General features: G+C 42.4%; 4 protein-coding genes across 6 annotated transcripts; 1 reads left to right on the forward strand and 3 right to left on the reverse strand.

Moving 5' to 3' along the window:
* The first annotated feature begins 30,088 nt into the window (after window positions 1-30,088).
* Window positions 30,089-36,246, forward strand: EXOSC9 (exosome component 9). Its single transcript, XM_069855201.1, has 12 exons — window positions 30,089-30,202; window positions 31,365-31,459; window positions 31,774-31,893; window positions 32,006-32,108; window positions 32,514-32,651; window positions 33,096-33,178; window positions 33,498-33,630; window positions 34,043-34,131; window positions 34,324-34,470; window positions 35,066-35,256; window positions 35,586-35,664; window positions 35,991-36,246. The coding sequence occupies exons 1-12, from the start codon at window positions 30,137-30,139 to the stop codon at window positions 36,070-36,072; spliced, it is 1,326 nt and encodes a 441-aa protein (XP_069711302.1). The 5' UTR covers window positions 30,089-30,136; the 3' UTR covers window positions 36,073-36,246.
* A 1,949-nt stretch (window positions 36,247-38,195) lies between these two features.
* Window positions 38,196-45,936, reverse strand: CCNA2 (cyclin A2). Its single transcript, XM_069855200.1, has 8 exons — window positions 45,773-45,936; window positions 45,100-45,664; window positions 43,703-43,842; window positions 43,137-43,360; window positions 42,088-42,292; window positions 41,199-41,312; window positions 40,553-40,686; window positions 38,196-39,657 (listed from the first exon to the last, which is right to left on the reverse strand). Exons 1-8 carry the CDS (start codon window positions 45,890-45,892, stop codon window positions 39,606-39,608), a joined length of 1,554 nt encoding a protein of 517 aa, XP_069711301.1. The 5' UTR covers window positions 45,893-45,936; the 3' UTR covers window positions 38,196-39,605.
* Window positions 45,937-46,955: 1,019 nt separating this feature from the next.
* On the reverse strand, window positions 46,956-68,903 carry BBS7 (Bardet-Biedl syndrome 7). The gene is made up of 19 exons (XM_069855183.1): window positions 68,831-68,903; window positions 68,035-68,100; window positions 67,238-67,300; window positions 66,213-66,388; window positions 65,047-65,233; window positions 64,296-64,368; window positions 63,218-63,334; window positions 61,738-61,868; window positions 61,049-61,133; window positions 59,521-59,623; window positions 58,745-58,937; window positions 57,163-57,237; window positions 56,074-56,139; window positions 52,378-52,517; window positions 51,225-51,389; window positions 50,378-50,487; window positions 50,164-50,267; window positions 48,439-48,562; window positions 46,956-47,461 (listed from the first exon to the last, which is right to left on the reverse strand). The coding sequence occupies exons 1-19, from the start codon at window positions 68,864-68,866 to the stop codon at window positions 47,325-47,327; spliced, it is 2,151 nt and encodes a 716-aa protein (XP_069711284.1). The 5' UTR covers window positions 68,867-68,903; the 3' UTR covers window positions 46,956-47,324.
* A 1,927-nt stretch (window positions 68,904-70,830) lies between these two features.
* On the reverse strand, window positions 70,831-116,614 carry TRPC3 (transient receptor potential cation channel subfamily C member 3). 3 transcript variants are annotated; one of them, XM_069855167.1, is made up of 13 exons: window positions 113,730-114,202; window positions 103,821-104,592; window positions 93,809-93,994; window positions 86,723-86,887; window positions 83,291-83,507; window positions 81,341-81,574; window positions 79,743-80,007; window positions 78,829-79,024; window positions 76,727-76,936; window positions 74,353-74,436; window positions 73,253-73,328; window positions 72,129-72,164; window positions 71,589-71,714 (listed from the first exon to the last, which is right to left on the reverse strand). In XM_069855167.1, the coding sequence occupies exons 1-12, from the start codon at window positions 113,960-113,962 to the stop codon at window positions 72,154-72,156; spliced, it is 2,649 nt and encodes an 882-aa protein (XP_069711268.1). In that variant the 5' UTR covers window positions 113,963-114,202; the 3' UTR covers window positions 71,589-71,714; window positions 72,129-72,153. The 3 variants fall into 3 exon arrangements, with proteins under 3 accessions (XP_069711269.1, XP_069711267.1, XP_069711268.1); XM_069855168.1 differs by lacking the exons at window positions 72,129-72,164; window positions 113,730-114,202 and adding an exon at window positions 116,465-116,614 and having other exon boundaries at window positions 70,831-71,714; XM_069855166.1 differs by lacking the exon at window positions 72,129-72,164 and having other exon boundaries at window positions 70,831-71,714.
* Window positions 116,615-118,093: the final 1,479 nt, after the last annotated feature.

Here is a 118,093-nt window from a genome sequence, read left to right on the forward strand (position 1 = left end):
TCCTAGTTTGAATCTAATCCATTGATGTGGCATTCCACACACGCTCAAAGATGCACAAAGGGAATAGTGAGCTGTGCATAATACGCATGTGGAAATACATATATGAACTAGGTGTAGAATAATGATGGGTTATAAGATTGATTTAATGAACAATGGTTTGTTCAGACGTGTTGCTTTTAGTTTAAGCACAGTCTTGCTTATGCGCCCAACCTCTTCCTGCAAAAGTAAGTTTTTTCTCCTTCCATATTACATCCAGAGCAGGTACAGGCCATGCTGTGATCACGTTTCAAGCTCTGCAGTCAAGAAAGTGTACACACACACAGAGATACGTAGTGGGATCTAAATCTGCCCTCTTTAACACACTCCAAAACTCTGTCACTTGAATCAAGGCACGTACACACAACTGTAACTGCGCCCCAGGTGCCAAATGACACAGGAGTGAGCACAGCCAAATGGAATTCAAACCTCGTTAGTGATGCAGATTTGTGATAAGGAAAAGTGACCGTGTAACATGAAAGTTAAAAAAGGGCTCTATCAGTACCATGTGAACAATTTATTAGTTTCTACACACCTTATTAAGCTGTAGTCCTCATCATTTTGCAACATTTTAATAGAATCTCTCTACTATAGCACATAGCATACGCAAAGATTGGTACATTACTGATACAAACCTGTCTACTAAGCGTCACAAATAAAACAAATCCTTGAATAATTTGGGGAAAGGTGCATATTTGTCTAACAAATTATTTAGCAGTTAGCACCTGACCACCTGGAATGCAACTGCACTGCCTCAGAAAGGCAGCAGTCCTGCGTCTCCTCGCCTCTCCTTCCCTCTGCTGCAGCGAGCTGCTCCTGGCTCCCAGCGCTGCAACACAGGCTTTGAATTCCTGGCTTCCTATAACACGAAGGAGAGTTTAAAGCAAGCATTGTGACACACAATTCCTGATAGCTTAATGAAAATGTTGCAAGTGTGCCACATGTATAACAGCGCGTTAAGAGGCAGAAGAGGGTAAAGTTTGTCTTCTCCCCACTTCTTCTCATAACTTTTGCACTTATGAGGATGAGTCGCAGCCCTCAAATTTAAGGAGATTACCAAACAGATGTCTTGAATTCCATTTTTCCTCTACACTTTGTGTTTGAAGTTCTGGATTTGGAATGAAATTAATGCATCCCTTGTGTTCTACAGTGCCTCTGTGTACACTTTACTTCTCATTTCTAGTGGAAGTAGTCTACCTTCTTTCATTTCAAGGTATCCAAAATGATTTCCCACCCTTCTACCTTTGAGCAGCTTGCACACAATAGCTTGTTAGCCTAATCTGTGTGCATAGTCTTACCCTCAGCCAAATATGAGGTAATGTTCAGTCAATTGAGTGTAACCTCTGGATTCCTACTGGGTGAAGGACAAGGAAAAAGAATGTTGGATGTGAGAACACAGAATATTTTCCTGCTCTGAAGGGGGCCTGAAATACATGATCTAAGATGAATTGCAACAGTATGAAAAAATTAAACAGAGAAGAAGAGAACAATTGTCTTGCCAACAGATGAAGTTAAGAGTAAAATCTACTCTAGCCAATCTAAAACGGCATCAGTATTTGTTTGAGCAAGCAAATATTTGCATAACCTGATGAAGCAAGGAGGCCAGGGTGGGTATTGGGGGGGGAAAGCTGGAGTAAAACACCATGTGAAAGATTTTCCAAACCATTTGGCAAAAACAGATGTCTGACAAAAGAAAAAAATTTAATCATTGCACAATTCCAGCCTTTGCAATTATTTAAATGCAAAAGGAAGAGGGAGAAATAGCTATAGCAGCAAAACCAGAATGAACCTGAAGTCATGAACTTATAATTGGAGGGAAAAAGCATATTGCGCTGACTGCCTTCAGCGGAAATAATGCAAGTTAGGCTCAGCCAGTTACAGAGGGCAACTCATCAGCATCAGATGCAGGATCTTCATGCTCACAATGGGCAAGTATTTAACCTGACAGCAGCTCTTATATTCAAGTGTTCACCCACAAGCCACAAATAAGCCTGATAGACCTAATATAGCTCTTTTTCTCTCATTTTTTAAATTAAGCCAAATTTTCACACAAAGAAAAAAAATCTTACTAGGTCAAAGCAGTCTTTCCCCCTTCCAAGCCCCTCCCTGCTCTTCAAACGCTAGCAGAATCATACCAGGATGTAACAGGCTGCTTCCCAGTGATGCTGTCATACATTTCCAATCCTTCCTTAATAGAGCTGCAAGCGCCTGGAACAACAAAAAGCAATAAAACATGATGTGGAAGAGAGTGGCAGTGCCTTGATGTCTTCAGCTCTGGCACATGTTGTGACTTTGTATGTAGGCCCCGTCAGTTCCCAATCCGCTTCAAGGCAAAAGCCTTGTCCATACAGAGTGGAATTCTGGGGTTGGTCTCAAAGTCCCACTTTCAAATTGAAATGAAATGCTGAAATATCACACTGAGGCTGAATGTGCCCGGATTAAGCAACCAGGAAGCCTCAGCAGCCAGAAAGCCAAAGTAACCTCAGAAGCACTGATTACATCAGAAACCTTGTACTTCTTCAGGAGGTGAAGATGGGATTGCATCCATGCGGGGCTACATTCTGGGGTTTAATCCACATCAGGGCCTGCTCGCAATCTGTTTCTGTTCCTCCTGACAAAGTGAGGACCTGGGAGATATACGGCTGGCCTCAAACCCTACTTTATGGGATTTCACAGTATCTTTCTGCAGAGAAGGTGACGCAGAGAAGAAGGGGAGATTATCATGGGGACCCATTTTAATCTGTCAAACCCTTCTCTACTTTTGAGACAACACAGATTTTGCTGTCTCTCAAAAAAGTGCTCCAAAAGCCACATTTTATTCTTCAAAGTTATTTCTCTGTGTATTGTCATCCTTAAAAAAAAAAAAAATCCCTCAGTATATCTCTTGGCCTGGATTCAACAGCCTGTAGGCAGGACTGAATGCTACATAGGACAAAACTAGCATGATCATGCTACCCAGTATGCCTTCTCACTTCTTATGAAGTTCAGGTATAGCAGTAGGTCTAGGCATATTTATTTAAAATAAATAAGTGAGCTCCTCGAGCACTGACCACAGTATAAAGTCCAAAATTGCCCTAACACCACAGTTACGCAACAGAGCTGTTAGAGTTGTAGAAGGGAGACAAAGATTTCATACAGGAATCATCAGATCTGTGATATTATTCATTTGGTATGGGGTTTGTAATAAGGACCTGCAAAATGTTTTCAAAGTCTGGCTGTCACACTAAATTGCATCTGTATGCTTTTTCTTGCAAGAATGTAAAAGTCTAAAGGATGAAGCGTTAATGCAAAATCAGTTCATTTCAAAAGCATGTGCTCTTGCAGTTGCTGTCAAGAGAAGCTGCTAGATCACAGAAAGACCAAAACCTCCATTTTTTAAAAAATAAAGAGATGGATGGTTTGCTGTATCAGGACAGTCTTCCAGTGGGTGCCCTGATCTCCTGCCTGAAAGCAACATACATCATTGTGCTACCAATAGCATTTCTCAGCTACTATGAGACCCTACATAGATACCTTTAGGTGCATCACTGAAGAGGGAAAAAGGAACAAGGCCCATATTAAAGGAAAGTTTGCTTCTGCTGTGTATCCAGTGGCTGCTGAAAAGGGAAAGGTCCTTCAATTTATCTAACAGAGCGGGAGCATAGTAATTGCATTAGTAACCTTTTCATCTGATATAGAAAGGCCAAGGACAGATGGCCTCGTAGATAGAACATTTTTCTCTTAAAAAAATTCCTGTTGCAAAATAGTTCATGAGCCAATCGCAGAGACATTGAAATGCAACAGGCTAACCAAAGGAGATTTTCAGGCTTGGGAAATTTCATGGATCAGGCAGTTTCCTTATGAAATTATAACTGAAGATCAATCTTAAATGCTTTTCCATACTTTAATGTCTCTCTGGAATTGAAACAGTCAAAACTGCTTGATGAAACACAACTTTGAAACAAAGGTGAGGGAGGAAACAAAAGAGCAATTTCAAGTTAATTTGATTACTACTGACAGAGAAGGAATGGGTTCTGTTCCAGACGGGTGACAGTGCATGGCAGTTTCCCAGTGCCTCATTCCCCTCTGCTCTTACACAAGGGGAAGCAAACACCTCAGCTACTCACACAAATGAAGAGAGCTTTGTGCTGCACTTCAGCACCTCAAGGGGAAGGTACAAGGTGAACACTGAGCAGTAGAACTATAATATAAGGGAGAAGAGGGGGAAGGTGGTACTGGTTTATAGGCAGGGTAAAAATTTCAGATTTTAATACTGAAAGAAAGTTCATAAAATTCTTTCCATGCTGCATGTATTAGCATCAGGGGCTGCTGAAGGACAGGTGAAGAGTACAAAGCAGAAGATGATTTTTTTTTAACAAAAGCACTTTGAGTCTTGCTTTAGCGACTAAATATTTGCTTATATTGCAACAAAGACAACTTCTTGTAAGTGATGCATTACTTCTAATCCACAGCCCACTACATAGCAGTGCTCTAGACTAATTTCTCTTGGGACACCAGTACAACGTGCACAGGTTAATGGGAGATAAGAGCATTCAAACCTGTTACTGCATCAGGCAGCCGACTTCATCTTACTGGAAAAATAATTTACTTTCTTTTAGTCAGAGGAGATGCCAGTTCCTATGAAATTGTCTTTAGAGAAAGACAGACACAAGGATGTCAGCAATGCAACAATTTCAATTCAAGCAAAGATAAATCACTGAAGACAGATTCCAGTACTTGTCTCAGGCCCTAGATGCTAATCTTGATTACAACACAGCTCTGCAGCACTACGCTAAGGTAGGGCTCAATCTCCAGGCTGCCTAATTCTTCCTGAGAAACAGAATTTCTGATGACTAGAGGTATGGACTCCTCTTCTGAAGCAAAGGGAGAGAAAAGGAGCCGGGTGTTTAGGTTATGCTTCTGTATTTCCAGCTGTTCTACACTACAGTTTATCTTGCTCAGATCACTTTGGCTTTGTGCTCTATACAAGGCCAGGCTGGATGATGCTTTGAGCAACCTGATCTAGTGGAAGGGGTCCCTGCCTTTGGCAGGGGGGTTAGAACTGGATGATCTTTAAGGTCCCTTCCGACCCAAATCACTCTATGATTCTACATACTTCCACACTTGATGGTATTTGAGGGCAGAGCCCATCAATAACAGCAGAACTCTTGTTTTGTTCTCCCTCCAGAAGCTTGAAGCATTTTGTGAAGAATTAAAGAACAATTGCAAGCCTTTGAGGTGGCACTAAGGAACTATTCAAGTGTAACCAATGCAAGTTCGGAAAGATGCTTCCCTTAGTTCTACTTAGCAGAGAGAAAAACAATCCAGTTCTTTTAGCTTAATCGAAATTCGAAAAATCTGAGGGAAGAAATAAAAATTGTCCACAAGTAGTTGTCTCCCTATCTATGGGGAAGAGAAATAAGAATCAATTTAGCTGAAGTGAATTGGCACTAAACAAGTTTGGCCTTTGTATTGATTCCCAAATACTTCTAACTGAGGTCTTGTAACAAGACCTCTTTCTCATTAAGGGACCTACCATTAGTGTTCTCATGAGACTCTTGAGATACAGGAATGCTATTATCTTCATTTTCAAACAGATAACAAAGGAAAGTAGAGGCTTAGTGGTTTCCCCAAGGTCGCAGCCGGCGACTGGTAACAGAACTCCAGTTTCAAGTCACAAGCTACTGACTTTGCACACTCTGTTCTTCCTCTCTTTACTTTACGAAGGGCCTCGATGTCACTGAAAACTGCCTCCTTGGTTCACTGATGGAAAAGAAAAGAAATCATAAATTATTCTAAAGGTGCTGGCGTAAGAAACACCCATCCACCTCTGCACAGCTATTCTCACTGAAACAGCCTTCAGTCCCATAAGTAAGAGCAGAATCAGGCCCACACAATTGTAGTTTGATTATGAGCTTGCATGCTCTTCAGCCTTTCATTAAGTTTCTAAAACCCATGGATCTCAATCTTCCACACCACTATTCATCAAACTACTGAATAACAGAGCACTTCAACTGCAGCCCACACCACCACCTAAACAACCCAACAGTTCTATCAGGAGGCACTAGTGTCCTAGAGCTTTAACGATTTGTCTGTACATTGACTTACTTCCACTCTTACTTTCCAAAACTTCTCATATATTCCCTTGACATTGGATGTTTAGAGCTCCTGTAAACAAAAGAAACATTTTTACCACTTAGCTCAAGACCCCTAAAGACCCTTTCCTGGTTTGTACGATATGCTTTGACATCTAAACTAGGACAAAGCTACCTAAACCACTAGCACATAGCTCCATCTTAATCGCTCCTGATAAATCATCACTAATCCGTGCATGGACACAGACACTCTAGATTAAAAATGCTCCAATTCTTTACTTAACTTTTAAATTTTAAAAGGTGAGCAAGCCACGCAAACATGAGACTTTGAGTGTAGTCCTGGACCACAAAGATGATCAGAGGGCTGGAGCACCTCCCCTATATAAGAACAGGCTGAGAGAGCTGGAGGTTGTTCAGCCTGGAGAGAAGAAGATTCTGGGAGAGACTTTAGAGCAGCTTCCAGTACTGCAAGGGACTACAGGAAAGCTGGGGTGGGGCCCTCCATCAGGGATTGCAGGGACAGAACAAGGGCTAATGTTTTTAGGCTGATTTAGATTAGATATTAGAAAGAAATGTTTTCCTGTGAGGGTGGGGAGGCACGGGGACAGGTTGCCCAGAGAAGTAATCGATGCTCCATCCCTGGAGGTGTTCAAGGCCAGGTTGGATGGGGCTTTGAGCAGCCTGATCCGGTGGAAGGTGTCCCTGCCAATGACAGGGATGGTGGCGACAGGGGGGAGGTTAAAACTAGATTATCTTTAAGATCCCTTCTGACGCAAATCATTCTATGATGATCCTGTTATTCTCTTACTTGCTCTCACATGGCTGAAGGGCCTGCCACAGCCTAAATCCCAACCCTCACCTCAAGAAAAAATTCACTGACACTTTTAAATAGCATTTCTTAGCATTCTCCTGTACCTACCATAACTATTGCCAGGCACAAGGGTTTTTTTAACCCTCCATGGTCACTGGCCCTACTGTTAAAAAACAGGATTTGGTTTCGAGCAACATGATATGCATCCCTTTCATAATTCTCTTTGGATTATATTGTCAATCCCTTTCTCTATAGCAACAAATGCTGGGCATTTGGACAAGTTTACTTTGATGCAAGGTGAGGTTTCCAGGTGATAAAAATGATTCAAGGAGTCCAAGCTCTGGCAAAGCGAAGCAGAAAAAATAATGGACTTCTGATAAATTTGGATGTAATCAACATTGCCAGTAGCTTAAACTTCTTGCCCCCATCACGAATTTAAGAGCTGTACGATAGAATATTTATATTCTTCCTAAACTAGCTGTTAGACTATTAGTTTGGGAGAAATGCCTGTAGTAACATTCTTCTAAAAAGCCTCAGTGCCTTTTCATCTCCTCTTTTGTTGGAGTTTTGTTACCTTAATTTGCATTTCAAGCATAAAATGATAAATGTAGCACACAAACAACTTCCAGTATCAGCAATGACAGCAGAGCTTTATGTAAGCTAGGGACAGGTTAGACAAATCACATCTTGATGCCAACTGCAGTCGTATTTACTTAAAGGAGTTCTCCCCACCCTGCCCAGCAAGTATATATATTTAACTATTATTCAGGTAAAGTATTCTTAAGAGCAAACCTGGTTACCTTGATCACATTGTCAGCTTTTTGTAATGCTAATTTTTTCAGAACAGAAGAGGTGAATTTAAAGTCAAGGGCTGAGTCCTTTTCTTATAGAATCATTATTAGGCTATTGTGAAACCCCAAGTCTCTTTTTCCACAAATAAAATAATATTTATTCTTCATAAAAGCACCTCGATGAAAATCTCTACACAAGAGCTAATAAGAAGTAATAAATCCTAAACTATAAATGAACATTGTTTCAGCAGTTTGCATGTAGCTACTGCCACGTATCCCAGTCTGCTTCCAGACCAAAAATCAGGCTGCTGTTTGGCATTCAGATGCAACAGGATGAGCACATTTGCAAGGGGAACCACAGGCTGCCTTATGTTAAATGCCATTCCCTGCCTCCTTCTTGTATACCCCGAGCTCTCCGTTTTGCTGCATCTAGTTTCAATTCATGGTTTGAATGACTTCTTGGGAGTTCCCTGCAAAGCGGTTTGCTTACCCATGTCCCAGGTAATCAAACCCCCACAAATAAAATTGCTGTCACATTTCAGGTCTGGAGGTCATTGCTCAAAAAAAAGTGAATATCCACGGAGCTAAGAAGGAATGAGATGCCACAACTGAGCCAGCCAAATCATCTTTTTAGAATGAGAAGATAAACATCCAGACCTGGGAGCTGTAGGAAAAGGTTCACATCTCTGCAATAGCACGAGGCGAATCAGCACATTTCGACCTCCCATCTGAACAATTAAACATGAGCAGGTGCATTTTATTCTTTTAATACCTAACTTATTTGCTTCCTGGTGTTATATTATTTGCTGAAGAAAGCTGCAGACCTAAATTACCTTTTTTCCTGCAGCCAAAATAAATATGTATGGCTAATTAGGACTTCCCTTTCCCATTTGCAAGTGTTCACCTGGCTGAACTGCTGCAATAAGAGGCAACGCAGCGAGGCCGAGCTGAGCAAGACGAGCAGCCGTGCATCCCAAAAGTGGGAAGGAGTCACTGTGCCTCTAACCACAGGAGAAAACCACTAAACACACAACTAGTAAACATACAACCTTCATAGCAACACCAGCCTTCGTTTGTGCAGTCATTGAGGGTAAGCAACACCCCTCTTGCCCCACATGTTGGCTCCATGGGTCAGAGTTGCTTTGGTACTCGCTACAAAGGGTCTCAGGACAAAGCTCCAGGGGCTTACAGCATGAGGATCAAGAAACAGTCCTTTGGAATCAAGAAGCCAGAAACCAGTACTGGTCATGCTCGCCTATTTCTGGAGCTCTCGCATGTACAATCTGCAAGAAGGCAGCGGTGAATGTCATCACCTGAACGTGCACTGGTGGTACCACAGTGTAATTCATAACTGCTACACAGAGGCATGAACCCTCTGCTCAGACCCGCATGGAGATGTGACACACAGCACAATTCCGGCAGAGCTCTGCCTCAAAATTATTTTTAAACCAAAGAAACCCACAAAAAAAGTACTTTCTGCCAAATACCTCCCACTGCGAGTAGCTACAGAGCCAAAGGCTTGGGTTTTGTACAAGGATGTCATTAAGATGCACATCCCCGTACAGCAGCACCGCTGCAGCAATTCAAAACCAAGCTATCACAAGTTATTCTGCTGAATACAGTGACAGAAAGGGATGCCTGCATTTTGTCAGACCCACATTCCCAGTCTCAGCCACTGCAGGAATTCTAGTCAAACCACTCTTAGCGGCAATTTTTTCCAAAATCACTATGGTAATAGTCAAGGGGGAAGTGAGAACATGAATAACGTAAATGCTGACTTGCTGAAATCCCTTCCCATATTTCAAACACAAAATATACTACCAGTGACTGTGAAAGCAGCATAAAATTATGGAAAATGGGGCATCTAGTGGCATTGCCCTGGAATTGCAGGATGAAGCGAAACATCGGCTCCTCAAACCCTCTTCCATGAAGGCTGTGACAAAGTAGACAACTAACAGTGAAGGCACAGAAGAGTCCTCCAAACTCCTGATACATGCAAAACTTTATGCCAGGATTTCATACAACAATCTCCCTTTCTAATTTATTCAAACAATTACCACCGAGTTATCAGGCAACTACTCCACTGGATGGGTTTTTTTCTTTTATCACACACTTGATATTTGCTTCTCTTTCTCCCCTCAAAACAGACAGAAAGGTTTACACAATGCCATCCCACTGCATCTGAATTATGGATTCCCGCTTTGAAACAGTGTGGGTTTGCCATTATTTGTAATAAGTGAAAGCAGAGAGCTCTGGAGTTGAGGAAAAAGAAAGGCTTTTTTACCTGCACTATCCCCTAAACATCCTAGTATTTGATCTCAAAATACTTTGTTTATTCAGCATACCCAGCAGCTGCAAGCAGATCCCCTGCTAGCTCTGCTCTCTCTCTAAGTAAAATGCTCCATACTTATAGATAATCTCATCCCCAGAATTTGTCTTTAACATGGGAAAGCTGATTTCTGAGCTGGAAATCTGCCAATGAAGGAAAAAACCAAAAGGCCCTGAGGTTTTCAATCTTTTTTTCCCCATCATTCCTTATTAAGACTTCGCATTTCAGTTTAGATCATGTGTTACACATTGAAGAGAAGGATTTCATGCCTGAGAAACTGCATACTAGCAAATCTCACATTAGTGATGATCAAATAAGGAGAAAACAGTAAAGCCTATAGATCAGTCAGGTTAGTGCAATACAGACTGCAACCGAAACTATCACCATTCACATAAGCGCTTCATTTCTCCCTCTGCACTCGCACTGAAGAGAGTTTCAGTACTTTCTAGCATTCAAAAGACTTCCTTCAAAGGAAAGCTGAAAGAGGGAGGATTTTCACGAGTGAGCTGTCTGTACGGTCGAGTCAAATTTCAGTCAGGCAAGCCTCTTTTTATGCTGATATTCATAAAAGATGTCAAGCACAGTGGCTTTCAAATGGTGAATGAGAAATCCGGTCATGCATTGGCTGTGCTCCAAGGGCTGGACTAACCTGGAGATACCAGACTTCAATGATGATTTTTAAAAAGACTATTTTTAATTTAATCTCTCTTTAAATTAACATTGCATGGTTCCAGGATTATGCATTTACTCCACAATCTGAAGTATTTCTACAGAAGCTCCCAGGTAATATTTGATTTCTGAGAGCTGCAGGTTGAGACAAGTGAACAGATAAGTTTGTTATATGCCTTCTTGCATCAAGCAGCTCTGCTCTGTCACAAGCATTTGTTGATGCTTGAGGTCACCCACTTCCTAAATCATTGTCATCTTCAGGTTTTCGTCAAAGCCTGCTGCTACTTACAGTGCTGGCAGCAGAAAGGGGAGGGTGAAAATGAGATTTATTTGTCTGGGGATGTAATGCTACCAGTAAAAGCCACCAACTTGCTGTCAAAGTGGGGGACGCTTTCGTGGATTCTTTAAGCAAGTTTCCTACAGTAACCAGCAACCCACACAGCAAATCAAGCCTGCCTTATGGTAAACACTCCTTTCCCCCTAAGCTGTTTTCCCATCTGAGGAATTAGGATAGCAGGGTTTTGCCAACAGGTCTGCCAGGAAAGGACAAGCAGCGCACACACAGACCAGGGGCGGAACATTTCCCTCCCCACTTTTTTAGCTGGGGACAAGGTGATTGAATTTAACTGAGTCTGAATGAGTTATGTGAATTACAAGTCTGGTGTAGAGCAATGATGAATCATCTTTTCCTCCATGCTTATCCTCTGCACAGTAATGTATTGCAGACCTCCAATTCCACGGCTAAACACCCATATTTGAATCAGAGCAATGCACATAGACAGGTCTGTTAAAGTAGACTTCAGTAAATCAGAGTCAGGAAATTTTTGAAGACTTCTATTTTAAGCAAACCGTGCATTTTAACACTTCAACTACTGACAAAGAAGTCACTCTTAAGGAGTTTATTTCATTTGGAGCTTATAAAAAGGCTGTAATAGCACAGTCTTTTTTTTTCCCCCCAGTTTTAAAGGAAAAGAGGGCACCTCTCTCCAGCAGGATGGTGCTAAGCTGTGCTCACAGACACACAGAACAACCTCTGTACAGACACCTGAACCCCTATAAAAGCAGTGAGGAGTGTGTTAACAGACCCCTCAGTATCTCCGCATGTGTTGGCTTGGGGTCCCCCTGCTACATACAGAGGAGTCAAGGGCCTCCCTTCCCAGTTTTGGCATGAGGTGGCCAATACCTCCTCAAGGGTTCAGAGGTGAAGATGAAGGCAGCAAGCCTGCTGCACAGCCACAGGGTCTGCCTAATGCCCAGATTTTACAAAGCATGAGAGGTCTCAGTATCTAACACTTTGTAAAACCTCACTATTTTCCTAGAAATCATTTGGCTGAAGAAGGCAAAAAAGCCCCACAAACATAATTCCCTTCCCTCCATAGAAGTGCTTCACCATACAGGACACGGGCCCTTTCCTTGCATCAGAAACCAAGCACAGGAGAAAAAAAAATAAGTAAATAAATAAATACATATGTATGTGCCATCTGCTTTTCCTGGATCTCCTCTGCCCTGGGCCCCTCCATCTCCCTGCATTCTTACCTGCTTCTCCTGACAGACCCATCAAGATGTTTCAGAGGGCATCACTGCCACCCAGGTCAGCAGGCAAGACCTGGGACCTCCCTCCCCAGCCCTCATCTCTCTCCAGGACACCCATCCAGGTGCCTCTCCCACCCCTCTTAACTTCTCTGTTTCCACCCTTCCTGCAAATAAACAAGCCAGCTCCCCTCTCTATTAGCAACACCTGTATTTTTTCCTGCTCCTTTTCATCTCCTGCCCACTTCTCACTTCCCATACGGCTCCCTCTGGCCCACAGTATCCCTCTGGGCTCACAAAAATAGCCCAGGGCTGTCCCAGAGAGTCAGCAAGCCAGTGACATTGTCATAATATGAAAGTCTGAGGCTAGGTTTTGGCAGGCTTTTATCAATTTTAGCATAGGAATATCGAGTTTTCATCACAGGTCTGATGTTACATGGCATTCACATCATGCAGGAAGGACCAGTTTGAGTACATCAATCACCCTAAAGGAAGAGTAAAGGCATACACCAGCGATCCTTTCTCACCAAGCAGAATAGCTGAACTTGTCTTTAGCAATCAATCAAGGCTCCCGCAAAACCTCTTCTACCAAGGACAGATGATCTTTTGTGAAGGAACAGATATCTCTGAAAACTTCATTACCATTCGTTATGACAAAGAGATGCCTCTTGACAATCTCCTTAATGCAGCATAAATTTCAATAAGGTGTGCACAAACGAGCGCAGCTCACAGACTCTGCTGAGCTTTAGGAAAAAAAATTCTCTAAGGCTCCTTTTAACCTCTTGTCCTGGTATTGCTGAAAATCCCTCCCGTGAATCACACGTGGGAGAAACAGCAGAGTCCGTGTGAAGGCTCTGACTTAGGATTTGAGTTTACATCCATCACGCTCTTTCTAATAATCGCCTGTCTCACATCAGCTGCTACAAAGCCATTTAGACAATCCAAACTGCTTTTTTGAATCATTAACTGAGTACCCAAAACACTATTAAAAGGGAACGGTATTAAGGGCAGTAATTGATAATTTTTTCTGCAAGTGCTTAGTAGAGTAAGGAATAAGGAAAATTCTCTAGGTCATTCTGTGCCTCTCAGGTCAATACACAGATATTGCAGCCAAGCCATGGAATTAATTTTTAGCATTATAGTTGTCTTTTTTTTTTTCCCACTTTGATGTATTATGTGCTACAGATTGCTTTCTGCAAAAGCTTTTATATAGCTGACATGCTTCTAAATGTTCTACAAATATAAGTGCTATACCAATTGTAATACTAGGACTTGTGCTACATTAGCAGGCACGTTGATTATTAAATTCTGATATGTTGATAACAGTGATAAAGAAACAGCTCACAGCAACATGAATCTGAATGAAGGATACTCAGGCATGTGAAGGCTTGCTGCATTTGGAAGGAAAGCACAATAAAACCTGAATTCAAAATGAGAAATAGATATGTGAGAGCGTAGCAGAAACATCTCACCTTATTGCTGGAGTTTCCCTTGGATTCAGCTTCCATCGCTGCCTTACACTAACACAGTTCCTGTTTAATAAACCAAAATAAGGTTCACGGCTTTTAGTCACAGTGGCTTGGAGGACTGCCTGTACCCTGGGATGATATTTGAGCAGCCTCGGTGTGAGCGCTGAAGTACTAAGAGATCCCAAAGTGGCCTTCCAGCACAGCAGGTACAGCTCTCCTGACATACATCTCTCACCCCAATTCAGCAGTTCCTGCCATTTCAGCACATATAAGGCTCTGATCTGGGCAGGTGAGACTCCTGTCCCAGGTCAGACACAGCCTGGGGTCATGAAAAGCTAAAGATGAGAGAAGGACCTACAGATAGTGTCAGTTCAAAGCACCCAGCAGGTGGTGGGAGACAGGCAATGAAAGAAGTCCTCACTTTGCTGTTCCCATCTTTTAGCAACACTTCCAGTTCATATTCTTTCTCCTCGCTGTGCTATTGAAAATGAAATCAAAGGCAGGCAACTGAGCACTTTTTACTCTACATCAATTTATGTCAAACAGAGCACCCCTCGCTGGCACGGGAACAGAGGAAGCTTGTGATCATCCCATTGCAGCAGTCTGGAGAGAGAGGTTGTGCTACGAAGTATTTCACTAACTCCTCCTGAAAATTCAAGCAACAAGGAAAATAATATTGATGGAATCATAGAATTTTTAAGGTTGGAAAAGATCTCTAAGATCATCCTGTCCAACCATCAACACAACACCACTGTGCCTACTAAACCATGTCATGAAGTGCCACATCTACACGTATTTTGAACACCTCCGGGGATGGCGACTTCACCACTTCCCTGGGCAGCCTGTGCCAAGGCTTCACCACTCTTTTAGTAAAGATTTTGTTCTTAATTTTCAATATAAACCTCCCCATGTGCAACTTGAAGCCATTTCTTCTCATCCTATCGCTTGTAACTTGGGAGAAGAGACCTACACCCACCTCACTGCAACCTCCTTTTAGGTAGATGTACACAAAGGCAGAGAGCAATAAGGTTGCAGCAAGGAAAGCAAGGTTTTGTGTTCAGCAGGAGACACATGCTAGCACACACCAGTTCCCAGGTGTTGAAAAGGTGGGAGTATGCCTTGCTGATCACAGCAGACTCACAGTTAATAAAGCATTTAAAAACATTGAAAACATTATAGTAGATCTTCTCGGAAGAACAGAAGTGCCATTTACTAACAGAAAGATCAAGTGAAGCCTTGTGTACAAAGTGTGGGATGAAAAGTAATTTGGTTTTCTCCATCATCTGAGATCTTCAGCAAGAGCAGACTTGGTCTTTTAACCTTTTTGGCAGATCACTGTTTCTGTCAAGACAGGTTCAGAAAAAGATAATAAAATTAGTTTGTAAAAAACACCCGTAAAGACAGAAATAATAAACTAAGCACACAGAGGACATATATTTTCTTCTTGATTATTAAAGAAGATCCAAAGTGGACTATCCTTTTAAGACCATTGCTATTGATGTGCTCTCTTCTTCAAAGTTTATTTTTCTGAAACCAGAATCATAGTAGGTGCATTTTCAGTAGTACATTTCATAGTACATGCAGATGCCTGAAGCATATGCTGCTGAAGTTCATTAAAAGTCACACTGAAAATATATAACATTTTGTATTGAAAGCTTTGTGCATTCAGAGGCCTTTCCACCTATCTGAAAAAAAAAACCCGATCAGGCCTTTTCTGCACAAGGAATAAGATGCAGCCACAAGACCTTGATTGACAACCTTCTTCCTAGAGACCTTTCTGAAAATGGAAACAGATTTGTACCCACCCGAGTCCAGGAGCGAGTCGTCTGTGTGTGACACAAGCCGCAGGAGCAGATGGCTCAGCTCATATTTACCAGTATGCCTGAATGGAAAATCTGTTTGGCTGAAGCCCCACCAAGGCACCTCAAAAGAGGTTCTTAAATTAGTGTTGGAGCTTTGATAGCCCTCCACAAAGATGGATTTTCAAAGTAAAATTTGTGAGATGCAACAACATTTGAATGGAAGCAAAAGAATAGAGTTTCTTGGAAGCATCAAGACATTAAAGCTAATAAGCAGGTCTTGCACCACTGTGGTTGTGAGTAGAGCAATGCAACATGTCACTGTGATAACACTCATACCAGGTTAACCAGCAGAAAAATAAATAGGTTGTTGTATTTGTTTTACAGTATTTGCAAATGCCCAGAGTAGGACTTTTCTGGCATAATTCTTCTGGCCTCACCAGAAATTATTTTGGTCCACCGAACCTCTTTGTGTCTTTTAATCTAGAGCCGGGAAAAGAGGTGACTAGATAGTCAGTACCTCTTCATAAAAGCACAGCTTTATTCCCTCTTGTGTGCTCTCTAGTTTTGAACATACAAACACTGACTTCTGTGTGTCTTCCCTGGGAGATAATTTCTTGACTTAATACACCTTATAATCAAGTACTTTCTCCTGCTATTAGTTTTACTGCTCCCTAGCTATGCCCTGTGTCATTATACCTAGTTACAGATTATGCTAAAGCATAGAATCATAGAATGGTTTGGATGGAAGAGACAGAGACATTTTCCACTAGATCAGCTGCTCACAGACTCATCCAACCTGGTCTTGAACACCTCCAGGGATGGGGCATCCACGACCTCTCTGAGCAACATAAGTCATCCTCTTCCTCAGTGTTAATACCTTAGACGTATATGCAGACAACAGCATTCCCCTGTCACTGCCAGCTAACAAAAGCAGACATATTTAACCCTTCTTCTCTTTCCTTCTGAATTCTCCAAAGGGTTTTCACCTCTCTTATCTGAAGTCCCTCTCACTGTCAACAACAGTCTGGTACTGAGGTGTCCTGACAGCACCCAGCACATTAAGGCTGATCAGAAAGGAGATCTTCCTCCTAGCACAGGACACCTCTGCCTGTGCAGTTTAGCAACGCACAGGACACTTCTGTTACTCTGCAAACTCAGGATTAATTTACTAGTAATGATTTCATCTTGTATTTCTCTTGTCCTGCAGTTTATTTGTTTACGTCTTCCCAAGATGATTCATCTGGCTAATCTTTTAGAGCCTTCGGCTTACTTCTGACTCTCGTCACTGATTAAGCCAAATGATGCACATATTTTGCTGTAAAGTTGGACACCGGGAATGTAGAAACTTCCCAGAAGAGCTCTGGACAGTGGGACAGGCACACTTTGCGCAAGAGGTGGCCTGCCCTCCTCTCTGAGCAAAAGGACAAGGGACTATGGGCAGCATCAATCTTCCCTTAGAAAAATAATTAGCTACAGCGTCAGCACAGAAGAGCTTGACCTCTATTCATCTTTCTGCCCTGTGACTACACCACCCAAAGGGAAGGTGTTGCCTCCACAGCTGTGCCCCAAAATCCATATGAATAAATGGAAATTCATTTGAACAGTGCAGATGTTTGATGCCACTTGTGAGTGTGATGCCAAACATCTCCCCTGCTCATCCTTCCAAATTATGCTGCAGGCGACAGCACTGAAAGTTGGAGATGACTTACAAGGAGTGCTTACCTTATTTGCACTGAAAGTTTGGAGTATTTTTTCCTACACTGCAGGTATTTGTGAAATTAGGACATGTGAGATTCAGGACTAGTACCAAAACAAGACAAAACAAAGAGCTGACAATCCTCCGACTTGCAGATGTTTAATGGAGTAACTCAAATTTTTCTATTGCACTATGTTGGTGTAAAATCATAGAATTATTTAGGTTGGAAATACCTTTAAGATTATCAATCCAACAGAAAATAAATATACGTCAAAGGGAAATCATCTGTTAGTTTCTGTTTTTCACATAAAGGTAACTCAGCCTGTGCCCTGTCACTCACACTTGTGAAGAGTTATTACAAAACCAGATTCTCTCTATTCCATGCAAGACAGAGAGTATGAAGACCTTCTGCAAATCAAGTTATTAAATGTGTCCCAACCTTTCACTTGACTTGAAATACTTCAGGGCTAGTTATCTGCAAAGTCAGCTGGGTATAAAGGTAATCTCTTTGTGCTCATGCAGAATAAACTTTATAGATTTATGGCTATTTATATTAATTGAGCAAACCCATTAGCTACTCTTCTTTCTTATCACTGACGTGAGGCCCAAGCCATCCCCACCATTTTCACAGAGGAAAAGCAAGAAACCATGTAAATGCAAGGTTGACTAGTCACCAGCAGGAAAACCTACAAAGCAGTGTTTTGTCATCATATTCCTACGATTTTGAACACAGAGCAACACCAACACCCCTTGGAGGAAGATCACTCCCACTTGTTTTTAATGTTATCCCTACCCTCTCAACAGGTTCTTCCCTGCATACCAAGGTACTCATCAGTGAGCAGAAGGAAAAGAGGGCTTAGATTCACTGCAGCAAGGGCTGGGGAACTGGAATATCACATGGACGCTCTAATAGTGGCCTCATTCTCACAGCACACTGCCTTGCAGCAGAGAAATGCACAGCAGGCATGAACAAGGCAGACTGTACCGAGAGACACTTGTTAGAATTAGCAGCATTCTGCCCTGTAAAATACACCCCATGGTATGATCTCCCAGCTGGAGACCTGGCTGCCTGCTCTCTCCCACAGTGAGACCTCTCCAACAGCTACTGTCTAACATGACCTAAAAAAGAAGCCCCAAACCTCACACATTTAAGCAAGACCAAGAACACCAACTCTATAGTAGTTGTAAAATATTATCCTTTTCCCTAGCTGACCACACAGCTGTTACCACCTGTCCTTAACCTCACGTGCCTTTCCTGTCAGGACAAATCCGCATCCACCTTTTGCAGTGCTGCAGAAACTCACTGGAACGCTTTATCCATCCAAGTGCGAGGCAGTTCCTCTGGTGTCTGCCAGTTGCCACACTGATGGCTCGGTAACCTCAAGCCTAACGCGTTGCATTACCAAGTCATTTTCCCTTGCCTCATGGACCCAGAAGATATCTACGTGCCATTCCAGCCATCAGAAGTTATTCCTAAATCCTCCTCTTTGAGATTTTCTAGATAAATGTGGGAATGGCAAGAGGCTTTTGTAGAATCACTAGGTTGGAAAAGATCTTTGAGATCATCAAGCCCAACCATACCTGTTCACTGCTGAATCATATCCCTAAGCACCTCATCAACTCATCTTTTAAATATCTCGAGGGATGGTGATGCTTTCATGATTAGATGATGGGATCAAAACTCATGTCAGGATGCAGGTCATAAACCACACAACTCACACTTGGTAGAGGTCTCTGAAAGCCACTGTGGTACAAGAGAGCCATCAAAAATGATGCTGCGAAGAGGACAACCAAAGCTCTGCCTCAAGCATGAGTTTCCTAGAGGCCCAGCAGCCGAGTGGCTTCCTCGGTGTCCCCCGATGCCCAGCTCGATGCCACAGGGGTCCTGGGGACACCGGGGACGGGGAGAGGTCGGCTGAGGGATGTTAGCAGCTCTGTCCCAACCTACAAAGGGAGAGAACTTAGCATTCTAAGGGAGAACTTAGCATTTTAGCCGTATGAGGGAACAACTCCCGTGGAATAAAAGGAGGAAAACTGTGGTTAAAGTGAAAAAACCCACATAACCTCTTGTGCAAAGAGGGGCCAGGGAGCCGGATAAGACTTTGCTACAGAGCCAAACCCTGCTCACGTTTAGATTTCCCCTAAATTCCGCGTTATGAAGGGTCGAGAGCCGGGGGAAGGGGTCCGGAGCCCCGGTACTCACCGCGCTCAGGGCTCCCGGGAGCGGCGGCGCGGGGGGGCGGCAGGGGCGCTGCCCGCCGAGCCCCGCAGCTGCCGGAGGAGCAGGCAGAGCAGCAGCAGCAGCAGCAGGAGCAGCAGGAGGAAAAGCGCCAGGTAGAGCAGCAGGTTGAGCTCCCGTTCCATGCCGGCCGGTGGCGACGCCGGCGGAGCCTCCTCCTCCTCCTCCCCTGCGGCAGCGCGGTCGGCGAGGGGCACCGGAGCCGGTCCAGCCTTCGGCCCCCGCCTCTGCGGCGCCTCCCCGCCCGGGAGGGGCAGCGGCACCCTCGGGGTCCCCCCCGAAACGGAGAGGATGCTCCGAGCGAGCGCCCGAAGCGAGCGTCCCAGCCGAAGCGGGATGCGCTCGCAGTGGTACCCACGGCAGCATCCCCGCGCCGGCCGTCCCGAACCCGGCTCCGGCACCGCCGGGAGAAGAAGGACGCAGACCAGAGGAGGCTACGAAGGTGATTCGAGGGCTGGAGAACCTCTGCTATGAGGACAGGCTGAGAGAGTTGGGGTTGTCCAGCCTGGAGAAGAGAAGGCTCCGAGGAGACCTTAGAGCGACCTTCTAGTACTTCAAGGGGGCTCCAGGAAAGCTGGGGAGGGGCTCTTTTAGCAGGGAGGGCAGGGATAGGACATGGGGGAACGGTTTTAAGCAGAAAGAGGGGAGATTTATACTGGGTATTAGGAAGAAATGTTTTCCTGTGAGGGTGGGGAGGCACTGGCACAGGTTGCCCAACAAAGATATGGCTGCTCCATCCCTGGAGCTGTTCAAGGCCAGGTTGGATGAGGTTTTAAGGAACCTGATCCAGTAGGAGGTGTCCCTGCTCATGGCACGGGGGTTGGAACCGGACGGGCTTTAAGATCCCTTCCAACCCAAACCATTCTATGATTCTATGTTTTTCACGTGATCTTCATTCAATGTCTCCATGGGTTTATAAGCATCAGGACTGAAATTTCAGAGAGTGAACACAAGCACTGCTGCATATATTGTGAACTCTCTCAGGGCCATAGAAAGTATGCTACTTATAAAGAAATACATTAAAAAAAAAGCATAAATTCTCCTTCATAAAGCCTCCAAACTCTTAATGTAACTATAGCACCAAGGCAAGTTTAAGCTAAGGAGATAACTATGTATTGATTTCCCATTTTATACCAAATCTTCTATCCTTATTGGACTCCTAGAATAAGACATCACAATAATGCTCAATAAACAATTAGAAGCAATTTGGGAAAACGATCATTCACCTTTTCTTGATTTATCCAGACCTCATTCTGACATCTTCATCAATACCGTAGAAAACATTATCACCATCCATCATTCTCTTGTGCTCACACGTCCCAGTTCTGTTCTCTCAGGCACGATAATTGGCACTTGCCCCATTTCACTCGTATTATTAGTGAGGAATTGAGCTACTCAAAACACAGTTTTCTTATCAGCATTGACTCATGAGGAACCGAGAATTAGGATCTTTGAGAAATATGGCAAGATTAACACTTACACTTGGCACACAGGGAATATTTATCAGTAGCTCCAGAAGAGACAGCCTGCTCTTGTGGGAGAGACACTGGTGAGAAAATGCCTTGTGAGGGGCTGTGGTACACGAGAGCAAATCCTTCTAAACCACACTTTTAGCCTTCAACAACTGTGTTTAAAGATACAACTTTAGGCTACCCAGGGAGGTGGTTGATTCCCCTTCCCTGGAGGTGTTTAAGGCATAGGTGGACAAGGTGCTGAGGGACATGGTTTAGTGTTTGATAGGAATGGTTGGACTCGATGATCCGGTGGGTCTCTTCCAACCTGGTTATTCTATGATTCTGTGATTCTATGATTCAACTGAAAATGTGAATTTGTATTTAAAATCAGCTGAATCAACAAAAGGTTCCATTGTTTTGGGGGTTGGTTGTAGGGTTTATGACCAAAACAGAATTCGGAAACTTCTTAAAGCTGTATGGAAGAGAAACAGTTCATCTTCCTTGACAATTAAAATGTTTTGTTTAATCCCATAACTACATAACGCAGGCTGTTTCTTGTAGTCTGAGCAGGAACGAATAGCACGCAACCTAAATAAGCAGGTGTGCTAGAATTCCTCCCTAATCCTTACTCCTCATACAAAGAAGTGTTTGGACTCTGCAGAGCAATGGCAACAGAATTCCTCAGAAGGAATTTCTAAAATGTGCTCCCTGATTTAAAAGAAAGATTTTAGTATCAAGATTTATTAGTCTCAGAAGAGGCTGGCCAAACAGAACAACAAAAAGACTTGCTTGGAAGCGATTATGACTCTTAGTGTTTCAAGTACCCAGGCAGTCAAGTTGAATTTCTGCTTTGCAACAGATACTTGGAAGCTGGAGGAATAACTGAAAAGAGTCACTCTGATTTAATGGTTTAACTTGATAATTCATTATTTATCCTGCTTATCCTGGGGCTCATGCCGCCTTTCCCGTAGCTGCATCAAGACACGCTGTTCTAACATGGTTGCAGGTGGCCATGCTGCATGTGTGCAGTCAGATTTTCCTCTCATGTCTGTAAGCAAACATATGTATTCATTCAGTGATCACTCTGAGTCACGAGGACGCTTTGGAGGATCTGGGAATGCGGATGATACTGGTTTGTTAGAGCTGCAAAGCTGGGTAGACTCCACTCACAGGCAGCAGAAATCCAGATCACGTTATCCGAGCGCTTCGTAGATACTTCTTCCAGCAGTACACCAGCAGCAGAACGATCCGCGATTCAAGGCTAACAGAAGTACGGAGCATGAAAAGGATGGCCCAACTCTCTAAAATTATCCAGGTTTCAAAAGAGAAAAACATCACTCAATTTCATTGAATGTGCTCTCATCTGTTCTAGTTCACCTTTAAGCTCTTCAATACCCTGAATTTCCTCTGCGTTGTAGAATTGTCAATATGTGGGATGGGATCACCTGTATGTGCTAGGACTAAACAGTTCCCATCTTCTTTTCCAACAGAAAAAAAAAAAAAAAAGTTTCCAAATCGATATTCACTTCCTGAGTTCTTGTATCAAGTCTGTATTTAACCTGTCTGCCAAGGCGCATTTAAGACCATGACATGAGAAAGTGCCTTTTTTTTTTTCTCTACAACTATTTTGATTTATTTTTGCCTACTCTACATGAAAGCAAACCATAGTTTCCACCTTAACGTGAACACTGGTTAGTTTTCAAGAGAATTGGAAGATGCTTGCAAAAGGTTTGAAAATCTGAAATAACAGCAGAGGCTTAATCCAGACATCGGTTTTGTATGTTCAGAGCCTTTGACTCCAGCTGTAACAATTTTGGCTTCCCAGGACACTTAACTCAGCAACTGTTTTCAAGTGAGTCAATAAAAATCATGAACACTGTTTGTCTGGAGACAGAAACGGCAGGAAGTGGAGACAGCAGACCTCTTGGTATTTAGCTATTGTGCTGAGACTCAAAGCTGCAGATTAATTAACAGCATTCACACGGTGGCAGGAGAGCACTTCAGCCGTTTCAGTGGTTCTTCAGAAGGCTACAGAGCAAAAGAGACAGCAGCAGTGGCAAAAAAGGAGGAGTTGTAATTTCTTTTCCCCCAACTTTGCTGCTTGTCTAGAATCCAGCCTTGCAAATACTTCTGACTTTCCCAAAAAGGATTGCTGAGAGTTGGGAAGTGCTGAATGCAGTGCTATCTACAGGACCAGAACTTTTGACAGGACTCTTCGGTGCAAAAAAACTTCTTTCACAAAAACAAAATTTCAGGAGATTGTGTGAATACCAGGCATGGATAGAAAAAGCAAGAGTAATTTGGGGTTTACCCAGAAACCTAGCCTATGAAAGATGATTAAACACCAGACGAAGCAGAAGTTACTATCTACTTGCTTTAAGGTGGTATTTGGATGATTTGCAGGCAATTCCAGGATCCCTGTTTGGAACAAAATGACTCTAGAATATTAGGCAAGTACTTTCCTAAATTTTAGCTGTGCGAGCTGTGACACCTTCTTTCTTATAAGTAAGGGACAAATGTGCTTATGGCTTTGCTTCAGATCAAAAGCTTGGTTAAGTGCTTCCCTGGATCAAGGCCAGAATGCCCTGCACCTCACTGCATCAAGTTGCTACGCAAGCTGTACTGTTTCTGTTTTATTTCTGCTGGCTGCACTGCTTGCAATGATTACCTATCCTCCCACCTGCATGTTTCAAAGCCTTGGGGGCTCACATAAAAACAAATTATAAATGATATTATTGCATACATGCAGAGCCCTTCTTCCCAAATCATCTAATAAGCTGAAACACTGCATACATCGTGTTGTTCATACACATGTAGATGCGTGTACTGGAGGCACCAGAGAGCACGACTTACAGGTAAGCAGCAAAGGCACATCACTATTAAGGCTACCCTGAAAAGAGAAGATCAATTTTTTTATTTATTTTTATTAGGCCATAAACCGTGGCTGCTGGAAGCTTCCTGTCAAGATGCTGAGATTCTGATGCAGTTCGTTTTTCACTTCAGTCCTCAAATGTGATTTTCCCTCATGGCTCAGCTTGGTAAGGTAATCCAATTCAAGCCTTTCAGCCTACAGAGCATTCATTTCAAATGAAGAAACGCTTCTGTGTGGGCACAATAGATCATTAGGCTCTTCTTTCTGACAATTCCTGCTTTCGCCTAAGTGCCTGTGATTTATTCACTCATTTATTCACTTTGCAGTGTAAAACACTCACTCCTTTTCTTTCTGGTTTCAAACACCCAGGGTATTTCTCTCACTTGATTACAATTGCAACTGTGCCTTTCGCTGTACAGAAACATAGTAATTGCTCAACTTCTATTTCATTAATCTTTCATATTGACCTTATTTTCCATGTAGCCTGCTTTAGATTTCCAGCGCTGTGATTTTATGCCTCCTTAATTTGTGCCTGGAATTCTTTACCTTCCTAGCACATGTGCATGCATAAAATCCGCAAAGTAAACTTTGCACAAAGGAGACGGCATGAATCAAAGGAGACAGCTGATTTCCACCCCCCTGCATATAACTTGTTTCCCCTGGAATCGCATCCAGCTCCTCCTGAAGTTCACCATTAATTTATCTGTGTACTAATCTTGTGCGGGACCAGTATCAGAATTAAAAATCCACCACACTGACCTCCCCAACAATAAAGGAAATGTTTCTCATAGAATATGTATTAGTGCAAGGAAACGTAATGCAAAGGACTGACAACACTATTGAATCTTCATAGAATCATAGAATGGTTTGGGTCAAAAGGGACTCCAAAAAGCTCACCCAGTTCCAACCCCCCCTGCCATGGACAGGGACACCTCCCACTGGATCAGGTTGCTCCAAGCCCCATCCAGCCCGGCCTTGAACAGCTCCAGGGATGGGGCAGCCACAACTTCCCTGGGCAACCTGGGCCAGGGCCTCGCCACCCTCACAGGAAAAATATTCTTCCTAATATCTAATCTAAATCCCCCCTCTTTCAACTTAAAACTGTTCCCTTTTGTTCTGTCCCTGCACTCCCTGACAGAGTCTCTCCCCAGTATTCCTGTAGGCACCAGGTTCGGAGTTAGTGTCAAAAATGTGACTCCTTTGAAAACACTACTTCATTGAAGCTGTTATAAAACTTCTTTTGCAAAAATGCTGTTGCTGTGATTTGCTAAGCAACCAGGCAGCAACTCCTCAGCAGCCCAAACACTCGCTCTCCCACTTCTGTCAAGAGGAGCAATGCCAAAGGGCACTTTGTCACCAGCCCAACGGATCCAGGCACGTGACAGTTCACCAGGAGAGCTGGGACAGGAATTCTTCCCACTGTAGCCCCAAGCACAAATCACAGCATATGCTCAGTTGACATTTTTGTAATGGATGGAGAGTAACATAGCTTAGAAGGCTCCTACAAACAATGCAAACCTTTCCAAGGCTGCTGATAGTCACTGAAGAGTTTCATGAAAAATTGTTTCATTTTGAAATGAATATGACTGCCATGTTTCACAAAACTAGTTTTCATTTTGACTGCTTCACTGAGCAACCACTTACAGTAAAAAATTCCACTATCTATATAGCTTGCAAGATTAGTACATTTTTACCTCTGCGAAAGTTTTGTTGAGTAATATGTCTGTTTCCAGATTTCAATCCTCTTTCTCAAGGAGTAGGCAATATAAATATTTTTCTGAAGAGCATCAAAGTGATATTAAGTATTAGCATTCTCTTGCAAAGCCTGCAAATGAAAACACAACAAAACCATGCTAGTGAGTGAGAATGAAGTAAAACAGATTAATTTATTGTTAACAAGATAAGAAAAATACTAACACCGTGAAAGTTAATCTACTCAAGGATGCCCTTCTCTGCTCAATGTCTGAACTACTGTATTAATGTTGCAGAATGCCCCATTTATGTGTGAAATTCAATCCTGACACCTCTTTTGTAGAAGCTATCAGAAACAAACTAAGCTGAAAAACACTTAGATTCAGTCGCTTGCTCACTATGATGTAACTGAATACAGGTACTGACGTTCTAGTTTTCTCACTTGGAGCACAAACATCAGTGATTCCAAATGGAGCTGGTAGTAATCCATTAGGCGATGAGTCTACGCTTCCCTAAACCAATGCAAATAAGAAGAAACTGTCCTGAAATTCTTGTGAAACAAAGGTAGGGTCTTCAGGGTTCTTTTATTCTAAAAATGTAGATGATCTCACCCACCTTTTAAGGTAACGCCTATTTTATTTATGATAGTGATTGCCAATATTACACTTATCCACTGAGTTGTACTATTTTTCCCCAAAAGAAAAACAGAACAAAAGGTGAGGAAAAAATAGCAAGGTAAACTGGATTAAACGTGGTTACTGCACCAGAAGTGGATACCATTTGTTGAAGAGATGTGCTTATATCGATGCCTCTAGCATTGTAATCAGACAAGATAAAACTCCTGAGAAAGACTCACTAGGCTGCAAATTTAGCTTGACTGTGCCTGTTACCATCTTTGCCTGCTGTCCAATAAATATTTGGTTTTTCAATGCAAAAAAAAAGATGGTAATGTTTTCAGTGTTCATTTTGTATTCCTCTAAGCTGAAAAAATGGTAGAGGAAGGCACTATGTCCCACCACCTCTCCTATGAAATGTTCCACAAAGGCATTTTCACCTGCTTGTGAGCTGTCAGCTTTCCAAACCGAACTAAGAAGCTGCAATGCAAAACAGGCATCTTTCCATGTTGTGTATCATCCCCACTAATAATCTGGCTGCCTGCCAGAGCAGGTGCCCAGGGAAACCTGTGCCACCTCACTGATTCTGTGGTTTATTGGATGGCCCTTTAATCTGAATTTCTTATAGAAACAAACAGCAGCAAGGAAGTTAATTTTTAGTCAGCCATTGGAGCTGTGCATCCCAGATAAAAGACTTAATACTGCTGCTACCACCAACATCAGTACACACAGGGCTCAGATTCGGAGTCTCATTTAAATAAAGTACAACAACTCTGCAGCATTAAACTCAAAGCTTAAGTTCCTCGTCGCAGACTTTAACCATTTCAATATGCCTTAAAAGGTAACTTAGCAGGACTGTGTTTACCAAGCAAATTCTGTTCACTGGGGGATAGAAAAATTTCACATCTATTTTTGTATTATAAAATAACAGAAATCATAGAATGGTTTGAGTTGGAAGGGACCTTAAAGCCCACCCAGTTCCATGGGCGGGGACACCTCCCACTGGATCAGGTTGCTCCAAGCCCCATCCAACCTGGCCTTGAACACCTCCAGGGATGGGGCAGCCACAGCTTCTCTGGGCAACATGGGCCAGGGCCTCACCACCCTCAGAGCGAAAAAAACTTCTTCCTATTTCACAATCTTGCTTCCTGCAAATACTGTGACTTACAGCTTGGTGAAAATGGGCTCCTAGTAAGTACACAAACTACAAGATGTAAGAAAATGTTTTCCAAGAGGTAACTTACGGCTTTAGCTTCAGTTTACTTGAACACGCAAACAATTATAATACTTCTTCGGTACAACTGAAGTGTCTGAAATTTGTGGTGAGTTTCTGTGAAAGCAACATAAGGACTTCAGTACAAGAAATTAAATGTATCCGTGTGACAGGAAAGGATTTACAGAAGCATGCTGGGCAAAAGGTTTAAATTAGACATTCAAAATGCAAAGCTGATCGTTACATCCCACTACTTTCACAAGTACACTTGTTTTGTTATCCAGCTTCCATATTTGCCAAAATATTTCCACGGGTGCTTCCCAAGTTTTTACACATCATATATCTGTCTGCTAATAAACTGAACACCTCAAAGTATACTTGGTTTTTGTGATTCAAAAACACTGTTTAGCAGTTTACCCTACTACACATAACTCAGAAATTAGCTCTGTGATTAAAATTAATCCTTAAAAAATAACACCCTTCTTATCACATCTTAAATGACTACAAGTCATTAGTACCCAATCCTTAATTTTCATGTAAAGAACTGCACCGACCAAAGCACAGTGGGACTTAGGGCTATCAATACAAAGCAAACTTGGTCCCAAGGGAAGCATTTTACTCTCAGTGATTGCAAAGCAGCCAGAATTTAACACCGAGCCTTCACTAATGAATATTATCACTGAATTTAAACAATAAAAAAAAGCAAAAGATTTCTACCAAAGGCCTGCCAGTCAGACTCCAAAGAAATTCCCTAATGAACCATACAGCAGCAATGAGGGAGAAAATACAAAACCAGCACAGAAATATCAGACAGCACTCATCCTCACTTGAAAAAACTTGAAGTTTCTGAAATGTAACTCACTTTTTAGTCTGCACTAGACTTCCACTGTGTTAACAGGGTTTTAAAAGACAATATAGTCAAGCTATTTCAACAATTTTGTGTGAGAAAAGTCAGAGTGTCTGGGGTTTAACATCGGTGGGCAGATACAGAATCATGCAGAATTGTTTAGATTGCAAAAGACCTTTAAGATCATCAAGTCCAAATGTAAAGCTAACATTGCCAAGTTCACCACTAAACCATGTCTCTAGACACCAAATCTCCACGCCTTCAAGATACCTCCGGGCACCCTGACTCCCCTGAGCAGTCTGTGCCAATGCTTGACAACCATTTCGGTGAACAATTTTTTCCCAATATCCAATCTAAACCTCCCCTGACTCAACTTGAGGCCATTTCCTCTCATCTTATCACTTGTTATTTGGGAGAAGAGATCATCACTCACCTGACTACAACCTCCTTTCAGGCAGCTGTAGAGAGTGATAAGGTCTCACTTCCGCCTCTTCTTCTTCAAGCTAAACAGCAGCACTTCCCTCATCTGCTCCTTGTAAGACTTGTTCTCCAGCCCCTTCACCAGCTTCACTGCTCTCCTCTGGACACGCTTCAGTGCCTCAATGGCCTTGTGGTGAGTGGCCAAATACTGAATGCAGGATTTGAGGCGCAGCCTCATCAGTGCCGAGTAGAGGGGCACAATGACTCCCTTACTCCTGCTGGGCACACCACAGCCGATACAAGCCAGGATGCTGCTGGCCTTCTTGGCACCCTACTGGCTCATGTTCAGCCACTGCTGACCAGCACCAACACCCCCTGGTCTTTTTCTCCCAGGCAGCTTTGTAGCCACTCTTCCCCAAGCCTGGAGTTGTTGTGGCCCAAGTGCAGGACTGATTTTCTCATCTCAACTCAAAGTAAGCATATAAGCCACTTCACAGAATAATTTCAGTTGGAAAAGACCTTCAAGATCATCGAGTCCAACCATAAACCTAACACTGCTTAGGACCTCTGAGCCACAGCTACAGCCATGCCCACTGCTTAGTGGGCTCGATGGACCACGGAAGCAGGCTCTCCTGGTGGACACGGTCTCTCCAGGAAGGATGTGAGCTTTCCTAGGGATGATGTGGGCTCTCAAGGAGGGGAATGCAGGCTCTCCTGGAGGATGCAGGCTCCCCTGGAGGAATGCAGGCTTTCACAGGGGTGAAGTAGGCTCCTAAGGAGCGGAATGGGGGCTCTCCAAGAGGGATACGGGCTCTTCTGGAGGGATGTGAGCTTTCCAAGGGTGAAGCAAGCTCTCCAAGAGGAGAATGGGGGCTCTTGTGAGGGGAATGCAGGCTTTCCTTGAAGGATTTGAGCTTTCATAGGGGCGATGTAGGCTCTCAAAGAGGGGAATGGGAGCTCTCCAGGAGGGACGTGGGCTCTTCCAGAGGGGAATGTGGGCTCTCTGGGGGGAATACAGGCTCTTCTGGAGAGATGGGAACTTTCCAAGGGTAAAGCAAGCTCTCCTGGAGGAGAATGGGGGCTCTCGTGAGGGGAACGTGGGCTCTCCTTGAAGGATGTGAGCTTTCAAAAGGGTGATGTAGGCTCTCAAGGAGGGGACTGGGAGCTCTCCAGGAAGGATACTGGCCCTCCTGGAAGGATGAGAGCTTTCCAAGGCTGACGGGGCCCCCCTGATAGGATGCGAGCGTTCTTGGGGGCGATGTTGGCTCTAAAGGAAAGGAATGGGGGGGTCTCCTAGAAAAATGCAGGCTCTCCAGGAGGGATACGGGCTCTCCTAGGGGCGATGTGTGCTCTAGAGGAGAGAAATGGGGGCTCTCCCGGAGAGGGTCACGGGCTCCCCCTGCAGCGGCCGCTGCCTGTGGCCCAGGCGGGCTTTGAGGGCTCCCAGCGCGCGCTGGCGGCCGCCGTCGCGCGGCTGATGACGCGCGATCCCGCGCGCGCCGCGCCCCAGTGCCGGGCGGGCGTCGGGCGCGCGGTGATGACGCAGCGGCCGCCGCGCGCCGCGCCTGCAGGGCCGCCATGAAGGCGACGCCGCTCTCCAACTGCGAGCGGCGCTTCCTCCTGCGCGCCATCCAGGAGAGGAAGGTGCCGGACCGGCCCCGCTCCCCCCACGCTTCTCTGTAGCCCCTGCCCCGCCCCGGGGCGGGAGAGGGGAGCGCGATTCTCCTCTCCCGCCTGCCCCGGGGGCCTCAGCCGCACCCCCACACCCACCTCCCCAACGCCACGGGCCTTGAGCGCTGATCTCTGTGCCTGCGTGTCTGTCTATCTGTCTGCGTGCTTGTGTGTGTATCTGTCTGTCTGTGTGCCTGCGTGTCTATCTGTCTGCGTGCTTGTGTGTGTGTCTGTCTGTCTGTGTGCCTGCGTGTCTGCGTGCCTGTCTGTCTGTGTGCCTGCGTGTCTGTCTATCTGTCTGCGTGCTTGTGTGTCTGTCTGTCTGTCTGTGTGCCTGTGTGTCTGTCTGTCTGCGTGCCTGTCTGTCTGTCTGTGTGCTTGTCTGTCTGTCTGTCTGCGTGCCTGCGTGTCTGTCTGTCTATCTGTCTGTGTGCCTGCGTGTCTGTCTGTCTGTCTGTCTGCATCCCTGCATGTCTGTCTGTGTCCCTGCATGTTTGTCTGTCTGTGCCTGTGTGTCTGTCTGCATCTGTCTGTCTGTGTGCCTGCGTGTCTGTCTTATCTGTCTGCGTGCTTGTGTCTGTCTGTCTATCTGTCTGTGTGCCTGCGTGTCTGTCTGTCTGCATCCCTGCGTGTGTCTGTCTGTGTCCCTGCATGTCTGTCTGTCTGCATCCTTGCGTGTGTCTGTCTGTCTGTGTCCCTGCATGTCTGTCTGTCTGTGCTTGTGTGTCTGTCTGTGTCCCTGCGTGTCTGTCTGTGCCTGTGTGTCTGTGTGCCTGCGTGTCTGTCTATCTGTCTGCGTGCTTGTGTGTCTGTCTGTCTGCGTGCCTCCGTCTCCGTGTCTGTCTGTGCCTGTGTGTCTGTCTGTCTGCGTCCTTGCGTGTGTCTGTCTGTCTGTGTCCCTGCATGTCTGTCTGTCTGTGTGTGTCTGTCTGTCTGTGTCCTTGCATGCCTGCGTGTCTGTCTCCATGTCTGTCTGTCTGTCTGCGTGCTTGCGTGTCTGTCTGTCTGGGTGCACATCTGTCTGTGTCTGGGTGTATCTTTGCGTGTCCGTGTCTCTGTGCGTGTCTGCCTGGGTGCGGCTGTGCCTGGGTGTGCCCGCGGCTCTGTGTGTCAGTGTCTTTCTCTCTGCCCGCAGCGCCTGGATGGGCGGCAGTGCTACGATTACCGGAACGTGCGCATCTCCTTCGGCGTTGACTATGGCTGCTGCATCGTGGAGCTGGGGAGGACCAGGTGGGAGTGGGAGCTGAGCTGGTTTCTGGGCTGCGGGAGGCTACGCTTTCCCTCCGGGGGAGAGCCCTTCATTTCCTCACCTCCCTTTTAATCCTAAAAGATAAGAGAATGCTCTCATTTCTACATTTGATTCTCTCAATCATTGACCACAGCTTAACTATGCATGACAGGCATTGAATGATAAACTGTCAGAAGTGAGAAATACAAACTAAAAGCGTAATCACATTCTTTTTCAAAGTGTGTATTTTGTTTATAGCAGTAGGAGTTTTTTTCCTGCTACATTCCTTGACTTAGTGGTTTATTTACCTTTGCAGGGTTCTTGCACAAGTCTCCTGTGAACTCGTTCCCCCTAAGCCGAGTCGGCCTACAGAAGGTATCCTATTCTTTAATCTTGAGTTCTCACCGATGGCCGCACCTGGCTTTGAGCCTGGCAGGTACGTAGCTTTCTTCAAAAGACTGAGCAAGGATGATATAAAAGGCGTTGTTCTGATGTATGTAAGTATGTGGCCTAATCGTATTCAATTTGGGTTAACTTGGTTTTAACAGGCAATCTGAGTTACTGGTGAAACTGAACAGACTGATAGAACGATGCCTGAGACATTCCAAATGCATAGATACTGAATCTCTCTGTGTTGTTGCTGGTGAAAAGGTATGAAAACCTGGTAATTTTGAGTGGTTTTAAACTAAAAGATACATAGAGTGTCTTTTTGAGGTGGTCTCTGCTGTGTTTTGAAAACAAGAAGTTCTGATTTCTAATGTAAAGATCCACACAGGTATTTTTAGCTTGCATACCTACATGGATGTTCTGAAATAGCTGTGGCCCTGCATGCTCAAATATTTATTTGCAGAGTGAAGTTTAAATTATACTTAAGTGTTACATATTTTCTCATACTTAAATCTAGCATACTGAGTATCTTGGAATATGTGGGGATTTTCCGTCTTCCTAAGCAAAGACATGTCTCTTTTTATGGTTCAGAAAACAAATTTGTTTTGAAAAACAATAACTTCCGTAGAGTCATGTCAGAAATTCCTAAGCAGTTATTCTTCTTCTCAGGTTTGGCAAATCCGCCTGGACCTGCACCTGTTAAATCACGACGGGAACATCATTGATGCAGCCAGCATAGCAGGAATTGTGGCTCTGTGTCATTTTCGCAGGCCAGATGTGTCTGTGCAAGGAGAGGAAGTAACTGTGGTGAGTTGTACTAGATCACAGCAAGCGCTGGTACCGGTTTCTTTCAGTCTAAAAGGGAGATTTAAATGTTCACTTAAGCAGATAAACTCCAAGATGCTGAAGTTTTAGGGTAGATGTGTTGCTATTCAGAATGTGAAAAGATAGTAAGGAAGCCTGCTGAATACAGAATTTTTTCAACTTCAATTATGGGAATACGAATTGCAAAAGAGAAATATTTTACAGTATTTCAACCAAACTGAACATCCAGATGATGGATGTTCTGTACGTACTATGGAATAGTGAGCAGTGAGAATTGCACAAAAGTAAAAGGAATTTTTTTTTTTTTTAGTATTTAGAGAAGTAAACATTCATTAGCCATATTGCTTGTTTGGTTTTAGTTTCTTTAAACATCTTTGTTCAGTATGTAATTTTAATTCTTTTCAATTATTAAACTTCTTTTCGAAGTACACTCCTGAGGAACGCAATCCCGTCCCCTTGAGTATCCACCACATGCCTATCTGTGTCAGTTTTGCCTTCTTCCAGCAAGGGTAAGAGCCTTAATGATTTCAGCAGAAACAGCTTATTGTCAACTCTGCAGAACTGATTTTAAACATAGAAGAGTCCTAAGAATATTTATATTGGCAAGCTGATTTCTTAAAACATCTACTGTGAAGGGGAAATATTTGTGTATTCTGGACAGTGTAACTAACTAGCAGCTTTCCACAGATGACATGGAAAACTTTCTGGAGAAAGTACACCCGTAATTGCTAATACATGAACCAGTTCCTTCCTTTCTGTAATTGTTTTAAGGGTAGTAACTCACCTCAAACTTTTAGTGTTGCCTTATATTTAAAAACTTCTTTCTAGGACCTATTTATTGGTGGATCCAAGTGAACGTGAGGAGTGTGTAATGGATGGCGTCCTTGTAATCGCCATGAATAAACATCATGAAATTTGTACCATCCAGTCCAGTGGAGGGATTATGCTGGTAAAGGATCAGGTAAATCTTTGCCTTGGACAGTGTTTCTTTCATATATAAACCAGTTCCTGTGCTGTAATCTTGATACGTAAATATCCTTGATGTTTGGATGCTAAGAAATCAATTACCTGTCTGATGTAATTGGAGAGGATTACATGTTTTTAGTCCTAGTGGAAGAGCATAGGACAGTGTATCATGCTGAAGAAGAAACATAGAAAAGGCATGATATTTGGTCAAACACGCATCCCTTTTTCCCCTGTGATTTGGCTGTGAGGGAGTCTGCAAATTCAGGTTGATGAATGGCTAGAGGCTGTTGTATATTAATTAACCTTTTGCATCAACTGGTGGTGTACCCAGTATTTGTGATTTCTTTGATGTTCTGCGCTTCTAGTTAAGAACTTTGTGGTTTTGTGATCTTAAACTCTTGTTGTAGGTTTTGAGATGCAGTAAAATAGCGGCTGTTAAGGTTGCAGAAATAACAGAACTAATTCAAAAAGCCTTGGAGAACGACCGGAAGGCGAGGTGAGTGTGTTGGGCAGGAGGGGAAAAGTTAAGAAACATACTAAAAAGTAATGCCAGCCTGTAGTCTGAACAGCAAATTGTGTTCACTTGTATTTGTTTTAAATAGCAAGTATTTTTATATTTGAACAGGAAAAGAGAAAGCATTTTTAAGTGTGAAACATGCTGAAATAATGTCTGTCACTGAATGCCTAGGAAAGAAGGCGGGAAGTTCGGCTTTGCAGAATCTATTCCGAATGAAAAGATCACCACCTTCAGAATGGAAAGCGCCGCTGTTGATACTAATGATGTGGAAGAACAAGCAGAAGAAATCATCTCTAAAGCTGACCCTCCCTCAGAAGTGTATCTTTTACGTAGTGCTACTCAGGGGAAAGTTAGGCTACCCATCCCTGGGTAGGCTGAGGTACTTTTTCACCAATAACTGCTCTCTTCATCCCTCCTGGGTCAGATTTAGACTAGACATTCGGAAGAATTTCTTCACCATGAGAGTGGTGAGACACTGGAAGAGTTTACCCAGGGAAGCTGTGGCTGCCCCATCCCTGGAGGTGTTGAAGGCCAGGTTGGATGGCGCCTTGGGCAGCCTGGCCTAGTGAGATGTCTCTGCCCACGGCAGGGGGGTTGGAACTAAAATGATCTTTAAGGCCTCCTCCAACCCTAAGTATTCTATGATCCCTGCAGTAGCACGACTAGGAGCTAAACACATGCAGTTCCACATTGGGTTTGGTTCTGACTGCTTTTAAGTAATTTAACTCCTAGCATCAAGTGCAAAACTCGGGTCTGAATTTTGGTTGTTATAGTAACTGGAGAAGTACTCTGAACTTCTCTTTAGGGATGTTCTCCCCTGGGAAAAAAAGATGCAGCTTAAAAAACAACCGGTGTGCATTCTGAGTACAGAGAGTTTACCAGCAAACACCAAGATCTTCCTTAACTACTGCAGTTTTGCCCAACCAATACTGCACACTCCTGGGACAGCCCAAATTGGGGAAGGAATAGAGAATTCCTGGGGAGACCTTGAAGAATCTGAGGGGGAAGAAGCAGTGGAAGAGGAAGGTGAAAGTGAGGCTACTACTTTGGAATGTCAGCAAGTGGAAATGGAAGATACAAGTTCGATGAAAGAAACTAAGCAGGGTAAGTATCTCTTTATCTTGATATCAGATAGGCTGATTATATCTCTTTATTAAACGTGAAGGGAGTCCTAGGCAAGAAAGGAGAACCATTGTAGTCACTTTCCAAGTGAGAGTTACCCTCATTTGCTGCTTTCACTTAACCTGGTCAGAGCTGTTGTCTTCAAAAGAAAAATTGATTTCTGTACCATATGGAGGGCTCCAAAGTCCAACCTAAACGACTCTCCTGTTCTGCCTTTCTGTTAAAATGCTGTGGTTATTGGTTACAGAAGCTTTTTTTAGAGAACTGATCCCCAGTTTGTGGGTTTGTGTTTTGTTTGGTTGGTGTTTTAGATGAACCCATTGTACTGTCCGACAGTGAAGAAGAAGAGGTTGTCATTCTGGAACCACAGGAGGTACCAAAAAAAACAAGGTAACCATTGCATTATTCTCTGCAACCATTGCAAATTCTCTGCTATCTTTGTATGTAGGCTAGTTTGCTCCTACCTCAGGTGGCCAAGGATCCTGGCTGACCTGCAGCTCTCTGAATCTGTTTCACTAGTCTCAGTCATTCTAAAGGGAGTGAGAACATAAAAGTGGATTTGAATCAGCAACTCCCTGGAGTCTACATATGACGCTACAGCTAAATTTAAGTTGTATCCCCAGGAAGTGAGATCTGTTGCTGTACCCCTGGCCACCCTCGCTGGTGTGTGTTGTACACCTTCTAGTAACTTTGATACAAATATTGTTTGCCCACAGAACACAGACCAACACACAACAAGAAAATACAAGTAAGAAAGCATGTAACAAAAGGAGAAAAAAGAAGAGAGCTGCTTACTAAGCCATCATCCCTCCTGTGGAAGTGCTATACAGTACGTAATTTTGTCTGTCATTACTGAACTTACTTTTGTAGGTTATTTTATTTTCTCCCACCCTATCTCTAGTTCTGCTTCTGTGTATATTTTATAAAACTATTGTACACAGCTTTAAATAAATAAAAAAAAAATGCTTGTCAGCGAAATGCCCTAGTTAGCATGCAGCTGGAGCAGAATACTCACTGATCCAAACAGAACTGAGTCCCATTCTACACCTGGAATTGCAGAGCCAAAAGGCAGATTTTTTTTTAGCAGAACAGCCCCCACCCTTACTGAAGTGAGCTGTGCAGAGTCAAGAGTTCAGGTGCTAAAAGGAATTACAGCACAAGTTTAATCCCAGAAAAGCTGCTTTTCATTTAGGTAGCTATACCACACCTTGCAAGTGTTTCATTCCTTACCATGTTGTACCCAGGGGAAATGGGGGGCTGTGACCAAGACCTCCTTGCGTGTATCGTTCCACATCTTTAAAAATCAACAGCAATGCGTGTCCTTGGCAAAGCAGCACAAAGCTTCAACAAATGTCATACACAAGCAGCTCACACTTCAGCAATGGAGGTTCTTAAAAAGTTTAATTAAATATTACATGCAACAAACAGGAATGCTTCTTGAACTATGTCCAAAGAAGTATGCTCCAAGTTTAGAATCAGGCAAAACAAAGAGACAAGGAGGTGTCCGAAGTATCTGACCTAGCCCCTTTGTACAAAAACCAACTCAAACTGGAAACACGTACGTATTTACAAGAGCAAAGCAGGACTATTTTACAGATGACCTTAGTAGTTTATGGAATGTGAACAGAAGTTACTGTTGCGGTTACTACATTTCCCACATCAGGTTTTAAATTTGAAACAAAATGCCAGCCAAGCAGAGCTTTAAACAAGTTGTGCTCTTTCAGAACGGGACAAACTCAGAAAGCCCCACTCCTCTAGGAGCTAAACCAGTGTGTTCGCTTAGTTCTTCCCATGCAAAGTTACTTCCAGGAGTACAAGAATGAGTGAAGAGTTGGTTTCTTACTTCCACAGTACCACAAGACCATAAACTTCAAGAATAAGAACAGCGGTTTTGGCACTGCTGTTTCTCTTGTCTTCACATATAACATCTCATGCCCTGCATTCCTTAGTCTTTATTTTGAAAGGACTAGGAGTTAAACTGGGTAAGGGGAACAGCTATACAGTACAACCTCTGATATTTTTTCAAAGCTCATAACTCATTTTCTCACTGGAAAAAGAGAAGATGGAAAATGAGATGGGAAAATAACTTCTTGCAGCAGCAGCAAGAGCTGCCAATGGCAAAGGAGGAACATAATCGCACTTGGGCCATGATGGAAGCCATTTGTTTAGGCTTTAGAGGAATTCACATTTGTACGTTCAGCTTGAAAGTTAAACTTGGGGAGCAAAGGAGAATTTTTCTCTCTGCTATGGGAATAGTAGCAGAACAACTTCCTTGAAAGTAGAGCAAGGAGATATTCCCTTAAGCAGTAAATTAATACTAAAAGCTACTGTAGTCCTTTCACTTAAGTACACCTACTTGCTTTTTTCCTGGGGAAAAGAATTCCCAAGCTTCCTTTAAATTAGTTCTCTTGCAAGGTTTGAATTTCTCAGTGTTCTTGGGAAGTTTCCAGCGAATGTCACAACAAAAGGGGAAGGCAGCACCCAGTGTCTCAGGAAGAGCTCCGTGCTTTGTTGTCTTCAAAGATTAATTGCTGGTTAGCATTTGGAGTTGCCATTCCAAGGTCAGACAATGACATGGCAGACATCCCTGTCTATGCAAACTCCCTCTCCTGCGAGGTTGAGGTGTGCCCAATAGCAAGCACCAGACATGATAGACTACAATGGTTTTCCCCTACTCCTTGTAGCTGTTTGAGTGGCAGCCCACTGAAATCAAGCTAAATAAAGGCTATTGGAGAGCACACTAGATAATGAAATATTGTTCTTCATTAAACATCAGAACACGTATAAAAGTGCATACTAAAATGATCAGAGGTCCGCCCCCCAAAGGCGGCCTCCACAGTTTGGCAACCAAGTTAGTTCATGGAGGGCTCAGACCACAGAGCAGGGCTGGGGGCAGAAGAGGTGGTTTTCAGTTACTGAGTCAAGATCTGAGTTGTTTCACCCTAACCTGTGCTTGTCAGCTTGGCAAAGGGCTGATGATTTAAGATTTATTTTAAACAGCCCACACTCTAAGAGCTGTTTAGACACGCATGACAGATTTATGCTGCTGCCTGCTGGGTGTCCAGATAACCAAGCAGACAGGGTTGAATCAGCTGGAGGTTGAAGTGGCACAGCTGTCACAAGGCAGCCCTTGCCTTTTTAGCTTTAGAAATGAATGCCAGTTGAAGATGGCAGTGCTACCCCTCAGTTGTTTTAAGGCATTGGCAAGACCACTAATATCAGATGTAAAAATTGTTTATTAGCCAACCTGGAAATGGCTTAATTAACCCCACTTCCATGCACTCACTGCTTTACATGCAAAGAACAGCAGGTACAGGGCAGCAACGCTCCATTTGCACAGGCTGAAAGTAAATGTCCACTTGATCTAATGCCAGTTATGTGTTAGTTCACCCATAACAGTTCTAGAGCCAAGAAAAAAATAAGACGATTGGTCTACATTTTTGCTGCCACAGAGGAATTTTTTCCAGGCAAGAGGGATGTACAGAATTCACACCACTCTGCCCATGCATGCCAGAAGAAATGATCTCTCGAGAGCGCAGCAGTTTTATCCCTCCACCACCCCTACAGAGGTACTGCGGTAGGGCAGACTGAGGACTGCAGGTTTTAGTAGATCTTGATGAGTATTTGGGACAGCAACACATCAGTGGGAACTCCCGGGGGTTTAAATTGGACTAGAAAAATACCTGCAGCAAGACCATTTTCACATACTGGAAGAGAGAAGTATGGACAGGTCTATGTACTAGTTTTAGCCGTGCAGAATCTGCAGCAGAGCGTTCCGCCTTTAACCCAGCAGAGACCACAGCAACCAAGGTTTCCAGTGACGGGTGCATCCTAGAGAGCCTCACAAGAATCGATTCCAGCAAGTTATTCCCCCCACAGCTATATAGTTTCTTCCAGTATTACAGCCCTTAAGCCACATTTTGGCTCTATGCTAAGTCTTTTAAGCTAGACAGCACAAAAATGCTACAAATACTGCTGTGGAGTCCAAGTCCTTCGTTCCTTGGAAAGTGAAAAAGCTCCACCACAATAACGCACTGCTAATGTTAATGTTTGCTCTATAATTAGATAAGCAGTCTCAGACTTCACTTGGTCTGCGTGGTTAATTCCGTGCTCAAAGAGAACATTTGTATAAAACCCCAGCTAAATATTTCAACAAGATCGCATGTACAAAAGACTTGCATTAAAACCACATAGAACTAACTTCATAATTGAGATCCTCAAAACCTGTGCTACTATTCTGAGTGATCACATCTAGAATTTTGAGCCAAGTTTAAAACTGTACATCATTTTCTTGTAATATACATCTCTTAAAAAGATCAGTCTTTGCATTACTATGATAAGTTTAGTGTTTCTGGCGGGTCAATAAGCGATACTCCGTGATACCTAGAGAGGGGAAAAAAAGATGCAGGATGTCATAGAATCTTTAAGGTTGGAAAAGAACTCCAACACCATTCAGACCAGCTGTCAGCCCAACACCACCATGCCTGCTAACTGTGTCCTCAAGTGCCATGTCTACATGGTTTTTGAACCCCTCCAGGGATGGTGACTCCACTGCTTCCCTGGGCAGCCTTGGCCAGTGCTTCATCACTCTTTCAGTAAAGAATTTTTCCCAATATCCAATCTAAGCCTCCCCTGGTGCAACTTGTGGCCATCTCCTCTTGTCTTATACCTGTTACTTGTGAGAAGAGTCCAGCACCTGCTACAGCCTCTTCTCAGGTAGTTGTAGGGAGCGATAAAGGCTCCCCTCAGCCTCTTTTCCAGACTAAACACTAATCCCAGTTCCCTCAGCAGCTCCTCATAACACTCGTGCTCCAGCCCCTTCACCAGCTTGGTTGCCCTTCTCTGGATACACTCCAGCAGCTCAGTTTCCTTCTTGTAGCGAGGGGCCCAAACCTGCTCAGGTGCTCACTGCTCTAATGAACAGCAGACTTATCGCTGCAAAGGACACTTCAAGGCACAACCATCAGGAAACATTTTGGACCTTGCCAACTGCCACACCCACACAGATTTTTAGGAGCATTAGGTACCATCTCCTGCCTACCAGCTGGAAGAACATCAAGAAAACCCCTCCCGTTTCCCCCTGACAGCTCGGTCAGCAATAGCAGGCCTGGGGGTGAACCCCAAGTATTGCTCAATTAAGCATTGTGCATAAAAATCTGGAGAATCTTATCGCCAGCTCACTTAGAGATTTGTTGGCTGAGACTGGAGACTCACGATACCCCTCACCCCATTAAGCAGCTGTGTGCTGGGACAACTCTGGTGTAACACAGGTACTCACTTTGTGCTCTTGTACTTTTCCCTTATGGACTGTTGTGTGTGCTGCGCTGCTTTGAGGTAGGTCTGGTGTAGGTCCATGAGGCAAGGCTTGATGTCTTCAAGGGTGTAGCCCGTTACTTTGCACAGGGATTCAGGCTAAGGAAAGGAAGAGGGACATGCGAATGTTTCTGTTAACTTTCACTGACTACCACTGGTGCAGTTTTTAGTTTCCTGTTGAAATTTGTCTTAATTAGTAGTTCGCAGTCTTGTTTCCTCAAACAGAAAGTAGTTTAGTGCTACTGAGATTTTAGCAGTTTTTGTAGATTTACAGAAATTCTGAAAGCTATCGTATTCTAAACAAGAATTCTTTCCCTCCAGTGCTTGGCGTTCTTACCACCCTCTCCCGTATCAGGAGAAGCGGTGTACAGCTTTGAGGAGGATCACTGGAACTGAGCGCATCAGTAGATACCTCTGCCTTCCAAGGAAAGAGCAGAGGGAGTGTTGTCCCCGCATTTTTCAAATAATATAAGGAGCAATCCCTGATTAACAGTTGAGGAGTGCAGAGCGGCTGCAATTCCTGCAGCCCAGGCTCTGGCATTCAGAACTGCGTAGGAATACACTGAACACACCAGCAGGCACGTGAGGGCTCACATTTCAGTGCTACGTACCCAGGTTTGTCCAGTGATTGTGTAGCCGGCTAGATGAAATGCTGCAGCAGCAATAACTGATGGCAAGTATTTCAGGTACGGATCAGCGTCAATTAAACTCAGCTCCCCGAGGTACTGCAAGGGAAACGAGAGAAAGGGAATCATCTGCTTCCAAATGGAAGTACAAGAGCATTTAACAGTTGCACCAGAACCCAAATTGAAGCTTTCAGTTCTGCCAGCTGGAGGAATGGGTTTTACTAGTTTCCACTTACTCTTTTAGGATCTACCATAAGCTGCTGTCTTAACAGTGTTCCCAACGCATGCTTTTCCAACACCACATTTTATATTTAAAGGCATATAAGATCTAGAGGAAAAATATAGTTGGGTCTGACCTTTGCAAATAAGACAAAAGCTTCAATTACTGAGCTCCCACAATTGGAGGGAATTAGGATTTAAGATAAGTTCCACTGAAGCGTTATCCATGCTCTGCTTTAGAAGCCAGCGTCTGGATTTACAGCTCGCTGCTTATTAAGGGGAAACCCAAAACAAAACTTCTTAGCCAAAGTGGGTGGATACATGTGGCAGTTTTAGATAAGGAAGTAGGAAACACTGAGCAGTAAAAGAACCTCCAAATTAGAGTTCCTCAATCTGTGTGATAGGAATGGAGTAGCTCAAACAGTAAGGGGCAAGAGGAAGGTGCACTCCCACTGATGTGGCAGCGCTTCTGGACAAGTCTCCAGAACTGTCCTACAGAAACTCCACATTTAAAACCAGGAGAAGACAGGGAAGCCCGGACTGAAGAATCGTTGAGCATTTCTTTTTCTCCTAAGACTCAGAAACACAGCTTGTGCAGTGCACTAATAGTAACAGCTCTCTAGTCACACAGGCTGAGCTGATAATTTTTCCTTACCATTGACAGGCTCTCCACTTTAGTGTTTGTCTGCTCATGTAGGAAATACTGAGTGAGGAACTGGTTGATTGTTGGAGCTGCCAAGTCAAATGACAAAACCTTCAAAATTAAGTGCTCCATCCTTAGAACTTGCTTCTTGGTATAGGTGTCATCTGTGATGTACACAAACTCCGCTACTTCGGGAGGGTAGATTTCTTCAAACTTCCTGCCAGGGGAAATAGTCATGAGCAAATAATTGTGCATTGCAAAACCAGACAACCAGCAACATTTAACGAAAGCCAGCAAGCAAAGTTAAATTCTGACTTGGGAAGTAGATGGGCACTAATGAACAAGTTCACTGCACTTAGTGCAGTAGCTCTTGAATTGGCAGAATTTGAAATTACAGAGCTACAACAGCCTGATATTTTAGCACTAAGCAATCTGGGACTCAGTTACTGAAATTCCAGAAGAATCCACTAAAGTAGTAACTGGTGCAAGCAAAACTTCTCTTTCACATGCCTTGTGCATACTCCCTCAAACATTATTTAGAAGCCTTCTGCAGCTGAAAGAGTCATAGAATTCAAGAACCATGGAATGACTTGGGTTGGAAAGGACCTTAAAGATGATCTAGTTCCAAGCCCCCCGGACGCCTCCCACTGGATCAAGTTGCTCAAATAGGATATCCACAACTTCTCTGGGAAACTTCTTCGAGTACCTCACTGCCCTCACAGGAAAAAAATGTCTTCCCAATATCTAATCTAAATCTCCCCTCTTCCAGCTTAAAACCGTTTCCCCTCATCCTATCCCTGCAGTCCCTGATAGGGCCCTCCCCAGCTTTCCTGCAGGCAATGAATCCTCACATCAGGTCCATCTGCAAAGGTAGCCTAGAACCTCGCTTGCAGAGTTTCACATAAACTGCCAAGCTTTTGGGTGGATAACTCCCAATTTTTCTTCTAGTGCAGAGTCCTCCCAAGCCAGTCTGGCTATAGGGAACAGAAACACGACAGCCACAAGATTTCCACTTGTACAAGACCAGCAGGTAGAATTTTAAATTCAGCAGTTTCACTTACGATGCAAGCAGCATAGCTGCAGTACCCACAAGCTGGAGTTTTCCTCTCAAAACAGACATTGAAGAAAGAAACCTATCAATGTAATTTACAGCTAAGTGCAGGGTTTCATTCTGTAATTTGTACTCTTCTCCAACTTCCACCAGCCAGTCCACAAGAATAGCTCGCATGTTGTTTGTGATATCAGGTTGCTTCTTCATGTAACCTGCTTTAGGCTTGCATTTCACCTGTAGATTTAGACAACAGATAAGACTGAGTTTGGACTACGTGTTAGTATGGATGCAGCTATTTAAACCCCATTTACCACAATTTAAATCAGAACAAACAATGGGAAGTCTAGGATAAGGAATTTATATTTCCATAATATCGCATTCAGTACATGGCATAGTTGGCTTTATCACAAGAAACCAGACTGTTTTTCACAGCAGTGGTCACAGCATCTTATTCCTCTATTCACAGAAAGCTTTCATTAACTCACTGTAGTAGTAACTAATGTTTAGGTGCATTTCTCAACCCCGAATTTCTCCCCAATACGCTGTATGCAAATAAGAGAAGAGGCAGCCACTCACCTCCATTTCCCTAAGGTATGTATGGATATCATTGATGTAGTCGGGCACATTGTTAACATTTGGTTTTTTCTCCTCCTCCTCCTCCTCTTCTTCTTCTTCTTCTTCAGGGGTTATTGAAATATCCATAATACTTGGAGAATCTAAGCAGAAGACAATAGCCACATTAAAACGGGCAGCACAGGGAGCTGCCCTGCTCCTTAGCATGACAGTGGCTCTCCTGCACTGCTGGGCCTCTTGCTTCCTAGGCAGCCAGGGAAGACAGACTATGGCTCAGACTGGGAGCTGAGGAGAATCTAGGGAAGCCAAGGTGTTACTGCAACAGGAAAGCTCCTTGATCCCCTTTCTCTTCTTCTCCCTCAGACTAAAGGGATTGAAAACTCTTTTGCAGTTGTGTAGTGCTCAGTGCATCCTGTGTTACCTTGTTACACAGATGTGAATCCTATAAGATTGGCTGTTGTGGCTTAGAACAGGGCTGGGCAGCCAGAGTTTCCCTGGGCAGCCTGGGCCAGGGCCTCAACACCTTCACAGGAAAATATTTCTTCCTAATATCTAATCCAAATTTCCCCTCTTTCAACTTTAAACCATCCCCTCTCCTCCTCTCCCTGCACTCTCTGATCAAGAGCCCCTCCCAGCTTTCCTGTAGCCCCCTTGCAGTACTGGAAGGCTGCTCTGAATTCTCTCCAGAGCCTTCTCTTTTCCAGGCTGAACCACCCCAGCTCTCTCAGCCTGTCCTCATATGGGAGGTGCTCCAGACCTCAGATCATCTTTGTGGCCTCCTCTAGACTCGCTCCGACAGGTCCGGATCCTTTCTGTGCTGAGGACTCCAGAATTGCACACAGGGGTCCAGGTGAGGTCTCATGAGAGTGGAATAGGGGATAGAATCGCCTCCCTCAACCTGTTTGTCACACCTCCGATGCAGCCTAAGATATTGCTGGCTTTCTGGGACAAGTAGAGCCTCCTTCTAGCCCTACGGTGGTAGCTTTAAGGGCTGCTCTTGTCTGTAACCTAGTTTCCCACATGAGACGCTAATATCAAGATTAAAAGCACAAAACCACCTCCAAAGGGCAGGGATAGGAGCACAGGAGCTCACATAATGGATAACTCAGCTGGATTGATAGCTATTGTACCCTAACAGCAGGCTCAAAGGAAAAAACATTTGGTTTCAACAACTGAAAAGGCACCTTCTGAGCCATCTCCATCGCAGGACCTATTGTCCTCCTGCAGTCTGCTCTAGAAGTCATTCCTTGGGTAACACTCGTGCTCCCTGCTGCTCCAAAGCAGTGCTGGGGAGCACACGGGGCAGCTCTACTATCCCGGTGCAGGCCGCCAGCTCAGCCTCGGGCCGGGTGGTGCTCAGGGGCTGCCAGGAGGGGCTGTAGGGTGGGGGTATCACCTACCGAAGCTCATATCCACGGTGGTGCTCAGGGTGGCCAAGGGCCGCCGCTCTCCGAGGGCACAGACGGCAGCGCGCAGCCCCAGCTCCTCATCCTTCTGTGCCACCGGGCTGTCCCGCCGGGGCCTCCGCCGCCGCTGCTCGGGCTCATCCACATGGATGCTGAAGGACTGTTTCCCACCCTCTGGCTCGTCCACATGGATGCTGAAGGGCTGCTGCTGCTTCGGCTTATCCACATGGATGCTGCAGGGCTGCTTCCCGCCATCCCGCTCACCCACATGGATGGCAAAGGAGTGCTTCCCACCGTCAGGCTGGTCCACATGGATGCTGAAGGGCCGCTTGCCACCATCAGGCTGGTCCACATGGATGCTAAAGGGCTGCCTCCCCCCGTCGGGCTGGTCCACATGGATGCTGAAGGGCTGCTTCCCCGCGTCGGGCTGATCCACACGGACGGCTAATGGCTGCTTCCTCCCCTCCGGCTGGTCCACACGGATGGCTAAGGGCCGCTTCCCGCCGTCCGGCTGCTCCCCACAGAGGGGGCCGGGCCGCTGCCCGCCGCCCCGCGCCGCCTGCGGGGAGAGCAGCTCGTCAGCCGCGGCCCCGGCGCTGACAGCGCCCCGCACCCCCGCTCCCGTGCCTATTCCCGGTCCCGTTCCCGCTCCCGGCGCCCCCCTCACCTGCAGCGGGGCCGCGGGCCGCTGCCTCAGCGCCCCCAGCGCCACGCGAGGCCCGGCCGCGGGCAGCGCCGCTTTGCCGCCGGGGGGGATGTTCTCCTGGTTCTCCTGCTCCGCCAGCATGGCGGGGAAGAAGAAGAAGAAGGGGGGGAAGAAGAAGAGGGAGGAGGAGAAGAGAACGGGGGGGGGGGGTGAAGAGGAAGGAGAGGGAGAGGAGGAGGAGGAGGGCGCGGCCGCCGCCGAGTCTCGCGCCGCCGCCGCCGCTCGCGCCGTTCAAGCAGCCCGCGACTCTTGAACCGGCCAATGGCAGCGCGCGGCCGCCTACGGGGGCCGGCGCGGGGCACAAAGGCGGCGGGCGCGGAGGGGGGCGGGGCCTGCAGCGCGGGAGGCGGCGGGGGGCGGGGCCCCAGTGGGAGGCGGGGGTGCCGCCTGCCCCGGTACTCGGCCTGGAAGCCTCGGTTCAGTCCTGGAGTTCTCAGCACAAGAAGGACGTGGATCTGTTGGAGCGAGTCCAGAGGAGGCCACAAAGATGATCCGAGGGCTGCAGCACCTCTACTATGAGGACAGGATGAGAGCCAGGCTTGCTCAGCCTGGAGAAGGCTCTGGGGAGGCTTCATAGCTGCCTTCCAGTACCTGAAGCAGCTGCAGGAAAAGTGGGGAGGGACTTTTTACAAGGCCATGGAGTGATAGGACGAGAGGGAACGGCTTTAAGCTGGAAGAGGGAAGACTTAGATGAGACGTTCGGAAGAAATTCTTCACGCTGAGGGTGGTGAGGCCCTGGCCCAGGTTGCCCAGGGAAGCTGTGGCTGCCCCATCCCTGGAGGGGTTCAAGGCCAGCTTGGATGGGGCCTTGAGCAGCTGATCTGGTGGGAGGTGTCCCTGCCCATGGCAGGGGGTTGGAACTGGATGATCTTTAAGGTCCCTTCCACCCCACACCATTCTGTGATTCTATGAATACCCAGAGTCTCAAAATGGAGGATGCCAACATAGCAGATTCTCAGAGGCAGTTCGGTGCCATCTGCTCTGAGGAAGAGCCAACACGAAGCTCTGGAAGTGGCAGACTCAGAGTTCTCCCTCTTCTGCGCACACGCCAGCTGCATCCAGTGGGTGGGATTCTCCCACCACTTTCACAGGGCAGGTGGCGAATACCACAGTTCTGCGTAGTTTTAAGACACAGATTTCTTCTAAAACTGGTTAAGTCTCTGAAAACCAATTTATCCATCCATTTTAACACCGGAGAAGAGCACACAGTCTTTAACAGTACCGAAAACATGTTTGCAAGAGGGGTATTTGGTATTTACATCTGATTCTAAGTTTTCTTTAGCTATAAAGAACCTTGTGTATGTAGAAACCGCACCCACTGAGCATACATACGGCTGACATGAACCAAAGCTGACTTCAGTATTCAGCATGATAATAAGGATGAATAAAGCCTAAAAGCTGACAGGACAACAAAGCAGTAGAAGTTTCTCTCTTTAAAAGTGTTTTGGGCTTGATATTGAACTGCCTTGGCTAAAAAAAAAAAATATATAAAAATGACTTTGCCTTTTCCTTGTCAGGTCGCAGCCTCAAAAAATGCAATTAGTCCATCTTGATCGCAGCCATCCAGAATTTCCAGGAGAAGAGGAACTTTCGTTTTCACATTGGTGCCTTTAAATTTAAATTTATCAATGAAGAGATCCGTGATCATACCTGCAAATGCAAAATCCCAGGACTTATTATTTGCCTTGTTTTCAGTAGGAGGTATCTCTACTTTTAACCCACCATTACGTACCCACTATTCTAGCTGATTCCGGGTTTAGAGACAAGATTCTCTTTAAACTTCACATTTTAAACCATGACTCACTTTTGAACAAACCCAGAATGCTGTTAGAACAGCTCAGACTCCAGCTTCACGCCAAGGTGTGTATTTCTGCCTTACAGTGACCCACACCTGACACTGAAGAGAGAGGAACAAGGACTCTGCATACACTGTGTGTACATACATTAAAGCTGGTGTCTGCCAGAGGCTCTCCGAGCTGAAAGCTGTACAGGGGACACCAGAGAAGGATGCAGAATTCCCTCTACTCAATCAGATCATTTCCTCAGATTCTCTCCTCCCACGCCACATGCATTTTTCTGTTTTTCCTGATGTTTTGTAACAATTCACCACCCAGAACTTAAATCCCTCATTTCACTTGTACACATTCTTGAACACCACCCTGAACTGGAATACGATGCTTAACCACATCAGTAAAGACAAGGATCATGTGAATATAAAAAGCTATTACACAAGAAATAGGACAGCCACTCGGAAGTAATCCTGGTATTTTGATAACCTTGTGATGCCAAATCAGTTTTAGAAGTTTTCAGAGGAGCAATTCTCAAGAACCTTCAGAAAGCGACACAAAGTTTGCAGTAGCATACGAGCCACTTTCAGTACGTGCTATGTTTTCTGCCTCACCTTTAATTTCAGCTTTTTATCATCAAAACCACCGTGTAAATATACAGCCTGGTTGTACAGCCAGACATATACACACCTACTGCTGTCCTGAGGCTATCCACGTGCACCTACTTATCAAATCACTTCATTTCTGCTAATACTGACTCCTTAAATATTTCAGTCGTGTCCAGCGTGCTCTCTGGGCATTAAGGTGCATTTAAAGAAAAAGCTAAATCGATGCACGAACCATAAAGTCTCTCCAGATGTGCAGGTTGTCTCTTGTATTCCTCGAGCAGCTGATCTGCCTCTTCCAAAATGCTGCGGTATTTTGGTAGCAGAAAGTCCACGTTTCCTTCATGAACTTGTAATTCCTCAAAGACATTTTAAAATAGAAGAATTAACAGCAGTTAAGTATCATAAGAGCACAGAAGTAAGAAGAAACTAAGCTTGGGTCTGGCAGGAGGAGGTACTCCAGAGACAAGACAATCCCCTTCTAGACTAGCAAGGAGGATTTTCAACATATTTTATTTTCTTCTGCTGAAATGCCAGATGTCACTTGTTACTTTGAAGACTAGATTCTCAAAATCCTGTGCATTACAGCTCCCAACTTGGAGAACTAGATCACCCCACAGCCTGGCCCCCACAAAATCCAGCCTAAGGAAGGCTCAGAGCCTTCACCGTATCTTCATTTTTAGAAATAGCTTAATTGGTGACAGCAAAGTTTTAAAGACCTCTTCTGAAGTGCCCCAGTCCACCGTCAGGCCAATTTAAGATGGTTGATAGTACAGATCTTTTTATCCCCTGCAGGAAGACTGTTCATTGCTAGTCGAAAAGTAATTATGCTGAGGATCACCAATCATCAGATTATTTTACTGCTGGTGAATAAGTTGTTATGCAAAAAAACGAGTGACAAAAAATGTCAAAAAAGATTTGTCAAAGAAGATTTGCTGCCTAAACAAAGCCTAAAACAAACAAGCCGTACGATATCACTGCTACTGCACAAACATCGCACGCATTAAGAATAAATTCTCTACCATCCTCTTCCTCCCTGGTTTGCAAAATCAAGTCTAAAAAAAACACTTCCAGTGATAATAAGCATACACGCTATTCTCATTAGGAATAATTTTTTCTACTAACTAAAGAGTTCTGACACATAGTATTTGATTAATGGTTGGACTTGATGATCCGGTGGGTCTCTTCCAATCTGGTTATTCTATGATTCTATGATTTCCCAAAGGACAAGAGAGAACTGGTTGCCCATTTTATCTCATCTTATCAGGCCCTGGCATAGGCTGTCCAGGGAGGTGGTTGAGTCCCCATCCCTGGAGGTGTTTGAAAGGCAAGTGGATGAGGTGCTCAGGGATCTGGTTTAGTAGTGGACAGGTATGGTTGGGCTTGATGATCTCAAAGGTCTTTTCCAATGAAACAATTCTCTGATTTTGTGATCTTCCCTTCCCCTCAAAAAAAAAAAAACCACCAAAAGAGATGACAGCAAGTTTTTGACCATAAAATCCTGGTTGTTGGATAATGTCCAAGAACAGAGACAAGCTGTTCAGCTGGTACCTCCCAAACATGAACATCGAGAAGGGTATTAAGCAGAAGATTAGAAAGCAGATAATTCAGAAATTGTGACACACTGGAATGAAGTTTGAAAGCAAGGAAGTCGCACGTGGCTGGGGATGGGATCTAAAAAACTTTTAAAGAATGTTAGCAATAAAGCTGGCTGTCTTCTACTGTCCGCTTTAAGCATCTTCAGCATCAGTCAGCCACCCTACGCATTATTCACTAGTTACACAGTAAAAATGAAAGTTCTACTTGAAGAGGTCTTTCTCCTAGATAATTAAAATACACGTCCTGGGAACAGAAACGGCACAGATACCAGCATGACACACATCTGCCTTGAGCCCTCCAGCCTGGTGCCTGACAACATAAGCCCCCATAAAAATCCCTCCAGGGGAGTTCAGATACTTACTCTCAAAGCATCAATTAAGTGAACCTTCTTGGCCAACAGCTGCTGATATTCTAATTTAGGGTGGATAAGCTTTAACGTGTGCCTCACAGATTCTTCATTTATATCTAGTATGGAGTGTAAAAAAAAAAACCAACAAGCAAACGAAGACAACATATTCTATTTATAAGAATATGAAATGAAGTTGAGGACAACAAAATAGAGAAAGAAGTTTTACCATATGATATGTTGAGATTAATCTTCCTTTTAGTAGCCTCTTTGGAAAGCACATCTTTTAGGATGGATATTGTAGAAATGTTGTCAGACTTAAAACATCCCTCACCTTTGCTATAAAGGAGGAAAAAGTTTAAATGAACAAACTTAAACACACATGCATCCGTTAGATTTGTCCCTACGTTAAAATAGAAGGCCTTTAAGACTGATTCTCCATATATGAGGTGGCTGTATACACACCTATGCTAGCTCCTCCTTCCCTATTCCCAGTGTAATCTTGTCAGAGAACAATTTGTTCCAGAAAAGAAGACAAAGCAGTAGAGAGGAATGTCAGGCACGCACAAAGCAGTTATCTTTACTGTGTGGCACTAAGATTATACAAAATCTCTGACTGCATCCATTCCTCTCGAGTTTTATCATTACAGTACCTTGAAGCCAAACAACAAGCTTCAATACCAGAAGGGAGAAAACCCTTCTCCTTTCCCATAAGAAACCACCACCTAATGACTTTCTACATTACAAGTCGACAATATGGCTGGGAGCAGGTTGGAATCTCTATAATTACAAGAGCGAATTTTTCTCCACTTCATGGTTCCATTTTCAGGTGTATATACACAATTTGCTGAACGAAGATACAACTAATTAATTTGAGAACAATGTATTAAACACAGAAATAATATTTGCCTAATGTAAGCTGCAGAAAAAAGTTTTTAGCTTAACGCTTCTTCACGTTTTTGTTTGCATAAGTATTAAATGCCTTTGAAGTTGTTTCTGCTCTTTAGTACTAAAAAAAAGGAAGTCAGAACAGGCATTACAAAGCAGTTTCACTACAGTAGTTAGCTGGATTTTACCTGTAAGTACTTTCAAGCTGCGTACCCAGGAAGGTGTTCTGAAAATAAAAGGTGATACTCTCTCCAGCGGGAGTCTTTTCAGGCACTTCAGGCAAGCAAAATACAACCCAGGAGTGAATTTCAGCAAAACTGAACTGGCCTTTGAGCGTCAGTGTGTTCATGGGTCTGTAATGTTATGAAATTAAAACCAACAGTTAATAGCTGTGAAGGAGGGACACTATTAGCACAGTGGTTACCCGTATGAAAGAAGTTTAGTTCCGTGTGGTTGTGTCCATTAATCAACATCCTGTAAAAAGTCAGGTATCTTACTGAGTAGTTAAATACTGCAGAGTACAGCTGCTTTTATGTCTTTTTGAGACAAAAAGCCATGCATTCATTCAAGCTTTATCTCACAGCAGGCATGTCAGAACGGGATAAGAAACTAGTTGGAACTTTTTGACATATCCAGTTTCAAGTTGTTAAACCTGAAATGTATGACAAAGGTAATTAATTGACAACACAGCAAATCTGAGTAAGAGCCTCAAGAGTCTCCCATGCTGTAAAGCACAGACATCACATTTATATCATGAATAAGGCATAACAGAGCTCATTTGCACACGAAATGAAAATATTTAGCATAATTCCTTCAGTCCTTCAGTTTTGTTTTGAAGCAAGCAATACCTCAGTGACAACACAAGATATTAACTGAGGGTGGGGAGAAGTGAAGTAGAAATTGTATAAAATAGTAGATTCCTAACAGAGAGATAAGAGGCAAAAGAAGTCTTGGTTGAGTTTTGGAGCCAAATTAGCCATGGGAAAGAATTACTTTAAAAGGGTGGAGGGGAGATTGCCTGAAACTGAAAAGACTGTGGTTTCTAACGCCAGAGAGTTTCCTTTCTACCACACCCTCAGCTCTACCAACACATGGGGCTGCACAATCACCCAGATCAGTAAAACAAAAAATAACCCGAAAACAAGGGTGAAGAATGACAAGGAAAGCAGGAATCGATTAAATCTGCATTTTCTGTCAGAAAACCCATGAAATGGGACTTCAGGCTCAAAATTTTAGGTTAGAGGTTAAAATTACCTATTTAAGTTTATGGAGTTAACATTGTTACAACTGATTGCATCAGTTTTTCAGGATAAAAAAGCACTGATTTTTCATTGCAAATACCTGTCAGGGTCAATAGAATGAGTTCTCTGATGAAGTGAAAGTGGTTTAATTTGATATTGATGCACTTGGCAGGTTTTTGGTTGAATTCTTGGAGTTACATATGCTTGAAGCGTCCCGTATTGTCCTTCAATTGATCGAACCTGTGGAAATAAAAGCAGAAAGCACAAAAAAGAACAAAAGGGAAAAGATTAATTTATCATGATTTGGAAAGCTGGTGGGCATTCAAGAGATGTTGAAGAAAGACTGCTGTCTTTTTACAGATTTTCTGCAGTACTTCAAGAGTATTTAGAGCATTCTGTTCTCTTGATAGTGCCGCTATAAACAGAGCAGATCAAGAATGTTTTAAAACTAGATTAAAGTAGTGGCCAATGAAGTGCTGCTATATTAGATCAATGAAATATTAGAAAATAAACCCCACTAACTTACTTTCTGATCAGGTCAAATAAAAAGCCCGTAACTTGCTTCTAATTCTTCAGGGGCCTTATTCCTTCTTTTTTATTTTTTTTTTTTTAAATTAAGGAAAAATACATTCTGTAGCAGTTGGCAGCAAAGAACACATCCAAGAATTTTGATGTATTCTTTAAAAACATGAGTAATGTTAATTTCAAAATGCGTTTACCTCATCTAACAATACAAGCTCTCCCTAAACTATTCTTTGAAAAGTAAGAGGCCAGATTTAAGTTCAAGCCTTGGAATACCCAAGCAGCAGGATGTACAGACACTGCACTTGCTCTCCACGCCTCTGAGGACACAGCAATGCAACAATCACTTCTCGGCTGAGAGCGGTTACAGACTGCACGAAGAAGTCTGCCACCTGCCAATAACCCACACAGAACTGAGAATCATAGAATGGTTTGAGTTGGAAGGAACCTAAAAGATCATCCGGTTCCAACCCCCTGCTATGGGCAGGGACACCTCCCACTGGATCAGGCTGCTCAGAGCCCCATCCAAGCTGGCCTTGAACACCTCCAGGGATGGGGCAGCCACGAAAACAGGAGTGCCCCACTTACTGCTGAGGGGCATGGTTTAGTGATTAATAGGAATGGTTGGACTCGATGATGCTTGTGGGTCTTTTCCAACCGAGTGATTCTATGATTTTCCCAATCATGATTTCCCATCATTATTTCCCCTGGTGGTGGCCACAAAATGAGTAAACTTGGCGGATCGTTAAAAATAAACCCCAAAATATTCATATGCTTCTAGTATAATAATCATGGAATAATCAAATTTCCTTCCTCTCTGAAATACAAATCCAGTCTGTTTCCTGGTTACCTCCCTTCCTTTAAACACTTCACACATGGTGCTGCTTTTGGCTGGGATAAAGTTTAATTTCTTCAGGGCTGTTGTTTGGATTTGTGCTGGGAACGATGTTGATAATGGGGATGTTTTCCTTACTGCTGAGCAGTGCCCGCACTGTCAAGGCCTTTTCTGCTTCTCACCCCACCATCGAGGGGGCTGGGGGTGCACAAGGGGCTGAAATCACTCAATTTGACCAGAGCACGTTAAAATGAACTTGTTCTAAGCATTCATTGTGTCAGTTTGGTTGTCACTGGTCACAATGCTGTTTTATATGTTCTCACAGTTGTGTGAGATACCACCTATACTGTTTGCCAGGGTTCATATGCAGGTTATTAGCTCTGGGTGTTGTTTAAGGGTTTCGCTTTGCTGTGCTGTTGGCACTGGCTTAAGGTATGATAAAATCAGTGGGCGGTCCCCAGAACCACAGCGAGGACACGAGGAAGCAGGATGGAAAGCCCACCCCAACCCTAGAGCTACAGGTATAGAAGTTGCAAGGAAAACCAATCACAAATAGGGGTTCTTTCAGGAAAATGTTGCTTCAGTCTCCAGTGGGCAGATCCCTAAACAAAGCAGAAGGGCTTCCGATTCCTTTTTACAAGAAGTGAATAACAAGGATGGGGTTTGAACCCACGTAAGCCACATAAATCCATTCATTGATAACTAAGACTACGACTAGCACCAGAAGGAGGAGGTGGAGGTCAGCCAGGTGGAGGCGAGAGACAATTGGATTTCTTCAATGTCCTGGCCCATCAGAACCACAAGTGTCAGGCTCTAGTAGATACAGGTGCACTGTACCCTAATACCATCAGAGCAGGGCAGAACCCACCTCTACGTCTGGATAACAGAGGGATCCCAACAGCTAACAGCACCTGTTATGGAAGCTGAAATGGGCCTGACTGGGAATAAGCAGAAAATCACCCCACTGGAACTGGCTCACAGGTCTTCAAGATAGAAATTCAGTATGTATTGTCTGGTTACTTCCCAGTGTGACCTCCTTCAAACACTTCCAAGGACACACAGTGCTGGTTTTGACTGGGATAGAGTTAATATTCTTCATGGTAGCTAGGATGGGGCAGTGTTTTGTGTTTTGCTGGAGACAATGTTGATAACACAGGGATGTTTCAGTTACTGTGAGTAGTGCCTGCACAGAGTCAAGGCCTTTTCTGCTTCTCACACCCCCCAGCAAGGAGTGGGCTGCGGATGCACGCGGTGCTGGGAGGGGACAGAGCTGGAATGTCCAAAGGGATGTTCCATATCACAGGACCCCATGCTCAGCATATAAAGCTGGGGGAAGCAGGAGCAAGGGGTGGGGTCAGACACATTCAGAGTGACGGTGTTTGTCTTCCCAAGTACCCGTTGCATGTGATGGGGCCCTGCTTTCCAGGAGACAGGCTGAACACCTGCCTGCTGATGGGAAACAGTGAATGAATTCCTTGTTTTGCTTTGATTCTGCACACTGTTTCTCATTTTCATTCTTCCCATTCTCTCCCCCATTCCACCGTGCGGAGTTAGCAAGCAGCTGCGTGATTCTTAGTGCCCAGCTTGGGTTAAAACACAGCAGCACGCTAACAGTGTTTCTAAGAAGGGGCCCTGGGAAATAAAGAGTTTTAGTTGTGCACACTAGGTTCATTATTGTGACCTCCCCAAAAGCAGATTACTACCTCCCGCTTCCCCACATTTGATGCATCATACGCAGGCTTAAGTTTCTAATGATAATGTCTTGACTGAGAGTTTTACATAAGCAAACACATATCAGATTAGGAGGCTGCAGTGTTAGGTCACTACATAAAGAGAAAACCTAGAGCCTGTGTGCATACTGAGGATTTTGGCCATCATAATTTCCATCATTATTCCCCCTAGTGGTGGCCACAAAACCTATGAATTTGGTGGGTCATTTAAAAATAAACTCCTTAACATCCACATGCCTTTAGAATAAGCATGGAATGACTGCACTTCCTTCCTCTCCAAAATATAAATCCGGTCTATATTCCCTGATTACTTCCCAGTGTAACTTCCTCCAAACACTTCCAAGGACAAACAGTGCCAGAGTTTCCTTTCCCACATCTCTCTCCACTTTAAGTTCCACACACCATCCCCGGAATCAAGTATTTTCACAGTCTGTGTTTTCCCCACTGCTTTTCACCTTAAGGACACTCAAGATGGACCCTTGGCTCTCCTCTAAGTAACCCATTTTTAGAAGCCTTTAGAAACCCTACAATCAAATATAAATGAACACAAGCCCCAGGTTATAAGGTTCTTAGGAGACAACGAGCAGTAGAAACTGGTCTGATGATTCGCTCAGGCTAAGTGGTCACTCCAGGTAGCGATTTCTCTATTCCTGACAAGACACCTGAATAACCATTAATTTATTATGGAAAATATTTTGGAGCATTTTACCTTAAGTTCAAGTCTCGTAGTATTTGCTTGGCATCGATAAGTCGCAAGAAGGAAGTTGCTGTTTGGCTGTAAAGAGCGAAAATAGAGAAAAATAAGACAAAACAGGTCTGTGGATTCACAAAAGTTCCACTGGTCTGGTGACATGTGCAGTGAAGTTTTTGCTACTTATGTACAGCTATTTTAGAAAAGTTAAATCAAAGAAAGTAATTTTTGGTTTCCTTAAACCTTCCAAATAATTTTAACAATGGCAGAATTTTAAGAATTTCTCTGTATAAGGAGAAATTGACTGAAGTGTCTTATATTCTTTAATATCATCATAAAAATTATATAGATATCTATTTTTCACCTGAAGAATGCATCACCCTGCCCCACCCACCTGCAGTATTAGTCTAACATCCAAAAACTAGAGATCAGAAAGAAAATACACCAAAAAAAGCACTAAATGAATCTGAAGAAGCTTAAAAGTAAAAAGTTGATTTCTGAAAGCCCCAGGGCAGACCAATGATGTACAAATTTAGATCTTAGAAATAAAATACTTAAGAGGACATTTAGAAGCAAAAAGACTTCACAAATTTTTCAAAATGCTAAGGTAGTTTCTGGATTTCCCCCTGGCCCTGAGCATCAAGGGTAATTCGGTAAGTAAGTTCATAATTATTACAGTAAAACATATGCCTCACAACACAGTAGATTTTTCACATTCTAAATTCGTTTTTAAGGGAGACAGTAAGTAAGAAACACAATGTTCTTCACCTAAAATTACTTTGAAGTAAATAAGAGATACTGGCAAATCCAAGGAAGAGATCAATACTGAATGTGTCCTTCACATTCCTGACCAAGCAGAAAAAAGAGCACTAGAGTAGTTGCTCCTGGATCCTTTTGTGCACATTTAGCTTTGCCTTATGTCTGGACCTGCAACTAGCTCCTAATTCTGCAATATTTCTAATGAAGCTGAGCTCTACAAATAACCAAATCAGTAGCTTAACTGACTATATTTAAAATTACAAATACATAAATCCAAATTATATTTTAACTATATTATTAAGAGCTATCATTTATCTCTATAAATATCACCCCTTTGGTTTCACTTACCTCAGAATCACAGCTGCTAAAACTAACAACAGCAGAATTTTTATCCACATCCAGCAAGTCTATCGGGACATCACTCTGCAGAACGCATGAGGACAGAAAAATAAAGAGCTTAAGTTCCCAAATAGCTTCTAACACATTTATTTTAATAAAGGAGAGGCAATAGTTGTATCCTCCAAGAAGTAAAAGTCTAACAGACACACAGCTTACTACTTAATCCTGAAGTAACATAATTATCTTTCATGTATTCCTTTATAGAATCCTGAACTTCTGTGATGCTGGCTTACAACTTTGCAAAAAGATGTGAAAGTATACTTCAATCATCTGTATGATGTATATTTACGATTGAAGTGTTTCCCTATTTTACTAGGGAACTAAAATATTCATTTGGGAAACCAAGGATCACATCATGTAATTATTAATGAACTTTTCACTTAGAGTAATGCTCCTGACACAGCCCACTTCTTATCTAAATGAGTTTTCACTGGAATTAAAATTCAATATAACACTGTTTTAAAAATCAGATTAAAGGGTATGAGAATGATTAATTGCTTGATTTGACACTGCTTTGTAACTTCACAGAAGCATCAAGAAACATTAATTAATATGCAACATACTTCCTCAGAAGAATATTTAAAAAAACAGTTTTATTGTATTCTCACAGCAAAGCAATACAAGATACTGCTTTATATTTCTATAAAGAAAAAGCCGTAAGTTCTAACCTCTACGTTAAGTTCAGGGATAGATTGAACAGTTCCATTATTCTTCCCTTAGCGATCGAAACAGCAGGTAGTAGAGAGTTGCAAATTAGCTGTGGCTTAGCACTGCACTAATTATACCCATAATAAAACCAAGAATTTTTATTAATTATTATTATTAATTATTAAAAATAAGAATTTTTATTACGTGAAAAATAAAATCCTACAGCAGTTCTCCCCCATTTGTTACAGCAAATTCACCTCACAAATTCCTCCTTGACAATTTTTCTCCCCACGTGTATCACAAAAGAAGGCAATTCAGTACCACGACTCCTTCTGACTATCTAATATTAATATTAATTTCAGCTGATGCAGTAAGAGGGATAACTAATGAACATTGCTCTCCTTGACAGAAGTATTTATCACCAACTGCACACAAATCACACACTGTTCCACACTGAAAGTGCACAGGTTGCCCACACCATTCCACAATTAATTTTCTACTACAGAGGATACTTAACTGGCCAGTGGCCAATCTGCACCTCGTTTAAGATTTAGTGAGTTAATTGGTGTTTAAATAAGGAGGGACATGCAAAAGCAAACACAAAGTTACACAGAAACCTGCTGGTACAGCAGGCATTTTTATCTGTTTTGGTAGTGTAATTTTGCTCTGTTCAATAAAGGTTTAAGCCATATTGTTTCCTAATGAGCATTTACAAGTTACTTCAACCTTGTAAGGCTATGAACTTCAATTCCCTCTTACAACAATACAAACATTTAAAAACCTGTATTCTTAAGATACTAAAATTTGGCATTTTTAGACTAAAAAATCTCCACATGTTTTATTCACACAACCAGAAAGCCCACAAGAAAAAAACCACACTCACCTGCACCAGGACATTATCTATAGCTGTCTGCACCTCCAAGATAAGGCTGTAGCTCGCATCATCCTTATTTAATGTAAACTTATCATTCACACTAAACGCAGGTACTGACGAAACAGCGGTAGATGACTGAGAAGATTGCTGGTACTTTTCACGTTCCTGAAGTACTTTAATCTGCAAGTGCTCCAATTCATTCCTAGGAAAGGGACACCACATAGAATGCCTCTAAAAAAAACAACTAGGAAAGCTACCCTAGAAATCAAGCAGATTAAGCTTGCAAGGCAATCTTGTTTATCTTCTGTTCACAGTTTTCCAACCAGAAATGACTGCTGACTGCCCTTCCACATTCATAACAAACATAAAATATAAACCACAGCTCATGAAAATGCAGATTCTATTGTACCTCTCCAAAAGAGATTTCTACAGGTCACAGGAAAGGATAACTTTCTTCAAGAGTACAACACATTTTGAATTATATGCTATATATATATTATTATAGTGGCTACTTTCCTCCCATCATTTAGAAGCTGTGAGCAGTATGGAAGAAGACTCTTATCTTGCTGATAATGAGGAAGAAAGCATTAAGACAACATCACGTAAAGACAAGATAGAAAGAGACTCTGAAATGAGGCTGCTATTCATTTCTACTTTGAAAAGGCTTCATTCTACTTCTAGACACATTAAAGATAAAGTAAATCCAGTGAGATAGGAAGGAAATATGACATTTTGGCTTTTAATATTTCAAATTTTCCATTTAAATGTCTTTCTAGTGCAATTACCTTAAGGACGAAATCTTGCTCTGCATTTCTTGACTTAATTTTAGCTCTTCACCTGATCCACCTTCTCTATGGACAGGTTCTGTAGTCAGTCCTGTCAGCCAGCCTAAACCAATATATGAAGTTTATAGTCCTTGTAACTATGAAGAAAAGCCTACCCTCAGCTTATGTCTGTGTGGAGCTCTGTTTGTTCCAGATGCTGGGTAGAAAGAATTGAGACTTAAATAATTTAATTCTTTCTTTGAAGGATTAATCTAGACCCTGAGCATGATTTGTTACGGGTTTCATTCTTAACTTACAGATTAGAAAACATTACTTATTCTTTTTCATTAAATACTTCAAGCAATGAATCCCTCTGTGGCAGTTTTTAATCAAGCATTTAATTTTTTCCCCACCTCTGTTTCTCTGGCAAAACCTTGAATAATCAGCAGTACTGTAGCTAGAAACAAAACAGAACAAAGCCGTGCAAAGTGTTTATAGCAAACTCCATGTTGCACAGTGCGCTTTGCATCTGAATGCTGCCAGCTGAAGTGAAAAAAAAACACAAATCATCTTTTTGTTTAATTACATTTGCTTATAAAAGCAAGTACCAGTTGATTATATCCTGACATCTCAGGCTAAAATCTGCCAGACTTGGTCTACTGCCCATCCTGTCAGAGTTCACCTTTCAAAACCCACAGGTGAACATGGGCTTTCGCTTTTTTCTTTCTTCTATGATTCAGAGATCTTTATAACATTCCCACAGGCACTAAATGAAACCACAAGGGACTGTGGTATGATAGGCTGTAACAATATCAAAACAATTCATACGAAGTGAGGGATCAGAGTCTTTTATCATCCAAAGACTAATTTAAAGAGGTATTTGAACACCATTACTTCTCAGTAACTCACTGAGAATTGTATTCTGCCAAATACAACATTTTGAATAGAAGAGGTTTCAGCTGGCTAATTTTTTAGCACTGAAGATAACTGAAGATAGAGAATTACCAATATTTCAGCTCCCAGCAGTTAACAGATATTTATCACAGCCTCTGTCAGGCCAATAGCTTGAATCCTACAGAGGGGCTGCTGAGGTGCCTCGCATGGGGAAGCTTTATTTCTACTAAAAGCAAAATCAGCCCCGTTTAAAGCCCTATGAAGCTGAAAAGGAAGGCAATTAAGTAAAAGACAGGGGGGAAAAAAAAAGGTATGCAAGTCCATCAATGTATTTAATACAAAACCCCCTTAAAGAACATGTATGGGCATAACTGAATCATTATTTCACCACAGTTGGGCAGCAGTCTACACCAGAGAATAACCAGCCACCATCTACATTGTTTGCATATATGTATCTCTTAAAACAGAAAAACAGAGGAAACATTTTTGGAGGTGTAAATATTAAATCAGAAGAGATCTCTTCAACAAAATAGTATCTAGGTTCCAAACAGAACAAAACTTTTAAGAGATGTAAGCTGCGCTAACAACACAGCCTGCTTCATTTTTATCACATCACCATATGCAGCACTTACTGAGTAAAGGATATGAAGCTTACCTGAATATGTAGATGCTAAAATTTCATCATACCCATCTTTTCCTACACATCCACCCTGGATTGATGCAATGCTCTCTGATAAAGCCTTCAAATAAATACATTCAAGCAGAGGGAAATGTCACTGAACTCATTTTAGAAGCCGGGGGTGAGGGGGATTGTAGGAGTTTTAAAATGGTTGCGCCCCTCCTACTTGCCTCACAAAATACCTACATAGATGCACATAACTAGACTTACAAAAGAGCAAGCCAACTGCTGACTATCACAGCTAAATCAGGGTGTTTTAACAAATGTAGTTTGATTCTACGCTGCCTAACAAAGAAATTGAAAAAGCAGATTAAAGCAAACACTGATGGACAGTATTTTATCAGCAGGAATTGGCAATCTGACTGAAGGCTGGAGAAGTCATTATGGATAAAATCTACTTTTTTAAACAATTCATTAGCAAAGTACTCATGCTCAGTAAAGTCCTAACGGCTTACATTATTATTTTACATGTAAAACACAGACTTTCTGATTCTTAAATATCAGGATATTGCTTTGAGGTCAATATTACAGAGTTCAACTTAAAACCAAACACCATATCTTAGTAATAATGTTCTTGTATATACTTAAGTTTTGAGAAATATCTAATATCTTCTTGTAATTCATTTTTTTTCCAGCAAAGAAAAGTTTGATGAATGTGGGCTTACATGATCGTAACGAAGGGCAGGATCATCTGCACTCTCAAAATTATAGATTTCGAGTGCTCCATCATCTCGTCCAACAAGTAATTCTTTAACTCCGTCTCCCAGAATGTCAAAACTGTCAATACATAAGATACCTAATGAAAAAGAAAACAAAAGCATTTACTACATCCTTATTCGTTTATGACGCAGTGATGCACAGGCCACATTCAATTACACAGAAAGAGATTCTTCGTCAGCTCTTAAGGTTTTATTAATGCAATTTCTGAAGGAGCCCACTAGAGGGCTGGAGTCTCTCACCTGTGCCTGAGGTTCACAATTATACAGTGGGTTTTAGAGCAACCAACACCAAATCAACACTACTCCAGTTCTCTTGGTGAAAAGCACCCAACAGAGACCCCATTCAGAGCTTCCTCCTCAGGGGTTTAACGCTCCCTCATCAAACATTTCCCCAGATGAACTATTTCTCAGTCCATGCTACTGTAACTGAAGCACCGAGCATTCTTTGTCTCCTGTAGTTGACTTAAAGATATTGGTGAATGGACTGCGATGAATCCTGGCTGAGGTGACAGAAGGAGGGTTCTGACTTGTTCCAGACCTGGATTAGGTACCAGTACCTGACACGCTACAGGGCAAACCCACTCTGGCACATGTGGAATCAGACTATGTCAACTAATCAGGTTTGGACAGGAAAGAGTTAGGGTCTAAAAGAAGGAAAAAATAGTGAGAGAGTTTGTACAAGAATTAATATTAAAAATAAGATGGAATTTAACTTCATATTTCCTTCATATCTCATAAGAAGAGTAAGGACGTACTAGGAAGCATTTTAAAATAAACGATTTAGTGATAGCTTTTATGAGATAATTAGATTTTTATATATATATATATAAACTCCAATCGTGGTCTTTACAAAGCAGTACAGGTCAATAAATGCTGCAGAAGCAGGGTAAAACAGGGACAGTGTCATACTGTGCTCTGATCAGTTAAGCCTCATTGTGGAGCTTTAATGAAAGCCTTGTTCCACCTTCAGACAAAAAGCTTTATAATGGCTTTTTTAAATAAAAAGAAGGAAAAGAAATCTTGCAGGGAAGATGTTAACCCCTCTACTGAAGAGATTTTAGTACAACTGAACATCTGAACAATCTGGCAGGTATATTTGCATTTAAAAAGAGTCACCAACATGGCAAAAACCTCAAGTAATCATAGGTGAATCAACACTGTTTTACAAACACCACTTAAAAAAAAGTGTAAAAACAAAAGTATACTAAAGTACTGGAAATAATATGAATAAAAAACCTAGAGCAAGACAAACTGATTAGATTCATTGAGAAGAAAAACAGGAGAGCTTATTCATATTAGTACCACATACAGACATAATTACAGCACACCTCCAAAGCACCTATGAATAAGATTTCCTGTTTATTACACTTGTTTTAGAACCTCTGATGTGATGGAAAGTTAAAAAATGAGAGACTGAGATGCATACCTCCTCTCTTTTTTTCATTTCCAATCTCCCACTTAGGTATAGGCTTGGAACCAGTAATCTGGATAAGACCCAGTTTACCGTCAGAAGTTCCATACACAACTTCTTCCCCAGAGTCACCTGAACACATGAACGGAATTTAGAATCAATAAAATGAAGTACAGTAATTTAAAACATTTCTAAATATTGTGTAGTTAAACTCTACAGCCCAAGGGAAAAGAAAACACAGACATTAGCATTGCGTAGCAGATCTGTCTGGCTTTAAAACCAAAAGCAAATACAGGAAAACTGCATCCGTTCTGCTAATTTCTTCATGGCTATTGCTCCTCTGTGTATGAATGTCCCCTTATACCAGAGTGGTGCCTAAAACCTAATTCATAATCCCAGACTTTAAACCTCAGCAAAGATAGGCTATTAAATTGCCTTTAAAAAAGAGAAACAGAGAGATTAATCAGGAACAGCCAAGCAAAAGCAAATGTTGTTCCAACACTTAGGCAACTAAGAATTACTTTTCCAAACCAGCTCCGAACGTCATCATCACACAACTGAAACTAAATTAAGCACCAGATTAGCACGCTAAAGCCATTTCTATTAGGTTAGAACAGATTAGCAAGAAGGATGATCAATCTATTTTAAGCTTGATCCTTCCACAGTCTTAGTTTATGCGAGTTCCACTCAATATGCTCATCCATCCACGGATGGATGCAACCAGTGATTCTAGTTCTAGAAAGTTATAGAAATCCATGTGTAAGGGAAACCCAAACCCAGGACTTAGACAAGGCCCCCAGAACTCCAGTTTGTCCTTACACAATGAGACCTCCCTACACCTCACTGCTCTTCCAAAAGGCTTTCAGTTAGATGTGACTATAATTTAGAACTGTCCAAACACTTGTATGTGTGTGTATATATATATTTATTTGTATGTAAGAAATGACTTTACACATTCTTTTGCTACATTTTTAACATGAGCTTAAGTATCAAGGCAAAATATTATCAAAAAAAAAAAAAACGAATAAAAAAATCTTAAAAATATAGTAAAGTAACATCATTTAGTTATGTGTATATTAAAAAATCTTGTTACCCCCATTTCCATTGTTCAGAGCAAGAACAGTAGGTGGTCCAGGAATTTCTACTTCGTACAGTAAATCAGATCCCTAAAGATGAAAAGAACTATCTTGAGTGAGTTTTGTAAAAACCCAACAGAAACCAAACTAACCAAAACAAAACCAAACACCCGAGCACCGACCACAAACCAAACCAAAACCACACAAGCATAAGGACAAAATTATTACGGACAATAGCAACAGATATGCTTCACTTATACAAGCTCCCAATGCCTGTGGGAAAACACTTCTAATCCAAAACAGGGTAAAGTTTATTTAAGTAAAACACTGGGGTCTTGAAATGTGTTATTAGGAAAAATAATCTGCAACCGTGTCTGGCAAATAAATTTGTTCAACCACTTAATATCACTTAGACTTGTTGCAACAGCAATTTGTGAGAGTAAGAATTTCCAAACTCATAAAGACTTAGACGTTTAATTCCCTTATGTGAGTATTTCTGGTTGGAAAGAACCAATTTGTTACCTACTTCTACCTATGAATTCTAAAGCCTACTTATAGTGGGTTTATTAGTCCTCATTTTGCAAGTTTATAAACACATTTTTCATTTTAAAAGAAAAATAAATGTACCAGCATTATAGATGGTAACGCTGCCAAGTAAGACTCAACATGTTTATCCTTATGATGTTTAAGCCATGCTGATATACTGATTCCCTTAAGAAGAATTCTATGGCATCAGTACATGAAACATAAAAAAGCAAGAAATTTAACCTGTAAAACTCTGAGGAGTCTATCCTGACACGCAAGTACCGGGGTAATGCAATTCACTTTATCGACAGGAAGGCAGAGAACATCATTGATTTTATCTCCTGACAGATAGTAGTGCTGGTCTTTGCAGTCGCAGTAATGGTTATAGATGTAGCTTGCACAAAGGAAGAGATCTGCTCCTGAAATATGCCTGAAAGAAAAAAAAAATGCTTCCTGTAGCATCTTCCCAGTACAGTTCCAGTGACGGTCTTATAGCTTTGCTATATAAATGCACTGCTGCTTGCAGATTCAAGGCATTAGCAGGCCCTGCAAGCTCTTCCAGCCATTAAAAAGAAGTTTCTTATGACTGCTAAAACTATCTGATACATATAGCTCTCAAATTTCCTAGTCTGTCTTCACATAAAATCCTACGAATACCTTTATCGAAACTTAATTAATATATCTTGACAATATTAATTCTTCTCAAGCTGGTTTATATATAGCAGCATCTTACAACATGGTCCAAAAATTAAAATAAAAGATTTGGGGAGACCTTATAGCAGCCTTCCAGTACTTCAAGGGGGTTACAGGGAAGCTGGGGAGCGGCTCTTTGTCAGGGAGTGCACGGACAGGATGAGGGGGAACAGCTTTTAAGCCGAAAGAGGGGAGATTTAGATTAAAAAAATGTTTTCCTGTGAGGGTGGTGAGGCACTGGCCCAGGTTTCCCAGAGAAGCCGTGGCTGCCCCATCCCTGAAGGTGTTCAAGGCCAGGCTGGATGAGGCTCTGAGCAGCCTGAACCAGTGGGAGGTGTCTATCTTGAGAGAGTTTTGTAAAACTGGGTGGGCTTTAAGGTCTGTTCCAACCCAAACCATTCTATAATTCTACCATCTGTCCCTTTATTGCTACAGGAAGGGTATATTGACTCGATACACCGAGGCCATAACCCCAGCTCCGCACACCTGCACCTGCAGCGGTGTGAATGCTCCAGGCCCCTCACAAGCTCCCCTACACTTTCTGAACTTCACCATCATTTTCTAAGCTCCTTCCCACGGGTCACGGCACAAGCAAAAGCTGGGCTGGCACTCAGTGTTACCCACAAGCACATAATATGGTAAAAAAACCATTTCATAAACTCAGAAGCTAACAATCTATTACAGCTATGAAAAAAAAATCCAAATATCATACATACATAGCTTTGATGCTTTCAGTAAGGTTAGTTTCAAACGAAAGAAATTGCTTCCCTCTTTTTGTGAAACCTCTAACTTCTGATCCTGTAGCCACAAAAATTTTCTCCTGGGGTGTGTTCAGTGCTCCTCCCAACTCCAACCTTGCAATTTTTTGGCCTGGCAACGTCTTGAACACTGTCTGTAAAGAGAAAAGTAACTGTCATCACTACAATATCACATTTATGGTACTCTTGTAACATACAGGATAAAAAATTCACTTTACAATTTCTGGCAAGACTAAGATACTATGGATTATATGCAGCCAAAAAAAAATCTGTATGTTTCTTTTCAGAATCACAAAGCAATTAAGCATTTTATCAGTCAAAAAAATATAAAAAGCTGTAAAATATAATAAAGACTTCATTATTTCAGGATTATTCACCCACAGGAAAATTTCAGCACTGCTGGTAGTTGATTTTTGTATTTGTTTGTGGTTTTTTTTCTCTAGAACCCCACACACTCACTCCCTTACACGCTGCATTCCTATTCCAGAAGGCCACATGGATTTCTTTGTATTGCTGTAGAGTCCTAATGAGGGGGCTGTGAACTTCCTTAAAGGGAAAAAGAATGGAATTACATGATAATTTTTTATTAAGCTGGGCATAAGGCTGGGCTCATAAAAAGCAATCAGTTTGCCAAAATCCCCTAAGGTGACAGACTCAAAGAATCGGTGTGGGGTTTTTGTCCAGTCACAGAAATTGAGCCTGTGTACAGGCTTAAGTCCAGCTGCGCTGCAAAGCAAAAAGTGATAAACTGACTTTTTTTTGTGATGAAACCCTCTAGGATCTGAGTCTTTGAGCGTAGGGGACCGTGTGCCCGTCCAGGCATGAGATCAGCAGGCTCTCATCGTAGCCAGGAATCAGTCCACAGCTCTACCTAGACACCTTCCACAGGCATCCTAGTTCCCAAGTTACTAAAAACAAACTCACCAAGCTCATTAGGGAGAATATTTTACGCATAATATCTAAAATGGAACATTTCCACTTACCACAGCTTCCCCTTTCTTAATGCCAAAGCATGTAATGACCCCATCCTGATCTCCAACCACCACCTTCAAAAGCACAACACATCATTATTTTTTTATTACATGCATAAATACATTTAAACAACTCTTCTGCTATATTAATCATAGTTTTCTGCACATAAGTACTTCAAATTCTACAACACTTGATTGATTGAGCTCTATGTAGGAAAGCTAGATAAACCGCTAGAGATGGGACACTAAAGCCTAAGAACAACCATTTAGATGATGACGTTTACAATCCTTTTTCTGCTTCTAGCTGTAAACGCCGGCAACCATCAGCTTGAACATTCTAAATGGCGTATTTGGGACGAGCTGTATTTTCGTATCGACAAACTATTATTGAAACAAAAAACGTGCTGTTATTTCTGCTGAGTTTTCCTAAGTTCCCTCAGCTTGAACTTGTATTAAGGAAAATGAAAAAAAGAAACATGAGCCAGCAGGGTGCCCAGGTGGCCAAGAAGGCCAACAGCATCCTGGCTTGGATCAGAAAGGGTGTGTTCAGCAGGAAAGTCATTGTGCTGGTGTTTTCAGTGCTGGCGAGGCCACACCTTGAATCCTGGGTCCAGTTTTGGGCCCCTCAGTACAGGAAAGACACTGAGCTGCAGGAGCGTGTCCAGAGGAGGGCAAGGAACCTGGTGAAGGGGCTGGAGTTGAAGGGGTTGGCGAGTTTGTCCCTGTGACTTATTAACAGCACTCAAATGATGATTAATTCTATTATCCTGGCACGCTCCGTAGCCAGAAAACAGGTTTGCAGCCCCTACCTTCTGCGTTGCCTTTCGCCCCGACGCGGGGAGGAGCCTCATCGTCTTCTGAGCTGTCACCCCCACCTGTTGGAAAGCGCAGTCGGGAATTGGGATCAGAGCTGGCAGCAGGAGCAGAGGGGGATGAGGGGCCCGGGGGGAAGTGAAGTGGGGCTGAAAAGGATGGGATGAGGGTCCCAGGGGGAACGGGACGGGATGGGATCAGGGTCCCAGCAGGAGTGGGGTAGGGTGGGATGGGGGTCCTAGTGGCAACAGGGCAGGATGGGATGTGGGTCCCTGGACGAGGGGGGCAGGATGGGATATGGGTCCCAGGGGGAGCGGGACGGGATGGGATCAGGGTCACAGTAGGAGTGGGGTGGGATGGGGGTCCTAGTGGCAATGAGGTGGGATGGGATGAGGGCCCTAGGCAGAACAGGGTGGGATGGGATGGGAGTCCCAGTAGGAGTGGGGGTCCCAGGAGGAAGAGAGTGGGATGGGATGGAGGTCCCAGTGAGAATGGGGCAAGATGGGATGGGGGTTCCAGGGGGAGTGGGGGTCCCAGGAGGAATGGGGTGGGATGGGATGGGGGTCCCTGTAGGAGGGGGGCGGGATGGGGTCCCGGGGGTAGTAGGGTGGGATGAGTATTCCAGGGGGAGCGGGGTGGGATGGGATGAGGGTCCCAGAGGGAACAGGGCGGGACGGGACGGAGGCCCCAGGGGGAGCGGGCTGAGATGTGGGCACCGGTGGAGGCGGGGTGGGAGTCGCGAGGGAAGCGGGGCGGGAGGAGAGGGGGTCCCGGGTGTCGGTGCCGCCCCACCTGCAGGTAATCGACGCGGGCCAAGCTGAGCTCCATGGCGCGGAGCGGCCCCGGTGCCGCCGCGGCTGCGTTACCCGCAACAACCACCCCCCCAGAGCGCCATTGGCTGCGGCGGAGGGGGCGGAGGGGAGGGAGGGAGGGAGGGAAGGGAGGGAAAGAGGGAGGGAAGGAAGGGAGAGAGGAAAGGAAGGAAGCAGGGAAAGAGGAAAAGAGGGAGGGGAAGAGGGAGGGGAGGGAGGAGAGGGGGAGGGAGGAGAGAAAGGGAGGAAAGGAGGGAAAGAAAGAGGGAAAGAAAGAGGGAAAGAAAGAGGGAAAGAAAGAGGGAAAGAAAGAGGGAAAGAAAGAGGGAAAGAAAGAGGGAAAGAAAGAGGGAAAGAAAGAGGGAAAGAAAGAGGGAAAGAAAGAGGGAAAGAAAGAGGGAAAGAAAGAGGGAAAGAAAGAGGGAAAGAAAGAGGGAAAGAAAGAGGGAAAGAGTGAGAAAAGGAGAGGAGAAAGGAGAGGAGAGGAAGAAGGAAGGAAGGGAAAGGAAAGGAGAAAAGGAGGAAGAAAGGGAAGGAAAGGGAGGGAGGGATGGAAAGAGAGGGAAGAGGAAAGAAAGGGAAAGAGAGGGAGGGGAAGAGGGAGGGGAGGGAGGAGAGGGGGAAGAAAGCAGAGAAAGAGGGAGGGAAAGAGTGAGGAAAGGAAAGGAGAAAGGAAAGGAGAGGAGAAAGAAAAGGAGAGGAGAAAGAAAAGGAGAGGAGAAAGAAAAGGAGAGGAGAAAGAAAAGGAGAGGAGAAAGAAAAGGAGAGGAGAAAGAAAAGGAGAGGAGAAAGAAAAGGAGAGGAGAAAGAAAAGGAGAGGAGAAAGAAAAGGAGAGGAGAAAGAAAAGGAGAGGAGAAAGAAAAGGAGAGGAGAAAGAAAAGGAGAGGAGAAAGAAAAGGAGAGGAGAAAGAAAAGGAGAGGAGAAAGAAAAGGAGAGGAGAAAGAAAAGGAGAGGAGAAAGAAAAGGAGAGGAGAAAGAAAAGGAGAGGAGAAAGAAAAGGAGAGGAGAAAGAAAAGGAGAGGAGAAAGAAAAGGAGAGGAGAAAGGTGAGGAAGAAGGAAGGAAGGGAAAGGAAAGGAGAAAGGGAGGAAGAAAGGGAAGGAAAGGGAGGGAGGGAAAGAGGGAAGAGGAAAGAAAGGGAAAGAAAGGGAGGGAGGAGGGGAGGAAGGGAGGGAGGAAGGAAAAGAAAGAGGAAAGAAAAGAAGGGAGGGAAAGAGGGAAGAGGAAAGGAAAGAAAGGAGAGGAAGAAGGAAGGAAGGGAAAGGAAAGGAGAAAGGAAGAAAGGGAAGGAAAGGGAGGGAGGGAGGGAGGGAAAGAGGGAAGAGGAAAGAAAGAGGGAGGGAGGAGGGGAGGGAGGAGAGGAGGAGGGGAGGGAGGAGAGGAGGAGGGGAGGGAGGAGAGGAGGAGGGGAGGGAGGAGAGGAGGAGGGGAGGGAGGAAGGAAAAGAAAGAGGAAAGAAAAGAAGGGAGGGAGAGAAAGAGGGAAGAGGAAAGGAAAGAAGGGAAAGAAAGAGGGAAGGAATGAAAGAGGGAGAAGGAAGTATAGGAGGGAAAGGAATGGAGGAGAGAGGGAGTGAGCTGGTCCAGTGTAAGGAGGGGGAAGGGGGAGAGGGAGAAGGGGGGAGAGGGAGAAGGGGGGAGAGGGAGAAGGGGGGAGAGGGAGAAGGGGGGAGAGGGAGAAGGGGGGAGAGGGAGAAGGGGGGAGAGGGAGAAGGGGGGAGAGGGAGAAGGGGGGAGAGGGAGAAGGGGGGAGAGGGAGAAGGGGGGAGAGGGAGAAGGGGGGAGAGAGCAAGTTGGTCTGGTGGAAGGAGGAAAGGAAGGAAGGAAAAGAAAAAAGGAAAAGAAAGAAGGAAAGGAAGGAGGGAAGGGAAGGAGGGACTAGGCCCGGTAGTGCATGGCAGCGTGTCAGGTGGCCTGGGTCCTGCCCAGTGACCCCGAACGGGCAGGAAGACAGGGAACACCATTAAAGTAGGAATATTTTATTTAACAAGGAAGCATCAGAGGCACTGTTGAGCACAGTGTAACAAAATACCAGCCCTGCACGGAGCCCGAGTTTTAAAAAAATCATTGCTACCACATAGAGCGCGGCTGCGGACGGAGTTCACCTTCCCCAGAAGTTGTTTTTTTACAAAAAATGCCAGTCCTTCCTCTGGAAAGTAAATACTGAGTTGGGAAATGGGAGTTGGGGTATGGTACACACATGTTAAACAGCTTGTGTTCACAGCAACCTGATTTTCATCAATTCCCCGGGATCACAGCAACAGTTCTCAGCTTGACACACTGTAGTATCGCTAATAAAGAACCAAGATTTCAAATATTCTTCCACTGATGTATGGTATTATGGGAAATCCTATTCATACCCAGGAACAGAGTACTGCACTGTATCTGTTACACTAATTTTTTCTTGCAAATTTAGTGTAAAGAAGTCTCAATATGTGTTGACAAACCTGTTAAAATATCAGCAATTCATACCATTATACTTTTTAAACACAGAAATGCAAAAACAAATTATGATAGTTCTTGCTTTCAGACAATTAAAATGAAGAGAGCAATCTTTTCGTGGTGAGTTAATAAAATATCCTAAGACTAAATTCCAGAGAAGCTGTACATTAAGTTATTTAGTGCTAAAAATCTACAATACATTTTTCAAGTATAAGATACTGAAATATTATTGCCAATAAATAGTTGTGCTGTAGTCAAAGCCACGGGTCCTCTGTCGAATCATTCACACCTCAGCATGTTAGGATTTAGTTTCTCACTGAGTTTATGGATCAGAATTGCTAACTCCTCTGTTGCTTGGGACTTATCCTCCAAAAGTTCGTACCGAAGACTAGAGATATCCTGTTTGATTTCCTTTAATTCACCTGTATTAATCATTGAAAGAAATACTTGTTAGCAAAGTTGAACATTCATTAAAAAGTGTTCCCTTACATCACATCAGTGCCTGTTTCACATTATTATCTCAAGGTACAGGGGTGGGGCAGAGGTTTTACCTCTTCTTCCTTCTCAGTGGGATGAGTGTCTCTCCACCCCTAAATAGCACCAAAGGTATTTTAGCAGTCCTTTGAACTCTAATGCTGTGCCCCGTGTGTATACACGACACCAAAGATTCAAAAAGCGCTTTACACTAGTTAATGAATTAATCACAGCAACCCTGCGGAACAGCTGGTAAATATTAGTATCCCCCTTTCAGAGAGAAACAGGAAAAGAGATTTGTTCTGAAGTGATGTGCCAAGATCACACAGGAAAAGTGTGGCAGAGCTGGCAATAAAACTCACAGCTTCTGAGTCTCTCTCCTCTTCCTTACCAATATCCTTTGAATTAGAAAAAGTCAACCAATTTAAAATGTTACAATTCGACATAAGTACAAAATGTGCATTTAGAAGAAAACAGTTGTTAAGGCCAGGCTCACAACAAGCAACAGCAAGTTCATTGTTACAGGATATTAAGTTCAAGAGCAGGAACTTTTTACAGTATTCAAATACTGTTCTTCCAGCACGTGCGAGGTGTGTGAATTCTTACACAGTAGCCACTGCAGGAAATGATTTGAGACATCCCTAGGCTTAGGTTTAATATAGCTGCAGTACATAAGAATGCAGAAGTTTTCAATTTAGAATAGAGCAGACTTCAAAAATTGTAGCTTCGAAGTCTGGATCTATACTTGGGGTAGCAACAAGTAAAAAGCTCTTTACTGTGAGGGCAACAGAGAACCGGAACAGCTGCCCAGAGAGGTTGTAGAGGTTCCTTCTCTGGAGTTATTAAAAACCTGCCAGGATGTGTTCCTGTGCAACCTGCTATAGGTGAGCCTGCTTTAGCAGAGGGTTGGACTGGATGTTCTCCAGAGTTCCCTTCTCACTCCGACCATTCTGTGACTCTGTAAGATGGGCATGACACAAAGAACACGACATCTTTCCTTTGCAGCTGAACACTGAGGTTCAGGGGCTTTGTAAATTTTCTCACCATGCAGCTTTGTGCAATTTCACAAAGAAGTATTCCGTACAGCTTTACGAAGGAAGGTAATACAAGTAGCTCATGGTGTGAAGTGGTAGATTTATATGCTCAGCTGGACAAGACAGAAATATGTCCTGCAGCTCTGACTAGGGCTCTGGAAGTGTTAGTGCCTTCTTCACAAATTCCCTCTGTAACCATGTCTCATGACTGTGCCCTCTTTTTCCACCTGTAAAATGGGGCCCATATGTCTCAGTCCTACTCCTTTGCCTGTACTCGGCCATTTTTGTTGTCACAGGCATAATTCCACTACCAGCTATCAGAGTTCAGTGCATTTAAAGGAGAAATAACCCCTCTTTTTACCTGAAACCTCCATCCACCAGTGTAATACCAATTCCTAACACAACACAACAAACATTTCCTGAGAATATTGCAAATACAGGCTCTTTCTTACCTTCATTTACTTCGTCATTTTCCTTGTCCACTTGTGCTTTCAGAACATAACGTTTTATCAGTCTTTTCATTATTTGCTGCCAAATTAAAACAGTTACAAAATCAGGTGAGCACATATAATTAAAAACTATTCACTTTTCTCTGTCTCCCTTCCATCTATGTGAGTGAAAGAGTGAATAGCCCCAGATCAAAAGTTGCCTCATATGGGCTTTTTTGGTGACATCTTGCAAATCATCGCTACAATAAAGCACCTTTCTCATCCAATCACCTCTTATTACAGTGCACTGCAACTTTTGGTGGGGAACAGGATGACAGGAAAATATGTCTGAACACACCTAATTTAGGCTTTAAGTAGCTTCAGAATAGGTCTCCTCTTTGTTAAACTCAGTTCATATGTGAAAGGATGTGTTCTAGTAAGATATAAATTTTTACCTTTTAAAAAGAAAGAAAAAAGAGTTGAGATTTTACAGTGTGACAGTACAATGTCAGCTATAAAGGATTCATTAAGCTTATATTTATATTTTTATACCGTAACAGCCAGGGTTTGTTGTATTCTTGTCCTGCGTTGCCACACCTCATCTCATGCAGCTTGTCTAACAGAATTTGCACAGGCAGACCGCATACCTTCAACATTTTCATTAAGGGAGCAAAAGCTCCTATTTATTCTTTTATTTCTGAGCTAGAAAACAGGATGGTAATACCTGGCAGACTGTTCTCACCAGAAAGGAGCATTCCCCTCTGTAGGAATGTTGACTGTCGCATCTCAGATCAGGAGAAGAAAGGAGGGGAAAGCAAAGCTAACCTACTTAGCTCAATGCTTTCACATTCCTTTTTCAGAAATTGGCTGCAGACATTTGCTCCTCATGCTTTCCAAACCGGGACATGGAAGGAAAACTTAAGTTTTCTGTGGGCCAGTTTTTCAAACACCTCACATAATGGGACTTGAACAATAACTATCTTTTTTTTTTTTTTTCAGTAGCATCCCTGAGTTTGATTTCTACACGAGGTTTTCTTTATTTCAAATGTACTTGAAACCCAAAATTCTGCTAGTGCCTTCACACAGTTCTACTATGCAAAGCAGTGGCCACTGTATGTACTTACTTGATAGCGTGTTGGCTGATTAAGAATGCTGTTGAAACTGTGTGATTCAAAAACTCTGGAGTTCGACTGAGTGAAAAGGTTTAACTAGGAAGAAATAAGACATAATTAAAATATATTATGGAATTCACAGTTACAATTCAGCTCCGTTTTTTCTTGGGGACACCTTGGGGATGTCTCCATAGTCACTATATCAGAATATTATTTCTAAAAACCAGATTGTCTTATGTGTTGTTTTGGGTTTTTTTCCTAAACACTAAGAGTTTTAGCCATCCTGTTCAGGGCACAGTTTCAAAGCAAATGCGCTCACACAGCTGAGGAAATAATGAATTATGACTGGGAAGCAGGAATGAGTGGCAAGAGCAAGGAATCAAACCCTCCAGTTCCTGAAGGGGACCTTCCAGTACCTGAAGGGGGGCCTACAAGAAAGCTGGGGAGGAACTTTGTAAAAAGGCTTGTAGTGATAGGACTCGGGGCAATGGGTGTAAACTGGAGCAGAGAAGATTTATACTAGATGTAAGGGAAGAATTTCTTCACCATGAAAATGGTGAGGCACTGGAACAGGTTGCCCAGGAAGCTGTAAATGTCCCATCCCTGGAGATGTTCAAGGCCAGGTTGGATGGAGACTTGGGCAACCTGATCCAGTGGGAGGTGTCCCTGCCCATGGCCGGGGGGTTGGAACTGGATGATCTTTAAGGTCCCTTCCACCCCAAACCATTCTATGATTCTCTGAACTGGCTTTAACAAAAATCTGTTATGGATCTACACTCTTAAGCATACGCTTAACCACAAATACATGCTCAAAACCTTTTCTGCTTAGTTCAAAGTGTTTTTCCAAACACAATTTTCAGGAATAGTAATGCATTTAGAAAAACGGTCTCTGTTCAGTTATTCAAGGACTACAAATCTATCAGATCCCAAATAATTGAACATTTTTTTTGTGGCAGTGGGCTAATAAAAAAGAAGAGGTGAAAAGCCGCCTTGGACAAGAGGGCTTTGTGAGTAATGCAGAAGGATTGTACTACCAAATCAGGAAACTAACCCTTCTCAGATACATTGGTGAGGGTGAAGTAAAAACGTGTATCCATAGAAACAGGTTCAAGCCCCTAATCTGCATCTGTCATGAATTTTCTGTGTGGCCAGTTAAAAGTCACTGAATCAATGACAGCTGGCCTCTCTGGTGGCGTAGAGGAGCAACTGAAGTCGAGCAGATGTGATGCTCTCATACCTGTCATGGGTTTTGTGACTATGCAGCATGCAGCCTGTCACTGCAGCTGGGCCACCACTGGGCTGGTTTTATCTACTCCAAGTTGCCCACATCCTTGTGGGCAATGAGATGATCAGCTCATCACCCTTTTTTATTAGAGAGTGGGAAAGGATTTATTTTTGCACGGTGTAATACACAGGAGGAGTGTGGACTGCTCTTTTCAGAGAAAAATCATTTAGCTAGTAGTTAGAGGAAAACTCCACCTGACCTGTCCCAGCAGTGACTCAAGACAGGATTTTAGTTCTTTAGTGACTCACATTCCAAGTATGATACTAGTACCGCTGTGTGATATGTGAGCACTACTGAATGCTTCGTTCTGAAAGTGTATCTGAGGGTAATGAAGTTTCTTTGTTTTGTTTTTTTTTTTAAACACATCTTCTGTACGGTGACTAGAGAGAATTAATGAAGTTCAGGCACTTGGAGCCCTACAGAGCAAAAGATGAGCAGTCAGTACCAAAAAAGTGCTTCTAGCTAAACTGATTTAAACTGATGTTTTTATGAACATATATTTACTTGCACTGCCTACAGAAAAATGGAAAAAATTATTTTTTTACTGAAGATTCGGGAACACTAACAGATCAGAAGTCCTAGACTCCGAAGAGATCCTTCAGAGAAGACGACCAGACTTGACGTTTCTGATCATTTACAGTACAACAAATAAAAATTATTTTTAAGGTATTGCCTCCAGTCTTTGTACTACCCAGGGCCCTGAGCTTAACTTATAAGAAAAGCCGCATCTATCCTCTCTAACCCGTCTGTGCCCCAGTTGGCCATTTACATCCCCCTGAACTAAAAATCTTTGTAGTGGAGGCTGAAACTATCTTCATTCAATATTTAGATCACGACTTGTGGGAATTATTTGTGTCTTTAAACACTCAGTTGCGTTTTTCCAGTCATTAGACCTTGCTGTCCAAAGAAAATTTATAGCTTTTTTTTTGATTTTATGCAGTACGCTTAGGCAGTTGGAAATATAAATCAATAAATATGAATGCTGGACTAATTACTGTCCTACCATCAGAAGCACAGGTTATACCCCAAAACTTGAAGAAAAGCAGAACGCTGGAATGGACACAGAATTCTTCACTGTAATGAAAATATTTCAGTACCTACCCTAGATTTGGAATTGCCCATTCCCATTTCAATGTCCTTCTGTAGCCGTCTCCTCCTGCACTTAGAGAAGTTAATGATCCTCATAATGAAATAGAAAAAAGATTTGGGGCTTGGTACAAGACTGAATGGTGGAGGCAATGTTTTTCCATCATCAAAATAAGACAACCAAAGTTTAGAACGGGCGAACTTCCACTCTACATCGCTGTCATCCTGTGTTGAGACATAAAAACATGCATGTGCTTTGTTTTTATGAAGTGCAAAGCTTCTTCCAAGTGAAACTTCTTTTAGGTATCGACTCTTTCTGGTTTTACATAAAATGTTACTTGCTTGCTAGTAACATTCCCAGTAGTTCTGCAAAAAATGCAGCCGCTCAAGACTATTTAAACTAAATTTTAATTGCCTCATTGACAATACTTATTTGGAGCATGCAAACCATTTAAACAAGTGTTGTTTTTGCACTGAGTGAGAGCCAACATATAAACGCCTTGCTATTTAAAGTGGAACTTTTTCGATTTTTAAAATCTCCTTTTTCTCATTAAAGTGGTCAAATGAATTTGTTACTCACATGAATTAGTTACTCATACAAGTGACACAGTGTCAGCTTCAAGGCAGACATGGTTTAAAATGGTAATACTCACACACTCACAGCTTTTTACATAACCATGAAAAATAACTCTGATTTATAATAGACTACAGAAAATACAAACTTTGTTGTCATGCACAAATTGTGTTAAAAACTGACAAACTGATTATGTCCTAACACATTCTTACTGAAATATTCCAAGACTGGACTTGGTTTACTCCAAAGGCAAAATGTTTGTTACTAGTCTTCTCCTGCTGAATTCCCTGACATTTACCACAAGTCCCTGGAAATGCTGGAAATAACATATCTTTTATGGCTTAGATATTTTCCTGTTAGTGTGGGTGTGCGCCAATGTCAATGTGAATGTGCTTCTCTTCTAATAGTATCAGAAACCATGGTCTAGAAACATTTAACTTTCACTTCAGCAACTTAGGATTTATTTTTAAAACACAAATATCTTGTCTACTTTAAATTTTCTGATTTTTTTAAATTGGATTTGGATGCTAAATACTCCAATTATCTTGAATAATGAAGATACTTTGTCATCATAATGAAATTCAAATATATTCAAGGTCAGGTAGGGTGGCTCTGAGAAACCTGATCCAGTTAAAGATGTCCCCGCTCTTGCAGGGAGGCTGGACTGGATGACTTGTAGAGGTCTCTTCCAACACAAAGCATTCTATGGTTCTATGATTCAAATAAAATGTATCTCTCTTAATAAGCAACACAGCCAATAACTTTGTTTGAAATTCAAGTATTCAAATGAGCAGTTTGGCAGGTGTGGAGAAATACTGCCACTGTGTTTTCAGGGCATGTAGCACAGCTCAGTAAATCTAGAATCGAGATGTAATGTTGTACCTAAAGTGGAAAGAAGTACGCCTTACAAACACAGTGCACAAGCATTGTGAAGTGTGACTCAGTCAGAACGATCTTGAAGATAAGCACCTGTACTTAGGTCCAGTGGCATATAAATTTAAGAAAGTATGGCCACATATCACTGCTGTGCATAATGGTCTAACTTATGCATATGTAATTAAAAAGTCTGAGGATTCGAACTGAAAACCAGATTTCCATTAAAGAGCATATCAAAATACATTTAATCCATATACTAATGATCTGTCAAAGACTGAAGCGCACTACATTAAGGAAACCTACAATAAGCATCCTAAGGAAACTGGGAATGAACCACTCATGTCTAAAACATTATGCCCAGCAACCTTATTTTCTCCTTCCCAGCAGTCTTCATTTGAATATTACTTTAGATCTGAAGATTTCTGGACAGATGACATCTCCTTAAATGCGTATATGCGGCACAAGTTTAGCTACTTATTCAGATCCTGTAAGGTTGTGCTGCTTGAGTGATTAAATCATTCAGTCCTAGGAACATAGTATTTTTTGTTTTCTCCTTTACTGAGGTGATCTCTTTACTGCATATCAAAAAGCCGGCATTGAAATAATTCCTAGTAATTCTGCCCTTTTTCAACACTACAAAAGAAAACAACTTGAGAGCAGAGCCCACCTCAATTTCTTGATATGAACTGTTGATCATAGCAATCAGCATGTTGAGGAGAACTACCACCATCGTTACGTTGTATATGCCATAAAGTACATAACCAATGTTCTCTATGAACTTATGATCATATTTGAGGACAACAGAGGTTACTTCAGACAAGCCAAATATTGACCAAAATAAGGTCTTGAAACTTTCTTCCACTCTGTAGGAAAAAAAAAAAAAAAGAGGAAGGCATTATTAGCTTCACGAATAAATACATAAGCTGTGTTTACAGTAAGTAATTAACAATCTTAAGTAACTTGTCTGTGAACCAGGTCTGTAGAGTACTAATCAAAACAACAAACATGCAAGAAAATATTTTTCACAATATGTTCAATTTTTCCACTGTGCTCCACCTATCCCTCATAGATAATAGAGTTGTAATAATACTTGTACATGCGAAACAACAGGAATTAGAAAGGTATTATATTTCCAGGTTTTGAGAACAAGCATATTCTCACTTCATTATCTTTGAATCTAGCTCTGCATAGGACAGAACTTCCGTGTGTCCCAATTAGATAGAGCCCCATTAAAGATTACAATTCTAGCGGCTGCTTTGGGGAAATGTCACTCAGAAGATACCAATAATATTTTCGTGCAATCTGGTGTCCACAAATGTGTGTGATTTAACATAATAGACAGGTCAAATTATTTTAGACTGCAATGAAAGCTTCCATTTCAGAAGTAGAAAAGAATTACTCTTTTGTATTCTGCTTCCTAAGGTTCTGAGATACCAACTTCCCTCTGACTTCAATTCTCTTCAGTTCTACTTTTATGCTAGAAAGAGTATGTAATATCTCATAGACTTTGTTGCCTTAGTGAAAGAAACCTGAATGCTTCATAGTGGTTTTTTTTTCACTGAAATGTAACTTCATACTTACGTTGTAAAAGCTGGGTTTAGTTTAGCTCCAAGGTAGTAGGAATACAGTATGAACATTCCAATCATGAATGCAAGAAATACCATAATAAAGAGGACCATAAACTTGAAGATGTCCTTAACAGTCCTGCCAAGTGAAATCTGTAAGGGCCCAAAACTCTCATTTGCAGGTAGGATATACGCAATCCGAGAAAAGCTAAGAACAACAGCAATTGCATAAAGCCCTTCAGATATTATCTGAGGATCGGAGGGGAGCCATTTATCTCTAGCTGGAAGATATAAAATATAGGGGTAAGTGTAAGGAGTTATTCATTTACCACAACCTTGAAAAATAAATCTTTGTAGGATTTTTCCATGAACGTCTCTGAATTTAGCCAAGACAGATATTTGAAGAGTCTCATAGTTGCTACTCTATTCCTACTTCAAGTCACAAATTCTGAAGTTACATTACCTTTTGCTAGAACAAAATCCTGTGCTTGAAGAAACATGACATTTTCTTCTAGTTTGCATTTTAACATGAGCTATATAACAATACATAATTCCTTATTGCTTTCCTTAACACGACTGTATTACTAGCTCTGTTAATAAGCACTATGCTAAAGCCAGTAATTTATTTGTATTTTGTGTGTTACTGATGGACAATTAACAGCGTTCGTTGATGAATAATTTCATTAATCACACCAAGCTCTGCCACTGTTACAAGTTCAGTATATAACCCAGTTCCCATTGAAATCATGAAGAATGTTGCCTTTCCTTCAATGGAAGTAAGATTATGGTTCTTACACATAACATGCACAGAAATAATTTATTTATATATAATTAATGAATTGTTTATCACATGAACTAATTATCTTAGCAAAATAGTACTGAATTAAAATGTTTTTCATATCAAAATACCACGTGATTCTAAATATGCATTTCCACATGTACAATTTCAGGTTGATTATATAGCAATTAACATAAATAACAAAACCAAGTCTGCTGTTATAATGTATCCAAGTTCATAAAGCATATGCTAAAAATACACCATCAGCAGCAAATAGAGCCTTTGCTGGCATTGCAAAAAGAGATTCATCACATCTTTAATTACAATTTCTGCAGTGCAATAACTATTTAGTACTTGTATTCTATCTGAACAGATCTTTACTATGCCAGCATCCTTCCTTCAGCAGGAAATGCTGATCGATCCTTACAAATATGAGTATCAAGCAACTGAACCAACCCAAACAAATTCATATCAAAATCTTATCTGTTGTGCACTAAATGAAGTGTAAAATATAGCTTGCAAATGTTTAAAATCAAGAGGGTCAAATTTAGCTCCAGGATAAACAGTTATAACAAAATTACAGACAGCTATATTTGAACTGATTGTGCCTTTACGCCTATTGTTTGGTTTTAATATGTTAGCAGATTTACTCATCAAAATAGTGTCATAACAGATGTTGTTTAAATAGCATAGAAACAAAAATATTGAGGCAGGAACAGCCAGACAGTGCTATGAACACAAACATATACAAATATTCATCTTAAGGCTTCAAAATGCTTAGGCATCCTACCAGTTTTTCTATGTTAGGATCTGTGTTGCAGAAAAATTAAACTCACCATAAGTAAAATATTCTATTTCTGGAGGAAGCGTGACCTCAGAGAGGTCACTCTCCTCAATGTAGTTGTCCACGTATTGTTGTGCTTTTGTGGCCTGTAGGAATGCCAGAAGCCTTGCTGTGAAAGCGGCAATGAAGATGGACAGCATCCCAAAATCCAAAACATTCCATAATTGCAAAATATACTCTCTGGGTCCTTCCAGCCACAGCTCTTTGCATTCTGACCACATCATACCTGCATCAAGAAATGAAACAAAGCAATGCTGGACGAAATCTTTTCATTTAAAATCTCAGTATTCCCCCTCTTTGTGAAACCAGGCGGTACCAGTGGAGCAAAAAAATCACTTATTTTTAGTGTCACAGCATCATCATACACCTTGAGTGAGGCTCTCTTGGTTTCAATAGGGTTGATCAAATGGCAAAGTATTAATTGATAAGCAGGGATGAAGCTCAGACGTCTACCACACAGAGCAGCGTAGAGCCACTGCTTTGCAAGTATTACAGGCTAACAAGGTAACAGCACACTGTGCTTCTTAGGAAGGAAAAAATGTCCAATGGGGAAAAATAACTCCTCTCATTTCCTTACCATTTACATTCATAAAACAAGTCTGGTTTGGAAGGATTAATTTTTACAGAGGAGCACAACTACCCAGCTACACCGATGATCCAGTATAAATGGCACAATTATACTACTCGTTCTCCACCTTACAGAAAAAGATGCTTTTCTGCCCAGAAAGTGAAATTTGGCTATCTGTAATTCAGCTTTCTTACTTAGGCTTCTCCCCAGAAATTCATTTACGTGGGATTAATCTGGATCATAGCTTCAGCATAACCTAGGGATGTAGTTGTTGGGAATCAAGACTTTGGTTTTTTTTACTTAAAGAGTTTTAGGAAAATAAAAAAACCCAAACAAAACAACAGCAACAACAGAAAAAAACACAACCAAAAATTCCTAACAACAAAACTACATCCCCACACCTTTTTTTCTTGCTTCCCTGGTTGGGTAACTCAGCGGGTAACTGCTGCCATCCCAACCATAGGCACAAAAGCCACGCACTGGATTGACTTGAGGCTGGTTGTCTCTGAGTGCCCAAGTCTCACAGGGACTGAGTCCAAGACCACCAAAATCTCAGTCCTTGACTTCTATCAAATGAAGAGCACATGCTGGGCCCACAAGCACATGCTGGGCCTCCCAAAAGGCAGCATACATGGGATGTGCATCTCCCTACCCCAATATGGTTTAAGAGAAAGCAGTACCAGGAGATACAGGTGATTCACAAAGCAGAACGAGGCACCATCAAGTAGCAGTCACAGTAACACTTTTTTTGTCTTCCACAGCCCATAAAAGCTGAGAATGCTTCATTATCATGCGGCTAAACTGACATTGTGCTGCATAAAGCACCTGACCCTGATGAAATGCTAGAAGACAGCATTTCCTGCCACACGAAGTTTCAAACAGGCTGACAGCTGATCAAGAACTGAATGATGAGAAGTGACTCATTAGCCCCTTGACACTGGCAGAGACTGTGATGTCCCCAAATGCTACCTTGGCAGCAATGCCACATCAGCACTGATGTGCTAGCACACTAACACCAAGCAGAAGAAACTCCTGACCTTCTGGCATGTATAGTGTCGGCTTCCCGATGGTACTTAAGAAAAACACTTCAGTAAAGTATAATTTCTGTGGTGTTCTCTTCAGGAAACCTGAGCTCCTGTTACAAATGCCAGACTTACCAAACCATGCAGCAAATCAGCAAACAAAATTTTACCCCAGGCTGCAAGAGGGAGCAGTGCAGAGAAGCTCTGATGCTTTCACCAGTTCGAAAGCAGTTATCTGCCCTAAGGGATTACTCTGGAGCAAAGATTTGGGACCCGGGCTCCTCTCCTTTCTTTTACAATTTACAGCTGCAGGAAAACAGTTGACATAAAGTTGAAGGGGTGATGTACATACCAAGTACCCATACCATGATCAGCATTTCTGTCCAGGTGAACTGGGTGGTCTTCACCCTAAAGATCTGCTTAGGGTAATCTGTAACAGTGACGTTCGGTAGCGTTGTTATACCCTCAAATCTGTCCGAAGCATTGAACACCAGCAGGCCTAGGAAAATAATGAAGGATGCTGCATGTGCCACAAATTTCATAAATGGGCTTCGAAGAATTCTTCCAAGCTGCAAAGGCAGAATGAAAGCAGTCACTCAGTTTTCTCAAAGAAATGAACTCTTTCATCAGGTATTTCAGAAGCATAAAAGGCTACTCAGAGCTCAGGACAACTTCATTTTGAAAGGATACTCTTCCAAGGGCACTAACTATGACTCTACCATTTCACACAAAAGTCTCCCAAAGGCAGCTTTATGGAGTACGCTGTCCTCTTAGAGGGTGTTTGCGCTATTCCATAAACTCTAGATGGCAATATTTGAAGGGAAACACTCTGAAGAATTACAAATGTACCACGGCTGTGACCAGAGTTTGATCTACCGCCCACATATACCAATGAGGGCAAGAAGCAAGCCCACAGAGAAGAAATAGATATAATCCCCCAGTAGCAAAATGCCTTCCCTACCAACAAGAGCGAACTACTAGCTTGTCTATGACTATAGCTTTAGGAAAAATTAGACTCATCTCCTCTCTGGCTACTGTATTCCCTCCACAGAATGTTCAGAGCTCTAAGCGCTAAATACTTGTGTTAACTAAAAACAGTGACTGCTCCATCACAATGGACTAAGGAGGACAAGCTCAGAAATATTAATATTAATCAGAAATATCAAATAAAATAAGCTGATTTTATTCACATCTGCACCTGGTAGAAGGACAAAACAGCAACAGCAGAGTCAGTCTGCCTACAGCAGAAGAGAGGACCGACAGCCTCCAGAAGATGCACTGGAAAGATGCAGTGTGCCTGTCGCTGTTAATCACCGTATGAATAGGAAGAGTCTGTGATCCCATCAGTACTAGCCTTATCCTACAAGCTAACATCAGAAGTTCCAAGCTCTAAGCCCTCTCCTCTGAGAGCAATACTCCTTTATTTAGGCAGGAAAGGTCTGGTGCGGGCAGTGTTGCTGCAAGTCCCCACTCAAAACATACAGGTGTCAGTGAGGCTGTGCCACAGGCAGCAGTCTGTGCTTTGGCTCCAGCACAGAGATAGCACTAAGATTCCCTAATGATGCTCTTTGGAGACCTCCTCTAGAGAATACACGTCCTTCCCAGCCGAACTCCCTTTGGGAGGACCAGTACCTTTGTAATAGACCCCTTTCCTCTGGCCTGGAGGGACAATACTTGTCCCATCTCTGCACAAGGTATAACAAGGTAGACGCCAGACTGACTTCATCTTAGCTGCTCCACGTTGCTTAAGGCCAAAGATCTCCTGTCTCCTCCAGTAGAACAGCACAATATCGTAGAATGCTTTGGATTGAAGGGACTTCTGCAGGTCACCCAGTCCAACCCCCCTGCAGGAGCAGGGACATCTTCAACTGGATCAGACCCCCACCCAACCTGACCTTGAATGTTTGGAGGGAGGGACCCTCCACTACCTCCCTCTGCAAGCTGTTACAGTGTTTCACCATCCCCATTGTAAAAAATTTCCTCCTTATATCCAGTCTAAATCTACCCTCCTTGCATTTAAAACCATTACTTTTTGCCCTGCCACAACAGGCCTTGCTAAGAAGTCTGTCCCCATCTTCCCTGTAGGCCCCCTTTAAATGCTGGAAGGCTGCTAAAAGGTCTCCCCTGGAGCCTTCTCTTCTCCAGGCTGAACAACCCCAACTCTCTCAGCCTGTATGGGAGGTACTCCAGCCCTGCATCATTTTTGCAGCATCATATACTGCTCTGCACATAACACAAAACCTTTATTAATGTTAGTATGAAGTTCTAACGTGATAAACCATCACATACATCACTGATATTAAGTAATATTCCAAAATATCTAGTGATGAGCTGCATTATCAGCAGTATCATCTAAGACGCGATAAGCAAGTTCAGTAGAAGGCAAGCTGGAAGTAGCTTTCTTATTTCATGGAATGGTTTTCCTGAAACTGGGGTTACTTCCCAGCATACACGAGACAGCGTTTACTATCTGTGCAAACAATATCAGGTTCCTTTCCTGCTCCTGACCTTTCAAAGGCATTTTGAAATTACAATATCAAACAACTGATCTGAACATACAGTACCTTTATTTGACAGGAGCACTAAGAAAAATGCTGGTTGTTTCTGGTATTGAGAATTAAAGCTCAAGGACAAATGTCACTTTTCCATACTAGGCACCAGCTAAAAATACATCAATACAGTTCTATGAGATGGAGCTGTGAGTGAGGAATATCTTTACTACCTGTATTCATGGGAAGAGACATTTCAGAGAATAAGGAAAGTAGCAACACTATTTTCATAAAGGTTTATCTTTATATTACTTAAATATTTAACCCAGAGAAAACATCAGGTTCCCTTGAAATACTCAGGAGATGAGGAAAATCTTATCCTTTTGGAGGTGAACTAAGAGCAAAATATAAATGAGTGAAACTCTTATTTCTTTGTTGTACACTTGGTAAGGAAATAAAACTGAAATATCACATTCAGCATAGAAGTAAATTTACTTAAAATTTTATAAATGCTAATGTAACTGAGAAATCTTCCTTCTGATTTCCCCAAAATCTTTCAATGTGCTTCATTTGCAGACAATTCACAGACTATAAGGATTTCAAAGAAACTGCTGTGATTTTCATTGTGAGACCATCAGAAAAGCTGGAAGCACTCACGTGTTTTCATATAATTTTAAAGAGGTAGGAGTTTACAGTTACGCTCTTTTATGAATATACCTTACCACACGGTTGGAGTTCGGTGTTGAATTTAATGTCTGCTTTAGGGTTCACCTGGTAAACGGACCTCCCAGGGCAATGATAACAAAGATAAATACTTAAGATTAAGTAATCTTAAGTTTGGCACCAGTGAAGTCAACAGATGTTCTGCTACTGATTTATACGGGAACAGCATCAGATCTTGAGATGCCATTAGAGGAGACCTACTACAGAATCTGAGTGCTGATGTTCAGAAAAAATCTATTTTACCAATACAAGTACAATTACATAGCAGAGATTGTGAGAGCACTGTCTACAAATACATACATATATATACATAAAGCTCCCAGAGAAGGTTTTTTTCCTTTCTTCAAACTTACTGATTTCTTTTCATGTTTCATCACTGTGGTCCCATCTGCACAGTGCAAATAAAACAAACAGCGTCTTTTAGCTCAAGACTAGAGATTACTAGAAATAACACTAATTAGTTAAAATTTGGAAGCAGCAGAATCAGAGGTACAATACTGCATTTTGAAGGCCAGAAACTGAAAAATAGCTCCTAGAACAGTACAAAATATGTAATAAATAAAATTCAGTACCCTGCTACATGGTGCAATCCAATATCCGATGGCTAGAAATGGAAGGCCCAATGCCACAACCAGCACAACCAGACACTTGATAGCTATTGTCTGCTCCCGTAATCCTGAGAGATTTTCATACCAGATAGTCAGTAGCTGTTGCTGACAGTTTGGATGGGCTACAAACTGTAAAAAAAAAGAAAGAGAAGCAAGATATATTATAATTTATAAGAAGAATTATGTAACTGCTACATACATGATCATGATAAGTATCTGGTGTTACTTTAGGCCTTAAGAACTATGTTTGCTCTCCTTTACTTTGAAATAAAGGTTCATAAATAAAGAAGAAACTGTTGAGCTGATTTAAAGCAGCACTTAGAGAACAAGGCTCCACATGTGGACTGATAGAAGGCATCTATGCATTATTAGAACAGCTTTGCATGCCTGACTGGATGCTGTTGGAATTGAACCTCAGTCCTAACTTCCAAGGGCTTCTCAGCAAATCAAGCTGATGTGAGGTACATGCAGAATTTTCGTGGAGACTCACAGTTCTGCTCCGATCAAAGGAAACAAAGGAAATAAATGAAGCAAGAGTACAGCATGGAACTGTAAGCCTTACCAGAACACGGAGATGAATATTGAGCAGGTGTCTTCTCTCCTACTGCCATCAGTGGTGCTAGCTACTATCTCTACTTAGATGGACTTAGGATTTGAAAAATAGTCAGAAGCTCCTTTTCAACGGTTTTACATTTAGTGGAAAATAAAATTTAGGATTCAGTAACACAAGGAAATTCTATTCCGTGGACCAGATGAAAAGATGACCTTATGGTTTTGATGATGCTCTGAGGACTCTGTAATAGATTGTCTTTTGCTGTACAGCTTTGAATTTTCTCTAAGTTCATGCCTTTGATTTTATCTCAGCTGAAAAATTAAATCCTCAAATGTGAGTTTTCAAAAATAACTTTTCCTTCTTCACTATGTTAAGACTTTAAAGGACCCTGACTGTTATCACTATGCAGTCTTATGCTATTTGTTATGTTTTAATCAGTTAAAAGCTTAACAACACACTGCAGAAGGCTCAAATCAGACCTGACATGTATACTTTAACTACAAATATAACCATTTCTGTGATTTCTAAGCAACATAATTTTATTTTTAATGAATTCTTTCATGAGCTGTTCCTTTTATCGTTACTGATAGTTTACATTATTATTTATCAGCAATAAGTATTTGCTCATTTATTTCTATAGCAGAAGGACCAAAAGGTATCAAAAATAATAGAGGAAACCACAAGAACACATGTAAACACATGTCTAATAAATATAGTCTGATAAAATAACCAAAAGGTGATACATTCAGGCATTTAAACAAGAATGTCCTGATTGTCAGCAGTCTAAGCATACACAGCTACCACTGAATTTCAATTCATTTAATGTCAGGCCATTTTTGGAATGTTCAACCCTACATCCAAATTGTTTCTTGTACCCAGACATGGACGTATGACAGATGATTTTTGAATATACTTACTTTGTTTTGACCTAACTCTGATGTCTGCTGAGGCCAATGGTAAAATTTCAACTAACCTTAAAGAAGCAGAGCCAAGACCTCATCAAAGATGCAAACTCTTGCGACCAACTGCTTGAAAACAGCAGGAATGAAGCCAGACAAACATCAAGAGAAATAAATGGGGCATCAAGTGAATTTATTAGGAGCTAGTCGTGAAGAGACACTCAGACGAGTGGAAAAAAAGGCTTAGTACTAATGCTGAACAACTTCTCACACAGTTACTACAACACGAAGTTGTTCTCCTGAGCCTTTTGTATAAGTTTTGCTCATTTTGCTCATAAGTTTTTGTTAAGCTTCCACAAATTCTTCCTTAAGTGTTCCAAAATTAAAAGACAGCAGAGATTGAAAGGTTAGGATACTAAACCGGCACATATTAAGAATCTAGTATTTACTAAATAAATAAAAAGAGACAACTTCCATCTTTCCCCTCCACAGCAAATCCATGCAAATGTTATTTTCCTAGCTTCATTAGGATTTCAGTAAGTTCACAGGAAAAGGGAATGATTTCCAAGTTAATTATGGAATGATAAAACAAGCTGCTGCCAACAACTGCATTTGGTTAGCTATACTTATAAGTTTTATTTTATTAAAATCACATTTTCGTTGAGTTTGTTGAAGGCTGAGCGTGTATTGCTTGATTTTTAAAGCACTATTGTATTGCATTAGGATGAAGCTATGTGGACAGAGACTGTACCAACACTCTATCAATATCACATTGCATAGCCAGGAGCGCGTAGCCCATGCTGGGTGCTGCTACTGAAGAAACATGAGACGTGGAAGGGAAGAATTCTCTAGCTCCCTGTATTCTTTGCCCATTATATTTACATTTCTGGTTAAGTCCATTTCTAAAGTGTTATTGCAGTCATTATTATCACTATAAGTATTATTCTATGTCCTGTGAGCCTGCCACATCACAAGAGCACATGGGACATGGCATCCTGATCTAGTGGGGTGTCCCTGCCCCTGGCACAGGGGTTGGAACTAGATGATCTTTAAGATGATCCAAACCAAACTATTCTATGATTCTATGAGTTAAGCACAAGGGTAAACAGCCTACTTCGGACAGCAGTTTGAAGAAAACTGGTAATATACTTGCCAGATTGCTTGACAATAACTAGTACATTGGAGTAAAGAACGCTAGGCAGTTCCACAAAAAGGATTTGAAAATAATTCTAACAGATCTGATAATCTGTGCTATGTTAAGAGTGAGATTTGATCAAAGTTGCTTGTACTTTAAAAAATAAATGAAAAATACTGTAAACCTTGCTTATCCATTTTATTATCCCTTGTGCTCTGTTGAGATCATAATGTACTATATATTCTGCTGTTTGCCAGGTCTTGCCTGCGTAACTCCATTTATATTCCAAATCTCATTAAAAAGTGCATACAGTAGTACAATAGGGCAGACTTCTTAAAAAAAATCAAAACAACAAATTAAATCATTGGCAATTAAAATGAGGAACATTAGAACTCTCAAGAGGATGAACCTGAAGCTGTTGCACAAACTTTATAAAGGGAAGCAATCTTTGTATTTTAATCTACTTTGCTCTAAAACAGAAGTCCTTAAGTATTGTGGGGTGCAATTCATTAACTGGGTAGATCACAGGTTAATGTAGTTTGTACCTACAGTGGAATGGCCAAAAGTCTTTTAAGGAATTAATGTCAGCTTGAACTGTGTTTATACTCTTTTTATTAGGCTGCCACCTTTGATGCTTATGCACCATAAAAACTTCCAGCCTGGCCCATTCAAAAAAAAGAGACTATTTTTGTGTGTTTTTCTGCATTCTGGCAGATGCCCTTGGTCTCTACTTTTGCTAAGATGAATGTCATTCCTGACTCAGGACATCAAAGGACAAATCCTACAGCAGATGAACTGTGGCCAAAGACAGGATGTAAATAATTATTTCAAATTACAAAGCCATTTTTAAAAAGCAGGTTTAAAACTGTAGGGAAGAGAAGAGAGAAGAAATACATCATCCTGCCTGTTACCACAGGGAATGGGAAGAAACAGCAAGAATATTTAAGGGAGGTCGCCTAGGGCTATGGATCAGCCCACAGGCCCTCTTGCATCTCATCCAGAGCTGGGAACCAGTTTATTCCTCCTGATCTACAAACATTTTGATCTGATGTTGAGAGGAGATCTGCTTGTGCTGTAATTTTCCCCCAAAAAGGGAGATATTAGTGAATAAGATGCCAGCGATTGTGGCAAATTCTTCTCTGGCAGAAAGTCTAAGGGCTCTTGAGAAGATCTTAGCAATTTATTTAACTGTTGGCAACCACACAACATACACCACTTCCAAGCCCTCAGAGCAACTCATGTCACTTCTCCCATCCATAAAAGCTCTGAATTTCATCCTTCTCTCCAGCTCTGCTGAAATATTTGAATTTGTTTTCATCATTTTTATTTTCAGCAACTGCATCCTCTCCTATGGTCTTTTTTTCCCCCTGTATTTCTGTGCGTCCTCCATAGCTTCATCTCCTCTGAGGACAGCAGATTCATTTCATATTTCACCTGCCAATCAAACCATCTCACAACCTTGTTCCTTCTGCCCTTCTCTCCTCCCATCCTACTTTCTGTGCAGTTTCTTACTTTTCAGCATATGCTGACCTTATTATCACATTTATTTAATATTTTAGGATCCACTCCAAACCCCAGTGAACAACAAAGATGCACAACAACAGTGTCTGGTCACTAAAAAACCTGAATTTTAATTTAGCTGCTTTTCTAGGCATAATTGACTATAACACCAGACTGATGACCATGAACCAAGTCATCAGTATGTAAATATTTTTCCATACAACTAAGATTGATTATAGTGTTATTCATTCCTAACATCCTAATGACTGAGTTTAGACATAGCAGGAACAGAAAGCGATACACACTCTGATACACAAACACACAACATCCAAGGGGATTTTGAATCTTCTTTCTTATCTATCATTTCCAAACTTCAGTGTTCAAAAAATGAATCCTGTGATTTTTTACTGATTTCACTCCAATTTTTATCTCTGCAAGAACTGCAGAACTTGTCCCAGGGCCAGCAACTTCTCTGAAATTTTGTTGGCAATCCGAAGGCAGAGTTAAGACACAATACTAAAAGCACTGCTGCAGCAGCAATTCAGCATGCAGAGCAAGACCACTTGTTCTAACTAATTTTTCTGATTGTTTTTAATTCCCTTTGTCTGTCACTATCGGGGCTGCAGTTTTGGTCTGAACCTTACCTTCAAAATCACATCCTGTTTACAAGATAAACTACACTTTAATCACTTCAATGCAGTGCCGAGGGTATTAAGTGCAAGAGTTTCATTACTAATAGAATTTAAAACTCCATTTCCCTAGCCCTGAATTTCCAGACACATTTGCTCACTTGTCAGGTGCTTTTTCCTGTCTCTCCTCCCTCTGCAAAGGGCATACGGCTCATTAACCATTTCGTGGACCCGCAGTACTGTCTGGCTGCCTTGCAACAGGGAACTGACCTTAACGTGGCTGACCCAGATGCGCAGCTAGAAATACTGAAGCCAAGACAGATTAGCCACATCCGTGTCTTCTTCCTACAGTTATTGGGTTGAAAGCATCCCACTGTGGAGTTCCCACATCTGAATCTGTTCTGCAGTCAGAATATCGTTACAATCTGCCACGGCTGTAATGAAGCCAACCCCAGCATCAAAGGATTCCATGGCAGAGAGAGTTCCTGGCTCAGTCCTTGTCACGCCCTCTATAATGGCCATTTACAGCAAACAGCACGTGTATCAATACAGCAACAACCCTGCACCACCTATTTATTTCTTTCCACCAAGGCCACTGATCTTGTAGGTTCTGAACTGTCTTTGTCACAGATTGGAGTCAAAACTTCGAGTTTAGCTACAAATAATCTCTTGTAAGAGATGAGAACAATTTTGCTATGTGGAATCATCTTTCTTTGTACTATGTAGGTTTTTGTTATTCTTAACAGACCTGCATGGCCTTTTGCTCAGCAATGAATTTAATCAGTGACAGCAACCTCGTAGCAGAAAACTTATCTCAGCAGGAAAGCTGAGACACAAGCCTCAGCAAAAGTTCAGTAACATTAAGATGCAACAGCATAAGGAATTCATACTTCATTTTGATATGGCAACATATTTCCCTGAGCCATTCTTTTAAATTAATGTACTACTTGTATAATTTCACCTCGAATTTTGGTAATTAATGTGCATTTATCTGCTGTAGATCAATTCCATATTGGAAAAAATGATATGCTGTTTGGGATCTGCATTTATATTTTTTTGTTAACCACCTTTTGGGGACATAATAAATACCATCGTTCCCCAGTTGTTCTGGCAGGTTGCTTACAATTCATTTTATATGGCAGATTGGCTCAACAGGCGGCCACAGACTGCAGCGTTATTTGTTCTGAAAGACACAAGACTTCTTGTAGAGATGATGAAATGATAATGTCTGTTAGGAATGGAAACTATGCTAGCCATGTAAACAGCTATCTGTAAATAATATATAGGCATTGCTATATTTCTTGACTCCCCTCACAGTTAAGACACAGTACTAATTGTTTTCTGTGACAGCGTACTGGGATCTTGAAAAGAACAACATAGCTGTATATTGAAAACTGCTATGATAAATGGATATGGATTATGTCAAATATGTGATACACAGCTCCATTCTTCAACACATGACATTCATTCACAAAATATTTGTTAAAAACTACTTTGAGAGAGGCATGAGCAGAAAACACATTGCACTTTACAGAACTCAAATATTTGTGCAAAGACGTAGAACTGAAATTTACTGATTAACTAGTCACAAATATATTCCATATATTTTCAGGAATTAATTTAAAAATACTTTTTAAAGGAATACACACAGTAAATCATGTAGAATTTCTCACTACAACCCACACAGCTGCAGACAATGTTTGATTTACTGTTATACTTTAAAATAGATTAAAAAATAATATACTTAACAACTTAGGTGTTCTCTTTTCCTGTTTCAAAGTAGTAAAAGGAAGACCTGCTTTTCAAAAAAAGACCCACGTGCTGATAGGAACACTAGCAGAAAGCAGCAAGACTTACCTTCCAGAACTTACTTGCCCAATTAAGTTACTTAAGATAGAAAGCAAAGGTAATAAGATATAGCGAACAAACCAGTTATTTTCATTGGTTGAAACCAACACTTTCACAAACAGAGCCTTCTCTTTGGATTAGATCTTATCTCATAAACTGGCAGGAAGACAATGTCCTTACTTTTATTGAGTGAAAATACAGCTCCGACGAAATCTTTTCTTTTGCTTTAACAAGGAGAGAGATCTGACCAACTGTGTATGACCTTGCTAGCACAGCTGATTTATGTCATTAAAGTCTCCTGCCAATTCTCAGCTGTGGAAAGTAGATTAAACTAAACTCCTTCACCATAGTCTCCTTCTGCCTTGTGAGAATCTTGATTACACACACTATGTCTCAGTAACACATCTGACCGCTAGTTTGTAACACCTGGGGACTAATGAGATGGCACCACATTCCTGTTACACTGCCTGAAAGTGCTGGAGTTACCTTTTTGACTTCATACTTAATAGCCAGCTTCACACGGCTCAGAGACGCTCTGTGTCTCTGCGCTTCAACAGGCTCTGAATTCAAATCCCCGTTCAGAATGGCCTCCACTTCTTCCGAGTCTCGGCAGAGATCAAGAACACCAACCACAAAATCCTTGCACTGCATGGACAGCTTGCGGTAGTCGTTCTGAAACAGAAGGGCAAGAGAAAATGGCCCATGACAAACATGCTTAGGAGTCAATGGCAAGGAAAAAGAACCTGCACAAGTTGCTAAAAATTAATAGTGTGTGATTTTTATACAGTATGTCGACTTAGGAGTGTATCAGACATTTCAGAGCTCTTGTACAGTAGAATCAATTCTTCTCTGCCAGAAGGCAGCCACTAGAACAGAAGATGATGACAGCTGTTTAACAGAGCATGGGAACATTACATAAAAGCTTGATGAAAATAACCCAGATGGGCAGCAAGGGGAAGTTGAATGGACAAATAAGAATTGCACAAACAAACCTGGACCACAGCTCTTGAAATACTCACCTCACCCTTGCAAAAACTTTGCACGCAATTAATGAAATAACTCTTACAGGGTTGCCTCCCAGGCTACAAATACATTTCTGCTCTTTCTGCATGGCTAAAATGGTTGTGTACTCTGCTCTGATGTATATCATATTCATTTCCCCTCTTTTTTCCCTCCTCTGCTTCTCGCTTATCCTTGGAACACCCAGCAATGTGTGCAGTGGGTAAACAGTGCAGAGAATAACTGTGGCATAAACTTGGACAGCAGTGTTTTGGGGAAAATACCCCAAATTTCCTGTATAGGCAACACAGAAACCAGCTCCTTCAAAGGACAGTTCAAAGAAATGAGGCTCCTGAGTTATTCCCTAAAGGACAATCTTTCCACTGACAACACAGCTAAACTATAGAGTGGCATTTCTGAAAACCTAAATCCTTTTATTTAAAATCTCTACCTACCTTTCCCTTCCTCTCTCCTTCTCTTGCCTGTCTGTATGCCACAAATCACTCCTTTTCAGAAAATCGCTTATTACTTTAACCTCAGTCTTGTTTGTTCTCGCTCCATTGGCTTTCCCTTCCATTACCGCTAGAGTCAACAGCTCTGCTTGAATTACCTTCTGAAAGCATAGAAAACCAACATTTGTTTTCCGTCATTACAAATATCCCCCCTTCTCCTATTCAGACTCTTTTCAGACCCTAATCTTTTAGTAAAGCTGATTTTTCTCCCTCATTGCTTCCATTTTTACACAGCATCGTTGGACACTTCCAGACTTGTAGCTCTCGGACTATAGCTGTGAAGTCTTACTGTGTCAAACAGAAAAAACAACTTGGAAACAACCAGTCCTAATCACAGATCTATGCAGGAGTCAGTTATTTCCTTTGGTCATACATGACAAATGAATTCAGTTTTTGCTGACCCAACTGGATGTGAGGTTATTTTAGATTTGGTTTTGGTAACCAAGAGAACAGTACAGAAGAGCCCATTGTAAAAATAATATGGGGATGCATGAATAAATTCAGGGAAAGGATAAGCAAGCATACGTATGACAGATTCAGGACTTTTAAGAAAGCAAAGTCCTGTGAGAAAGCTTGTCAAGGGAGTGAAATTTACTTAAAAGCACAGAGGCCGGAATGCAGAGAAGGCTTTTAAGTGAAAGATGTGAAAGCAATTCAACATCAGATCCTACAAAGATAAAAACCCTGCAGAGGAAGACTCCAGCGTGGTGGTGAGAATAGCAGTCTTGAAAAAATACGAACAAGAACAGTCTTTCTTTCCAGTCTGGTCGAGACAGAAAGCTTCATTATAGGGGCCAAGAACTGTAAGTATAAACTGCTAGAAATCAGGTTTGGAAGGGACGTTAAGGAAAGCACAAAGGGGTAAGACAATGTAAAAAGAATGTGAGGATTTTCTTCTGTGAAGACAAAGTAAAGACTAAAAACAACTCTAGTGAAGCCAGAAAACAATACCATGCCATCAGTTTACCAAAATCCTATGTTCTTAACACTGTTTATATTGTTTTCCTAAAGAAATACTATGTAACTGTGAGAATTTGAACACTCTCCCTTAAATACCAACTTCAAGCAAGAGTTCCTCACACATTTCACTACAGTTAAAGAAAGGCGTTTACTGAGATGGCCGAGCAAAACCCACAATCACCACCAGAGACAGCATAGTATTAATTCAACAGGAATAAGACTGCTAATCAATTTTTCTTTAATACTATAAAGTAGCTGTAAATCCACTGTTTGCAGTACATGGGAGGTTGCACTATCTTCACTGACTTCAGTAGCAGCAGTAGTACTGCACAGCTACAAGAGAAAGTGCATTCTTTACCATTTAACTATTCTCTTTTTCTTTATAATAACACAGAAATGTACCTAAAGTTACATTATTGAGAAGTTACTTGTTAAAAACTTCCAATATAAAAATCAGGGAAATCTGTTTCCTCGTGTTTAAGCTATAACTAATTCTCTGGCACACGTGAGTACACAAGCACAGCCTAGCATCAGGTTCACAAGATGTAAACACTCAAGTGAATTTCTGCTATAGTCACACACACACAGTTACAATGAAAGATCAATTAACAGTTTTATCAATTAGTACAAACTAAGAAGGCATTTTGACAGGCAGTTACAATTCTGAAATATTGCCTACAAATATCGAAGTGGTGTAAAATCTCTACTTTGGCAAAGAGGGGACAAATTGCAGCTGCAGTAGTATCACACAAAGATTGCTGTTCCAATAGATTACAGATTGTTTCATCTTGCTGTTCTCTCACAAATGGCGTCATCTCAAGCACGTTGGAGCTCTTGACTGATCCTGGCAGAGGGTGCAAAGCTCCTGCCCTCACAGCTCACGCTGTAGTAACTGGCATCCCAAAATATACATTCACAGATGAAGAGCCCTGATGGCTCCTGAAGGACAGACGGCTTTGCACAGACTGTTTGCCCACTACACAAAAGTTACCCACATTTCTACTGAAAATTTAACAGTGCTACATGTTTCTCAATAGGTGGATAAATCACTTCTTTATGTAAGTTATGTTTATTTCCAGGTAACATTAATGATACGATGGTTCAAGTTTTATTCTGTCAAATTTAAGAAGTAAATACAGGCTACATTACTTACAAATGCTGTTACAAGGAATCAGTGTGTGCATTGTCAATATTTGACTAGGGCTTTGAATCTTATGCTAGGAAAACTTGTTTTATTTCCCTCTCCAGCTCTTTACTTATGTATTAGCAAATCAAATTTATCTTAGTATATTTGATGGCTTTACAGAACTAAGCAGACAAATGCTACCTACCTTGTAATGATGGAACCCAATTCTCAATTTTCTGCCTCTAGGGTGTTGGATGAATATCAGAAACCAGAATCTGTTCAGCCTCTACTTACGCTTGAGAACATACAAATGATGCCACTGGTCACTCTACACTTCCATGTTCCAAGCAAAGCTAACAGAACACCCCATGTGGCGCATCCATGTTTTAGAAGCCCTGCTACATAATCTACGAGTTGCCAATTTGTTGACATGAAGCTCACCTTCTGGTGAACAACAAAACAGAGCAAGACAGCAACAGAACTACTTAAGCAGTGGGGTTCTTTGCCTGGTTTTTGTCATAATACAGGGACTTTGCTTCCTTGATCAACAAAGCGCTTCTTCAATTAATTCACAAGCTAACTCGACTGGTTTTACTGCCTATGTCAACTTAAATGACATCTCTCTCAAAAAAATAACTGGTTACACAGACATCTTTGTAACATCAAAAATCTCAGCCTGTACTCTGCATTTCACAGTTACCGTGGCCGACATCGGTATGGAATGGACAACTGATGATGACGAGAATTGCAGAACTGTGTCTCAGGAGCAGTTTTGAAGGACTTTGGCACACATTAAGGCTTGGATCTTAGTCTGCCCAACTCTGTGTATTCTGTTCTCGCTCATAATGTTGAAGTCTACTTTATGGGTTTGTCTAGAATGCTCTGTATGCCAAGAATCATAGAATCACCAGGTTGGAAAAGACCTCCTGGATCATCAAGTCCAACCATTCCTATCAAACACTAAACCATGTCCCTGAGCACCTTGTTTATCCATCTTTTAAACACCTCCAGGGAAGGTGACTCAACACCCTCCCTGGGCAGCCTCTGCCCAATGACCCTTTCCGTGAAATATTTTTTCCTAATGTCCAGCCTGAACCTCCCCTGGTGGAGCTTGAGGCCACTCCCCCTTGTCCTGTCCCCTGTCACTTGGGAGAAGAGGCCAGCACCCTCCTCTCCACAACCTCCTTTCAGGTAGTTGTAGAGAGCAATGAGGTCTCCCCTCAGCCTCCTCTTCTCCAGGCTAAACACCCCCAGCTCTCTCAGCCGCTCCTCATAAGGCCTGTTCTCCAGCCACCTCACCAGCTTCGTTGCTCTTCTCTGGACTCGCTCCAGAGCCTCAACATCCTCCTTGTGGTGAGGGGCCCAGACCTGAACACAGGATTCGAGGAGCGGTCTCACCAGTGCCGAGTACAGAGCGAGAATAACCTCCCTGGACCTGCTGGTCACGCCGTTTCTGATACAAGCCAAGATGCCATTGGCCTTCTTGGCCACCTGGGCCACTGCTGGCTCATGTTCAGTCGCTGTCACCCCCAGGTCTTTCTCTTCCAGGCAGCTCTCCAGCCAGACTTCTCCTAGTCTGTAGCACCACACAGGGTTGTTGTGCCACAAGTGCAGGATCAGATCCAACCCCCTGCCACGGGCAGGGACACCTCCCACTGGATCAGTCAAAGAAAATGTATGTATCTACTTTCTGAGAGCCACATTCCTGACGACGTACAACTGCACGACTAGTTTGCATGTATTATACGCAATCATAGATTTACATTGAGTATTGCGTATCAAACGGTTGGTTTGAGATCACATACACAGACAGTTTGAATAAATCACTTCAGGAACTGTATATGCAAAGCACATAATTGCACTAACAATTATGGATCTGGTCCCTGTCCTTTTAAAAGTTGGACCTAAATGTAGATCAAGCCTGAACAGTCTTTGTTACTTCAGCTGAGATAACACTATGTAAATTTACTTGGAACCATGACAGATTCCGCTTTTAGATGCACGTCCACATCTTCCGTTGGTTTCAGCAGGAGCTTTTAGCAGAACTGGGAACAAGGGTTCATCCTAAATAAAGCAGGACTACAATCTTTTTGATCCTTGCTATGATGAACCAAATTCTACATGATACCAGCTAGCACAATTTCCACTGGGAGAACTGAGCTTGCTTACACAGAACAGTATTTCGCTGATAGCTGGGATATAGAGACAATTGTGGCTTTTTAGCTACCTCACTGTTTTTCTGCATGGTGACTCCAAAGGAAAGTTTCATCAGCTGTTCTGACTGCTAGAAATTCTCCCACCACTGTGCAGTAAATTTTAAAGTTCACAGTAAATATCAATTAACTTCAGCGACCCACAGCAGCCGCAGTGGTCAGGGTCTGCTAAAAACAGATAAAACAAGAAAACACAAAAATTGGGACTATTTGCATTGTGAAGTATTTTGTGGTGCTACTGAGATTGGAAAACATGATTCTCCAGGTATGGTAATGAGCACTTTTTGACGTTAAGACAAGATGCAGTTCCAGACTGAACTCCCTTAGCCCGTCTATCAGGTACGAAGCAGTACACCTTCAAGATCTCTAACCAGTCATAAAGAACACCATAATTTCTTTCTAACGTAACTGGTTTTGTCCTTTTCAACAAAACATAGGAATTGAATCAACAGATTGGATACACTTAGAAAAAGCTTCCTGAGCAGGTCCATTGGTTATAGAAGCCCTCCTAAAGATAAAAAAAAAAGCCGAAGAATCCCAGAGTGCAGCAGAATTCTGGTTGTGCATCTTAGATAACGAACTTCATCAACAGTGCTGCTTTCTTTCTAATTATCTCTACACAATCTAAAACACCCCTAAAAATCTGACAGGAGAGAGTCTAATCAGCTGCTGTAAGACACTGACATTTGGTGAGATAATAGTATGGAAGAGCAAAGGATTTTTTTATGATTTGGTAGCCATTTCAAGACTTTGGTAGCTTGTTTGAAGAGGAGTTTCATGTTCAGACAAGCCAGCCAGGCTTTACCAGGATTGAAAAATGCAATAAAAATCTAAAAGGAGGAAAACAGGAAAATTAGGTGTGCACTTAGAAGGGAGACAAGGAAAAAGGGAATCCAGAGAGGGAAATAAATAGAAGAAAATGAAGGCTACAAGTGGATGCAGAGAACAAAAAGGGGTAAGAGTGTCAAGAAGAAACTAAAATAGAATAGATGAAGAAGAGCAAAAGGAGCAACAGGAGCTTGCAGCAAGGATTTCACAAAGGCATAGGAAGTAAGGAGGCTTGAGGATGAAAGCAGCAGACTGATATGTTCTTTAGAGATCCAGTTTCCCCACCTATTTTTACCCATTTTCAGTACTTTTTTTTTTTGGTTACAAGTCCTGCATCTTCCACAAAAAAATGAGGGCTCACTGCTTCCTTTGAATCCTTTCTCCCTACTCTGAAGGGAAAATAAAAAACTAAAAATCATTGTAATTAATAAGTTAGTTCAGTATTCACAAGGAATTGTTTGTCATGAATGACTGTCCTAAGCCTCCTTCCCACATTTCTAATACACTTGTACAAACTCTGGTTTGCACATGAACATCAGAATCTGTCACTAAGTGACAGAGGCAGACTGGACTTTGCATATGCAAAAGATGCACCGTCCAATTTAGCAAGAATTTACTAGAAAGCTTCGCCCGCAGGCATTTTTAAACAGGTTTACCCTATATTCTTCCTCTGTGGGAAAACCACTTAGAAGAGTATTTTCCGTACAAGCGCTCCATATGCAGGAAATGCAGTGGTGTGAGCAGGCACACGAAATGCTACGAGTCTCAGTGTACCTTAGATAGTAAGAATAAATCATTAATATCATCAAAAGCCCCTTCAGACAGATTTGTCCATTTTCTGTGCAAGATGAAACTACTTTGCCCATTTTTCTTTACCCTGGGACAATTCTGCTCAGTGTTGTGCAATAGATTGAATTTGATTAGAATCCCTAAGTATTTCCAGTGATGATTCTGAAGGAGAGTGCCCCAAAAGTCTATCAACCACTCTGCCTCACATGGAGTGTGAACGTTACACTAGCAGGCTTCTCTTCTGGGAAACGACAGAGCACATCATTATTGGTGAGACACATTCAGATGACACAGAAAAGAAAGCACCAGACAGACAGTTACAAATCAGGACTTAAATCAAATGTGGCAAGCTCTCACAACGGGCTTCTGTAAGACACAGAAGTGCTGCTTGGTTTCTCCTTGATCTACCTCTACAGCTCTTGGTGCAGCATCTCCTCCTACATTCATGCCATGAGCTGCCCCATCACACCTGCTCACAGTCTTCTCATCAGCCACGCAATTTCAGCCCTTCCTAGAATTCATTTAATGGTGATGCTTAAAAAATTCCTCACCTCTTCTTCTCCCTCCTCCTTCCCTCCCTACCTCTTCCCTGCAGGAGGGACAGCCAACTTTCAATGTTGGAGGAAAACAAGCAACTCTTCTACCAAGCCTGGCAGGAGCAGAAAGAACACCCTGAGACACATTAGAATCAGAAGGAAAACAAAGAGATGCGAGGTCATGAGGAGAATAATTATTTCACTGGAATGTTTTGTTTTCAATGAGAAGCTGGAATTTCTGTGCTAGCAAGAAGCCAGGAACATGTTCCACTATAGATGCCAAAACTGAATTACCTTATACACCTGGCAAGCTTAGCAGTTGTGTAAGCGCTATCCAAAACCAGTGCAATCTGTGAAAAAAGAGTTTTTCTTGGGTTCTCTGGTATCCCAAAATATCAATAAATAGAAGCTAAACAGCTGAGGAAAAGAAAAAAATATAGAAAGAAAAAGAAAAAATTGAAGCCCAGAATATTTTGTTCTGTTACTATTTCATATTTTAAAAACTGAAGTAATTTTTTTTTAATTTTGGTTTGAAACGAGAAGTCCAGTCAAAAATCATTGCTTTTTCTCTTCCAAAATTTCAAGAATTTCTTTTCTGAAGGAATTTGAATTCACGGTATTAGCACCTAGGATACTGCAGCTTCCCACAAATTTATATTTTTACTCGATTTTTTTCTCTTCAGTTCCAATCACCTGCATCGTCCCATGGAAAGAAAAAAGACACAGCTTGCCTTGCTTTAGCTTTTGGTGGCAGAGGTTGTAGTTTGGGTTCCTAGGGAGTTGCATAACACTTAAATTGAGTCCCTAAGCCCACTGGTGTTTCTGAACACAGGTATAACGACCACATTTATATGCTGTATTGCAAAGAAAAAGATGGATGGTAGAGTATCTGAGGTGCTAACTCAGAAGAAAAGTTCTACTTAAGAAACTGCATGAAAAAAAATGTTTGTATCCATAATCACCGAAGCAGAACACCCATAAGTCTCCATCTTGGGCACATAATACTGGAGGTGCTGTGGCTCTCAGGTTGTTGGTCCAGTTGAAAAGAAATCAGTGATAAAAAGGACTGTGCTACAGTCTCTATGTGAAGCAAATAACTGTAGTTCATTGTGTGAAGTGCATAAGTCAATAGGCTCTGTTACATTTGACAAAATTCTCTAATTCTTCAATTTTATGGTCACAAAGAGCTTCCCCAGTTTGGTACTTTTTCAGCAGACGAAAAAGAAAAATCTGACATTTTTCCTATACTCTTGAATAAATACACTGAGGAAGTACTCTATCCATTTGTCAAACTGCACAATACACAGCACAGTATGAGGGGGTTCCCACAGCAAAGGAAGAAGAGGAAATGTTTAAGCTGACTTTTACAATTCATTGGTGCATAGCACAATACATGAAACCTTCTCAGAACTGAAATCTGATTTTTAAGCTATATTTTTACTCACTGAGCTATACCTGAAGCTATTCTTTCTCAGAAGTCTAAAACTGTTTCTTCCTCTTCTTGTAAAGTTCGCTGAATTAATTTCTACCTGTATTTCTCCAGGTTGTTGTATATTTCTTCTGAGTACTCCCTGGTGTTAGCAATGTTTGCTGTTGTTTGAAAAGGTTAATGCATCTTTTACCTCTCAGATCATTTATGAAGATAATAAACAAACAAGTGGCACCCAACACTGACCCTGCAGAACCCCATTAATATTTTTGCCAAAACTAGATACAATGTTGTTAATACCACTACTCATTGAGAAAAATCTGTCATTTCCCAAGCCAAGCTTTTCTAACTACATGCTGTCTACTGGGTTTGATTTTTTAGAGGGTGGGGCAAAGGGAAAGGTAGGTGTTACTGTAATTTTCAATGTATTCAACAAAATTGAAAAAATCATGAAAAACAAAAACCAAACGCCGGGAAACAGTTAACTAAGCCATTAACTGTTTGATAAGAAGCTGAAATATCTAGGAGAGTCAGGGCATTGACATATTAAATGGGATACAGCTCAAACACAGATAACGCAACCTACATCAACAATCAGTCCAACAGCTGGTTTTGAACAACTGACATCTGCAAAAGGCATGTAAAAAAAACTGCTTTCTGTACTCTTGACAATTTGGAGACATCATTCAAAATTAGTACAAATAAAAAGAAGGGAGTAAGGTCAGTGCTGCAGTATGCTCAACAAAAACAATGCTTCTGCTTCCTGCACTGACAAATACAGCATCTAAAAATGATCTCTGTTTGCTACAGCAACCAAAATTGTTTTCCCATCTGCTGCAAGGTTATCAGAACACACACTGTCTTTTTCCAATTTTCTCCATACGCAGTAGGTGCAAAAGCAACTTCATTTCTTAAAAAAATCAATTTTAAAGGCTTATGTATTGAAAACCCAAAATCAAGAACAAAAGAGACAATAAACATCATTAAAGCATTTGCAATTAAGAAAGTAAAGATACAGAAAATGATTTCAAGCATCTAAAGACATCATGAAGTAGCAGCAACTTAAACCCGTAACAAAGAGAAATGCCAGAACAGAACACCATTACCTTGAATTCTTTTTCAATGTTGGCCAACTTGGCAAGTTCATTGCTGAGTTCTAGAGCAGTGAGTACTGGATCTTCGCTGGAGAGGGACAGATAAGCCGGACTAGCCAGTCCTTTGTATGCATTTATTCTTGACCTAGAGTGACTGAAAGAATCATGCTTTTGCTTCTCTGTACAGTCATTACATTTGCAGAAGTAGTCATGAGGTCTTTCTATCCTCGCTCCTTTCATCAACAGCATGTGCACGACTTCGTATTTTTGGCAGTGGGCAGCTAAAATTATGGGAGTGATATCTGGAGAAAAGCGGGTACCGTCTTCGTCATAAGAATAAAAATCATCATCCTGGAGCTCCTGCTCACAAGGGCTCAGAGTCAGTCGCTTATTTACTGAAAACCCAGGATGATTCAAAATTGCTTCCACTATCCTAATGTAGCCCTTGCTGATTGCGAGCAGCAGGGCATCTCCGATCCGTGCCAAGTTCTCTTTTTTTAACAGAAGTTCTGTCACTTCCAAATGTTCATTCCCTACAGCAAGCTGCAAGGCGTTTTGGCCCATGTAGTCAACACAGTTGACATTCAGTGTTTTTGACTCCTCCAGCATTTTGCGCACCACAGGTATGTTCCCATACTCTGCTGCATCTAGGAAGCGCTCTTCTTCAGCCGTAAGGCTAGTGCCCCTGTTGTTGAACATGAACGCTGGGCCTCTAATGGCCTGACGCCTTCCCTTTTCCCTCATCATGGTCACACGTCTCAGAGAAGGGCTTTCATCAATGTACCTGATGAGAAAACAGACAGGTAACAATTTCATTTGCAGTTTCCACCTCTCCTGTGGCTACAAAAATAACGACTCGGCTTGTCCCCTATCATCTGCCCATCTATTGATGCAAAGTATTCTTCACTGTGATCTTTCTGCCTCGCTGCTTGCTTGCCTGCAATCTAAAGTCACTTAAAGGTTCAGTGCCACAGGCCGTTTCTGTTTTGTCAGCATGGTCAAGATTCTTCTTTTGAAAAACTTCATCTAAGGCATCACTTCTCTTAAAAATCCTCCAAACTCTTCTCACTGTATGTATACATACATACATTGAACTGGATGACATTTAAGGTCCCTTCTAATCCAGGCTATTCTATTCCATACGTATATAAAATGAAAACACATCTTCTATACTCCTGTCAGTAGTAATTAATACTATCCTATCCACCACAGGCATCCAGGCCGATGGTTTAAGGAAGGCAATGTTTATGCTTACCATGTTGTAGTTCACAGCACTCAGAGGTGATAACAAATTTTCTTCCTGATGTCTTGCCAAGCAATACACCGTGAAGCCTGATCTCACGCCTTCTAGTGTGACTAACAGAAATGTTAACCCCAACTAGAAGATTCTACTCATGAGTCAACACGGTCTTTGAAAATTATCAGTTTGTACACATCCAGCATACTTTCTGGATGCTAGTAACTAAACTGCTCACAGATTCCAGACACTGGGCATGACCCAGGGTAGACTGGGATCAGCTCTGACTCCAGCCAGATGTCTGCAATGCTGTGGGTTATGTTTGGCCTATTTCTATTATACGTAGAATCATAGAACAGTTTGGGTTCAAAGGAACCTTAAAGATCACTAGTTCCAACGCCCCTGCCATCGGCAGGGACACCTTCCACGTCTGCCATTCCAGGAACTGTAGGGAATAAGCTATCTATTGTCATTACATCACTAGATATATGTTTTTAAAAGCCTTCATGCTTTCTTGGGAAGGTCAAAGAGCTACTGAATGAAAATTGGGATGGCAGGCTGCACTGGAGAGAGGAAACCTGGGTGTCAGAAAGTGAGGTTGTTCAGGAAAGAGAAAACCAGGGAAGCTGTGAACTCACCTCAAGAACTGGTTGCAAAAGTAGAAAGAGGGGGAAAAAAGAAGAGGAACAAAAGAAAATAAATGGTGAGCAAGCTAATTCAGAAAACAAGGAAACTGGAATTATGAACCAGTGAAGAGAGTGGCTGAGGGCAGCAGGAAGCAAACAGGAATGGTCTGAGGGAACAGACACTTGAGATGCTGCGCCGGATCCAGCTAGGTAAGGAAACTAAAAAGAAGGTTCAGAGAAAAAGAGTTGAAATGAAACTACCCAGGTGAAGAAAACAACAGGAAACAACCACACAGAAAGGTCAGAAACAACAGAATAGATGGGGACAGGTTAAAGTGGTTACAGCTGGCAGAAGAACAGAAGCATTTATGTCTGCCAGAGCAGAAGCCAAAGCCCTGGAAAAGTATTTGGGATACCATAAGCTTCCTTCACTATCATCTGCAAATAAATGTGAAACTCATCAGCAATCTCCCTTTCCTTTCTCATCCAGCTCAATACTAAGCAAGACAGCTTTCAGCTGCTATAAGTTAAATTGATTAACTTGAGGGATAGAGATCACTTGAGCTGATTTGATGGGCACAGAGACACTCCTACAGTTGATAAACAACAGATGTCTTAATAGAGAGTGTGCTTTGAATACACAGAACACTATATAGATGCTACATAGAGACAAACAGGCCTTATAAGTATCCAGTTTGGTCCTTAGATCCTCTGTTCCTCATTTACAAGAAAAGAAGAGTTGGCTGTGAAAATTACTGTATTCGCCTCCACAAAAAACACAGATGGATGAGTAAAAGGCCAGACAGAAAAGCTGCAGAGGAAATGAATCCTTCTGCCCTCAATGCAAAAGCCAGGTAATGTGTATTAGGAGAGACATGGCTCCACATAATGAATGCTGAGGGTATAATATTAAACAGCCCTTTTTAAGCAAACCCTGACAGTCTGTGAAAGGACAGAACCCAGGAAAGACAGCAAAACACGCCTCAGGCACTCACAAAGGCTACACGTTTAAGTGAAGATAGTGGAACCTTCATGGGCAGCTTCAAAACTGCATATCTTAACTGCTGCAGGCTCAAATCCACAAGCAAAGGACCAGCCTCTTAAAAGCAGGGGGTTCTTTTATCTGTGGGAACCTTCAACAATGAGTTTAACTGTACTATCACTGCACAAAATAAGCCTGTTGGCATCACTGGATTTCCCCATATGCAGCAATGTCAGCCCTAAAGGTTTTCATTTGGCATAATGATAATAATTCCATTCGGGTTATAAGAATACACCTGGCCTTCCAGCTACCTGCATCAGTTGTAATAAATGCAACAAAATATAAAATCTTAATCACTTTATCACAGCTACAAATATCATAAAAGCTAGTCCACACTCTGAACATTTTGTTATAAAACAAACAGGGAGTTCCATCGCAGACCAGGTAAAGTGACTGTTAATTCTCGTTACCGAGGGCTCTCCTGGGACACAGCATTTGATCTTCCTGCAGTTGCTGTATCTGACCTACCAGAACTGACCTGGGTGGCACTGCAGTATAAGCAATGCTAACTGGTATTCACTTTTTGAAATATGTGCCAAAAGTGCTTTGTCAAATGTGACAGGATCCGTTTTCACCTCCCTAACACTTCTTTAAGTCTATGACAAAGATTTTGTGACTCTGTTAAACACAGATGTCTTGACTGTCTTAAAGCTCAGGCACATTTCACGTTTGGGAGCACTCAGAAATAAAGATTTGAGCCCAGAGTGCACGTGGTGATCAGTCACAGCCTGCTACTACCTTATTCCCCAACAAAGTCAGAAGTAGAACCAGAAATATTGTCTTTTCATTGTTACCTTTTAAACAAGTCGTTATCATCTGCTATGTTGTTACATCTCTATTCCTTCTCCATAACACTACAAAATGTAGTTGCTTACTGTTACGAAGAAAAAAAAGTATGTGCATTAAAAAAAGTAGAAAAGAGAGAACAAATTGACTCACACTGAATTCTTGATTTAAGAAGATGCTACACTGCCATCCTCAATGTCACTCGTCTTTTATGGAATACATAGCAACACATTTCTCCCTCCATATTCAGTGTAATTTTTCAGCGTATTTGCCAATATGACACTTATTTTCTATTTTATCTATCTATTTTTCAAAGCCCACTGTCTGACACAGGTGACTCAGCTGACTTCTGTAAAAATAGATAGCTCCTTCCAAAGGTGTTGCATTAGAATATCTGCCCAATAAGGAAGATTTCCTTAGCTATAAATCTTGTGACAGAAATGACATATTTGAAGCGACTGCAGTATCTTCTCAAAATAAAGATGAAAGTAGCTTGGTATTTTAATGACTATAACACTGTCAAGACCTCCCAAAAAACTAAAAAGTAAAAAAAATCTTGTACCGCCCCACACAGCCAGAAGACTCCTAGGTTCACCTACACCTCCCTCCTCTCCTTCCCCTCTTCTCTCAGTGAATTCCAAGGCCTTGATTCCAGCGCAGCTCTGGTTGAAGTACTGCATGCAAGAAGTATCTGGTACGAGGTCTCCTATTCCATTTTCGGCTCTCCTGTTCTTACACCCAATAGTTCTAAGCTAGTCTAAAGCATTAAGAAAATCATTAAAATTTATTTTTAACTATTTAACCATTTTTGGCACATTTTATATGTAACAATCAGCAACTGAAGTAATCAAAACAACAAAATCTCAAGTCACATCTCTAAACATCATTTCACTGGCTTAAAAATATGATTAAAATAGAACTAAGTGTGCATTAATTACTTGCATTCTATTTCCCAAAGCCTTTAAAGTCCATATTCTCAACCTCGTCTCTGTACAGAGCTGACAACTAAACATTAGAAGAGGGAAGGAGAGATGGAAATTGTGATGTTCCTCTTCCAAATTCTTCCAAATAGTTGAAAGAACAGAAAAAAATTAAAATCTGCACAATGCGTGGCAAAAAAATCCACAAGAACATCAGGAAAGAAAAATGCCCACTTATTTTATGTTAATCCTTCGGCAGAGATGCACCACGATGCTAAGTTCTAGTCCTAGTACCTAGGACCATGAATAAACCATGTGGTATGCAGCAGGAAGGTGAGAGGACAGAATTCAGTCCCTTTTGCTGACACAAAGCAGCAGCTGAGCCCTTCCATTTTTCCCCACAACTGGTTTTCACATTTTGAAGCCGAAAACCAGCCAAGGGGTCTATAAAGCCTGAAGCCTCTATTTGCTGCTCAGCACAATTAAGAAGGATGGAAATGAAGAGCAGCAATGATGTTGCACCTCAGATGGACACGTTTCACTTGTCCGTACCAGCTACGCAGCTGTTTTAAGGAACCAAAGAGCTTCGCTGGCAAGAAGGATGAACTTCAGAAACTGTACACCGACCTTCAGAATCAGTCGTTCATCAGCACAAAACAAGGATGGTCCCCAGTTACAAGCTTAATTTCCTAGTCATACTGCTACTATTAGCCATTTGCCAGCTAATGAACCTTTCAGGACCTTTGCTTAACAATAAGTATCACAAGCTTCCAGACTGAGCAAGTTATGCACAAGCTGAACAGCTCACCAGTTCGTTACATACCAGGTAATGTCAAGAGACACAAAACCCTATCCTCCGTTATAACATATTTATGTTTACTTTAAATATTTTCATCTAAAATGTATGATCACATTTACTATGACCTCACACTACCTTGCATTGTTACCTCAACAGTTACTCCTGTGTACAAGGCCAGAAATTAGAGAAGTGCAACAACTGCAAAGGACTGCAGTAAGCACCATGACTCCTCTGTTTCTACCATGGATTATTTCAACTACAGTTTTCTACTCTGTTAGCCTACCCATTCCTTTTCACGTGCAAACTTTCAGAACTGCAGCAGAAGGGCAGAGATGTGGGACAAACAGTTGACCAGAGAATTCCTTGTGCTTCATTGTTCGTTATCAACAGCAGTTCAAAAGATTTATAATCTGGTTTCTAAGTCTATTTTTTTTGACACCACAAACTGTGTACAGTAAGTTGAACCAGAGAAACTGAGGTTTCATTCTGGGCCTTCACAGATCCGTAGAGCCATTTTCTGACATTTGTACTGAAGAACAGGCTGTTATTCTCTGAAATAAAATGCAATAAAAGATGTCATCAATGATTTACAAGCAGTTTACCCCACTGTTAAACTGCAATACAATATTAGTGATCTTGATTCTGTTCTAGCCCTGAAAAGGAAATTATGTTCAGGGATTACAGATTAATCAGATAAGTATATCATGGAAGTAGCATTGCAAACACACATTTAAAAGAAATGACACCAGAGTCAGCCAGAGAGATGTGGATTCTGCTTCTTGTTTTGCCAAAAGTAACCTCTGAGATCCCAGTTTTTAGATTAAAGAATGATAATTGCCTTTCAGAGAAAAGTAAGTGCTCAGACATGCACATACATATGAGCAGCATCCCTCCAAGCTTTGTTACAGCCACATGCCAGAAGAGGTTGCTGGTAAATTTGTTTTTTCACCAGTAAAAGTAGTGACATTCATATATGTTTGCATGGAAGTTTATGCATATTGCACAGAATTTGGAAATCACAGAATCGTTTAGGTTAGAAAAGACCTTCAAGATCATCAATCCCTGCACAAAATCTAAGGAGTATTAAATGAGAGTTTTCTCCTCCCTTCTGTGAACTACTGCCTGGGTTTTCCAGAAGAGGGAGGCTAATCCAGCTAAACAGCAGATCATAAATCAGGCCAGCTGCAAGATCTGACTCGGGTCTATACTCTCCCACTTGTCTGAAACGACATAATCCGTCATCCAAGATGCCCTCATGTCAGCTCACAGAAGTTCTGGCTCCAAACTGGAAAGAATTAGTCAAAAAGAAAGGAACAAAACACAACAGGACATCAGGAGGTGTACACACACTTAGCTAGTTCCTCCCACCCTACAAACTATGCAGAGCTTTTTCCCACCATTATTATCCACAAACTCCTCAAAAGAAAATACCAACTATATGAATCCCTGTGGGAAAAAAAGGACTATATTTTGATGACAGGAGTGCATCTACGCACACACAGGAAAGGACAAACGTCTCAGCAGGAAAGAATCAAGTTAACAAGGCTTCAGCAACAAAGAGTTTTAAAGCCTTTTACACTCAGTCCTATTTGTGTTCTGTCATTCCACTCAGGAAACCAAGCTACGATTTTCTGAGAGATGCAGGAAATCAGGCAGCCACTGCCTACTACATTTAGTGTACAGGTTCTGTCCACGTTTTTCCCACCGGGACATATAGTACCTTGTGAAACAAGGATTACATCCAGTCTGCAGTCTTAGTGGGAATCTGAGGTTAATTACTTTTTCCAGCGATATTCGGCACAGGAGGGAGCCGGCTGTACATTGACAGGCACCTTGCACGAGTTGCAGCTTTCAGAGCGAAGGCATTTCAAATACTAACAAAGTGCATCTTGTTGTGCAAACTACTTCACATTTTCCTGCATCCTTCCCCTTGCACTGTTTGTCAGTACTGAATATTTAGACGGCGAATGCTTTCAGTCACGGACTCTCACACTCACTTTGTGCATGCTAAAGCCTTACATGTGTCAATGTGAGCATGTTACGAGCAAACTGATACTCATTTCATCAACATACTCTGAGATTTCGGGCACTAGCACCAGGCACAAAATTTTATTTCAGAAGAAAAATCCCACTGCTATGCTAAGGATCACCACAGCGATGTAACAGGGGAAAATGTAGTTGTGGGTCTTTTGCCTCTACGCCCCGTGAGCTCGATACACTCCTGTTAATATTGATTAATGCCAGCCCTTTCATCAGACCACCAGGCAATGGCTCACAATCACTGCTATGATAAGACTCCCAGGAGAGGATCACAAGAATTACACACTGGGAGGCAATTCCGACAGAGCGAGCGAGCTCCAGGCTTGAATGCCATGCAAACAGAACTCTAGTTTTAGTCCTCGGTGGCATAAAATCCATTCCTTAGGAATATGCCAAAGCTTCTAGGAGGACACAAACCTAAAATGGGTCCAGAAGTTTAGAACCTAGCTTACAATTATCTAAGCCAGGTTCAACTGTCTGAAAACAGAGTGCCCAAGTCTTAACTAATCCTCTAGGCTCTTTTCATGGTGAACGCAGAAAGACGGGCAGCTAAAGAAAGAAGATAAATGACTACACCGGCTTGACTACTGCTATTTCCTCTCTCATCGTACCAACTACAGAGGAAGCCCAGACAAACAACTTCAGCACAACTAACTTTCAGACAGCTAAAGACTTGCGAAAGACTCCTTCGCTTGAAGTCTGGATTGCTGGCTACGGCGTATTTGTGCAGAATTTCTGCACTGGGATGGTAAAAACTTCTTATTTGTGGTTATCCCATTCTAAGTACAACTGTAAAGTTGTCTCTAGGGTGATTTTCATTTAAGTTTCTTCTATAAATGCTGAGTATGTTTTCTTAAGACTCAAAATAAAGTGTGTGTCATCTGGTAATTAATATATTTAATTAAGAACTACATATTGTAGTGAAAGTATAAAAGACTCAAGCAATCCTCAGAAGTAAGTCTATCCAAACTGTATCATGTTATAAAATAAAGTGAATAATTCATGGACAACCTATATTTTGTAAGTTAGAGGAAGGAAAGTTCACATCCCTACTAGTAAAACTGAATTGATTTCTCTTGCAGTCTAGTCATGGGCAGTGCTTTTATATATATAAACATATATATATATGATTGCATCTTAAAAAAACAATGCACTGAAATTTCCAAAGATAACATCAAACAGGATAAGATGCGTCTCAAGAGCTGAGGTTTTTCTGCACAGGTGTCCTAGATTTCTGTGGGGAGTCTGGTTTTATCAGAGCCTAGATTTTTTAGAAAATACAAGAGATGCATTAGCACTGCTAGTACAAAGGGGTGCAGTGGGTTCTCTCGGCCTCAGCTGAGCCAATAATTAGGATTTCTTGGCAGCTATGCTAGTAGCCAGGAAAGAAGGGAAAAGAAAGGGAGAAAAGAGGAGGAGAAAGGGGGAGAAAGGAGGGGACAAATGGGGAGGGAAAAGGGGGAGGAAAAAGGAGGGCAAAAGGGGGAGGAAAAAAGGGGGCAAAAGGAGGGGAAGGAAAGAAAAAAACATGGGGAAGGAGAGAAAAACAGGGGAAGGAGAGAAAACAAGGAGAAGGAGGCGGAAACAGGAAAAAAAGGGAGAAAAATAGGAAAATGGGGGGAACGGAGGGGAAAGGGGGAAAAGGAAAGAAAAAGAGGCGAAAGGGGGAGGAACGGGAAAAAAAGTGTGGGATAAAGGGGTAAAGAGGAAAAAAGGGGGAAAAGGGAGGGAAGGAGAGATGAAAAGGGCAGGAAAAAAGGGGTGGAAAGGGAGCGAGAAAGAGGGAAACGGGGTGGGAGGTGGGGTGAAAGGATGAAAGAGTTGGAATTTGTGTCCCTGCACTCCTGCCTGCCCTCTGCTACGCCATCCCCTGCCTCGCCCCTTGGGGCTGGAGGAGAGGGAGCGCGGAGCCGGAGCCAGGCAGCCAGCGGCTCGTCCCCTCCAGGCGCCCTCCCTGCATCTCCAAACCAGCCCCATCTCCTCCTGAGCACAGGGAGAGGGATGGAGAGAGGGAGGGAGGGAGGGAGAGGGATGGAGGGAGGGAGAGAGATGGACGGAGGGAGAGAGAGAGGGTGGATGGAGGGGGGGAGAGAGAGAGAGGGAGGGAGAGAGAGAGGGAGGGAGAGAGAGAGGGAGGGAGAGAGAGAGGGAGGGATGGATGGAGGGAGAGAGGAAGGGATGGAGGGAGGGAGAGAGGAAGGGATGGAGGGAGGGAGAGAGGAAGGGATAGAGGGAGGGATGGATGGATGGATGGAAGGGATGGAGGGAGGGAGAGAGCGAGGGATGGATGGAGGAAGAGAGAGGGATGGAGGGAGAGAGGGATGGATGGATGGAGGGGAAGAAAGAGAGGGATGGAGGGAGAGAGAGAGGGATGGAGGGAGAGAGAGAGGGAGCGCATCCCGGGGGCTCCCCCGCAGCTCCCGCGGGGAAGTTGGCACCCGAGCATCCTCCCTTCCCCGGTCCCCACTTACATGGTGCTGGCGAAAGGCGGGGGCGAGTAGTAGCCGTAGGGCTCCCGGAGGGTTTTAACAGCTCTGTGGAGCGGAGGAGGCTCCGGTCCCCCATTGACGCCTCTCCAACCGCGGCGCCAGCGCTGCCGCTCCTCTTCCTCTGCCTCCTCCTCCTCCTCCTCCTCCTGCTGCTGCTGCTGCGGGGGGAAGCTCACTCGCCCTTGCTCTTTGCTTTTCCTGCCCTTGCTCGACATGGTCCCCTCTGCCGCGTGCGGCGGGGAAGGAAAGAGGAGGAGGAGGAGGAGGAGGAGGAGGAGGAAAGCCCTGCCCGGCGGGGGACAGAGCGCCCGGAGAGGACAAACCCGGCAGAGCCGGGGAGGAAGAGGAGAGACGGGGCTCCCGGCGGCAGCGGCTCTGCCCCTCTCCTCTCCCTGGCATCATCCCTCGCTAGGACAGCATCCTCGCCGAGCGGGCGGAGAGAGGAGCGGCCGCCGCCGCGGCGCAGCGGGAGAACCGGAGCCGAGCGAGGGAGGGGAGGGGGCGGGCACGGGGCGGCACCGCGGGCACCGGGACGGGGACGGGGGGGGGGGACGGGGGGGGGGGGCGGCCCCTCTGCTCCGCTGAGACACACACCGCAGCCCTGCGCTCGCTCGTGGGGCCGGGCAGCGCTGTTCTGCAGCCCTGCGCTCCGATCTGGAGCTGTGCAGCCCATACTGGAGCCAATCATCCCATTCTGGAGCGCTGTGCTCAGTTCTGGAGCCCTGTGCATCCCAATTCTGGAGCACTGTGCTCAGTTCTGGAGCTGTGCATCTCATTCTGCAGCCCTGTGCTCCATTTGGGAGCTGTGCATCCCATTCGGGAGCTGTGCACCCAGTTCTGGAGCCAAGCATCCAATTCTGGAGCCCAGCATCCAATTCTGGAGCCCTGTCTCATTTCTAGAGCTGTGCATCTAATTTCTGCAGCCCTGTGCTCAGTTCTGGAGCTGCGCATCCCATTCAGGAGCTGTGCACCCAGTTCTGGAGCCGGGCAGCCCAGTTCTGGAGCCCTGCGCTCCCTTCCAGAGCTGTACATCCCATACTGGAGCCCTGCGCTCAGTTCTGCAGCTGTGCACCTAATTCTGGAGCCCTGCAGTCCATCCTAGAGTTATACATCCCATACTGGAGCCCTGCACTCGGTTTTGGAGCCAAGCATCCAATTCTGGAGCCCTGTCTCATTTCTAGAGCTGTGCATCTAATTTCTGCAGCCCTGTGCTCAGTTCTGGAGCTGTGCATCCAATTCTTGGAGCCCTGTGCTCAGCTCTGGAGCTATGCATCCAATTCTTGGAGCCCTGTGTTCAGTTTTCTTAGAATCATAGAATCATAGAATCACCAGGTTGGAAGAGACCCACCGGATCATCGAGTCCAACCATTCCTATCAAACACTAACCCATGCCCCTTAGCACCTCGTCCACCCGTGCCTTAAACACCTCCAGGGAAGGTGACTCAACCACCTCCCTGGGCAGCCTGTTCCAGTGCCCAATGACCCTTTCTGTGAAGAATTTTTTCCTAATGTCCAGCCTAAATCTCCCCTGGTGGAGCTTGAGATCATTCCCTCTTGTCCTGTCCCCCTTCACTTGGGAGAAGAGGCCAGCACCCTCCTCTCTACAACCTCCTTTCAGGTAGTTATAGAGAGCAATGAGGTCTCCCCTCAGCCTCCTCTCCTCTTCTCCAGGCTAAACAACCCCAGCTCTCTCAGCCGCTTCTCATAAGACTTGTTCTCCAGCCCCTTCCTTTATGGCAGGAAGATGTACCAGGGGAGGTTTAGGTTGGACATTAGGAAAAGGTTCTTCCCCCAGAGGATGGTGGAGCACAGGAACAGCTCCCAGGGAAGCAGACATGGCGCCAAGGCTGACAATATTCCAGAAGCATTTGGTAGGTGCCCTCAGACACACGGCGTGAATGTTGGGGTTGTTCTATACGGGGTCAGGAGTTGGACTCTATGATCCTTGTGGATTCCTTCCGACTCAGGACTTTCTATGATTCTAAATCTCTGTCCTTGTCTGAAGAAGTATTCCTCCCTGCAGTGGAAACAGCTGCAATTAAAATTTTCAGATGGAAAGAGGCTCTTTTGACTGGCTGATAAAAGCAAGTCAGGATTTCCAAAGTGTTCCAGACGTCTCTGCCTCAGACTTGACTGGTTTAAAAATCAGTGGGAGGATGTTGAGGCGCCCATTGCATGTAATCAGAGCTAATTGCACACTATAGATACCCGTCACAGAGATTCTTGCTGTACAGAGACATGTTAAATCTTCTATTATTAGGAGATTTTTGGTGCACTATGCCATAGGGAATATTAACCCGTGACAAAACCGCAACCCCGTTAAAACTGAGGTGGAATGTGTGGAGTTTCATACACAGAGCATGCAGGATATTTATACAGAGATGATGTGTGTCAATTTATGTATGAGGTCCGACACAAAAAAACTATGAGACTAACCCTATAGCCAAGAGTAGGATGGTAGAGACAGAGATGGTTATGTTGGAACATGTTCTAACCTCTCACAATGAGACAAGGCTCAACATGATTGCTTCATTCAGTACAGCTGGACACATGTTCTAATAGAGATGATTTCTTATCCTCGGTCAGAAAATGTGGGAAGAGAGAGACAACGAGGAGGTTATAGTACAGTTTCTAGCCTGTCACAGCAACACAAGCCTCAGCTCGATTGCTTCATTCAATACGAGTGGATGCATGTTCAAACAGAGACATTTTCTTACCCACAGTCAGAAGACATCGATGTGCAAGAGTGAACAGCGAGTTAATACCAAGTTACTTGTGAAACTGAAGAAATCTATGATGGAAGCTTTTTAATTATTGACTGAGGCTAACGGGGAAGAGATCCCAAAGATTCAATAGTACTCAAAGGAACCCATTTTTTGTTGGTAGATGTGAAAGCAAAAGCAATGGAGATGCTCAAGAGCCTTTCAGAAAATGACCTGTGGAATTGCTTTGAATGTTGGCAGCATTGTATACAGCTGTGTGTCAACTCAGAAGGGAACCACTTTGAAGGTGATCTTAATTGCTTTTCTTAATTTGTTAAAGAGTTACAGGCATAATCTTCAGGTTTTTGTCAGACATCATATACAATAAAGCTATTCCTTTGTCCACATACTGCTGAGATGCCATTTTTCTCCGGCTTTAAACTTTTTTTAAGCATTATGTGGTTATCAGTATAAACTTGCATGAATCTGTATTCAAAACCGCAGGCTCTACTGAAATTGAAATTCATGCAAGTTTTCCAGTTACTTCAGAGAAAGCGGACTTTAAATCCAAGCAATGACTACTTAGAATTCCCACTGCTGAGCATCATTAAGTAGTCTCTTAGTATAAAACACTCATTACCTCACATTGTACACTATCAGCCACGGTTTGCCTTTGTTGTTTTCCATATGTACAAAACTGGAACTCATGAAGCACAGGAAAAATAAATGCATGAGTTTCACAGAGATAATTTACTCAGCTACAGCTTTGAAGAAAGATTTGGGTTTTGGGTTTTGTCAGTTTAATTATTTTGCATCTTGAACTATTTGCAGAAGTGTTTTTTATGTCTTTGGTCACACACAAAAACCCATTGAGCTTCAGTGGAGTTAGGTACATGGTAGAGCATATTTTGCTCTCTAAGAAACTAATATATTGTGTAGCTGCTGTAACTTTGAAGTACTTGGGGTTATTTATCTAGGACAGTCTAGGTGCCTAACCTAGTTATACATACTGTATCACTGTTATATATTTTAAAGCATAGCCATGCATTAAACTTTGTATTCTTGCAGAAGCCCTTTGACATAAAAAATTATACTGTTCTATTGTATTTATTTTTCCAAAAACCCCTCCGTGTTATTACAGTGGGCTACAGGAATTCACATTCATTTGCCTCTAGAATTTGCCTTGAAAACAAAACATAAAAGTACAGCTGAAAGTAGATGAGATTTGCTCTTGCTTCCCAAATGTGTGCTCAGAGCAAGGGTACTACAGATCACTGTTTATTTTCTTTTCAGAAATAGAAAAAAGATGGGTTTAATATTGGCTCTTAGTTTTAAGAAAGTTGCACTGTTGCTTTTTCTTTTGCTTTTCCCATCGCTGATTTGAGTTACATGGTCTATGGGCTGTGTTTTTCATTATTTGAATATTGTCTAAATACTGATTGGTTTGCTGTTTCTACAATGAAAGGTAACAACAACTATCCATCCAAGACACTGATAATGCTTGGTTTGGAAGTCATCCTTACAGAAGCCTTTATGAGACATACCTCCATTTCAAGGAGTAAAATGACGATAACTCTCCAAGTAATTACAATACTGAGCATTATAGTATGCACCGGCTTGCATTCAAACTCTATAGCACAATAA

The sequence above is a fragment of the Phaenicophaeus curvirostris genome, chromosome 4 (assembly GCF_032191515.1).
Source record: "Phaenicophaeus curvirostris isolate KB17595 chromosome 4, BPBGC_Pcur_1.0, whole genome shotgun sequence".
Classification (NCBI taxonomy): Eukaryota; Metazoa; Chordata; class Aves; order Cuculiformes; family Cuculidae; genus Phaenicophaeus; species Phaenicophaeus curvirostris.

What these genes read in the sequence shown, in the direction of transcription:
- EXOSC9 (XM_069855201.1), top strand. Translation starts at nt 30,137, where the DNA reads ATGAAGGCGACGCCGCTCTCCAACTGCGAGCGGCGCTTCCTCCTGCGC. An exon ending in GTGGAGCTGGGGAGGACCAG is followed by an intron (nt 31,460 to 31,773) that starts GTGGGAGTGGGA and finishes TTACCTTTGCAG; the next exon opens with GGTTCTTGCACAAGTCTCCT. An exon ending in TTTGCCTTCTTCCAGCAAGG is followed by an intron (nt 33,179 to 33,497) that starts GTAAGAGCCTTA and finishes ACTTCTTTCTAG; the next exon opens with GACCTATTTATTGGTGGATC.
- CCNA2 (XM_069855200.1), bottom strand. Translation starts at nt 45,892, where the DNA reads ATGCTGGCGGAGCAGGAGAACCAGGAGAACATCCCCCCCGGCGGCAAA. An exon ending in GGCCCGCGGCCCCGCTGCAG is followed by an intron (nt 45,665 to 45,772) that starts GTGAGGGGGGCG and finishes CTCTCCCCGCAG; the next exon opens with GCGGCGCGGGGCGGCGGGCA. An exon ending in AAGTGGAGAGCCTGTCAATG is followed by an intron (nt 41,313 to 42,087) that starts GTAAGGAAAAAT and finishes TTTCCCTTGCAG; the next exon opens with TACCTCGGGGAGCTGAGTTT.
- BBS7 (XM_069855183.1), bottom strand. Translation starts at nt 68,866, where the DNA reads ATGGAGCTCAGCTTGGCCCGCGTCGATTACCTGCAG. An exon ending in TAGATAATGTCCTGGTGCAG is followed by an intron (nt 57,238 to 58,744) that starts GTGAGTGTGGTT and finishes TGCGTTCTGCAG; the next exon opens with AGTGATGTCCCGATAGACTT. An exon ending in TAATCTCAACATATCATATG is followed by an intron (nt 50,268 to 50,377) that starts GTAAAACTTCTT and finishes ACTCCATACTAG; the next exon opens with ATATAAATGAAGAATCTGTG.
- TRPC3 (XM_069855166.1), bottom strand. Translation starts at nt 113,962, where the DNA reads ATGTCGAGCAAGGGCAGGAAAAGCAAAGAGCAAGGGCGAGTGAGCTTC. An exon ending in ACATTGAAAAAGAATTCAAG is followed by an intron (nt 93,995 to 103,820) that starts GTAATGGTGTTC and finishes CTTCTGTTTCAG; the next exon opens with AACGACTACCGCAAGCTGTC. An exon ending in AATAGAATATTTTACTTATG is followed by an intron (nt 80,008 to 81,340) that starts GTGAGTTTAATT and finishes TATATCTTCCAG; the next exon opens with CTAGAGATAAATGGCTCCCC.